Source organism: Microcebus murinus, chromosome 15 (genome assembly GCF_040939455.1).
Source record: "Microcebus murinus isolate Inina chromosome 15, M.murinus_Inina_mat1.0, whole genome shotgun sequence".
In the NCBI taxonomy this organism is placed as follows: domain Eukaryota; kingdom Metazoa; phylum Chordata; class Mammalia; order Primates; family Cheirogaleidae; genus Microcebus; species Microcebus murinus.
Window position 1 is genome coordinate 18,976,258 of NC_134118.1, and position 144,179 is coordinate 19,120,436.

Below are 144,179 nucleotides of genomic sequence, written 5' to 3' on the forward strand. Positions count from 1 at the left end.
ACCCCAGTTTAAATTGTATTTTGTTGTATTTTGCTCACGGTGTTAGTAAATTGCAGAACTTTTGTTGATTACCTGACTCTGTCATCCATTGAATTTGTGAGCTCTCAGGGCTTTTCATCATCTACAGACTTTATAAGAATACTTTCTGTGTCCTCACGTAAATCTTAATAAAAATGTGGAACAGAACAGGATGGAGAAAAACATCCAATGATCAGTCACTAGAAATTTCTATCCATAGCCATATTAAACCAGGAGTAGCACTCTTTGGAGCCTGGCATTCTACTGGTTAACCAACCTCAACATGTTAGCTTCCAGTACATATTACCTTATCTTATCAACAAAGATTTTGTGAAAGACCTTATAAAACACCCTGCTGGAGTCCAGAAACAGTACATCCACTGTATTGCCCTGATTTATCACATGTGTAATTTGTCAAAGAAGGCATATGGATGGACATGATTTATCCTTGTTTGGAAGGCATTTCCAAGGACATGACTTATCCTTGGAACCCTTGCTCCATCCAATTGCTTTTGATATTTTGGGTACTTTTGTTCAAAATAATTGTTGTAATATTCAAATCTGGAATTTAACCTAAGATTTTAGTCAAGAAAGGTATGCTTTTTCTGGGATTAACGCTAATTGTCCTTAGTTCAACTATACTCTCATAGATAATCTGTCCAGCATTTTTGGGTATTGATTTAATTAAAGATACAGTTGTAGCCATGCAACAGCATTTTTCCTTTGTGTGAAAACATTATACCTATCCAGAGATCAGACTCCAAACCATGACCTGATTGGGGGCATGCCCCACCATTTGAACTGAATGATCTTGCTTCAGCAGCATTCTCAATTTGAAAAGACACTAAGAAAGTGTTTCAGTTTTGTTCATTTTTTACCTCTCTCCACCATGAATTATAGCTATTCCACATGTTTTTGTTGATTATTGCTAAAAATTTCTATTGCACAAACACATATTTGCAAAATTTTCATTATTCCCAACAAAACAACAACCTCGTATAGAAGACAAGAAAGATATTTTCTTAGTTCATTTCATGTTGCTGTAAAGGAATACCTGAGGCTGCGTAATTTATAAAGAAAAAAGGTTTACTTGACTCATGATTCTGTTGCCTGGAAGGTTCAATATTGGGCATCTGATGAGAACCTCAGGCTGCTTCCACACATAGTAGAAGGCAGAGGGGAGCCCACATGGGCAGAGATCACATGGTGAGAGAGGAGAAGGGGTGAGGGGAAGGTGCCAGGCTCTTTTTTTAACAACCAGTTCTCAGGGGAACTTATAGAGCAAGAAGTCACTCACCTCTGAGAGGGAGTATTAATCTATCCATGAGGGATCCACCCCCAGACCCAAATACTTGACACTAGGCTCACCTCTCAACACCACCACACTGGGGATTAAATTTCAACATGAGATTTGGTGGGAATAAATCATATCCAAACAATAACAGATATACAGAAGTTGTTGTGCTCAACCACAGAGAAAAAAATTTTAAAGCCTTTACTTAGACTAGGCATAAGCAAACTAATGGCTCACTGACCAAATTTAGCCCATAGCATGTTTTTGTAAGCGTCACAAGCTAAGAATGGTTTTCAAATAGTTGTTATATGACCACCTACAAAATATCTCTGATTTACCTCTTGACCTGAAAAGCCTAAACATATGCTATCTGGCCTTCTATGGAAAACACGTACTACCTCTAGTTGAGAATAGCCAAACTAATCATGAAACAGTCTCAAATCCATTGAAGTCTGTTGATAATTTACATTTTATCTTTTTTTTAAAGTACTGGCTTAGTACTTATCACCTCCATGCCACTAAGCAATATGTTGAAAGCAACCCAATATATTCAGGGCTTGTTTAGGGAGTAGAAAGAGACTCAAAACCATGGGGCAGCAGGAACCCAATGTCTCTGCCTCCTGGTACTAGGAGCATCCCTGTTGGGCATTCATTTGATGTGAATTAGTCAACAAAGCAAATGAGAGTCTTGCCATAAAACAGCACCCCTTCTCCATGGTTACTGAGACCAAAGTCTCCAAAGAGGCTAATCAGCTATATTAGAGTGAAGATGACACAAATCATTCATGTAAATAAGCAAAATAAAAGAAGGATCAAAGTTTCTCTTCCCCCGTGATAATTCAAAGTATCTTTCCAAGCTCCTTAACCCTAAAGAGTATAAAATGAGAGAAAAACAGCGAAGCTATAAAATTGATTATAAAAATAAAATTTGAAGGCATACTTTTCATCCCATATTTCCTACAGCTGATTGCTACCATTCAGAGATGCTGAAGCACAAATTGCCATCCGATTCTTAGCTCGGATAAGGGGGAAATACCTCAATGTCACTGTCCATGTCATGGTTGCTGTGAGTTAGTATAAGTCTAGCTGCTGTCAGATCCGCTGATTTGGGATTCATCTTTTGACGAAGTATATATGCTGATGAAAAGCTGCTTTCGTTGCAGAGAGACTGTTAATTGTTTGATTATACAGGTCTTCACATTAATGAAGCACTATTCCATGGGTTTGGAGCATGGCGTGCAACCAAATTACCACCCCAGCACTCACGCTGTGAAATCTGATTATTCATTAGCCAGTCAGTGAGTGGTACCAACATCTTTTCTTTTTTTTAATTTTTTCTTCAAATCATCAAATGAGAATGACTGCTATTCTCTACCCACCTCCCCCAACCCCCACTTTAAGAACATGAGGATTTGGATTTGTTGCATATGGGGAAAGGGGGGCAGCAGAGTAAGATGGAGTTTCCATAGGAGTCGTTTCACACGTTTAGTGCAATGTACGTTATGACAAACAGGAGCCATATGGATTGGCATTTCCTGCAAAAACTGATTGCTGCTCACGACATCAAGCGTCACGTGCTATCTGTCCTGGGCCTCCTTGAAACAAGCCCTCGGCCACCAAATGTGGTTGCTTGAATGACTGGGATTTTAACGTCTCCGGGCTGACTGATGAGAGTCGTACAAGGCAAGTGTTCAAAGTAAAACAAGAGGAGGGAAGTGTTTTGCCTGTGTATGTGTTTTATGTTTGTTCTTTTGTTTGTTTATTGTAACTGATTTTACCCCCACAAATAAAAACAGGGTAATCATAAGAGGGTAATCATAAGAGGACATAATTACCAGATTAATTTATTAAAACCCTTTTAGATTTTTTTCATAAGAGAGCAAAATGTTTGCTTTATTTAAATGGAAAAAAAAAAAAAAAGATTATATCCTTTCTGTCCAAAGCCAAGATTGATAGGGATTCAGTGTGACGAGTTTAAAAAATCCACCTCTCTTCTATTTCAATGCCAGCATCAAAAATCAAAAGGAGAACTCAGCAATGACTGCTCTATTTATAACCCAAGCTGGACTGGGTTTCCAAATCAAATGATAGGAATCCCTTCTTCTGCACCAAGGAAAGATACTGACACTCGGGCAAATGGGATTATCCCTAATGAGATTACACACAAAGTGATTAAGATGTGAATTGACACTCCCCAGGAGAGACAAAGAGGTTCCTAAAGAAGCAGAAAGAGAAGTGAGTGGAATAAGAGGCAAAGCCTTGCCCAAGGAAGTGTGCTCATTTCACAAAGCTCCACAAGGGAACTAGGGACCAATGTCATTTTCTCCAATCTGTCCACAGGACAATAATAAAAGCTTGCAGTCATCATTAAGAGAGCCTCAGAAGCAAGCGAAGTGGACACAAAACCTATTCCAGACCATTTTTAATTAATTTTATTTTATTTTTTTAATTTAATTTTATTTTTTTTTTTTATTTTTTGAGACAGAGTCTCGCTTGTTGCCCAGGCTAGAGTGAGTGCCGTGGCGTCAGCCTAGCTCACAGCAACCTCAAACTCCTGGGCTCAAGCAATCCTGCTGCCTCAGCCTCCCGAGTAGCTGGGACTACAGGCATGCACCACCATGCCCAGCTAATTTTATATATATATTAGTTGGCCAATTAATTTCTTTCTATTTATAGTAGAGACGGGGTCTCGCTCTTGCTCAGGCTGGTTTCGAACTCCTGACCTTGAGCAATCCGCCCGCCTCAGCCTCCCAGAGTGCTAGGATTACAGGCCTGAGCCACCGCGCCCGGCTCAGACCATTTTTAATAAGAAAACATTTAGAGGCTCTCTCCCCCATTGGCAAAGCATCTTTCCAGTAACTCCCTTATTATATACCGCATTTCCCCAAAAGTGAGACCTACCCATAAAATAAGCCCTAGCAGGATTTCTAAGCATTTGTGCAATATAAGCCCTACCCAAAAAATAAGACCTAGTGATGGGCTTGGCTACACAGCATGTCTGCACAACCCATGCATTTCCTCTCGGAGTGATAAAGAAGATGAGCAGCCCTTCTCATCTGCCCCATTGTGACAGCTACTATCCCAGAGGTGACCGGAAAGGTGCGGGCAGCCCCACCAACAAGGTCAGCTCCCCCTGTCAGGTCCCGGCCATCCTGTGCGTGCTGCAAGCCTGAGGCTTTGAGGGGAAAATAACACATTCCCTGAAAATAAGCCCTAGGGTGTCTTTTTGAGAAAAAATAAATATAAGATCCTGTCTTATTTTCGGGGAAACACGCTACCTCCAACATGAAGACAGTCCAGGGGAAATTCTCTCAAAGGGTTTCCTTATATTGAATGGCATTCTTTTATTGCTTAAAGAAAATGCAGAGGTGATATAGCCAGTGTACTCATTTTATAGATGAAGAAACTGAGGTTTGGGAGGCTTGGGTACTTGCTTGAGGGTCATAGAGTTATTTAGTGGCACAGACAGCTGGGACAAAAATCCTTGATGCAAGGCTGGAGAAGTAATAAGCAGATTAGAGCCAAAATAATGAAGAGCATGTCAAACTTGCAAAAGGAAAGACAAAGATATGAAAAGAATGGCAAGGGGAATATTATCTGCTGTGAAAATATCTTTAAAATAAAAACAAAGCAATAAAGCTATTGCTAAGTCTCAGTAATTGCATTTCTCCATGATACCTTGAACATCCATCCCATCAGTCCCAGATCCCCAAGGGTGATGAATCAATTCTAGGATAAAAGGACTATACACCTATAGGCACCAATAGATGTACTAGAATTGAGGGGTGGTGGGAGGATTTTCAAATATCACTTTAGTTTCTATTCTTAACTTGCTAACTATATGACCTTTAGAAACTCATTTATCTAAACATATAAAATGGGTATAATAGTACTTAACCTGTCTCACTAGAGGGTTGTGAAATGTTACTAATTAATGTTTATAAAGCACTTTGAGACTTTCAAATGAAAAGTTCTACAGACAATAATTATGAGTGTTAGCATTATTATTACTATAACATTAGTTCCTAGCTTCATTAGCACTTGCTCTCTAGATTTTTTGCTAAGAAAGACACTCTTTTTTTTATTTCAAAATATTATGGAGGTACAAACGTTTTAGTTACATGAATTGCTTTTGTACAGTTTAAGTCAAAGTTATAAGCATGTCTATCACTCAGATAGTGTGCATTGTAACCGTCAGGTGTGAGTTTAGTGAGTTTACCCATCTCCTCCTCCCAACTCCAACCTGCTTGATTTCCACTGGATTTTACTACTATGTGTGCACATGAGTGTTGATCAATTAGTTCCAGTTTAGTAATTAGTGTTTGCAAACATGCAGTGTTTGCTTTTTCATCCTTGCAATACTTCACTTAAAAGGATGGTCTCTAGTTCCATCCAGGTTGTTACAAAAGGTATTAATTCACCATTTTTTATGGCTGAGTAATACTCCATGGTATACATGTGCCACATTTTATTAATCCACTCATGTATTGATGGCCACTTATATGGTTTCCACATCTTTGCGATTGTGACTTGTGCTGCTATAAACATTTGAGTACAAGTGTCTTTCTTGTAAAATGTCTTTTTGCACTTTGAGTAAATACCCAGTAATGGATTGCTGGATCAAATGGTAGGTCTACTTTTAGTTCTTTGAGGTATCTCCATACTACTTTCAGTAGAGGTTGTACTAGTTTGTAGCCCCACCAACAGTGTATAAGAGAAAGACACTCTTAATAGTTTTTTTGTATGCACTCTCTCCTTCCCCCCACAAGGAGGACTTCTAGGTATGCCAGTATATGCTCAATAAACCATCTGATAAGATACATTGTTACAATTTCATGTTTCTGTTCTAATTAAATTATTTTGCCCAAATCCCTAAATCAATCATATTATGGTAAACATACATAGTAGTTTCAAAACTGGTTTGGGGCACAGTTCCCTTTAGTTACATAATATATAAAAGTTATAATGCTGCTTTCTGGAAAATTACATTCATACATGTTACATATACATTTTGTATATATGTATACATACATACATTTTGCCATGAATTTAAAAGTGATCATGGACTCTCGAATTTAGGAAATATTTATTTAGCACCTGTATTGTCTAGGCACTGTTGTAGGTATGTGGGAACATAAGTGAATAAAATAGACAAAGCTCTTTACCCTGGTAGATTTGACATGAGTGAGAGGAAGTAGACAATAAAAAATAAATATAATAAATAGCTAAAGTTCATGTTAGATAGGGATAAGTTTTATGCAACAAAGAAAAAAGTAGAGCAGACTAAAAGGAATAGGAAACATTTGGCAAGGGCTCTGTTCACAGGATCAAATAGAGTAGTCCAGGTAGACCTCATTGAAAACCCAAATTTTGAACACACAACTTAAAGGAAATGAGCGAGCCAGCCAAGTGTATATCTGGTGGGAAAGTATTCCAGACAGAGGAATGAGCCAATGTGCAAGCCCTGAATTGGGCCAATATGTTGGAGTCAGCAAGGGGAGTAGCAGTAGGACATGATGTCGTTATTGCAATAAGGGTTGTTTTAACCAGAATGGTAGTAATAGGGGTGGTACACAGTGGGCACATGGGTTACAGTCTGGACATACTTGGGGGAAGAGTCAATGGAATTTTTCTGAGAGTTTATAAGTTGGGGGTGGGTAGTGGTTAACACTGACTCTTTGGTTTTTGACTCAAGCAACTGATAAATGGAACAATTTGGGGAGTAAACTTATCCAAGAACCCCTCTGCCATCTCTACCCACCAACAAGAACACTAGGCAGAAGTATTTTCCTTCTCAGAGCCAGAACTTTTCCCTGCTAATCCCTTAGAGCTAAAAACATTGCCTGACTCATATGAGAGGATCAGTAAACATTTATTGAATAAAGGAATGAACCTAACAATAGACAGGATACCCCACAGAATACGGGGTATACCAGCACAGAATATTCCGTATCACAGAAATCCCCCATCATTCAATACTGTGTCCTTCATCTTTCTAGGATTTAAATTAAGGCTGAATTTGTAGGGGTTTAGCTGCAGGGCCACCTCCCTCTACTCCATCCTTGTCATGCCAACCTTATTTTTTTAATGGGGATAGAACAGGGAATCTCAGAGATACATAGCCAACTAGCAATAGGAATGGCAAGAGAAGTTGTCCTTTCTTGACCATATCAAAGCTCCAAATAGCTTTAATTTCTAATATCATTAACATCAATTAATACCCCTCTTTTCTTCTCCCCAAAGATGGTCTCTTCAGTCCAAGGGAAGTATTTTGAAGAATCAGTGGAAAAAGAGTCCAAGCCCAGGGACACAAAGGGTAGCAAAGAAAGCTGGCAAGTTGAGGGCTGTCCTGTGCTAGCTACTACAGTAGCACCAGAGTTCAGGATTCCCTGAGACATCCACATATTCTGTTCTGTTTTTCACAAAGTACTACCTAGTAGAATGTGTTTACATCACACAGAAACTGCAACGTCAGAGGAAATTCCCATGGAAGCCAAAACCATCGGGGAAAAAGTGGAACAAAACTTTGTTATAGTCAGGTCATTCCCACAGACAGCATCACCATTCACTCACTAGTTGTGGCCTAGAAGTTGAATTAACCTCAAGATGTCGATCTTTACAACCCTAATATAGGAAGTTATTAATAATACGCACTCTGCAGTGGCAATAGAAATATTTAATATTTTATTCAAGCAAGTATCTTTGGATTCCGTGTATGCTCATTAAATTCATTCACTTCCATAGGTGAGCAGGTGGTTAAAAGACTCTCATCCCATTAGTAAACTGTGACGTCTTCCTGCCGACTCCCACCCGCAGGACTCATAATGTCCACTGAGTTTGAAATTGACAAAAAGGATCAGGCTTAGAAGCTAAAATCTTAGAGCATGAAAAGATCGACTAATGTGGTTCCCTCATTGATAAGCAAGAACTTTGAGATCCAAGGCTGAACACTTGCTAAAATCACAGGCAGGCAAAAGCACAGCTGGATCCTGTGTCTGGAGACCGACTCCCAGGCAGGCCTCCCCACTATATATGTGGTCGCAAACTCATGATGCCAGCAAGCCCACACTCAGGGGAATGGCAGGCTGAGAAGCTCCAACTTATTTTGCTTTCTAACAGGGCCACACCTACGATAGCAACAATTTCAAAGGTTAGGCATCAAGCTAAATGCCTTCTAAAGAAAAGGGTTTTCTCCTTTTGATATTTCTGTCATTGCCAGACGCATGGGGCTATCTATCCACCTGGTTCTGCAGTCGGCTGGCTGGTAACCCCAGACAAGTCAGGAAACTCTGTGCCTCATTTTCCTCTTCTGTAAGATGAAAGCCATATAATCCACTCATCCTAAGGCAGCCTTGCAGGTTGAAGATTCCAATGAATCAATCCTACTCTATAATAGTAGTGCTTTGGATTATTTGAAGATTTATAGTAATTTAGCACTTTCCTTCCCTCCAGGAAAATAACTTTACATCAAGGAAATGGACCAGTGAATTTTGATAAATGGATGTAATAAATTCATAAGCAAAAATCTTGCATTACAGTTGCAAAAAGTTAGTACTAATGCAGGAAATACTTTTGTTATGCTGACAACTGAAGAAATCAGAACAAGATCGTATGTATGATATTATTGTGGTTATACATGTTTTCTAACTTGCACAACAGCAAAACAGTAGTTGGCTCTGACAGGCAGGATCATGGGTGGATAGTTGTTTTTTGGTTTTGTTGTTGTTGTTATTGTTTTTTTCCTTTAAGCTTTTCTCTATTTTCTATTAAAAAAACCTACTTCACTTTTAAGGGAAATAAATAAGCTTTGTTTTCAAAAAGGATTTATGACCCTAGCATTTTGCAAATATCTGAAAATTTATGCATTTAGCAAACACAGGCCACTAGACTCTGCTCAGAATGTAAATAAGCCTCAATAGGGTAGAAAGTATCTCATGCTTCTTTCAAATTTTAGTAGTTACCTACCAAATATTTTTGCCCTTGACTCTGGTGTTAGAAAAATCCAATCACAAGACTAGAGGATAGAGGTGAGAAGTGGGGTCTTTTACAAGATCTGGAAGCCACGTGATTTTCAGCAACCAATTTGAATCCCTACATAGTATAAGCCACGTGGTAGGCAATAAATAAAACCAGATTAATTAATCAACCACTCAAGACCAAAAAGCATGTGGCTTCAGCTTTCCCCTTATGGCATTTGTCAGGCCTGCAGCTCTGGGTCCCCCACCCAGGCCAACTGGTACTTACAGGCTTATGGGCTCCTAATTGAGGATATTGGCTTGAAAAATGAAAGAGTTGATACCTAGACCAGAGTTAGTGAATATGCAGTTCACAAGCCACTGCTACCTGCTTCCACTTCCCTGCACGCATTACCGATGGATAAAGATCTGCATCCTTTATCCTTGAAAGCAACATTAGCCATCCCTACCAATGACTAAGAGAAGAATCCAATTCACCCAATTACTTGGGTGAAGTTTCACAATAATCACGCAGCAATGTCTTGTAAGGAACAAACGAAAGATACCTGATGAATGAATGGAGGGATGTGAATCCTGTAGTAAAAATGCTTTGACAACCCTAAAGGGCAGGCATCAGACTCTTGACTGGGGATGGAGGAGGATTCAGTTCAAGGTGGCACTTGCACAGACTTGGCCAGTTAGTGCTAGGGTTGGCAAGAGGCCACCATCCCTTGCCAGAGTGACTTCTTCACAAGGCTGCTTATATGTCCTCACAGTGGGGGGACTGGCTTCTTTCAGTGTGTGAGATCTAGGAGAGCACAAAGTGGAAGCCACAGAGATTTCTATGGCCTGGCCTTGGAAGTCACACCATGTGCTTTCCTCAATGTCCCTTTGCTTACACAGGTCGGTGTGGAAGAGCACTACACAAGAGTAAGAACACAGGAGGGGGGACACCGGAGCCATCCTGGAGGCTGCCTACCATATAAGTTCCCATCGTGGATTTTAGAAAGCTTGAGATTCAGTCCTTGCTCTCAAGAAATTTATCATGTAGTTGAAGGAACCCCATATATGCAAAAACAACAACTAATTTAAGGGGTACAAACCACCAAATCTATAACAGACTGCTAGGACTCACCATTATCGATGGTCTCTGCTTCTTCCTAGATATATTGATATGGTTTATTTCCCATCTTCCTTGGGTTTTCATCTGGCCCGACTTACTTTGGAAAGTGGTGGGGAGTCACTGCAGATGGTTGAGCAGAGGAATGATAGGATCAGGGTTGAGCTTAAGGAAGATTCATCTCAGGGCACTGTAGAATATGGAATACAGGGGAACAGAGACTAGTTTGTGGCAGAAAAAATCATGCAGGAGACTTATTGCAATAGTGCTGGCTAGAAATCTTGGAGGCAGAGGATTAAGGGAAAGATAACTAGTCATTTCCCTAGTCATAAGGGAAAGATAACTAGTCCAATAACTAGTCATTGGAATTCAAATGTAAGAGGAGATGGTATATTTCACTTCCAGGATGAGGTGCCTTCACGTTCTTTCTCCTTCTTTCCTTGGTGGTTCTGGGATGTGGAGGGTGGGGTCACTGTATCCCAAAAAAACTGCTTAGAGTAGGCTGCTGCCCATACCCACCCTGGATCCACAGTGGGCTTGAATGTGACTTTTTATAAAACTCACATGTGAAACTTTACTGTTGTTTTTTACTTACCCCAACAAACACAAAGTAGTCAAAAGAGTCAACCGATCTGTGCAAAATGAAGGACTGTGAGCTTCCCCCAGATGAATCCATGTTAGACTAGCCTTTCTCTCCCACATTCATCGGGCTCAGCTCAGTACAATTCACCCAGTGGACATTCAGTAATGGTTTAGACAAAGAGCATCATGGAAAGGCTGTGCAACAAGACTTCAGAAAACGATGATGAGTATATTCTTCACTTCACATTTTCTTTCCCTTAATCCTCTGCCTCTAAGAAGTCTAGCCAGCACTATTGCAATAAGTCTCCTGCATGATTTTTTCTGCCACAAACTAGTCTCTGTCCCCCTATATTCCATATTCTACAGTGCCCTGAGATGAATCTTCCTTAAGCTCAACTCTGATCCTATCACTCCTCTGCTCAACCATCTGCAGTGACTCCCCACCACTTTCCAAAGTAAGTTATGCTCATTGTATTAACTTTCAAGGCCTGGACCTACCTTATATTTTGCTCCTTTCATCCATTTATTAAGCAAACTTTGCAGACCTACTCTGCACAGACACCCTGTTAGATGTTAATTTGGTGTGACTCTCACCCTTTGAAAGCTCACTCTGGTGAGGGAATGATAGCACAACGTGAAAGTAGAAGAGGTCATTCAAAAGTGATTAAGCAGTGGAAATATAGAGGAATTTCCAGCTAATTGGTATAAGATTTCATGTAATAGAAATGAAAAGCTTGTTATGCTCATATGCAAACCATTCATTCATTCTAGAATACCACTTATGGTTTGTCTTTTGGAATCCTGTCATCCTTTTTTTATTTAACACCAAGCTCAAATGCCATCTTCCATAAAAACTTTCCCATTCTAAAAGAAAACAATTTTCACTCCTCTGAAAGCCTGGATCCCTTAGTGTGAGCATTTTTTTTAAAATTTTTTTTATTTTTGGAAGAAGTTCAGATTTACAGAAAAGTTTCAAAGGGAGTACAGACAGTCCCCATGTACCTTCACCCAGCTTCTCCTAAAGTTAACATCTTGCATAACCATGGCAATTTGTCAAAACTAAGAAATTAACACTAGTGCAACACTATTAAATTAAACTACAGGCTTTATTTGAATTTCACCAGTTTTTCCATGAATGTCCTTTTTCTGTTCCAGGATCCAATCTGGGCTTCCACACTGAATTTGGTTATCACGTCCTCTTAGCCTCCTCAATCTGTGATGGTCTTTTCATTGTCTTTCATGACCTTAGCAATTTTGAAGAGTACTGGTCGGAAATTTTGTAGAATGCCTCTCAATCTGGGTTTTTCTGATGTTTTCTCATGATGAAACTGTGGCTCGGGGTTTGGGGAATGGATAATGCAGAAGTGAATCGCCCTTCTTCTTAAAGTATATCAGAGGGTACATGGTACCAACATGACTCATCCTTGAGGATGTCAACCTTGCTTAGTCACTCGGGTAAGGTGGTTATTTGTCAGGTTTCTCCATTGTGAAATTTCTGTTTTTCCCTTTCCATACTCTCTTCTTTGGAATCTGGAATCAGTCCAGACCACACTGAAAAGGAGAGGAATTAAGCTCTCCATTCTAGAGAGTGCAGTATCTATATGTACCATTTGGAATTTTCAGAAATATTTGTCCATTCTCCTTCCTTCCTTCCTTCCTTCCTTCCTTCCTTCCTTCCTTCCTTCCTTCCTTCCTTCCTTCCTTCCTTCCTTCCTTCCTTCCTTCTTCCTTCCTTCCATCATTTATTTATGGCAGTGTGAACTCAAAGATATTTGACTTTACTCATTGAGTTGTGTGATATTATGGCATTTTTAACTCAAAGTTTATAGGTACATGCTTAAGGTTATACACTAAATTGAAGGCAGTCTTAGCATCTTTCTTGACTTTAAAATCTTCCAGGGAAAGGGACATACCCTATTCTACTCATCATCAAAGTTAGATCCCATGTCACCTTCCAAATGCCTTCACTGACCATTCCACCTAAATTAGGACTCTCCTCAGTGCTACCAGTCACTCTCAGTTTATTCTGTTAAATTTTAATTTTTTATAACACTTTGTTACTTAATAATCATTTTGTTTATTTACTTAATATCTGTCTTTTCCCACTAGAATAGCAGCTCCCTCCCTGAGATCAAAAGTCTTGTGTTTCTTGTTCCTTTCTGTGTCCCCAGTGTCATAAACAGAGTCTGGCACATAGCTGGTGCTCAGTAAATGTTTATTGACTAAATCATAAACCTTCTTATTCCCCCCTCTGGCCAATGACTGGCCTTAGAGGGATAAATAATCACTAATGAGTGGAAAATGGACTCCCTTATGGTACATGCTAAATATGGCTAAAATACATTTTTGTTTATAAAATTATGACTTATATAAATAATCTTTAGGACAACATTAATATCACAAATCAAAATAACAAATGTTTGAGTATGTCCTTCCTTTCAGGCAGCAGACTTCACTTGCTGGTTGTGTTTTCTTTCCATTTACCAGGAAAAAGTAAGCATTCTCGGAGTGCCCGCCAGCCAGCTGTGCGACAGAGAGCAAGAATGGGGACAGAGGGAATCATCCCATTGCTGAGGGTATCTGGCTCCTGCCCCATCCACAAAGTGGGCCCCTGAGATGTGCCTGGGTTGTCAGATAATAAAGAGACTGACACAGGATGAATCAAGAAAGAAAAAAGAAGGAAAGAGTTGGCCAAAGCGGCCAAGTACCTAAATTCGAGTTCTCTATGGGAGAGCCATTTTAAGCCTCATGGGTAACTTACCCAGTTGGGGAAGAAAGAAATGGAAATTTGAGAAGCAAGCAGCAGTCCAGTCCTTTTCCTGGACTAGATAGGTGGCTGAAGGCGGGTAGATATTTGGACTTTTTTCCCTGGGTTGTTTGGTAAAAATTATCAACGGCTGACATTTAAGAGAAATGAAATCTGATGAAGCAGAGTAAATGCAGTGTGAATGATTTGTTTTTCCCCATAACTGAGTGAATAAACATGATTATTTACTTAATAAAGAATTCTTTGATGTTCCCAAAACAATCCTATTAGTTTAATAAATGGTTGAAAAATTATGATTTATACGAGCTTGGTTAATAAATATACTGTGCAGTCTCTGTCCATTTATCATTGATTTCCATATGTTTGTCCAGACAGCTGAGTTCTTTCTTTTCCTCTGAATGCTGCATTTGCAGGAAAATCAGGATTGAATTTAAAACATGAAATACTCATTATAAACCTCCTAGGTAAATAGTACTGACTCATTCACTCATACACTGAAGAATCAGGGTCCAGCATCTGGCAATGAGAATCTTTTCCTATTTTATCTGTCTTTTGGAGGAAGGAAAACAGACCCCAGCTATACCATCACCCCAAACACAGTGCCAGAATTGGGGAAGATAGGAGAAAAAAATATGTACTTCATAATCATTTCATGCCAAAAGTACTTATCAATGCATCAGAGATGAGCTTCCCAAAAGATTAAGAGCAAAAACCTAGTGTCTGATCTCAGGTATGAAAGGCAGTTCTGAGTTATGGGGCTGCCATAGTGGCTCTTTTTGATATGCCAAGTTTCTAAAATAAAGAATCAACTTTGTAATCAAAAGCTTTTACTAAATGCTTTACATGGCAGTAAGAGAGTGAGCCCCTTTCAGTTGAAGCATGCAAGCAGATCCTGAATGACCATCTGTGAAAAGTACTTTGAAAGAATACGTAGAGCAGATGGAGGGTGGATTTGCAGGAACTCCAGGGTTTTTTTCAACGCCAGGATTCTGTGCAGTCAGGCACCTGATATCCTACAAACTAAGTCGAAGAAACCAAGTGGATGCTAGTAAATATTGAGAACCTGCAATTAAAATAATTAAATTAAAGTAATACATAAATTAGGTGAAAGCACCTGGACATTTAGCAGGAAGGTGAGGAAAGAGGATATGAACTGTACTTGGAAGGCAATCTATTACACATGCTGAAAAGGGAGGGAAAGGAATTCTTATTGGAATAGCAGATTAATATTTCAAGAGTTTTTGGATGATGGGAGTATAACAGAACTGTCACTGCTCCACTCATACCCCCTGGGCCTTATTTCTTCAATGCCTGCCTACCCAACCTCCGACTTCCTACAACTGCATCTCTTTGCCCCGTGAGCAAACTTAGTGACTTGCTTCTAATGAACAGAATTGAACAGAAGTAATAGCGTGTGACTTCTGAAATTAGGTCATAGAAGAAGGCATTGTGGCTTCTTCCTTGCTCTTTTTCTTGCATTGGTCACTCTGGGGGAAACCAGCTTCTCTATTACGAGAACAATCAAGTGGTCCATGTGGTGAGGAACTGAGGCCTCCCGCTCACTGCCATGTGACCGTGCCACCTTGAAAGCAAATCTTCCAGCCCCAGTCAAACCTCCAGCCAACGACGGGCCCAGCCACATCCTGATTGCAACCTTTTGAGCCAGCACGACCCACCTGAGCTGCTCCCAAATGCCTGACCCACAGAAACTGTGAAATAATAAGCATTTATTATTTTAAGCCGCAAATTTCTAGGGGAAGTGTAATTTGTTACACAGCAATAGATAATTAATACAGCCAAACTGAGCTAAAATACCAAGAAGGATCAGCAAAGTCAAAGGCCTGAGAGATGAGGAGCAAGACAAAATATGGTTTCCATTATTTTTAACAAAAATCAGGATCACATTGTTTGTGATATTTGGTAAATGACTTTTTTAAAAAACTGAAACTCAGATAGACACATTTTATTAATAACATTCTTAGATCATGACATACACTTCTCCTTCATCTAGCCATGGTACTGTTATTTTATTTATATTTTTATTTATATTTTACACTCATGAAACCTATGTCCAACCCAAGAATTATAATAATATAGCTGATTGTTTACATTCACTTAAATATAATTATATGTACATAGGTGATACTTTTTTATTTAAAAATATATCAAATAGCTGCCTCATATTACTACATAATTTTTGTGTCTACAAAGAATTCCATAATGAAGGTGGCATACTTGGGATAACCAGTTCTTAATTGTTATGGATATTTAAAATATTCTATACTTTTTGTTATTAAAAGTAAGATGACGGGAATATCTTCATGCATAAATTTGTGTGCTGCAGTGATTAACTCCTTAGGATACATTCTCAAAAGCACAAGTCTCTATGAGAAGGCAAACTCCAGCTCCACGTCTGCTATGGGGCAGCTATGCCTCACCTACCAGAAATTTCTAATCTTCTCCATATAAGGGCCTCTTCACCACAGGGCTGGATCTAAGCAACCCACTTTCCTCCAAAAGATCATCAGAAATAAATTCACAATGTTCTGCATCCCTTTTTATCTGTCACCAACGAGTAAGCCTCTCCAAACAGTCTATTGTCTTCTAATCCCTCATCCCCAGACTGTGCTATAAATTTGAAATCTGTTAGTCTCCCTCCCCTCAAAAACAATCCTTCCACTGCACCTTCTGGAAATTTCTGTTCATCAATGTCTTATAAATTTTAACTCCCTCTCTAAACTACGCCCCCCGCCCTTTGTTAGCCAAAACTTGTCTCTCCCTTAGGAACACTACTTCTATTGTAGTCCTCTCAGGTGAAAGCTGTTTTCTCTAATTTACTCCTTTGAGACCATTATTTTTCCTCTTTCTTGATTAAAAATAGTTCTGTCACGTCTGGCAACTTCCTCCCTCATCATGAGAATCTTCTAGCAATTTCTTGGTCGCTCCTCTCACTCAAGAAATACATCAGCGCGTCTTCTTCATCACTGGACATAGCCTCAAGTTCTACATGAATAACCTGTCCAACAGCCTGGGCTCGCAAATCCTCAGTATTCTCATCTCCCATGTCCTACACCACCCTTCTTTGCAATCCCTGACCTCGTCACCAACAGAAACCACACCAAACGCAAGACTGTGAATTAAAACAATAGCCAAAAATGGAAGCTACTGAGCTTGGTTGTGCTGATCCAGATGACGGGTGCAGCTGAAAATCTAGAAGGAACAGAGCAAAACTGGGTTGATTTATGTTATAAAGAGCCTGAAGCTGCTTCCTACAAAACAGAGGAGAGCTGGAAGAGGAAGAGAAAAGCAAATGCAAAGCGTGGGAATTGCAGGCTGGAATTCTAGAATAAGATGGTGCCGTAGCAGAGGTGAAAAGGGAGATGCCAGGGAAACTCATAAGCAAAGGGGATTTAAAATGTCTTGCTGTTACAGGAAATAATTCCTCCTCTGCCTTTTTTCAAGGCATTTCAGCACAAACTTTTAAAATGTTTGTAATGCTTTGTTGTAATGCTTTTCTTTGTAATGCTTTGTTGCATGTTGGACGGATGTTTCTTTTGGATGCAACGCCATGTTGAGAATGGGCAGCCCAACGTTATAATTCAAAGTACACAAACACTCCCTTCACAGGCTTACTCTTCTCACTCACTTTCCATATAAGAAACATTCTTTGACTTCATTGCGATGGTTCCATGTAGAGCCCAGAGTGAGTTAGATTCGTTTTCTTTTGGTGAAAGGCAGAGATGTAGACCTTTGAGGCACTCAGGAGTATATTGGGATATCAATTCTAACTCCCCACCTAGCATGGGCCAAAAGCCTAATCTTCCCGTTGAACTAGGCCATTCAAACCCTAGTGTCTTCATTAATGAGATTTGTAAATATCTTTGGGGTAGTCATAGTTTCAATTGTGCTTCATCATTCTGATTTTTAAAAAAATTTTGCTCATCAAAATTGCTCTTACTTTTTTGACAGTTCAAGACTACGTCTAATAAGATATTTGTTATGTTTTACGAAACATCTGTAAATGTTGGTATTGGGAGGTTTTACAGGGTATCTAGTTCATTATGTTGCTGAAAATTGAACTCACCATTAACTTTTCAACCCTTATGTAGGGGGCTTCCACCCCACCACTCATTAAAACCTACTTGTCAAGGACACTTCCAAGTTGAAAAATGTAATGTGCAGTGTTCAGGCTCACCTTGCTAGGCCTTTGGAAGACCATCAACATGTGCAATTGTTTCTTCATTCTTAATCCACTTTATTCTTTTATGCCCAGAGAGTTAGGAGAGTTTCCCTCCTAACTCTCTGGACACCTCTTCTCAGTCTCCTTTGCCTGTTAATGAATTCAAACCCAGTGATTTAAAATTATTCTTAGGTATGTTATAATAAATAAGACTATAGGAAAGCTCAAAATAAGTTATAATAAGCAGCATTTTTCGGAAGTCTCCACTACACTGTCAATTAATGCTCATTATGATCTTACTCTTGCTAAGCTCTTATTATCACCTTTACGTAAAGTTCATTTTCATGACGGTAAGTTATTGTGAAGTGGGGCTGAAGTGGGACATAGCCTAGCTTCACAATGCAGCTGCCCCATAAGGGAGAGGAATTATATTTTTGCTTAACAGGATGAATTCTGAAACCAGACTCCCTCATTTCAAATCCCAACTGTACTTCCTAGCTTTATGAACCCAGCACATCCCCTAGCCCTCTGTGCCTTCGGTTCCTTATCTATAAAGTGAGGGAAATAATAATGTCTAGCTCCTAAATTTGTCAGAGGATTAAGGACATATTTAGTCCCTAACACATATGGGATGAGTATCCCTTATCCCAAATGCTTGGTACCAGAAGTGTTTTGGATTTCAATTTTTTTCAAATTTTTGAACATTTGTATATATGAATATATAATGAGATATATTGGAATTGAGACCCAAATCTAAACACAAAAGGTAATTTTATTATTATTTTTCCCTTGGGGATGCTGAATAAACTGTGTGCTGTGCACCTGCATTTTGACTCTATCCCAGGAGTGGGGAATGTTTTCATGCTGGAAGGCTACATTAATTTAGCTGTAATCAAATAAAGCCACATTCAAGAAACTTCAATCACAATAGATATACTTAAAAATGAACATTATTTTGTAAAAATCTAACTACTATGTACTTAATAATTTCAAAAACTAAATATTGTTAATTTTAAAACTAATTAACCTTTTAATGGCTTTGTTGTGTCTGCTTTTTATTAGAAAGCATTTGAATATTTGGTTGCAGCATGGAGTTCCGCAGTTTCAGTTGATCCTCTAGATGGGCATCAGTCATTTGTGACCTTAAGGGTGTCTTGATTTGAGTTAGGTAGGAGAATGTCGATTCACAGCGACAAGTGGTTGAAAAACAAGAAAGTGTTTTTCAGGAATGTTGCCAAAGGCGTGGATATTCTACTGCATTTTTCCATATTTCAATTGAATCTTTCTTAGCATCAAACAATGACTAAAATGTCATCTTCTGAGAGCTCATCTGTAGTTCTTTAGGTGCCTTGGTGATAGGTGCCTTGATTAGGCAAGGCTGAAATGCTAATTTGAGCGTGACGTCATGATTCTCAAAGTCAGCGAACCTTTCATTGTATGCTCCAATCAATAGGTCTATAACAGCATATTATTCAAATGATTTGCATATATCATCCTGCTTATGACCTGCAATGACCTTTGCTAACTGGGGAAAATGTTCATTCAAAATTTCTTTTTGAAGAAGTGTTTTGAAAAAGGATAGATTTTTTTGAAATGCTTGGATTTTTTGTCACATATCATATATAGATTTAGTTTTACCTTGCAAAGAAATATTCAGGTCATTTTGATTTGACATGATATCAAACAGAAATGCTGCATTCCTATATAAATCTTCTTTCAATAATTCACATTGCTGATTCCATTCTTCATAAAATTTAACTATCTGTTCTTGAAGAGATAAAATTTTGGCTAACACCTGTCCCTGGGATAGCCAACACACTTGAGAATGATACAGCAAATTCACACTGAGTATGTCATCATTCAGCTTTAGCATGTTATGAAACTGATGATAATGTGTTGCATTTGCACAAATATAGTTAACAATACTTATAACTTGTTGCAAATGTCACTTAAAACAGTAGCGTTAGCACAGAGATTTTGCTCAGACGGGATACAACACAAAGAAATGAGAACATCTGGATCTGTTAATACTTTTCTAATCTGTGCAATAAACCCTTCATGTTTTCCTAACAAAGAAGGTGCACCATCTGTACAGATACTCACTAAATTTACCAAATTCAGTACAACTTCACAACACTTATCTTGAAAATCACTGAAGACATCTATTCCGCATGTTCTGTTCATAAGAGTGCCCAAAGTGAGAAGCTCTTCATAAGCAAAGAAAATCTTCTGTTATGAGCTGAATGAAGTATAAAACCCATGGTGAGTCAGTAGTATTAGTAATTCATCCAAAGCAATTGAATAATATATATTTTTTACTTTTGAAGTATTGCATGAAGTTGTTAAGTTGAAGGCTAATTCATGCTGCCAATCTGTTATGGTTCTCCTTGAAAGAGGCAGTTGTTTATACTTTGAAACATTTATTGGGGTCTAAGCATCCTACAACTTCGACAATGCATTCTTGTACATTTTCTACATCACTGAATGGCTTCCCTTTTTTCTCCGAGTATGTAAGTTATTTTATAAGTTGCTTCAGTGGCATTATTTCCGGGCCTTACTGCTACTTGAAAGAATTGTCTTTGCTTTTGTTTTTCATCTTTTAATTTCTGCAATACAACCTTTCATGCCTCTCCCTCTAATTTAAAATACTTGTGGTCCTTATGAGTGTTACACTGCTGATGAGATTTGAATTTCTTTAATGTTGATATTGCAGTATCACAAAGCAAGTAAATCATCTTATCTTTAGCAGAAACAAGATAATATTGCAATTCCCAATCCTCATTTAAAAATCTGTTTTCTTCCTTTTCTCTCTTGGTCTTCTTTGACATGATGGGCTGTTAAGCAGACAGAATTTAAAAATACTGTCAAGCTGTGCAACTATTTACAAATTCCACATCAAAGAGAAACACAGTGCACTGCTGTTGAAAGCGGGTAACAGACTGGTGTACTGGACCCCCATAAACTCTCGCCAACCAGCTTCGTGCGGTAGTGGCACCAGTCAAACAAGGGAAGTTAGAACTACACCATGAGCACAGCAGCCGTCAATTTAGCCCTTATGGCTTACTAATGTTCTTTTTTTTTTTTCTTGAGACAGAGTCTCCTCGCTTTGTTGCCCAGACTAGAGTGAGTGCCGTGGCTTCAACCTCGCTCACAGCAACCTCAAACTCCTGGGCTCAAGCGATCCTTCTGCCTCAGCCTCCCGAGTAGCTGGGACTACAGGCATGCGCCACCATGCCCAGCTAATTTTTTCTATATGTATTGTTTGGCTGATTAATTTCTTTCTATTTTTATAGTAGAGATGGGGCCTCACTCTTGCTCAGGCTGGTTTTGAACTCCTGACTTGGAGCAATCTGCCTGCCTCCGCCTCCCAGAGTGCTAGGATTACAGGCGTGAGCCACCTCGCCCGGCCTGTTACTAATGTCCTAATTGTGCCAGTCAATCTGGGAGGACTATTTTGTTGAAACTTATCTTATTCTTTGGTATTTTAAATATGTTCATTTTAAAAATAAAAATATAAAAGATGAACAAAAATGTATTAATAAAAATAAAAGGAGCCGGGCGCGGTGGCTCACGCCTGTAATCCTAGCACTCTGGGAGGCTGAGGCGGGCGGATTGCTCGAGGTCAAGAGTTCGAAACCAGCCTGAGCAAGAGCGAGACCCCGTCTCTACTATAAATAGAAAGAAATTAATTGGCCAACTAATATATATATAAAATTAGCCGGGCATGGTGGCGCATGCCTGTAGTCCCAGCTACTCGGGAGGCTGAGGCAGGAGGATCGCTTGAGCCCAGGAGTTTGAGGTTGCTGTGAGCTAGGCTGACGCCACGGCACTCACTCTAGCCTGGGCAACAAAGCGAGACTCTGTCTCAAAAAAAAAAATAAAATAAAAAAAAAATAAAAGGATTTGTTCTATAAAATTTGGATTCAGTCAAAAGGCAGCACTTAAGGACCTAGAAGGCCACACGTGGCCTTAAGGCCACAGGTTCTCCACCCCTGCTCTATCCCATCGCATAAGGTCAGGTGTGGAATTTTTCCACTTGTGGTGTCTTGCTGTTGCTCAAAAGGTTTCAGATTTTGGATTTTCAGATTAAGCGTGCTCAGCCTGTACTAAGCACTGTGTATTCGGATTGTTCTCTGTTGTTACATTGACCTCTGTACTCTCTCACACACAGCCTGCTACAGCTATGGGAGTAAGATATTCTGAACTATGCAAATAATTTTCACACAGAGATTTGATATAGCCAGCTATTTTTCTGGATGCCCCATAAATGAGATAGTCTCAGCTACTGCTGACTTGCTTGCAAGATGCTTTCATAAAGAATGCAAAGAAGGGAAGGGAGTAACTAGTAAGTCACTAACTTTTTCATTTACCCTAATGAAAATTATTAGATAATGGAGTTGTTTAGCAATAATTAGGTAATAGCCTGGGGTGGCGCACACCTTGGTAGATCTAGATAGGGCAACACGGTCATAGCTAATGAGAATTTTCTAAGCTTAATTGGCCTTCCAAGATATTTAGCTGAGATATCCTAATTATTTCATTTCAAGGGTATTTCTGGGGGATACTGGCACTTCAACCTAGCTGAGGCCATAACACCACCAGTTTCCACTGTGCAATCTGCCACCGGAAAATAGCAGTGGACTATTAGGAGGGCCCATTGAGCTTTGCTTTGAGTACCAATAAACAATACCCGGAGATTGTCACTCTGAGCCCATTCTCCTGGTCACTGGGATAGCTTAAGAGTATCTGTGAGGTTCTCCCTGAGCTTTCAGATGTGATCTAGGATAAATTATAAGAACTTCCAGGTGGCCCAAGGTTCTACGATAATCCCATTAAGTGAATATGGGAAATGGCATGTCAATTCTCTACTGTAACCCTCGTTCCATATCTGACCCACCTTGGCTGTGATAGGCAGTGAAGACTCAGCCCAATAGTAGCCCTGAAGACCTATCCCCAAGGATGAGGACTCCAAACTATACTACCATGAAGAAATATGAAGACAGGCATCCCAGAGCGGGAAGGAACCTGGCACAAGCACTTTGACCCTAAACGAACATGTCAGCCTCAGGATGTGCTTACAGAAGACATCAAAAATTTTTAGAATAAAAGCTGCAAATGTAAGTGCCTACAGGGCCAGGTATATAACATAAAGCAGTAGGGAGAGGGTAGGTCGGTGGGAAATTGGAGAAAGTGCCCTATCCAAACTGGCTACAGGTAATCAGCTCCAGAGGAATGTTGTACTACAAACAGAGGCCCAAAGCTGATCTAATTTTCCAAGAGAAGCCACAGGTCAAATTGTTCTCTGAGATTTCTCAATTGTTAAATGTTGGTAAACTAATTTAAAAAAAAAAAAAAGCTGGCCAAAAACTTGTATCTGCAGCTTATGTTTGGCTTGTGGCCATCGATTTGCCACCTATGTTTTAGAACATGGGTTTCCGATCCTTTTGTAATACCCAGTGGTATCACAGCCTGGGACAAGGTTCCAGTCTCTGTGACCAAGGGGCATCACCATGGCCACAGCTGAAGGAGAAAGTCACAGGAACACCACACTCCCTAGTGAGGATTTGTGGACCAGGACTTGGGAAAAACCAGTGTTATTCCCCCACGTACACAAATATTTTCTTTCCTGCTTCATGTTTATTACCATTCTCTCTAAATTAGTTTAGAAAGAAAAAAAACTCATCTTATTTCTGTAGTCTTATATTATTTTATTTATCCATTATATTATAATTAAATTGCTGTGTACCTGTCTCTTACAAAATTGTGAGCATCTTAAAACCTTTAGAATTGCAAGTACCTCGTACCTTGTTAAGGTGACAGGCACAAGATGGCAGAATGCCAAGAAAGAAGTTCCAAAGTCCTGATGAAATGTGGAGCTGTCACACCTGTCTTCTACTGCCAAACTCATCAACTCATTCCATGTGGGAGAAGGAACCTTGAGTGGTTAAGACATTGGTACTGGGGGCATTTTATTGCATGCAACCAAATCCAATCCTTATTTATGTAGCCTGATAATTCTTTATTATTAGAAAAATAGAAGTCTTTTTAATGTGTCTTATAAAGTAGAAACTTCTTGGGTGTTGTTGACCTTTTTGATACAAAAAATTTGGGGAGCCTGCAAGTACCAGCCATAGGCTCCAAAGCTAGACTTTAACAAATCGACTGCTTTCTTCAGCCATTTGGCAAAACTTCAAATTTAGAAGATGTAACTGAAGTGGGTCACATATGTCATGACGTCTTCTCAAGATTTGGAGACCACTTTTCTAGACATTTTGTACACGGCTCTCAGTGAATCTTCAGAGCTGATTAGGAGGTAAGTTGCTACTTCTGTGCCTTTCTCCCATAACATTCAAGTTTTCTTCTGAGACTTCTAGTTTTATAACTGTTAACATGTATTGCTAAATTCGAAAAGGATAATTCATTACTGCTTTTAATTAGTAAATCAATAACTACACCCTCAAGGTTGTTTTTCCCTTTGCCTTTCTGCCAGAATACTGGTTCCCAGAATTAGACATGCACATAATATTAAAAACGACTAGACACATAAATGTGACTACAGAAACAATGACCTTAGCAATCATGCCGGAAGTGTGAATTGTCCAGGAAAGGAGATTCTGTTGTGGGAACTACCTCCATTTATTCTCAACCAGCCCAAGCAAGAATGTATGACTATTAAAAAGCATTCAAAGCAAACAAATAAACAAACAAAAAAAAGCAAGCAGCACAATCAGTTTTAAAAGGCATGAATGTAACCATCAATAAAAAACTTCCACCATTTTAATTTATTACATGAAACGGTCTAAGGATTGTCATAATGAGCGAGGCACTCTGATCATCTTAGGCTAGGCTCTCAATGCTTTGACACTACAAAAAGACACTATACTGAGACTTTTCACAGGAAACTATTAAAGTAGATGCTGTTGAGGATATTAAAGTAGATGCTCTTTGTCCCTGACTCCTTGAGCTTCCTGCAGGGTGAATCCAGTAGCTCCCAGATAAAATGCCCATGCTGAAGGCTTCAAATCCATTTAATGAGGCATCATGACAAAATTTGGCAAGGCTTTTTTCCCCCTGCTTCTTTTCCACCTCAAACTGTTTTGATTCATTTGTGAGAAATTTACTTTTGCCAATTGCAAAACCCTTTTGCGGCTGCCAGTCACTAATATCCCCTCTGACACATCCATTCAACCAGACTAAATCCGATATTGACATTTGTATCTTAGGGGAAAAGAGGTTAAGCACTGGGAGGAAATGCAACTCCCGAGCCCTGCCAAACGCTGAGAAGCATCTAAATGAGCTACGAGGGCCTCGATTGAGGGGAACCCCCGAGAACTCAGGGGGGCTTTGATCACATTCAGGGGCCGCCATTCCCTAGCTAGGCGGCCAAATGGAAGTTGTTTGATGCTATCTATAGGGTATCCATAGCAGCCTAATTAAAATTCTTCCAAGTGCTCAGAATCATTCTCTGGTACCATCATCTCGAGGGAGTCTCTTGAATGTTTCTACTAGACTTTGCTTTCTCTGGTATTAAAAAAAAAAAAAAATGCACCACTGCAGTCCCTTGAATGTTCTGCCCACTTCTAGGAGGACTAGCATTCTCTTTTTTAGACTCTTGCCTTAAGGTATCAGGGAGGCAGTAAAGGATCTTCCTCCTGAAACTAAGCTAGGTGATTTATTTAGTGAGATCCCTCCCGCCCCACCCCCACCATGCCAAGGGCATATGACGATATGCCTTCAGTGTACAACAGATATGGTGACAGCTGCTTACCTACTAGAGGCCTTGCTAGAGAAACAAACAAACATGTTTCTTTTTGTACGAAATAAAAAATATAGATTGGATTGCAACGTCGGAAATTAAATATTTGGCGTGGCAATCAAATGTTAAAGTGAATTTGAGGTGACACAGAAGGAATTGAATGAAAATCAAAGTGAGAAAAAGGCAAAGTACAATTTGCAAACAAGGGAAACAATCCAATATTATTTCTATCCAGTTCTTTTAATGTCTACTTCCATCATCCACCCTCCTTCTTCGCTGAGGCATTATTTTTCTTTTTTATGTTTCTTATCAAATTAAGCAAAATGGAAATTATTATACACAGAGGGTGCAATCCTTATGGTTTTCTAGTGTCTGCTGAATCTTGGTGGCTTTTTTCTTCTTAATTAAGAATATTCTTCGGTAAATAATATCAGACCACGATAACTTAGAAGTGCTAAACCCCTATACCTTCTTAATAATGAATCGCTACATTCTGTTGCTTTAGGAATATGTGGATTTTGACTGAGTTGCTGATGGAGTGTGAGTTTGTCTACAGAATTCTGGCACAATACTCTTTCATGTCTTACTGCATAGTTATTTACACATTCCTATTATTTAAAAATTGCCACACTTTAAGCTGTGGGAACACAGAACATAGTCACACATTTTTAAAAAACGTATTTTTACGACAACTTAAATTTCATTTCCAATTACCTTTAAAAGCAAAGTCATCCGCACTCTGGGAGGCCGAGGCGGGCAGATTGCACACGGTCAAGAGTTCGAAACCAGCCTGAGCAAGAGCAAGACCCCATCTCTACTATAAATAGAAATTAATTGGCCACCTGATATATATATATAAAATTAGCCGGGCATGGTGGCACATGCCTGTAGTCCCAGCTACTCGGGAGGCTGAGGCAGAAGGATTGCTTGAGCCCAGGAGTTTGAGGTTGCTGTGAGCTAGGCTGAATCCATGGCACTCACTCTAGCCTGGGCAACAAAGGGAGACTATGTCTCAAAAAAAAAAAAAAAAAAAAAAAGAAAAGTCATCCGTGGTGACTTCCTCTAAATTTAAACTGAACGTAGTTAACTTTTTTCCCCCAACAGTTTATGATTTTCAACTGTTTTGAATCTATCATTTTACAAGCTGGTTTCACTACCTCCTGGTAGCCACATCAGTTTCCCTTTGTTCCTTACATTCAAGACAAACCTGCCAACTTCCAATGTTCCATGCATTCTGGGTTCCTCTGTTCTACCTACCTTTAAATGGAACTGATGGTCAAGCTCCATTAGGTCACTATTCTGTAAATGTTCTAGCATGCTCCATCTGCTATGCATCACTATTGCCACCAACTCAATAGAGCAGTTGGAAGAATGATGAAGTATAGAAAATTAATAGTGTTTAAACTAGAAAAAAAAACAAAACAAAACTTAGACTTCACCATGTAGATGGAAAATCCAATCTATTTAGGTTTTCCTGAGAGTATAACATTGATTTGGGAGCACAGATTGGAAGCAAAGATCATTATAGACTCTTGGAATTGGGCAGGACATTGAACTAAGCCAATATAGTTTGCTCCTGGGCCACTTAATATAGTTTACCAGACAAATTCATTGTCAAAGTATAATTGTCAAAAGTTAAAACCATGACTCTTATACAAATATTGTATGCATCTGCGTTAAAAACGTATTCAGTTAAAATGAAAAGGAACAGATATTATACTAGGAGATTAAAATAAGTTTGCTGAATTAGAGAAAAAAAAACTGGTTAATGTCTTATAGGATATTAGGGTTATATGTCCCTAAAAAAGTTATAAAACCATAACTTTTGGGGTTATCTTTCCTGGGTAACAATTATTTGAATTTCTTTCCAGGTTTACATGTTAACATGTATTGCCCAGGGTCTGAACCTTAAATTAATAGTAATACAAGAGTCAAACACAGATACATTCCCTAGATAATTAAATAATATTTCGATAAACTTGTTTAAAAAATAAAAAACCCTCAGCACAACAATAAAAGAGCATGCCTCCCATCTTTTTGCTTTCTTTCTAAGCTTTAAATTGCATGCTTAATAAACTTTTAGTTTATTCAGGGCCTGTGATTGAATTAATAATGGTCCCCCAAAGATGTACATGTCCTCATACCCGGAACCCATGAATATGTTATCTTACATGGCAGGAAGACCCTTGCAAGTGTGTAAACTGAGGACTTTGAGGAGAGAAGATTATTATGGATCATTCCAGAAGGCTCAACGTAATCTTGAACATCTTTATAAGAGAGAGACAAGAGGGTCAAAGGCAGAAGTAGGAGATGTGATGGCAAAAGACGAGATTGGAGCAATATGCTATGAAGCATATGAAGATAGAGGAAGGGGCCATGAGCTGGGGAACACAGGCGGCCCCTGGAAGCTGGAAAAGGCAAGAAAGTGGATTCTCCCCCAGGGCCTCCAGAAGGAACACAGCGCTACCAGTCTCCTTTGGACTTCTGACCTCCAGAACAGAGAGATAATAAATGCGTTTGGGTTTTAGCACCTACGTTTGTGCTAATTTGTTACAGCAGCCAAAGGAAACCAATACAGAGTTTATAGAGACGGATCTCACAGCATCTAAAAATAGCAGACTCGGAAGAGAAATGGCAACTTCTAAAAATTCAAACTGTTTCCATATGTAGTTTGCCCATCTATAACTAATAGATCCAGAAGATAGAAAAGTTGACTTGAAAATTTAAAGACAATTAGGCCCCAAAAACTACTCTTATTAGTTGAAAGACAATCTGGTTAATCAAAAATAAACAAATAAGCAAACAAAAAGTTTCACTTTGTTGAGTTTTCAAGTTTAAAGAAAAAAATGAAAATACGCTTTCTAATGCTCACCAACAGTATGACTGCATCATTAACAGTCACTCTTAAACTTGATAAAAACTGACTCTGCAAACTTTGAGTTTCAATATTGCATAGTATTTCCTATTCTGTATGTAGAGCCACAAATCAGAGTCCGTTGCTTGAATCTCTCTTTGATATTGATTTCTACAGTGACTAAATTGAAGTCTTAAATCTTATCAAAGTTAGCTGGGGTTCGTGTGTTTATTTTAACCCAGACTCTCTTGCCACCCCCACAAGTGTCTTCACTGCAGATCTGATCTGCAAGGTATGGGAGTAAATGATGCACTTGCCTCTTTCGAACCCTTCAAAGCATTCCCCATTGCATTGAGACTGGCAAGACCTGGCATGATCCAGCCCCTCCTTGCCCCTTCAGCCCATTTAACTCCTCCTGGGCTCACAATTGGGCTGGCACCCACTGCCCTTCCTTTGGGTTGTTCCTCAGGTCAATAAACCTCTGCCTACTCTTCCACCCACAGCCCAGAAACATCTATTCATTCTTTAGACGTGACCTTCCTTAGAAGCTTGAGACTCTGCTGCATGTTTCCATAGCACCTCATTCTTCTATTTGCTTATTGACTATAAAGTTGCTGGAAGTGGGGACAATGCCTACTCATTTGTCCTCTGTTGGGTTATGCCAAGCCAACAAGAGAGCCTAAGTACTTGAGTCCATGCCACCTCCTCCACTGACAAGACATAGTAAAAGAAGCAACAAATGGTAAGGGTCAGGGTCATCAGGCCAGACAGACCCCTTGCTAGACATTGGTGACAGAGATCATGGGTAAGGGTGCAACCTCCAACCTTGGGAATGAAAAAATGGAATAACGCACCCCAATGTCAACTCCTATAGTTCCAGCCTCTCACTGGCATCAGGAATTAGCATGCGAATTTCTCTGAGATTTCCATGGGATGTCCTGTGACTCATTTCTTGGGCACATTAGAAGCAGCATCTCTGCAGATGGACAGTTTGTTGGAAATCCTTGAAGGTGTGATAGAGCAATAGGCTTTTTGTGGGGGTGTGTAAGGCTGTACAGTTTAGGACATCCTCCAAATGCCTGAACACATAGTAGGTGCTCAGTAAATATTTGTTTAAAAAATGAAAAATCTTAACAAGTTTTTTTGCTTATTTGCTTATAGGCTTATTTCATCTGAGCTACTTTTGCATATTGACCTTAATAACATAACAACAGTTTTGTTACTAAGAAGTGGTTTGGGTATCAGAGGTTATTTTTGAACTATTTATTTTCATACTTCTTGTTTCTACTTTGAAGTTTTCCTCTCCCATCTACACCCAAGCTAGCACTCACTTTCAATTAACTTGAGAATAGGTTAAGATAAAACAGGAGTTACCAAGAAGAAGGAGCAGGAGGAGAGATTATAAATAGATCTTAATTGCATTTTAGTGCAACTATTTTTCCTAGTTTCTTGAGCTTTTATTTAGTTCCAGATAATTCATGCCTTGTTTGACTGATGAAACCTTCACAAGTACCCAGGGAAGCCAACTACAAAGTGTTTCAAAGAATGGTTATCCAGGTCAAGAGATCAACTATTTTAGTCAGAAATAATATTTTTTAATAAGTTAGTCATTATTAAAATTCTATTTTTTCTAACGCTAGATTTTATTGTTCACCTGTGATCAACTCAAGAGTTCTACTGTAAATGAAATTATAAAAGAGAAGTATTAATATTTTCCATACACAGGAGCAACCTGTGTTTCCGGCAGGACCTTAACTTGGGATGCTTTTTCTCTCTCATTCAACTTACCATTACCAGAAAGTGAACATTTGAATTACTGGTATTCAAATATTCAAAACCATCAGAGAAAGGTATACCCAAACTTCTGAAAGTTAAAAAATTATATATTCATATCCATGAATTTAAAAGTTTTTGGAGACAAACAGGAAACACAACTATCACAACTGAAATTGAGAAAAATGTAGAGCAATTAATTATAGACTATCTAGATTCCTAAAGTAGGACTATGCATAATAAAGTGGGTAGTCTTTTTCTCTCAAAAAAAGAAACCAATGAGAAGGTGGTATAAATTTAATTTACCTGGGCATCAAGAAAGCTTTTGATCTAGTGCCATTAAAATCTAACATAAAAGGTCATTTTTCAGCTATTTTAACATAGGTCAAATTTTTAGAGAGAACATTAAGTAGATAAAATATGAGCTTGGGATCCCAAACAAAAGGCATTAATAAGGAAAACTTTTACATGGAGAGTCATGTCAAGTAGATGTTGAAAGGATCAGATCAATATTAGGAATTATTTAGTTCCATTTTATGACATTAAAATTAGGACATAGGAAGGGACAATAAACCAATGTTAAATTTCTTTTTTTTTTTTTTTTTTTTTTTTTTTTTTTAGACAGAGTCTCACTTTGTTGCCCAGGCTAGAGTGAGTGCCGTGGCATCAGCCTCGCTCACAGCAACCTCAATCTCCTGGGCTCAAGCAATCCTACTGCCTCAGCCTTCCGAGTAGCTGGGACTACAGGCATGTGCCACCATGCCCGGCTAATTTTTTCTATATATGTTAGGTGGCCAATTAATTTCTTTCTATTTACAGTAGAGACGGGGTCTCACTCTTGCTCAGGCTGGTTTCGAACTCCTGACCTCAAGCAATCCACCCGCCTTGGCCTCCCAGAGTGCTAGGATTACAGGCGTGAGCCACCGCGCCCGGCCTGTGTTAAATTTCTTAATTGAACTCTAATTGCAGCTGTGACAAGTAACAGGCAAAAAAGAGTATATCAAAGTAGATTGGATAGATGATCCAGCTATTTATTATATCCTCACATATTAGTAAATTTATGCAGCACGGGGTAGATCAGCAGCTCCTCAAACTTCTTTAAACATGTCTACCCACATTCCAGAAAAAGAGAGACATAGTCCCTTATGAAATTTACAAACCAGAGTGGAAGACAGACATGGAACAAGAAACTGCCAGTGTGAACCGTACCACACTGTGGGTAGCACTAGGCGAAGCGCAAGATGGTGTGGTCAGAAGAGGAGATCACGTGAGAGCCGAACAGCCCAGCCAGAGAGCACACCAAGAGCTCCTGGAAGAAAAGCAGATACGATCTCTAGTGGGCAACCAAACGAGTGGAAAAGAACTGTCTTTCTCTGGGAAGGAACAGCAATCATGGTCACTGAGACCAGATACTCACAACCAGTCCAGCTCACGGCCACCCAGGCCCACAGTGGGATGGAAGCTGAGGTCCTGCTTGCAGATTAGACTGACCGGGAGAGAGAGATCTCCAAAGCTTCATATGGACACAGAAAATACCAGTCTCCAATTCCTCTGTCTTTTCCTTCTTCCTCTTAAGTAGCAAAGCCCTTAAATTGCCATATTCTTTCCATCTGCCTTTCTAATGGATTCATCACTATTCGGTGTGGAGTCTTCAGTGGAGATCTGTGTCGTGTGACCTTTTGATTATCAAATGTTGAACAGACTGCATTATTTCAAAGTACACATATTTTTTGAGTGTCTAGTATGTGGAAAGCACTTCGACATTTGTTCTGAGAAGTGCAAGAGGGGTCATTTGAAGAGCCCTCGGAAGGCTTATGGCTTAGTAGTTAGAAGTAAAAAGCTGACACAGAAGTAGTAATAATACATAGTCACAGTATTTTAGCTGGTCAGAGAAGAGACTCTGTATAATGCTATCTTGGTTATCTGTTGCTGCATGACAAATCACCTCAAAATTTAGTGGCTTATGATAGTAATTTATTATTTCTCATGGTTCTATGGGTTGCTTATCCAAATGGTTCTTCTACTTGTCATGTTGGGATGGCTCCTGCGCCTACAGTCATTTGACTGTTCAACTCAAGCTGTCGGGTCAAGATAGGTCCTCTCATGTGTCTGGCACTTGGTGCTAGATATCAGCTGGGTGTGTGAGTGCTTCATATTGTCCCTTATCCTCCAGTAGACTGTACCAGGCTACTTCACAGCAGGGTCGTCTTAGTGTCGCAAGAGGGGAACCATGAAAGCCATGAGCCTTTTAAGGCGTAGGCTCCAAAATCGGCACAACACCACTTCCAGCACATTTTATTGGTCAAACAAGTCACAAGACCAGATCAGATTCAAGAGGGTGAAAAAATAGACCCCTCCTCTTGATGGTAGGAGCTGGAGAGTCACATGACAAAGGTACGTTTGTAATGGACACGAGGGACAAAATTCATTGGGGACCACTACTATATCTACCAACCATAGATGGCAGGTAGAATTAGGTGACACCTGCCAGGAAGTCCACTAAGAGTTCTGAGCAGGCCAGCTTCCAAACATCACAGACTATTTCAGAAGCATCTTCTCTATCATGAAGTCTCTCATGTTTAGGACTTATTGAAACAGTAGTCGTGAATATATCTGGATTTGCTTGGGCTTCAAGATTTTGGAGGCTGAGGCGGGTGGATCACTCAAGGTCAGGAGTTCGAAACCAGCCTGAGCAAGAGCAAGACCCTGTCTCTACTAAAAATAGAAAGAAGTTAATTGGCCAACTAAAAATATGTAGAAAAAAAATTAGCCAGCCATGGTGGCACATGCATGTAGTCCCAGCTACTTGGGAGTCTGAGGCAGGAGGATTGCTTGAGCCCAGGAGTTTGAGGTTGCTGCAAGTGAGGCTGACACCACGGCACTCTAGCCTGGGCAACAGAGTGAGACTCTTTCTCAAAAAAAAAAAAAAAAAAAGCACATGAATGTCAGCCCAATTGGGTGAGGCTAATCTCTGGACCAATCAAGTGGGTTCTCTCTGAAGGATAAAGAGCAGAGTAGCCAGGGAACAAAACGAAATAGAAGGAGCACGTAGAGAAAGGCAGAAACGCTAAATAGTAGAGATCCCAGGGCCCACGGGCGTGAAATGGGAAGCAGCTGCCCCCTACACCATCAGACAGCTTCCCAGGACCAGCGCCAGACCTCATGTGTTTTTATAATAAGCCCCTTTCTCCCGAGGTGGTCGAAGGAAGGCCGGAGTCCCCAAAAACAGAGCAAGATCAAGGCAGCCCTAAAGAAAGTCAAGAAGTAGGAGTGTGTGCAGGATGACGGAGGCGGGAATTTAAGAGAACTTAAAGAGTTGCTATGGGGAAGAGTCAGATAAATACTATTGCCTCTAAAATAGCTAAGTCTGATTAAACAATGACTCCTTTCCAGGCTCTGTTCTAAGCACTTTACTAATATTTAAAAATTCATTTAATTCTCACAACTCTATGAAACGGTCATTATTGTTACCCACTTTTTGCAAATGAGGAAACTGAGGCACAGAGAGTTTAGGTACTATGTCCAAGGTCACACAGCAAGTAAATGAAAGAACAGGGATTTGAAGCCAGGTGGGGCAGCTCAAAAGCCTGTGCCATCTTTCCTGTCTCAAGTAAGGTAAAATAAATAAATAAATAAATAATAACAACAATGATGTTTGTTATTGTTAACATGACCCAGTTTTTGTTGACCAGATTGGTGCAATCTAATACAACACAGGTTGCATCTGTTGCATTTATACTGCAGTAATAATTATTGGCTTATCTGGCTGTCTCCTAACCTTAGATAATATCTATCTTATGCTCATGTCCACAGTTCCTAGAACAGTGGCTGGAATGGACCAGGAGCACAATAAACATCTGTGTGTGTGGTCTTATTTTTTTTGTTAAAGAAAAATATATTTATCTGGAAGAGGTAAGATTATAGAAGGTCTTCATTGTCAGACAAGGAAATGAGGTTTTATTATACTTTATGGAATCGGGATGCACTGATGGTTTTTGAGCCTGAGCGTGACAGTGGTGTATTAAAGAGCAGGGAGAGAAACACTGGAGGCAGAGCGATTTGGAAGACAACATTCACCAGGCAAAAATCTGAAGAGAGAAGGGCCACAGAAACAGAAAGGATGGTACAGATGTGTATGAGAACGTGAGAGATTTATTAGGACATAGGAAATGATACTATCAATATGATACTAAGCCATCAAGAGGAATGTGGCTGCCTCTCAAAGCTACATCTTAAAAGTATTAGTGGAGCAAAGAGTGACCACTCCTTTAAGAAATGTCACATCATCCATGTTCTTTTTTTTTTTTTTTTTTTTTTTTGAGACAGAGTCTCGCTTTGTTGCCCAGGCTAGAGTGAGTGCCATGGCGTCAGCCTAGTTCACAGCAACCTCAAACTCCTGGGCTCAAGCGATCCTGTTGCCTCAGCCTCCCGAGTAGCTAGTACTACAGGCATGCACCACCATGCCTGGCTAAAAACTACATATATATATATATATATATATATATATATATTAGTTTTCCAGCTAATTTCTTTCTATTTTTTTAGTAGAGACGGAGTCTTGCTCTTGCTCAGGTTGGTCTCGAACTCCTGACTTCAAGCGATCCTCCTGCCTTGGCCTCCCAAAGTGCTAGGATTACAGGTGTGAGCCACCATGCCTGACCATCATCCATGTTCTTTTTTTTTTTTTTTTTGGTTTTTGGTTTTGTTTTGTTTTATTTTATTTCTTCATATTATTGGGGTACAAATATTGTTAAGGTTACATATATTGCCCCTGCCACCCCCCTTCCCCCCACTCCCCGCCCGAGTCAGAGCTTCAAGCTCATCCATCCTCCCGGTGGTGTGCATCACACTCATTACGTAAGTATACACCCCTCCCCACCTCCCCCCTCCCACCCACCCACTACCCACTAAATGTTTCTTTCTTTCTTTCTTTCTTTTTTTTTTTTTTTTTTGACATTTTGGTTACATTTTATACCTTTTCCTCTCCCTATGAAGGGTTAGAGGTATGCCCTTCCCCTTCACAATGCTCGCCACATCTCTCAGATGTGGGTGTACCCTCCCCCCAAATCCCTGGTGAGCACTACCACCATTTGAGCACCTTGGTTTTAATCAGTCAGTACCAATTTGATGGCGAGGACATGTGGAGCCCATTTGCCTGATCTTGTGTCAATGGCACAAGAAATGAACTGACGAAGGAAACACAGGAGGTAAAGGTTTTGAGTAGAACACTATCTAGAAGAGTTGGACTCTGTACTAATCAGGAATCTTCAGGGATCAGAATTCACCCTCAGTGTTTCAAATAAAAGCTTTAATAAAAGAACTACTTAGATCCCCCCAAGAAGTCATTATTACCCCCTAGGATTGAAGAAATGAAGGCAGAAAATATTAACAGGAGCTCAGTGAGAACTGGAGAAACTGTAGTCCCAGAGGTCATAGCAACTACCAGAGACATTGTGCCACAGCTGGGAAAAATGCCCCAACCTTGCTTTCCTCATGTCCCCCAGGCTCCTGATGGTGCCTTTCCTTGTCAACCAGCATCTGGTCGGCACTAAGCTTGGAAGGTTCAGCCCCCCCACCCTGGAATACAGGGCTGGACAAAGAAAGGCAGACGAACAGAACCAGAGAGGCAAACAGAGAATGTAAAGCAGTTTTAAAATATTTAATGAATTTATTTTACTGACATTTTTCTTTTTATGCACACAGAAACAATAAATGACAAACAAAAAAGTCTAAATATGTGTAAAAGGGCTTTTGCAGAAAGCATAAAACAAAAATGCTGAGGAACAAAAATATTGTGTCAGTTTAATTGGAAGCTTTTTTTGCTTTCCTAATAGTTCATAAAATACCATTGAGTCCTATATCAGGAGCATCTCAACACTCTTTTTTTTTTAAGTGTATTCGGTATGTTAGGTTGCATTTTCCTTTGTAAGAGACAGAAAACCCAATGCAAGGTGGCAAACAAAAAGAGTATTAATTATTTCCCATAACTAGAAAGTCAGTATCTAGTGTAGATTTAAGGGTTGGGTAGATTTGGTGGCCCAATGATGAAACCAAGAAAATGGTTTCATCTGGCTTTCTGCTGTGTCTTTCGTTGTATCACATTCATCCTGGAGCTGCCCCCTCCTTATGGCTCAAAGAAGGCAGCAAACAACCCCTTGAAGTACATTTCTCAATGTGCCTGGTGAGGGAGCAAGTTGTTTCCGGAAACTTTCTTAGGAGATCTTTCCCAGAAGCATCTGGAACACTTCCCCCTTCATCTCATTGGACCAAATATCTGCTCCATAACTATGGCCAACAAATAGAATCCCACTGATTAGTGCAGGCTTGAGCCACATGACCTGTTAACTTCCCCCCAGCCTAAAGCTGCACTAAAGAATTGTGGGTAACAACATTTTCTCCAGCACCCCCCTAAACCAGGGTAATTATCAAGAGAAGGGAAAATGAGTCGTTGGGCGGTAGGTGCTGCCTCCATAGCACTATTGAACTAAAATGTAATCGTTACTTTTAATCATGTTATAAAACATACAATGCATGTACCATGGTGAAGATTCTTGATAGCAAACAACTGAATCCACTCTGGCTAGTGCAAATAGAAAGGCACTTTATTAAAGATATTAGGGAATTCCTAGAATCTTTGAAAGAGTCAGAGAACTAGACCACAATGCTATTCGACCACACCAGATTTTTTGCTATTGAAATAACTTGTAAATACCATTTGGCAAGATGGCATCAAAACTGGATGCTGGAAACCCTGCTAGCACCGACACTGAAAAACTGAATACATTTCCCACCATGCTTGCCTGGAGATCAGTCTCCTTTTGGTACCTTCCTCTGTCTGCCTCCAAGTCTCTCTTGATCATGTCCAATCAGCAGAGCCCAATCCAGTGCCTGAACCTTAGCTTCCAGGGAGCATGGTAGCAGTTTGTCTGGACTCTACCGGAGAAGGGAGGATTCCGTGTGGGATGTATTCAAGATTGGAAGAGTATCCAGAAGATTCTGAGCAGCTCCAAATGATACTTCAACACACAATATCATTCTCTGCTCCTGTGGGCCCACGAGAACGTACTCCAGGGCAAATGAATCACAGCTCAGAGAAAGAAGGATTGGCCTGGCAAATGGCATGCAAAATGCCTCACCCCCATGGTTAATAGGATGGCGTTACAAACAGGGTACTTTGGGAGGAAAAGCCTGCCTGGCTATTTCAATCTATACCTCTATCAAGCTCAAAATCCACTCTATTCTAGGACCAACACCGATCTCTGCCATAACATAAATATTCTTTTGTTTTAACAATTCCCTTGTGTACTATCTCTGCATCACTTAGTTTCTTAGCTCCTTTGGACAAAATCCTTATTTTTCATAATATACTGCAGTCATAAAAACCTATGGAGAACAGCAAGACATAGTTAAGGTTCATTTCTCTTTTTTGCTGTGGCATGTTCACTATTAGAATAGACTAGAGAGTAAACGACTACTGGATAAGCCAATTGACGTTGCCTTTACTAGCATTTTTATAAGAATGGCCTAATTGCTTATAAAGAAATATGATAATGTTATCACATATTTGACAGCAACTGTGCATACCTCTACAAAGAGTATCTCATTTAATCTTCCCCAAACAAGAAATTAGATATTATCCTCATTTACCAGAGAGGAAACTGAGGCTCAGAGACATTATCTATCTTGTCCTTGGTCACATAATCTGCCTCCCAGAATCATCCACTTTCAAAATCTTATAATATAGAAACAAAGAGATGACCTGCTTCTGAGATGAGAATAGGATTCTTATATTTCCCAGGACTTTTCTACCGTGTACTTCCAACAATTGTTTTCTCCTGTACTGAGATACCATGTCTGGTTTTAGTGTGCATCTCAGATAACAGCTTCACCAACCCATCTGGCCTTGGTTTCTTGCAGCCTTCATTAACTCTAATTTCATTATCACCTGTTCTGGCGTGACCCTGTTCCCTGTGCACTTCTCTCCTTTCTCATGGGAAATGCATTTCTGTCTCCGCGTCAGCTCTCTATCCAACTGCGTGAGCCCCGAGGCAAAGCACTCATTTGTATGTGAGTACTGCCCATCTCTCCTGTCATCCCCAGCTACCTCCTAAGGCTCTGACTCTTCGGGCATCTCTGGCTTCAGATGAGACCACAGGGAATTTCATAACCGGCATGTGTGTGTGTGTGTGTGCTGTGTGTGTGTGTGCGTGCGTGCATGTATGCGTGTGTGCACATACACTTAATATCGCTCAGATAATTTTGATTTCATTTATGAATTGTATTTCTGCATTTCATTTAAGAATCCTTTCACCTTTTTAATTTTATTTTGTCAATTCTCACACCGGCATTGAAAACAGCTCACGTATCCTTTGGGAGAAATCATAAATAATTTTCTAGTTTGGTAGCAAATTAGGTGTAGTTTATTGGATTTGCTCAGAAAGGCCAAATTTCTCAAAACAGTAAGTAAATGGGAGGCTGTTCTAGCAATACCAATGGGAAATCCATCAGAAAGCTTAGAAGTCCTACTGATTGGGAAAAAAGATATAAAGGACAAGGAAAAAAGACCTGCCCCTCCTCTCTCCTTCTTCCCCATCTAACCCCCTGAGCACCCTCTCCCCGCCTACCCGCTGCTGCAGGACTGCCTGCTGATAAAAGGCCAGATAAAATAGCAGGGCAATGATGCTTTATTTCTGTTTTGTCGTCAATGAGCTTGTGCTAAATCTTTCTATTCCCAGTATCCTCTCTTCACAGATACACACCTCAAGCAAAAAAGAGGCAATGGAATTGGAGTGTGTAGAGTTAGGGAACGTACACACACACACCCAGGCACACACATGTGTATGTATGTATACACACACATATATATCTATTCTTGTAACTTGAATTCTTTTACAAATGAAGGCAGGACTTTTTGTGATCTGAGTATTTTCATAAACTTGAATTTCTAACACTACTAAACGTAACATTATGTAATATATTAACTTAGGTTACATAGAGCCTCCGTTATGCATTACTTTTTGGTTTTGGCATTTTATATTTTCACGAAATGTAAATGCTGTTGTTGTGACCATGGGCTATTTATCTGGAGTATTTATGGGCAGAAGAGACATTATGAAGCCAAACCGAGCAGCAAGGATAAATATCATTACTGACTTCAAAACGTAAATGGAAGATTGTGCTGCTCTGACCAAGATAGACAGGAAAAATAAGTTCACTATGTCAAAAGAGAAGTTGTAGCTATTTGGCAAAACAAATGACTAAAATAAAGTTGAACCTTTCCGAGAAAAGTTATGTTTGATTACATGTTTTCCTCTGATTCCTCCTAAGAAACGCATTTTCCCTCAAGGCCTAGAATGAACATTTTGAAGGACACATGCCTGTTATTGATACTGAATTCAGCCTCGGTGCATTATTTTTAAAGCCACCACAGTTGTAGCTGTACGCCAGTATGGGTATAGCCTTCAGACAAGCAATTGACCGTGAAATAATAGTACACAGCTTTTAATATATACCCTCCGGTTATGGGTGTGCATACTAAACATACAGTATTTAAAAATATATGCGTGTACACATAAACACACAAACCCCGCAAGTTAAAGCTCTCTATATCTAAATGGACTGGCAGCTGCTTGAAATTTCCCCTCCACTCTCCCTAAGGTCTCAGGTGTGGGATTCATGAGCCAATGTCTCAGCTAGAACAGGTGTCTATCGCTGGGTAAATAGCAATTAGGCCCAAATTTCAGACTTTTTTTTTTTTTTTCAAATCCCTTTCGGAGGAAAAGCCCAGGAATAAATAGTTGCTGTAACGGCCAGGGGTATTGTGTAGCATTATAGCTTCCAGCTGGTCTATTACATACTATAGACAGGCAAAGAATACGGGCACCTGACAGATGTGTTCTGTTAGCTTCATTAGGAAAGAAACAAAGAAACTCCTCAATTAATAGCAGCGGAGCCAAATGGGGATGGGGGGGGGAGAAGCTTGAGGGGAGAGGAATCATAGCCTGTTATTTAAACAGAGTCAGGGAGCCTTTCACTAGTGGCTTAATATGATTCATTAATAAAAACAGCTTTTTGAATGCCCAGTTTAAGTCAAAAGAAATCACTAGCATTTTTTTCCCCCAGCAAAGGAAGGGCAACATGACAAATTGCTGCTGTTAAATTCATTTCATGTGGGGATGGCCTTTCTCAAAGATCCCTTAAACGGCAAGGCTGGATGTTTGTCACATTAAGTGGCAGAGCAGTTCTCAAAAATCGACTGTGGCACATCAGGGTCTCAGATGAATGGCCGGCAGCGGCCATCCAATAATTTTAGATATCCAGACCAGGAAGCATTTAGTGTTGTTTAAATGAATGAGGATTTTTAAAGTAATGAAATGCGGCTCTCACCCTGATGAAAGGAAAAGCTGTCCGTGGAATCACTTTTAATTTTTTTTTTTTTCTTCTTGGAATGGTTTGAAATACTGGGGAAGCCCTGTTGGTGACTGTGGGTTTTATTTTTTGCAAGCAGCAGAAGTCTGGTTATTTCTTCTTTTGTATTTCCTTTGCTGAAGTTATATAGGGAACCTACATACAGCATAATATGCATACAATTATGAAAGGGTGAGCTATGTATTGTATTAGCAATACATGAGTTCTGAATGAAAATGGTTCTTTTTCCAAGCAAGTCAGAATCTGCAATAACAACTCAGCTTTTATGCCAATGATTCTCCAGTTAGGAGTTTGGTGTGGTATTTTAAAGAAGAATACTGTTTGCTACTAGGAGGTTAAAGTAGACAGTCTGACCTAGTTGCTAGATTTAAGGAATAAATTCCTGACACACAAACACACACACACACACACACATACAACCTATCCCCAACACTCAATTTACATAGCACAGAATAAAAAGGACTCAGAGGCAAGAACCTGGAGAATTCAGGGAAAATTCTGATCAATTATCCAGGTAATCCAGGAATAAGCAAGGCTAAGTTACTGTGCATGCATTAAACTAGATAGTTTTTTATAAGCTAAGATTCCAGGGATAGCAGGATGACAACAACCCATGCACAGTTGAGGGAGAAGAGCCACAGGAGTCCTGGAGTAACCTAGGCCAGCAAGGATGTGCTCCAAAATCAGAATTGGGCACTCATCTGTCTAATTGGGGTGTTGTCCCGCCAAAGAAATAGAAATCAAAACATAAATGGTCATGGCCAAATATGATGGGCCAGGGTCTTTGTGATGGAAATGTAATTGTAAATCTTTATGGCCAACTCAGGCTGTGATGTCTTGATGCTCTTCAATTTTTAAAATATACTCTTGGCTTCTATTTGTATTTCCCCCCTCAAATAATAGCCGCAGAACAAGGAGGCCTAATATCTACTCCCAAATGAACAGGAATGAAAAGGAAAAACAGCAAGCTTTCCTGGAAGCAAAGGCATTTTTCACCCAAAAGTCTCTTTCTACACTGCTAATATTTCACACTTGACATCAAGGAATTGAAAACATGAAGGGAAAAGGTCAGTATGTGCAACTGTTATGTTCAGACTTTAAGTCATTATGGATCTTAATCCTTAGAAACTAGTAATAGTTCCAGTAGTAAATCACCATTCCTTATAGTTTACAGTTCCAGCTCAGAGACCTCATGAAAGAAAGCTTCATTATCATTGGTTGGCAGATCTTCCTAGAATGCAATCTTTCAAACCTAAAATCACTTTGATGAGGGTGTGGAAAATGTGCAAAACTCCCACCAAAAGACGAGGTCAAAACTCAAAATTATGAAAACAACCACTTAGTCCAAACAACTGAGAAAGTATATTCTTAGCCTGCATGTTTCTCCACCACGGTATTATTTCAGCTCACTTAGAAAAATAAAATTTGGATTTTTATTATTTTTTTCTTTTTCAACTCAATGTCAAATGCCATTTTCTTCCTTTGGTGTTTTTAAACAACTTGGAAGCACTGATGCACATTTGGCTTCCAATGGAGCCTGGACACCTTGAACATTATTCTTGATTCTTCTTATTCTCTTATTCCCTCCTTCTGTATTCATCATATTCTGATATTTTTGCCTCCTAAATGCATCTCAGATCCACCCTCCACTCTCCATTTATTCCATCAGCCTTCAGTCCCTCGCCATTTCTCAGTAGATCTATTGCAAAATTCTCTGAATTGGTCTCTTTGCCCCCAGTCTTTAACTCTTCAGACCAATCTTCAGTCACCTTCCAGAGGGAGCTTTTCTGAGAATGAGAATCAGATGCTCACTGCTCAGTCCAAAAGCATTTCATGGTTCCCATCATTTAGCAGATGAGCTCCAAAGTCTTTAGCATGGTAGACAACAACTAGACTGACATTCTCCTGCCATCCCTCCTCATTAGTTCCAATAGCTTTTCTATAGATTCCGTAGGATAGCCCATGTACATGATCATAAGTGTGAGGTTAGCTATAGGTTTTCTGTAGATGCCCTTTAAAAGGTTGAAGAATGACCCTTCTTCTTCACCTTACTGAGAGAGAGAGTTTTGATCATGAGTGGGTGCCTCACAGAAAGTACCTTGAGGACTTGATGCTAATCACAGATGAGTTACTATTTACATACATTAGGTGACTGAATGTACATCTCTTCTGAGTGCATGTCGTGTGTGGTGGTCTCGGTCCCTTTTTACACTGACTTAATACTTTCATCTTACCGTCTCTATTGCCCTTACGCTAGGCACCCAGCATGGTCTCTCTGAGGTTGTAAGCTCCTTGCAACCAGGTATGGTGTCTATGTATCATGTTATGCATAATAATTCTCTTTGCTCGGTATATTTACATGCCAAACTCAAGGCTCAACAATATATTTTACTAGAAGCAGAGAGTTGAAAAAGATAGGATTTCTAGTTTGATTTCTACCTTTCTCTGGAATTAATGTTTGAAAAGAAAATTTGAAAGTAAGAAGACACTTAGACAGAAAAATGTCTCACTCGTTGAAATTTGTGCATGTGGCCAACTCTGTTTGTTAGGGAGCTATAAAATTTGCTACAAAGGGTGTTGAGATTAATTGGGACCATAAGCTGAAAAAGACTTTTCATACGGTTTTCCCGATAGTGTGAGAATCACATTCTTGTAGATTTCCTTCTATTCAGAAATCACTCATCTCTTTCGCTGTTCACAGATTCCTGGGGCCAGATTCAGTTAGATCTGGCACAGGCAGGCTCAGACACATGCAAAGAGGAGAAGTGTTTTAGAGTAGCTAAGACCCGGTTAGATTCTGCCGCTTACTATACTGTCTCTTGTGGTCTTGAATAGCTCCTTATATAGCTGTCTGTCCCATCTGTCAAGAAACCTGCTGATTTTAACATTCCATTTCGTTGTCAGCAACTCTTTCTATTCTCTACAAACCTTGAAGCCACACAATGAAATTTCAATGGCAGTTGGTTTCAAAAAAAAAAATCTCGTGTTTGATGCTTATTTATGATTGTCTTCTCCCACTCTACCCTTCAGTTCCACAGTTCCCCCAGTTGGAATCACAAGAAAGGAAATACAGTAGTACTTTCTTTTCGATACAGTGTAAAAATTCTTTGGGTGGCAAAATATTTAAAAGAAAAATTAATAATATCCCAAGAGCTTCTCTTAAGAGGTAACCTTAAGAGAAAACAACAACAAAAAACATGAGAAAAGAATAAATAAAACTTTTTAAAGTTTAGGTTGTGCACAGTAGCTCACGCCTGTAATCTTAGCACTCTGGGAAGCCAAGGTGGGAGGATCACTTGAGCTCAGGAGTTCCAGACCAGCTTGAGCAAGAATGAGACCCTATCTCCACTAAAAATAGAAAATTTAGCTGGGTGTGGTGGCATGTACCTGTAGTCCCAACTACTTGGGAGGTTGAGGCAGAAGGATTACTTGAGCCCAGGAGCTGTTGAGGCTGAGGTGAGCTGTGATGACGCCATTGCAGTCTACCTAGGGCAACCGAGTGAGACTCTGTCTCAAAAAAAAAAAAAAAAATTAAACAACTTCCATATGTATAAAAAAAGTAAAAGATAAGTCACAAAAATATTCACAGCAAATTCGACCAAGTGTTTCTTTTCTATGGAGAGAGCACATTTAAATGGATGAGAAAGTATGAGGTTCCCAGTAGCCAGATGGGCACAGGGCGTGAAAGAACAATTCTAAATATTCAACCACAATAATAAACAAATGAAAATTAAACAGCAAAGTACCACTTTGCACTTTTGCAAAACTTTTTGAACAGTAATACTTGATGTTCATACTGTTAGGATGAAGCTAAGACTCTTACCTACTTGTTGGTGGCATATAAACTGAACCTATACTATAGGAATGCAGTTTGGCAATGTTTCAAACGTCCTATAAATGTTCATATTAATTTACTCTGAAAGCCTTTTATGGAAAATACTTGGAAATTACTGAAATTTTTGAAAATATATGAATATATTTGCCTCAATGTAAATTTCAATAGCAAAACATAGAAAATATCCTATATGTTTATGATACATATATAAATGGAATATACAACCAGTAAGTTATATATGCCAAGAACTTTTAATAATATAAGAAAATATTAATGGATTGTATTTAGAGCAATAAAAATAAAATACAGATTCTAATTGCTTTGCTCTTATTTGAAGATCTGGCAGGTTTTAGAAAATCTGCTTTTTGGGGGGACTTTCCTGCTGTAATTATATGTATATGTAATATAATATATAATATGAAAATATCTTTAAAGGACTACAATAAATGCAGTGCATTGTTAACAAATATTAAAGGTGGTAAGATTATGGATGATAATCTTTTTTCTTTCAATGTTTTATATATTAGCTTTTATAAGAATATGTTACTTCTGCAACTGGAAAAAGAATTAGAGGCTTAAAAATTTTGGAAAACTGGAGCTTTTCATTTTTCCTTTTTTTAGGTCTTCTGTGATAAGTGAAATCTATCTAAATATTTAATCCTTCAAAGGAAAATCATTTGTATCTAATACGTGTCAAACACTATGCTAAGCAATTGAACATATCTCATTTAATCTGGATTATAACCCTAAAAAATAGATATTGATTTAATTGATATTGATTTATGTATGAAGAACCCAAGTCTTAAAAAGTAGGAGCATCTTGTCCAAGGTCATATAGCTAATAAGAACCAGGGCTAGGCTTTGAACACCATATTATTTCCACATTATTATCAATGCTGGACATGCCTAAAATGGCCTCCCTTTCAGGTTAATCATTTATTAAGAAGAAAAATAGATTATGAATTTAATTATTTAAGGAATAAGATTAAAATGCACTTTTAATTTGAGCTTTTGCATTGCCTCGATTTGTTTGTTTAGAGATTTGAAGAGCAGGAAAGGGATTCAAGCAGTGTCTTTTCTAAAATCAGCCAGCATTGTTTTAGCTTTTCAAAGGACAGCAAAAGAATTAGCAGTCTATAGGAACAGTTATCATCCATCAACCATATTTTCTGTTACGTGTGTGGTCTGGTCATATCACCTCCAGGTGTGCAATATGTTCTTCACTAATAATACAACAAAAGCACTCAGAATCTTCCCTATAGGCCTCTGCTGCAGTATTTTGTGACTGATCTAAAAAGAATGGGCAAATGACTGTCATCAAGGCTGGGTTACACGACTGAGTTTCTGTTTCTTCTTAAACTTCTCTCACACCAGTTTGTCAAAAACATCTCATGAACACAAGTTCTCCTGGGAAGTCTGAGATCGCTTTGTTCTCATTTTCCTATTATTTTTATTCCTTCCTTAATTGTTTTATGCCTAATTATTAATAACTAGAAACCAGCTTAAGCACATTCCTCATGCGTAGGACAAAGCTGCACAGGTGAGTAAAATCAATACCAGTCACTTGGAGGACGTCCGGGGTTTGTTTCCAGGCTTGCTCTGTGCTTAAGCCAGAAGCCAGAAAGAATCTCATCAGTGCCCAAAAGGAGACCTCCATTCTCTGTTCTTTCCTCCCTACTCTCGTAAATGTTAGAGGGACACAGCTCCTTCCCTCTCATGAATCTTCCCTTGACAACTGGGAACAAAAAAATTATAGCTGAACTTCTGTACTCTCGTTACGTGTATGGGTAAGTTCTTGCAACAAAGGAATTAATGCAACCCGAAAAGCCTGTTTTAATCTCTCTGTATGAGTTTGAGGTTTTTTTAAAAAAATATATTTTTTTCTTTCATCTTTGCTTCACACTCTACTGCAAATTATGCTGGGTCTATTCCTCTAGTGCATTAAGCTAGCGTGTTGCTGTGTCTCTGCTCTCCGTGTGGGTTCCAGCATCAAAGCCTTGGGCCAATTTTATTTCATTTGTATTTGCTGTCAGAACAATGTCTTTATTCTAAAATGCCCTTCTCAAATCACCTCTCAGGTGGTTTTGATAGAAGCCGCGTGCAGTAGAACAATATCTTTTTATAAAAAAAAAAATCCGTGTTATTTCTTTTATGTTTTACCCTGTGAATACTGAATGCACAGCACACTTCGTTAAACGACATCCCGAGTTCCATTTTTAAGATGAAAAGTACCTTTTATTTTAAATTTCCCTAAGACAACTGATCTGCTCTCCTTCCATGGAAAGGGTTTCTGTCAAAGGAGGGTGGTTTGTTCAAATTACTGCTCGGTGATCAACATTTTTACAGTATCATTTGTTTTAGACTGCCAGATGACACCTAGATTGATCCGATTTTGTACAGAATTCTCACAAAGTCAAGTCTGAAATGCGTTCAGTGAGCTGACAAGGTTGTAGAATTCCATCACGTCAAATTAGCATGAGAAGGAGAACGAGGGCGAGGGGGGACTCAGAATCCAATCATTTTGCCTAACCACACTGTGTAAATGTGGAGCCTTCACAAGGAAACACCTTTCTTTCCTTTAGTGCATTGTAGGAAGCCAAAGGGAGGGGGAAGAAAAGATTTAAGGGGAAACTGCAGCGAGCTGGCAGGCAGTGGGCAGGGGATCAATGCAGTTTGTCACATTAAGGATTGTAAAGAATCCATCTCGGAATGACATTGATGACAGCGTATTCAGTTCAGCCCAGACTAAGGCACCCGGCAGCGGGAAGCCCAGAAGTCAACAGGGAATTCAGCCCCGCAGGATGTTGGGAGGAAGAAGAAGAGCAGGGCACAGCACATTATCCGGTCCTGCGAGGCTTGTTTGTGAGGGGGTCGCGGCTCTTGCCCACCCCGGCCACTTCTGTCTAGCCACGATGGCAGCCACCCTTGACCACGTTTAGCCTTTCGATGGCCAGCCTTTGCAGATGGTGGTCACCCGAGAACAAAGTGGTGTGCATGTCTATAGTCTATGTCTCTAGCGGACTGAGGAGAGAACAGCGTGCACAGGCTCACGGGCTCATGAGCTGTTCTTAAAGAAGTCACTGGTGTGAGCCTGGCTATTTCACACCGCCTCACACCTGCCATTGCTTCCTTCCTGTTTAACCCTATCGATGTCACAGAGGAAGCATACCTTCAGGCCTTCCCAATTCCTTTGACCTCTCTGTCCACAGAGCAGCCACTAGGTGACAGTCCCTCTTTGTCCTTCATTGCGCTTACCCTCTATACCTTAGCAGGTATATGCATAATTGTGTGCTTATTAGTTTAGTTTCTGTCTTCTCCCCAGAGAGAAAATCCTACGAGGCCTGTCTCACTTGCCACTATATCCCCACTGCCAAACGCCATGCCCGGCACGTGCCAGGGCCTCAGTAACTGCGTGTGGAATGGACGAATGAATGGTTGGATGGAGAAAGGCACGAATTTAAGAAATATGTCTCTAGGGAATAGAATGTAGAGTTTCTATCTTACAGATCTTGTCAGGTCAGAAAAGAAAGATAATTTGTCACGTTGCAACAATTCTGAGATTTTCTCATGTTAACACCTTTCAAATGGGATGAATCTTACAATTTATGGAGCCTTAAAATTACAATCAGCACCATTTTTTTTTCTTTCTTAATAGCACACAATATAATGGTGTGCCCTGCAAACACTGGTGTCTTAGAAAAATTATAATCATGAATGATAGCCAATACAAAAGCAAATAAGAATACCCGCATGGATGCCATCACTCATAAGACTTCCAGGGTTCCTGTAGACCAGGGCTTATCAAACTTCATATCTGAATCACCTCATTAAAATGCATGTTTCTGGGATCAACTCCAGAGACTCTGATTCAGCAAGTCTGAAGCAAGGCCCAGGAATCTGCACTTTTAAACCCTTCCAATGATTGTGCCGCAGTTGATCCTCTGCAGGAGGTACAAATGTTTAGGTTATGTATATTGCCCTTGCCCCACCCGAGTCAGAGCTTCAAGTGTGTTCATCCCCCAGACGGTGTGCACCACACTCGTTAGGTGTGTATCTACCCTTCCCCTCCTCCCTCTCCCACTGCCCAACACCCGATGAACATTATTACTATATTTGCACTTAAGTGTTGATCAGTTAATACCATTTTGATGGTGATGGATCTGGAATCTGACCCCAACTTAGCTGATGTATCTGCCTCCGGTTCTCTTATGAGGTTGTAGTCAAGGTGTCAACCAGGGCTGTGGTCTCATCTGAAGGCTTGACTTGAGGGTGTGGGGTGGGGTTTGTTTCCAAGATCATCCACATGATTATTGGCAGGATTCAGTTCCTTGCAGGCTGTTGGCTGGAGACTTCACTCAGCTCCTTGCTTGTGGACCTGTAGAGGAGCACTCACAGTATGGCAGCTGGTGTCCTCAGAGCAAGTGAATGAATGAGAAAGCAAGAGTATGAGCAAGATGGAAGCAAGTCATTCTGCAACCTGATCTTGGAAGTAGCATCCCATCACTTTTGTAGTTTTCTCTTCACTAAAAGCAAGTAACTAGGTTCAGTCCACCATTAAAGGGCACATATTACACAAAGGCATGCATGCCAGGAAATAAGAGTCCTGGAAGGGCCATTGTAGAGACCCCTACCACAAGTATTATTCTCAATTTTATAGGTAGCTGTAAGGAAAGCATTAGATGTTAGATGCATAACTGCCTTAATAAATGAAAGGCTTTTACAAAAAGAAGGTGGTATTATTATTTTTATTTACAACTATTGATTGACCCTCTGCTTCCAAAAGGGATTTGAGGTGACATCCATATCTACCTACTTGCGTAAGCTACTTGTCCTGTTTAGAACACCCTCCCTCTCAGCCCTAGTTCACCTGAGACCTGCCAAATCCACCCAAATCCTCCTGCAAATCCACCCAAATGTTACCTGCTGGATATGCTACTATGTTTCAACTATTGTACATTCTTATTATACTTTGGCCAGAGGACCCTGCATGATCTGAAATACAGTTGTATTTCCTAGTTGTGTCTCAGGCAGTGGAGGTGACACTATCACTAAGTATGTTTTCCTATAGGAGCAATAATGAATGACCTTAGGCAGAGGGACCCATGTCTCAGTGGTTCATTCAAATCTGAAGACTAGACCTACAATGATTTGTTCAGAATTATTGAAACCTTCACAATTACCTTACTAAAGATGGAGGAATATTGGAAGAACTTTATTGTATGGAATATTTATCAAAGTGAGCTATGATCATGCCACTGCACTCCAGCCTGGGAAACAGAGCAAGATCCTGTCTCTAAAAAAAAAAAAAAAAAAGGAAGAAGAAGAAGTTAAAAAATAAATAAAACAATACTCTATTATTTTGGGGGGGCACTTTACATTATCTCACTAGATACTCATATTATCCATGAGAGGTAGACAGGGCAGTTGCTATTATTCCCATTCTACAGGTGAGAAAACTGAATCCAAGGACTTTGTTACTTGGAAAGGTCATTTGACTCAGATATGGTACTACTGAGACTCAAACCTAGACTCTCAAGTTCATTCCTTTCAACCACATTTGTAAGAGCATTAAACTAAGAATCTACAGAACTGAGTCCAGATACTAACTCCACCGAATACTATCTGTGCCACTGAATATTAGATTCTTTATGGAGACAGTTTGAGATGTTTGAGTTAGGGATCACTAAAGTCCCTCTTAACATTTCTCCATTTTATAAAAGAAAGACAAAATGATGCAGCTGAAATTATTTTCATGGTTAGAGGTATAATTAAGAAAACTGTCCGTCCTTCAGCCCCAGTGCCCGTCCGCTATTTCTGTGCTAATCACAATGTGCGTCTCTTGTTTCCTTTACCTCCAATTCCGGGAGGAGGGTAGAACTGTGTTATCCCATCTCTGAGCTTCCTCTTGAGGAATAGTCCCCTGCTATGACCTTCACAGATGCAGCAAGGCGCAGCTCCGGGGGGTATAGATGCCAGGTGACATTTAGAACACTGATTTTTATTAACTGATTCTGTTCACTAAAGTATTGAGTTAGCCATGCTCAGAAAATCATGATCTCATTTCTGTGACTCACACCTTTTAGTTAACACCTAATGATTTGGAGAGCCAGAGGTATCACCAAGAGAAAATAAACATAAAATATATTGCTTGACTACTCATTGAAAGAAATTGCCATTACATGACGAGTTAACAGTAAATTATTGGAAATGTGACTACCTTTATTGTAAATGATTTTTTTTTAATCTACATGGGAGAGGAGTGGGAGAGTAAATGTACTGTGCCATTATGAACCTGTCACTCACACATGTATGAGACATCAGCTCCTTCTAGAACAAAATTTCCTGCCACTCAGAAATCATGTTTAACATTAATCTGTTATTCTGATCTGTACTCACTAGATTTTTGATGGACAGATGAACTTATAAAATTTTTAATACAGCCATTTTCTAAAAAGCTAAAACTTGGAGTTAAATTTACTCTTTGGTAAGAATTAACCATAATTATCTAATGTCCATTTCCATTTTTCATTCTACTCTTACTTATCTTAAATACCTAGTGAGACTCTGCAGAGACACTCAAAGTATAGACAGTCTGCTCAAGATTGTAGCCAATTAATCACTGATGGCAAAATTAGGACTAAGAAACCACACTGCAGCACCATCACAAATAAGTACTAAATTTATCTACTCACAGATGCAAGCACCAATACATTTTAAATACTTGTTTTCCCTCTGGCAGGATAAAGATGGATAAATAAATAAAAATCAGCAATGCTGTGTCCAGGGCCCAGAATAAAAAAAATCTATTTTTCATGTGATGACAGTCTAAATTAAAATAAACAGTGAAGATTTAAAACACAAATGGGAGACCAAAATGAGCTGATGAGCAAACAGAAAAAGATAAGTAAAAGAAAAGGCGTTTGAAAAATCACAGGAAATGTAATTCACCTGAGCTGGAACAATGCCATAACCTTCAATAACAACAACTCTAGAAGTGTCCAGGGGGACACCTTCTTTAGTGGACCCCCTTCATACCTGGAACTGCAAGAACCAGTATAATCTAGTGATTTCACAGATTGAAGCTACCTTCAATATTTGGAATTCAAAAATAACTTCTTTGACAAGGGTTATGTGCTATTTATTCCCCACAATCACTAGGGGGAAGCCACAACTCAAGAGCACCTTTTTAAACAATACAACTGCTTTCCATTTCATTATAAGCAAATAAGCATTTGTTTATTTCAGGGTATTTTAACAACATAGTATGGAATATATTTATAATGAAAAAAGTCTTTGTAGTTTCTGTGAAATTCAAATTTAACTGAACATCACACCTTTCTATTTCTTTACAAACCTACTCTTAAGCCTTAAGAGACAGTAGCATAGTGAGCTAGCCAGTTGGAGCACAGCTGAGACAAGATCTCAAACTTCAGGGCACTTAGCTCTAAGCACCTTTCACAAAGGAATAAACGCAGGAGGGAGGTTACAGCTAACTCAATCTGAGGAGCAAATCATGAAGAACAAAAATGGGCAGGACGTGAGGAGTAGAGGAGGGAATACCTCTTCCCAACTGTCCAGGAAAAAAAGTTTTGCAAGATAACTGCAATTATTTGAAAATTATTTTTAAATCAATGCCTCTTTTATTTTCCAAAAGTATCTCTCCAAATGTCAGTGGTCCAAACCTACATTCAGTTTTCTTTACCAAAATCCTGCCCCTCACCTACATCTGAATTTCTGGGAGAAGTCAGATAAAAACCATAAGAATCCTAATCTGAGATACACGAGATAGAGATTCAGCACCTCGGACAGTGGTTGCTATTGGGGTAGAGGACACACCAACTATTCTGGAGCACTGCAGCTTTAGAGATTTGCTGTTCCCTCTGTACAACCAGCTGCATGTTCGCTCAGGTTTCCAATCAGTAAATGGGTTAGCTCACCACTGTGGCAGATAAGGTTTCCAAACAGATGTTGGACATCAACATCCAAGGCACCTTCTATCACAAGTTTAGGCCGTTTTTGGTCTTTCTTTTCCTCTCCTTAGGCTCTTTTCTGCCTTTTAAAATTCTTATTTATTTTTTTTTTCTCAGCCCCTTTTTTAAAAATTCCTTTACTCCGTAGATTATCATGCACATTGTGTAGTCCTGACTTGGACCCTCATAACTAAAATAACACTGTACTTGAGCAATCAAGTTTTCATAGAAGAAGAAAAAGCAAAACTACAGAAACAGACAATGTGTTAGTGATTACCAGGAGCAGAGGGTGAGGGACTGAGGATGAAGGGTGGGGTTGACTATAAAGGAGGGAGAGGGAATTGTTCTACATCGTTATTGTAGTGGTGGTGGCACAACTGTATGCATTCAACAAAACTCATAGGGCTTTATACTAGAAAGGGTAAATTATACCTCAACAAACCTGAAGTTATATTGAAAAAGCAAAAGAGGTCATAGAAAGGAGAAATACGTATTTGACAACTAGTTCTGCAGTGTGGATCATGGTTAGTCCTGCCCACAGGCTGCATTGTTTTAAGATAGAAGCTGAATTCATTGTGTTTGCGCTGAAAACTTCATTTAAAAAGGGAAATTCACAAACTAGAGATCATCCAGATGTTGGTAAGGAGGACCAAGGGGCTAGACCTTTCACTGTGGCTCCAGCAAAAGAACTTGTGCGGATAAGTAGAAGTGAGAAGAAGGTGGGATTGAATTATCTAAGAATAGAATGTGTTGGCTTTTTGTCTCTGGGGCAAGGTACTCAAACAGTGGCTGAAAAACATTCTATCAGAGATTATACTAAAGAGATGTGGGGTTAGATGAGAGTTATACTAGATGTCAACTAACATCTTTACAACTCTAAAATTCTATTAAATTTACCAGAAGTCACATTTATTTGTCATGTTTCATTCTCAGCATGCCCTTATAATGCATTACTTTTCAAAAAACAATTTAAGGTACAGTTTCTGATAAGCAATCATGACTATTTTCTCTTTATAAGACAGAAATATATTTATTACTTAAAATGAACTCCTTATTACATCAATAATTATTAGCTTTATATAAGAAGGATAATATTTGCATTAACTTTATTCCTTAAAAGTACAGAACAAGTAGTTCTGTGCATAATGATGATTGAAACTTATTTATTACTTGCACAGTTTCTATATAAATACTACCCAGTATTTATCTTAGATTGTTCAAAAAAGTAGCCTCCCTTCCCTAAAACCAAGAAAATCTCATTACCCATGGAACTTACTGTGATTTGAAATCTTAAAGGTGACATTCCAACAGCCCCCAGATTTTAATTTTTCTTTTACATTTTTCCTTCTGTGAAAAATGGAGTCATTAACCTCCTCCTATTCTCTAGAGCACAAAAGTTGAAAATTTCGGATGTTTAACATGTCCCAAAGGATTTGGAGTCCTTTGATGCAATCTTTCGACTAGAATAAAATTATCAGTAGTAGGGATGTTAAACTGCCACCCTTCCAAGATTATTATCAAAAATAAGATAGACTGTTCCTTAAGTTAGCTACTCATTTTAAATTAATCTATGGCAATTGCTTTAATATTAAAAGTGCCTGCCCGACAAACAATACAAGTCTCAAGACAGTCATAAGTTTAGATTTATACTTTACTACATTCTAGAAAAATCACTGCAAGAATTTATAAAAGGCTTCTCTGAAGAAATCACAATATTACATTTAACCTTTGTTCTTGTTATTTTCATGTGAACTAAGGTTATGAATATTGGCCGAGGTAACTTTTTATTTTCCTGGTCTATATGTCAGTATTACATTTTTAAAAAGGGTCTGGATTTCTTCCCTAATTATTGTACTTATTGTAATTATTGTAACATATTGTACATATCATGTTCATTATGAGATATAGGCTGGATTTTTAAAAAACACATTTTACTCTGTCTTTAAATGTTTTAAAGCCTCCTTAAAGGTTCTAATCAGAATAGAGACTTTCTGGCAGGTGGTAGGGAGGATGCAATTTTTGTTAAAAATTCCAGTCACTGTGCAGGTAAAATACTAACTATAATTAAGTAAAAATATGAAAGTAAATGTAAAAACAGGTAACAAAACCAGTTAAGGCACTTAACACTATGAGATGCATGGTGGCAAATTTCAGATTTGTTAGTTCTCTTTGCTTAGAGAGGCCTTTCCTTTACAGAATACAGAAATCATTGATTATTGATGAAGAGATGTAGGCTTTCTTACCCTTGTTATAAAAATACATAATGTAGAAATATTTTAAGCAATGAGATAACCAATATAAGAAGCACAAAGAAAAATACAGTATTTACCCTAAACCCGTGGTTCTCAAACTTGAACATGCATGAGAACTACTACAAGGGAATGTTAAAGCACAGATTGTTGGGCTCCACCCCCAGGGTTTCTGATTCAGCAGGTCTGAGTGGGACACGAGAATCTACATGTCTAACAAGTTCCTTGGTGACACTGATGCTGCCGGTCTAGGGCCACACTTGAGGAACCACAGCTGCTGAGAAAAGACAATGGTTATTGATGTATCAGGAAGAGCAGATGTGAGAATCAGAAATCTTCCACACCAAAGATAGGTTTAAGAGTAGAGGCTCTGGATAAAGGCAACTGTGGGTTTGGATTCCAGCTTCTAAGTGGAATAAAATGCAGATAATAATAATTCCAATCTTATTAAATTATATAATTCATTTAAATTCCTTGGCATAGTGCCTGGATGTTCTCAAAAAACATTAGCTCATATTATTATTAGCTGTAACCTTAGAAAAGACACATAGCATATGTAAGTTACAGTTTCCATAAAAAGAGGAGATTGTATTAAAGGATCTTTAAGAACTCATCACTCTAATACCCTATGATTACAAATATATTTGTCATCCTCCTTATTTAAGATAATTTACTATTAATATAATTTAATATCTGTTATATTTTTCTAAGTGATCAGAGACATAAAAAGAAGAGTAACACAAGTCCCCTATTTTTGCCCTGAAGGGACTCTCAACTTAGTTGTGGAGAAAGACCATGCAGAAATTAGATAGTTAAATAATAATGACAACAGTATATTTTGAAGCACTATAGTTAGTCATTCAGATAGTAAGTTGCACAGAAGTTCCGAAAAAAAGTAGGCTTCCTAACTTCAAATAGGACTTGGATCTTAAGCTTTACACTATTAGAATAATAATAATAATAATAATAATATCTTTGCAGCTCTTTTCAGCTTCTAGGTTATCTATATATGTTATCCCAAATATTATCCCATTTCATAAAAGAGAAAAAACAAGATGCAGAAATGTTAAAACATTTGACCAAAGTCACACAGCTAACATGGTAGGAAATAAGACTCATACTCAACTGTTTAGATAACACCCCATGCTCTTTTCACTATACCATGGAGTAAAGAGTAATTTAACCAAGTGTATGGAGAAAAAAAATAAGTTCATTATATTCAAGGAATGGATCAATATATCTTGGCCAGGAGATTTAATTTAGCTACCATTAGCCGACAAGATTAGTTAGAGCTAGAGCTGGGGTAGGGCAGAGGACAACAAGGATATCCTTGAAATCCATTTTGAGGGTCTACATTTTAACTTGATGTCAGTGGATAGTTAGTTCCTGAAAATTCATTATTTATCTGGTGCAAGCTAGATTTAGGGAGAAGCAGGTGATCTCTTTTCATTTATCCATTCTTCTATTCAACAATAATTTACTGGGCACTGCATAGGTGCTAGGTGTTGTGCCAGGTCTTGGGATTACAAAGTTGAATAAGACATGGTTCTTTCCTTAAAATGATCTACTGAGACAGAAACGTACATAGAAAATTATAATGCCACATGATAAATGTAGTATTAAAAGTAGAATGCAATCAATTGCAAATCTACATTTGGCTGTCAAAAGATTTATTTGTAGTGTTTTCTTCATTCACAGAGATTTAGCATTAAATCAATTACCAGTGAGTATCTCTAATTCATGTAAGAAAACTCCAAATCACATTTTGGTGTGAGCCCTAGGACAGCAGGTATGATTGCTATTTGAAGAGTAATGAGATTCCTTCAACAGGGCAAGGGAAGGAGCAGCGAGTACTGCCTATGATATGGAATAATATCACATAAGTTGGATCCTCAAAGATGAGTAGAAATACATACAGCAGATTAGGGGAGAACACATCACAAACATTGCAAAGGCGTAGGCCCTGAAATAGCCTGGTATACTAAGAGATTTGTAAGGAAGTTGGTTTTGCTGGAGCATAAAAGGCTAGACTTTTAATAGCCAAAGCCTGGACTATGGTAATTGCAGTGGAAATGCATCATAAATAATAAACGTGCTTCTTAGAAAATTTAAATGAAATTATCTACATCAAATACCTAACGCCATTTCTGGTACACTTGAGACAACATTGTTTTAGTTCCTTTGCTCCGTCTTCACTTTACACCTACTTCTTTTATAAAGATGCACATAGGTTTAAATAAAAATACTTATTTTTTTAATTTACCAGTGTCACAACTCAAAAACTGTGAGATGTAACTTTGAACAGATATTACAGCAGCCTTTTAAAAAATGTCAACCATCACTTAACCCTAGAATTCTCTCCCCTCCAGGAAACACCTTAAGAAGCTCTGGAATTTACTCTGAAACAAATTCCTGGACATTTCACAAATCTCCAGGGACAGAATCTCTTCTGGTCAGTCCCAGAATCCAACAGAATACAAGCTTCACAGATAGGTCTAACATGCAGCCCAGTTTCAGAATCACAGGTACAGCACCAGGAAGTCACAGATCATCTCTTTGTCAGATATCGCACCCACGTTTGCTACTAATATTTTTAAGAAAATTCATTGATAGTTTTCTTTAATGTTGAGATAAAATTTATATTCTATGAAATGCAAAATCTGAAGTTTTGAGTTCAACAGGTTTTGATAAGTTTTGATAAGTATAAATACCATGTTACCCACACTCCACCAAGATATGGAACTTCTCCATCACCCTAGAAAGTTCCCTCATGCTGCTTCCCGGCCCATCCCTGTCCCCTCTCACCAGAGGCAACCGCCTTCTGATTTTTATCATTAAGGATTAGTTTTGTGTATTTTAGAACTTCACATAAATGGGATCATAGACTATGTACTCTTTTGTGTCTGGCTTCTTTCACACAACATAGTTTCTGTTAGACTCATCCATGCCATTACATATATCTATAGATCATTTCTTCCCTTTATTGAGTAGTATTTATTCCATTATATAAATATATCATAATTTATTTATCCATTCTCCTGTTGATGGAAATTTGACATTTTCTATCTTGGATTTCTATGGATAAAGCTACTGTGGACATTCTTGTGAAAGTGTTCCGGTGCACATACATTTTTATTTATCTTGAGTAAATACTCACAGGTGGATTTGGTGAGTCATAGGGTAGGTAGGTAGGGGTGGGGTTTTGTAAGAAACTGCCAAAGTTCTTGCTGTTGACTTTTGACGTGTTCTGAGGACCTACCTTACAACTTTTCCTCTGGCCAAAGATTGCTTTACTATTGCTTCTTCCCAGGAAGGAAGCTGAGCAAAAATCGGGACCCTCCTACTTACAGCTATGAGATTGCCGTCTGCTAATCGTGGCATTTCTGCATGAGATAGTTCAAGTCCCTTCCCTGTAGCTGCAGTATCCCGTGGCTCATGAATGAAATTTATATTGTCACAAGAAAAAAGTTCATAAGAAAAATCCCTGAAACACCAGTGTTCTAAAAACTAATGCTTATACTCTCAGTGTATCACCCAAACAAAACCACTTAGCTTAATAGTGAAGTGAAACTTCTGGAGCTCAAAAAATAGAATGGGAACAAATAATGTAGGTAGCTGCCCTAGAAAGTAGCTTTTAAAACGGTAACAAGGCCGGGCGCTGTGGCTCACGCCTGTAATCCTAGCTCTTGGGAGGCCGAGGCGGGCGGATTGCTCAAGGTCAGGAGTTCAAAACCAGCCTGAGCAAGAGCGAGACCCCGTCTCTACTATAAATAGAAAGAAATTAATTGGCCAACTGATATATATATATAAAATTAGCCGGGCATGGTGGCGCATGCCTGTAGTCCCAGCTACCCGGGAGGCTGAGGCAGAAGGATCGCTCGAGCCCAGGAGTTTGAGGTTGCTGTGAGCTAGGCTGACGCCACGGCACTCACTCTAGCCTGGACAACAAAGCGAGACTCTGTCTCAAAAAAAAAAAAACGATAACAAAAGGTTTGGGCCCGATTGCATTATGTGATCAGCTTCCCCTAACCACAAAGTCTTTTTCCATTTGTTCCAGAAACACATTTTATTACCTGATATATGTTAGGGTCGGGGCTGGAGGAGCGAGATGGTAACAGCTGCGGTAATGACGATTTACTTCCTTCCAAGACATGCTGGTTCAGTAACAGTGACAAAACTCTAGCACTTTATCATAATTCCCCTTTTCCAGAGAGTGGACACATTACCTGAGTTTCATTTCCCCAAAGTGCACTCCTCAGCACTTCAATATTGTGCTTGAAGCATACTCATTTTATACTACAGCATACTAAAATGAGCCAAAAAAAAAAAAAATTGTCCAGCCCATCTGCCAGATTTGGAAGAGAAGAAGACATAGAGGAAGAATTTGTGCATACATGTGAAAGAGAAAATAAAAGGAGAATGTTCTGGAAATGTTAAAGGATCTTATAAACAGGAGGGGTCACTAATGGCAGCTATAGGAAGCAGAGTCTATATCCTCCACCGTGCAGAGGGCTAAGGGGGTGGCTGACTATATTATTCGAGGTAGAATAAAAATTAAAAATGTGCATTTAAAGAAATCCTTCGGTAGCACCCTGTACTTCAGTGGCCTCACGTTGCAAGTCATAGTCTATGTTTTAAGGGGCCCTTTTTACAACTGAGTTCCCTGCCCTGTTCTTTTTCCCAGGTTCTCCCAATTACAATAAAATAAAATATTTAAAAAATAAAATGAAAAAAAAAAAAAAGAAAAAGGAAACATAGTTCACAGCTACCATTTGAATAGCAACACAGAAAGCGGGCTCTGCAGGTGACCTTGCTGAGGTGCTAGCTGGAATCAGGAAAGGGCAGCACCCAGGGCAGAGGCAGTGTGAGCAGCTTCCTTTCCAGAAGTCTTGGCGAAACACAGGGAGTGTCCACAGCCTTATTCCCTGCGCCCTGGATGACTCTCCCACTTTTGTTTTCTTTTTTTTTTTTTTTGGCCTGGTGCAGTCTCATCTTCCTCCTCCTCCTCCTCCTGTTGAGCCCAAGGCAGCAACATGGGGAAGGCAGAGGGGACAGCAGCCTGAGGGGTGGGATGATGAATTCAGAAACACAGGATCAGAGGGGAGATTAGGCTGTCAGCCTCTGAAGCACTTTCCTGCTGGAGAGGAGATAAGCAGGAAAAGGTGAATGAGAACACTAGTCCCCGCAGATGGTGCCTGAGATCTGGAGGAAAGGGGGGGGCAGGGGAAGAAAGGGGTGTTGGGTGTGGGAGAGAGAAAGTGTTTGGAGAAGAGTTAGTGGTGGCTCACGCCTGTAATCCTAAACACTCTGGGAGGCCGAGGAGGGTGGATCACTCAAGGTCAGGAGTTCGAAACCAGCCTGAGCAAGAGTGAGACCCCCATCTCTACTATAAATAAAAAGAAATTAATTGGCCAACTAATATATATAGAAAAAATTAGCCAGGCATGGTGGTGCATGCCTGTAGTCCCAGCTACTTGGGAGGCTGAGGCAGGAGGATCGCTTGAGCCCACCAGATTGAGGTTGCTGTGAGCTAGGCTGATGCCACGGCACTCACTCTAGCCTGGGCAACAAAGTGAGACTCTGTCTGAAAAACAAAAAAGAGTTAATGGAGAAAGAAAACAGTGCCAGCAGGCAGAGCCTGGGCCGGGCCTCTGACCTTGACCAACCGCTTGTGTCCCCATTAGGAGGCTGGGCTGGACAGGAGGGAATCCACTGGCCCCATAGGATTCTGGATCTGAGCAGGTCCAGGCTCCTCAGCATCAGGCACATGAGGACAGGGGGCTAGTCCCAAGCCCCCTCCACCTCGTCATGTCCCAGGTCACAGTTTCCACGTGCAAGCCAGCCAGCAGTGAGCAACTCCATGGAGATCAAGAGTATGCCTGATACCTAGTGGTCATTCCACAATTATTCACAGAAGCCAACTGAGTGATCCTTCCCTTCAACTCACTTCTGGGAAAACAACTCAAAGCACACAGCGGCAGTTCTTGCTTTCAAATAAGGTAAAGCTGAGAGAGGTAACTAAAGCAAAACTTATCCCTACGACAAGTGTTTGGGGAATTTTTTCTAGCAGGGAAAGCTTGAAATGCAATCTTAGGTGGAAGTCCCAGCAGTTAGACCAGGTAAGAATAGAGCTGCTTTGTCTGAAGCAAAAATGGGCCCATCCCACCTTCACTACCATCCTTCACTTTCTCTTCTCCCAGTTTTTTCTGAGGATCCTATCAATTCCTTGGGATTCAATAGAACACAATTTGAAAATCACTGCTCCAAAACATGCTGAGATCAAACAGCAAGCTTCAACACCTTGATGGAGATTGACTGAAGAGAAAACCAGAGTCATACAGAACACCACATCTTAAAAAGGGGAGGAAGGCCAAATGAAAAAAGACATTCTGTAAAAAAGACATCTGCATTCAAATGTTTATAGCAGCACAATTCACAATTGCAAAGATGTGGAAACAACCTAAGTGTCCATCAATACATGAGTGGATTAATAAAGTGTGGTATATGTACATCATGGAGTTCTACTCAGCCATTAAGAAAAATGATGAACTACCTATTGTATTATCCTGGATGGATGTGGAGCCCATTGTTCTAAGTGAAGTATCACAAGAATGGAAAAACAAACACCACATGTACTCATCACAAAATTGCTACTAATTAATCAACACTAAAGTGCACATATGAGAAGTAATGTTCATAGGGTATCAGGCAGGAGGGGTTGGGTAAATTCACACCTAACGGATGCAGTGCATGCTGTCTAGGGGATGGGCACACTTGTTAGGCGGTGCAAAGGCAATTTATGTAACCAAAGCATTGGTACTCCCATAATATTCTGAAATAAAAAAAGGGAGAGGAAGGACTCAATGACAACAACAACAAACCAGATTAAGGAATGGGCAAAGGCTTGAATAGACATTTCTCCAAAGATATACCAATGGCCAAGAAGCATATAAAAAGATGTTCAAGGTCAATAACCATTAGGGAAATACAAATCAAAAACACGATGAGATACCACTTCACATCCATTAGGATGGCTACTATCAAAAAATAAAACCAAAACCCAAAAACAGAAAATAACAAGGGTTGGTGGGGGTGTGGCAAAATTGGAAGCTTTATTGACTATTGGTGGAAATGTAAAATGGTGTAGCCACTATGCACAACAGTATAGCAGTTACTCAAAAAAATTAAACATAGTATTACCATATGATCCAGCAATTCCACTCCTCAGTATATATCCAAAAGAATCAAAAGCAGATACCTGAAGAGATATTTCTATACTCATGTTGATAGCAGCATTATTCACAATAGCCAAAAGGTGAAAACAACTCAAGTGTTCATTGACAAATGAATGGATAAACAAAATATGGAATATACATATGCAATGGATATATCATTCAGTCTTAAAAAGCAAGGAATTCTGATACATGCCCCAACATGAACAAACCTTGAGGGTATCAGGCTAAGTGCAATAAGTCAGACACAAAAGGACAAATACCGTACGGATCCATTTCTATGAGGTACCTAGAGTAGTCACATTTATAGAGACAGAGAAGAGAATGGTGGTTGCCAGGGGCTAGGGGGAGGAAAGTAGGGGAGTTATTGTTTAATGGGTACAGAATTTCAGTTCTGCAAGATAAAGAGATCTGCAAATTGATAGTAGTAACGGTTGCACAACAATGCAAATGTACTTAATGCTACTAAACTATATTTTAATACTTATAAAAGGTTAGATTGGTACCATTTCTGTTATCTGTATTTCACCACAAGTGAAAATGTTTCTAAAGGGAGACGAGAAGGAGGAAAATATCTGCATATCTTGGAAGCAAGCCACAGTGCTGGGAGGTTATTCTTCACGGGTATGTTCTCCTAACCAAAGGGAACCTTATAAGTAATTCATTCAACAGCCCCCCTTCCTCATCACACCCTTCTCCAAACCCCAGTCTCAGAGGGCTCAGTTTGAATCTGTTGTTTGGGTCAGGTTCCATTGCTGCCACTAATTGCCTTTACATGGATAGAATTTAAATTCTTCACCTTCTCATTTTAGATTTATTCTAGCCTCTTTCCTTTCCTGCCTTAACACACCCCATCCGGTCAGCACATGGGAACTGGCAGACGGGTACTATGTAGCCTAAGAGTAGTCTCATGCTTGTCTCACTTTAGTAGTCCAGACATGCTCTCTTCTGAAAAATGTCAACTGTCCCTTTCTGTTCACTCAGCCTACGCAGAACACTAAGTATAGGGACTGCAGCCATGCTGGCATTATATGTTGTATTAACATTATGTTAATTAACTGAAAAGCCACACATTGATTTTTCTTGAGAGGTTCCAAGGATCAAATATCAATGCATGGATCCAGCAAAGCCTAATTTACTAATGGATTTTTAACTTACATGGACAAAAGAGCTTCAAGGGAAAAGCAATTTTCCATTTGCCAGGAGAAATGAAGAACTTACCTTTCCCAACTGATTTAGAGAATTTTTATATTTCAAGACAGACAAGAAAATACGTTTATTAAACAAGACTTATGTTTTTTTTCTTTAATTGTTATGGGAAAGGTCTAATGGAAAGAATCAATCTCAAAGCATGAACCCAAGTTCAATTAATATGGTATATCTGGGAATTGTAGATCAAGATAAACATAATTCATTGAACTTGGGCATTAAAATCTATTCTGTTGAGGCTCTGAACAATATTGTATGTCAAATAGTGCTATGTGCTTATAAAATGCTTATGTACACAAGAGAGTAAAAGTATTCCATGCAACAATCCAATATAACACTGTGCTAGGCACTGAGACCCAAAAATAAATGACACATATTCTGTCCTGGAACTTACAGTCTAGTAAAAACAGCCATTGGAAATCCTTTCAGTGAATGGCCATTGGGAGAATTTAGAAATGTGAGTGCTGGTTTCCAAGTCGTTTTCCCAAAACAAGCCTAAGGGTCACAAAGCAACAGTCTCTGTCAACAACCAGGGCACACTTTTGTACCACAGACCCAAACACCATCCCTGGTGCATCCCTGGGTACTGGGAGTCCCTCGTGAGCATGCGGTGGCCTTTTGACAAGACTCTTGTGGCTCTAACAGCGGTGTCATGCCATATTTGTGTCACTCCAAACCCACCTGCAGGAAAGTTCTGTCTCCTCCTGTGTTCCAGACTATGACTCACCAAAACCATTTCCTCTTTCCCCTGGGCACTCATTCGTACTACATTTCCCAGCCTCCCTTGCAGTTGCCTGGCTATGTGCGGGAGTTCCAGCCCGTAGACTGTGGGAGGAAGTGATGCACGCCACTTCCTGGCCTGCCCCATGAAAACCTCCCCCACAACCCGCCTCCCTTCTTGTCAGTGCCGAGGGCAACCTTGGAGGCTACAGGTTGAACATGCCAGAACCTCTGTCAGCCTGGATCTCTGAATGATTGCACGGCACACAGTCTCCCCCATCCCCTAGCACCCACCACCTACACCACCCACCACTTGGTCTTATGTGAACAAAATGTAAACTATTGTGTTAAGGCACTGAAATTGGAAAGTTTATCTATTCAGCCAGAGGCATATTTCCTGAAGAAATTTTCAAGACCCTTCGCTTTCATGGCCCCTTTCAAAGACTCTGGAAAAGGCCCTGGCAATGAGATCATGTACTCGTATGTTCTTCTAAAGTTTGCAGAAGTAAAATATTTCATCTGCAAGTGGCTCTTTCCTCTTTGATTTCCCCTCCATTATACCTCACCTTGACTCCAATGGCATTGGAGTAACCAGGGGCATTTTTGGAATCTGATTAAGGGAAGTTTATTTTAGATTTAATGGCATCTATTTATCTAGTTCCAAATCACTTCCAGGTATGGTTAAGTTACTACTAGCTGTACCAGTATAGAAATGGCTTCCAGGAATTTTCTACCATCCTCTCTGCCAACTCACCTGGCATCCAGACATGAAGGAGCAAGACCAAAGGCCTCAATGTTTACAGACCCTGTGACACCTGACACCAGAGAGGTGGGTAGTATAGAAGAGCAAGGTTTTAAATATACCATGCAGAGGCCCCTCTGTGGAAATTTCTTGTAATCATTAGACATGTAAATTGTGTAAGCAGACAATTTGGTTCTCATCAACCCTAGTCAAAACAGAGATAGTCTCTTGTCAGTATATACAATTATAAATGTGCTGTACATTTTTCCCCCTTATTAAAAAAATCACTCAAGGCCGGGCGTGGTGGCTCACGCCTGTAATCCTAGCACTCTGGGAGGCCGAGGCGGGCGGATTGCTCAAGGTCAGGAGTTCAAAACCAGCCTGAGCGAGACCCCGTCTCTACCAAAAATAGAAATAAATTAATTGACCAACTAAAAATATATATACAAAAAATTAGCCAGGCATGGTGGCGCATGCCTGTAGTCCCAGCTACTCGGGAGGCTGAGGCAGCAGGATGGCTTGAGCCCTGGAGATTGAGGTTGCTGTGAGCCAGGCTGACGCCACGGCACTCACTCTAGCCTGGGCAACAAAGTGAGACTCTGTCTCAAAAAAAAAAAAAAAATCACTCAAAATAGAATTTTTCAGAATTCTTGTGTTTGTTGAGCACATGCTGTAGGAATACTATGAGTACATTTTTTGAATTGTTTTTCATTCTTTTATTCATTCTAACAATCAAAAATTGAGAATTAATTTTGATTAACTATCCTAAAAGAAAGACTCAATTATGTTTTCATTCTCCCTACATAAAGTGACATTACAAAATCATTGTCATATGAAGAGATGATCAAAAGGCATGCTACCCAAGAAAGTGAGAAAGAAGGTATTAAAAGAGATGTGTCATATAATTCATTAAAATATGTTGTTATTTTTCTGGGCTTTGTAATATTTGTCAGATTTTTTCAATGTAATTTATTGTGATTTTTATTTATCATTCTAAAGAAATGTTCCTTTCATACTAAATTTTATATTTATAAAGGTATATTCTTTTCTTAAAGAGATTTTATAACCTTTATAACCTTTATAACCCAAGATTTTATAACCTTCAGAACTCACTAGGCCTAAGTCACACTGCAGCTAGCATCACTCTGTTAATATACCTTCCACACTGACCAGAGTTACTAGATCTCATAGAGGAATGGCTATCACTCTCAGCCCCAGGACAGCTCCAGAAATAGGCCTCTCTCTGTTGACCCATTCCCCATGCCAGTTCGCTTCTCTCAAGAAACATGGCGCAGGTTCTTTGAGGTCCTCTGAGGCTGGCTTGGAAGACAATACAAAGGCACCGTCTCCTCTGTGCTCACAGGGATGGCTCTCTTCCTCTCAACCAGCATTCCCAGGCTCAGCTTGAGCACCTGAGTTCTAGCTCACCATTACACACAGCACCAGTTGTTACTCTTGGGAGCCAATTGTCAGATTCAATAAAACCAGCCATTGTGCCACCCCTGGGTTTGTCAGGCAAGCCCAAGCCTGGCCAATCTGCCTGACATGCCCGAACACATCTGAAGCCACAGCACTTGGCTAGAGCTTGGCTGCAAGTCTTTCTAGCCAAAAAAAGTTCTTCTAGGTAAAGAATCTCACTTGATCCTGTGCAGATGTGAGCAGGATCCCTCCCCATGTTATACATAAAAGAGTTGGACCTTGGAGAGCATAAGTGACTTTCCCAGGGTCACATAACCTACAAGTCACAAACTAAATGCTGAAATCCAACCCTGCTGTCTCCAGAGTCTGTGCTCTTGCCACTAAGTTCCTCTGTGTCCCCTCAGTCTGTTGAGATAGAGCTTTGACCACAGAAAGATCTGGTAAGGTGAAGATGTCAAAACAATAGCACAGCAGTAGAGAGTTTTCAGGAGATTTTAGGCTGTATTTTTCTTTAACAGGAAAAGGGGATTGGCACCTTCCACCAATAATAGGTATAAAATGGGCTATTTTAATTCTTGATTGAAAGGGAATCCAGTAGATGGCCCTGTAATGCTTTTCTACTTGAAATAATCATTAGTCCTATATAGCCAGTATGACAAAGTTTGTCTTCTTTTTTTCTTACCCTGGATATCCATGGTACCCAAAAATACCGAAATGTAAACACAGCTGCTATTCACCTACATGACAGATTAAAGAGTGATTCCTAAAGCTATTGCATAAAGTATAACTGAAAGAAGGATGGGAGAAAGGGAAGAGGATCTAATTTTAAACAAAAAAGGCTGCTGTGGTCTGAATGTGTACCCCAAAATTCATGTGTTGAAAATTTGACACCCCAGTGCTGCAGTGCTGGGAGGTGGGGCCTTTGGGGAGGTGTTGAGGTCAGAAGGGCTCTGCCACATGAATGGATTAATGTCATTATAAAAGGGGCTTGCGGGAGTGAGTCTGCTCTCTTCTGTTCTTCTGCCATGTGAAGATGACACAGCGTCCATCCTCCTCTTTTGCCCTTTCATCTTCCACCATCTGAAGATGCAGCAAAAGGACCCTCACCAGACACCCAACTTGCTGGTGCTTTGATCTCAGACCAGGCTCCAGAATGGTGAGAAATAAATTTCTGTTCTTTATGAATTACCCAGTCTCGGGTATTGTGCTATAGCAGCACAAAATGGACTAAGACAGAGATGGAGCAGCTTTAATATATTAGGGACATAATTCACAGGAGAGGAGACGACTCTGGGCTAGGAACATTTCTCGGTGGGTCTTTGGTTGAGGAAGGTGAGCCCCAGTCCCACTCTATTACTCTCAGGGGCTGCCTAAAAGCAAAAATACAAGAGGAAAAGAGCTACACATCTGCATAAGAAAATAACAGGATGTTAGGAACTGTTCATTGACAGCTTGAGAGACTGAGGGGAGGTATATGAGGGAAAGAGGAAGGAGGAAAGAAGAGAAGTAGCAGAAAGGTCTTGGGGGTGCAAGCAGAGGTCAGAAGCAGAAGCTGAAGTGGGAGATGGTGGCTCAATGAGAAAGGCCCTGAGTTAAGAAAAGCCACAGAATCATTAAGACAGAGAGATCTACAATTCGTTATTAAATTTTTTCTTGCCATACACTATATTGTTATCACCCTCCTACCACCACCGTCTCCCCTAAAACTGCTAGTAAAACCCTGTTTTCCACAACAGCCATTGCCAGGACACTTTGGGGAGAAGGAACCAAGATTGGGTCCTGTGTGAGAAAGGTCATCCGAGGACAGAGCAGTCTAAGGAGCCAAGAGAGCTGCAACCAGATGGCGCCTGGGAAGGAAGCCCCTCTGAAAACCTAAGGAATATCAGGGCTACCTCTAGTAGCATGCATGATGGAAACTCAAACCATCTTATCTGGATATTAGAGGATGACCAAAGAATTTTGCAGGAAATGGGGATTATCTGAGATGCATAAACATAATAAGAAATGGCTCACTAATAATATTAGTCTTTGAAGCAAAAGGCAACATGCAGGAACAGAAGCCTAGCGACCTAAAAGACTAACCTGAGAGAACACAGCTAGTGGCAAGGCTGGGTTAGCTCAGGCAATCTGACTTCCCATTCATAGCCCTTCCCAGAACACTATCTGTTAGGAGCTGAACGGTGTCGCCCCCTTGAAACTTAGATGTTGAAGTCCTAACCCTCAGTACTTCAGAATGTGACTGCATTTGGAGATCGGGTCTTTAAAGAGGTAATTAAATTAAAATGAAGAGGAGGATACAGACATGCAGAGGGAAGACCTGTATGAACTCACAGAAGAAGATGGCCATCTGTTATACAAGCCAAGAAGAGAAGCCTGGACAGAGTCTTCCCTCGTGGCCCTCAGAAGGAACCAACCCTACTGACACATTGGCCCCAGACTTCGCTCCTCTAGAACCACGAGAGAATAAATTTCTGTTGTTCAATGCCCACCCCACCCTGCAGTCTGTGGCACTTTGTTCAAGCAGCCTCAGGAAGCTAACACCCCACCCTATCCCCTGCGTAGTCAGTAAGGTGGCACAAGTTCCATCCCCACATGTCAAGGTGACAAGACAAAAATTCCAAACTATAACCAAAATTCCTGGGATAATTTGCATTTTGTACCTTGAGTACTTTGATCCTCCACCAGCAAACTGAATTTAGCCCATTTGTACTGATGCAAAGCATTTTTGCACGTAGACTTGCAGCTTCAACAAACAAAACCCTATTGCAAGCTAAAAACAAAACCAAGAACAATCCATGCTTTCTTTACACTGGTTTCTAGGAGAGCAAAATATTTGCATTTTTTAGGAATAAAGAGTACTTATTTTGTATTTCACTGAATTGTTGATTCTATATTTAGAAAGGTTTTTATATAGCATTTAACTTTGCAAAACTTGGTTCATCACTCAGCAGCTTAGAGCACTGTGGAATAGTGGCAGTGTGCTCTTTGTCATGTTGTTCAGATATTTGCTGGTTTGGGATCAGCATTATTTCCCTCTGCTTTTTAAAATTAACCTAGTGAGACATTATATATTTAGCCTTTATCACTATCAAAAAAATTCTTTATCAGTAAGAATGAGAAGGTACCCTGTCGCGCCCGCCTCGCCAGCAAGGAAGACGCGGCAACCGGAGTTCTTCTGACCGTGCTTTAATGGGGTTCTCTTTAAACTTACATGATGCGGAAGACCCAGCCCGGCAGCGCGCAGGCCACTATATACCCCAGAAGTACAACCCCTAAGCTGTGATAGGCCGTTCAGCTGTCGAGCCACCAAAGCATTAGTCCATAGTAGGACCCTTTGTTTGGATTCTCGCGCCACAGGGCAACCGACAATTGCGCATGCGCTGAACTTGTTAGCTGCTCTAGGCAAAGCCGGAAACAGGCGCCAACTTGTAATGGCGTTGACACCGCGCCCCACATCTCCCCCTGTTTTATTAATTTAATGAGAGCTGAGCAACCGTTCAGCACCATCCTTCGACCGTGCGATCAAGGTTGCAGAGCCTCACTTTCACCAGCAACCACCTATCCTCGTGCAATGAGCACAACTCGGAGGTGTGCAAAGGCTGGCTGTGGGATAGGAGACATGCCTTATTTGGTGCAATGGGAGAGACCCCTCAGAGTACAAAGGCCATGTCTGCTAAAATACCTGGGGGTAGGAGCAGGTGCAACCCAAAACTAGGCTAACCTTTTAGCATGGTCAACCACACCTGTGCAGACTGTCTCAGTTCAAGCGCAGCAAATGTCTGTGCCAATACCACATGGTCCGTGGCTGCAAGACCGAAACAAAGTCATAGAGCTAGGAGCTTCAACAGGAACAGGAATGTATCTAGGCAAGTAGGTAACAATGGCAGAGGGGTGAGACGTGGCATTCCAACACAATGTATAATTGCACTTATTAGAGGAACAGTTTACATGTGTACCAGAGGGTTTTTCCGTGGATACCACCCAGATAAACGGGGGCCAAACCCAGACAGGTGTAGGGGCAAAGGTCGAGTTTCGCCCTCCCGCAATCACCCTCACAGAACCCTTAAAAGAGTCGCTAAGATTCTATGTGAAACTAGCATTCTTTGTCATACCCCCAGCCACCAATGGACAGGGGGGCCAAGTCCGTGCAGCTTCCGTTAACCCCACACAAAACACAAAGTCCCCTTCAAGGAGAAGGATCTATTTTCCTCCAAATTACTACTCTGCGTGTCCAACGGCATGTACGCAGTGCCCAAGGAAACATTAGTAGAAAAGAAGCGAGGGAAAATTGGTGAGTTATGTGTCACAGGCATCGGCAGAGGAGGCACTGACAGGATTCTCCAGCGTGGCTCCGCTGCCATCCTCGCGATCATCTATGCTGTCGTCAGGAGGAGTAGCCACTGGGTCCCCATGCTGCTCTGGAGGCTGCTGCACCGTTCTGGTCAGCCGCGTGGGCACCCAGATGGGATTGTCCTGGTCCTGTGGAAAAATACAAATAGCTCCCCTGGATCTCATTAACACTGGATCCGGGCCTTTCCATAGGTTAGACAACACATCTTTTCACTTCACTAATTCTTTCTGTGGCGGAGCAGACGTGACATGCCTGTCTGCTGCCGAACGTCCTTTGACATCTAAATTTAAAAAATTTAAAGTAAAGAGAGCAAAGGAGAGGCGTCCTTTGGGTGATAGCCCTAGCTGTAGGGCATCTCCCCCTTTTTGTTTTTGTAAGTACATTTTGAGCGTGCCGTGAGCACGTTCCACGATGCCTTGTGCTTGAGGGTTGTAGGGAAGACCGGTACGGTGCTCCACACCCAAGCGAGTGCAAAACTGCTGAAAAGATTTTGAGGTATAAGCCGGGCCATTATCTGTTTTAATAACCCGGGGCTTGCCCCAGGCTGCCCAAGCTTCTAGGCAGTGAATGATAATGTAACTTGCCTTTTCTCCAGCGTGAGGCGTGGCATGAAGGACGCCTGAGCACGTGTCAACAGACACGTGAACATACTGAAGCTTTCCAAAGGATGGGACATGAGTTACATCCATTTGCCACATATGTAGAGGACGCAAACCCCTAGGATTTACGCCTGTATGAACAACAGTGCGATAAGGAGCACAATTTGGACATTGCAGTACAATCTCACGAGCATCTGCACGTGTGATGTTGAACTTAAGTCGTAAGGTTTCAGCTGGCACATGATAAAGTTTATGAAAGTCTATGGCGGCGGCGTGGCCATCAGACACCCAGAGGGCGCGAGTGGCGCGATCTGCCATAGCATTTCCCGCAGCCATAGGTCCAGGTAACAAGGAATGAGCTCTGATATGCTGAATGGAAAATGGGTTTCTTCTGTTTTGAATAGTATTCCTAATTTCTGCAAATACAGAAAAGACTGTACTCTTGGCAAGAATGTGAAAGGAGTTTTTTAACTGTTTAACTGCGTTGACCACATAAAAGGAGTCTGAGATGATGTTGATAGGTTTAGTGATGGTACTGAGAACCAGACCGACTACAGCACACTCTACTAGCTGAGGAGAAGAATAGTTAAACTGTTTTGTATACACCTTGTCCTGAATGACATAGCTCCCAATACCTGTCTTAGAGCCATCGGTATACACATCCAAGGCATCAACCAAAGGTTGCAGTGAAGTTACTTTTGGGAAAATAAGCTCGTTTCTCATTGTAAACTGCAACAAGGCATGTTTGGGATAATGGTTATCAATGCTCCCTGGGAAGGTGCATCTCAATATGGCCCATGCATTAAGATTGGCACATAAGGTGTTTACCTGATTGGCAGTATATGGACAAATTAGGCTATTAGGGTGACGCCCAAAATGGGACACAGCCAAACTAATACCCTTTAAAGCTATCTCGGCTACACAGGTAGGATAATGGCCAATCACCTTTCCTGGAGAGGCTTGAGGATGCACCCATAAAAGGGGACCATCCTGCCAAAGCACTGCCGTAGGGAGCGTAGGAGAAGGGAGTACACAGAGGGAGAAAGGATCATGGTGTTGAATGCGCACTAGTTGCGCCTTTTGAATGGCTTCTTCTACCTTATGAAGAGCCTTAAGGGCCTCAGGAGTCAAAGTTCTAGGAGACGTGATGTGTGAGTCTCCCTCTAGAATCTGAAATAATGGCTTCAGTTCTGCTGTGGTAAGACATAAAAAAGGTCGAAGCCAATTAATATCCCCTAGCAGTTTTTGAAAATCATTTAATGTTTTTAAGGCATCTCTTCGGATGGACAGTCTTTGAGGCACAATTTTGTCAGGGAGAATGCTACTACCAAGAAACGCGCCTACTTTTCCCTCTTGCACCTTTTTTGGAGCGACCAGCAAGCCCTTTTTCCTTAAGTGAGCCTGGAGAGACGCATAAGCTTGGCGAAGTACGCCATTATCACAATGACACAAGAGAATATCATCTATATAATGTATAATTCTTACCTTTGAAAACTTCTGCCTAACCGGCTGGATAGCTGAGGCCACATAAAGTTGGCACATAGTGGGACTGTTAGCCATGCCCTGAGGCAAAACCTGCCATTGATATCTTGCATCAGGCTGCTCATGGTTTATGGAAGGAAGCGTGAATGCAAATCTGCTTTTATCTTGAGGGTGCAAGGGAATAGAGAAAAAACAGTCTTTGATGTCCAAGATAATTAGACTCCAATGTTTAGGCAAAGCTGAGAGAAGGGGCAGTCCTCTTTGAACAGGCCCCATAAGCTGCATCTGGGCATTAATTGCTCTAAGGTCATGCAACAGTTTCCATTTACCAGACCTTTTCTTAATCACAAAAATAGGGGTATTCCAAGGAGATTGAGAGGGTTTAAGATGCCCAAGAGTAAGCTGCTCTTGCACTAGATTATGGGCCGCAAGTAACTTTTCAGAGGGTAAAGGCCACTGAGGTACCCACACTGGCTCCTCTGTATTCCAGGGTATGGGCAGAGGATCCCCAGCGGCCCCTAAGAAAAACCCAGCCCTTGCTTAGAAGGTCGTGGCACAGGCTCTATAGGTTCAGTTCTTCCCTGCAAGTTCTTCCCAAGCCCTTTACCTGGGACACAGCCCATGCCCTTTATCAGCTTTTGACTTTGAACAGAATAGTCATTGGTCAATTTGAAGTCCAATTGCCGTAGCAAATCTCTACCCCAAAGATTCACAGGCAAAGGCAGAACATAAGGTTGAAAACTACCCTCTCTACCCTCATTATCCCTCCATTTCAGCGTCTGGGCGCTGATCACTGGAGAGGATGCATATCCCAATCCCTGCAGAGTCTGAGCTGAGGGGGCCAATGGCCACGTTTTTGGCCACCAGCGTTCAGAAATTATACTAGTGTCAGCTCCTGTATCTAGGAGGCCTGTAAATGTCTTTCCTTGTATGGTTAAGTCCATAGTAGGACGTTCATCTAAATTCAATGACAAATATGCACAGTTTCCTCCAGAGGAGCCAAAACCTTTTTCTCCTCTGATTTTTTGTTTACTAGGGAATAAAGAATGGAGGCTAGGTAAAATTAGCAACGGTGCTATCCGGTCTCCTGGATATATGGAAACTATGCCTCTAGTGGAAGAGCAAAGAATTTTTACTTGCCCTTCAAAATCTGAATCAATAACTCCTGGGTGAATTATTAATCCCTGCAGAGTTGATGAAGACCTGCCGAGGATGAGTCCTGCCGTATTATTAGGTAACGGTCCCTTAAAATCAGATGGGACCGGTTGGCACCCCATGAGGGGGGTTAATACTGTTGTGGTGGTGGCACAAAGGTCCAATCTTGCAGAACCTTTAGTGGCTCTCCTTGGCTCCCCGGAGGCGCTAGGAGCGACCTCTCCTGGGTATTCCCCTGCATGGCCCCATATATTTGCGGGCCCTGGGGTCGGGGGCCCCGCCATCCGTTTTTTTGCTTAGGTATAGGCTTTCCATTTTGATCCCAAACTATGGGATTTCCATCCTTATCCTTCATCGAGTGACATTCAGAAGCCCAATGTCGCCCCTTGCCACAGGTAGGGCAGATGCCTGGCTGTTTGTTAGAGGAGCTCCCTTGCTTAGGAGGTGCTCTACATTGCCTTTTAAGGTGCCCAGGTTTGCCACAATTGTAGCAATTGCGTTCCTGCTTTGATTGAGCTGCTAAAACAGCGGCCGCCAGGCCACTATTGGTCAGGGGACCCCCTATCTCTCTGCATGCTTTTAGCCAGGCATTAAGGCCTTTATTCTTCCAAGGGGCAATTGCATTACGGCATTCCGTAGTGCACTGCTCAAAGGCAAGCTGCTCAATGAGCGGCATGGCTGTGTCTAGATCCCCAAATATCCTTCCTGCTGCCTCTACTAGCCTAGCTACAAAGTCTGAGAATGGTTCAGCAGGGGCCTGGATAATTTTTGTCAAGTTACCCTTGACCTCCCCACGATTGGGCAAGCTCTTCCACGCCTTAATGGCTATGGAGTTGATCTGGGCATATATCTCCTCTGGGTAGGCGACCTGATTGTTGACCCACTGCCCCTGCCCTGTGAGCATGTCAAAATTCCATGCTGGTTGCCCACGCTGGGCGTTTCTCCGGGATTGCTCCATGCACTCTTCCTGGTTAATGGACTTCCAATCTAAATACTGACCTGTAGTCAGTACTGCCTTGACGAGCTGACTCCAATCTCTGGGCGTCATTGCTGAATTGCCCAGTCTCTCTACCAAAGATAAGGTGTAGGAGGCCCCATGTCCCCAGTTTCGGACAGCCTCCGCCAGCTCTTTTAATTGCTTGGCGTTTACTGGCTCCCAGCCCCTTTGATTATCATTCTCAAAGACAGGAAAGGTAAGAAACAGCTCTTTTCGCTCTTCAGGGTGAATGAATGAAGCACCCTGCAGTGCGCCTCTCTGCCTGGGGCTAACGCTTATTTCCTCATAAGGCGGGGCAGACGGAGATAGGCGATACCGCTCATAACCTGCCGCTTCCTGTTCCAAAGTAGCTTCCTCCTCTGAATCTAGCTCCTCCCCCGCCTCCTCCCCTGAACTTGAGGAAGTAAGAGAAGAGGAAGAAGAGGAATCATCCTCAGAAATATTTAATTTTTTAAATTCTGACAGAAAAAGGCTATCTCCTCTGTCTTCTGTCCTGTCCTTTCCTTTGTTATTTTTATTCCTGGTACTTTTACATTTCTTTCTCTCCCTTTTCTTCTTTCTCTCCCTTTGCAGGTCGGGCTGCGCTATCCCTCCCTGCATTTTCCTTTTTTGAGCTCTATATTCCTTTTTTCCACCTTTTACCGCGGTACCTCCCTTACTGCTTCTCCCTGAGCTTGCTTCTTGCAAGTCACTCAGTGCACTTTGGCTAGCTGCTACGCGCGGGCCTGAAGTCTCATCATACAGGCATTTTATGATAATAGGCCACAAAAAGTGCCGCAGCAGAATATTACCCATTTTTTGGAAGCAGGGGAGTTTTGGCCGTCCCACACGTCAGTTCTGAACTCACCTCTGTCGAGGTCGTCTCCGCTGGTGCTTCAAAGTTGTTTCAAGTCCCGGGTTTCGGCACCACTTGTCGCGCCCGCCTCGCCAGCAAGGAAGACGCGGCAACCGGAGTTCTTCTGACCGTGCTTTAATGGGGTTCCCTTTAAACTTACATGATGCGGAAGACCCAGCCCGGCAGCGCGCAGGCCACTATATACCCCAGAAGTACAACCCCTAAGCTGTGATAGGCCGTTCAGCTGTCGAGCCACCAAAGCATTAGTCCATAGTAGGACCCTTTGTTTGGATTCTCGCGCCACAGGGCAACCGACAATTGCGCATGCGCTGAACTTGTTAGCTGCTCTAGGCAAAGCCGGAAACAGGCGCCAACTTGTAATGGCGTTGACACCGCGCCCCACAGTACCCATAGAACAGTACACCTATACAACCCTTATTTAATTGTAGCCAAAAGGAAACATGATCGATACATGACTTAGAAAAGTATATAGATTTCTTGGGACAACCTTTTGTCCTACTTATAAGAGTATACTTAAATATTTAATTTTAAGTATACTTAATTAAGTATACTTAATATTAATATTTTCTCAAACCCAAACTACATATATCCCAAACACATCACTCTTCCTGTTTCCTCTGATTGCACCTCCATAATTAATGCTTGTGGTAGACATACGTTTTAGAGTTTTCTATTTGATCTACTGAGTACTGAAAGAATAAAAATGATTTCACCTCTCTAGAATCACATTATCCTCTTCTGCATTGGTTCTGGGGGCTTTAGATAGAGTATAGGACAAAAGTGGTAATCTAAACAAATGTAGAACTAAATGGCGTTGGACAAATTGAATACAGAAGCAGATATCTTTATCTGCTTTGTGAGATATCTTTATCTCACAAACAAATTTATTTCTTAGACCTCTTCAACTTTAGTGTGCATAGGAAGATGTTGTAAATTGCAGACCTGAGGTCTGGGGTAAGGCCCAAGAATCTGCATTTCTAAAAACTCTAAGCTAATGCTGGTGCTGCACATTCATGGAATACACTTGGAGCTCTAGATTCACAGATTTTTAAAGCTAAAAACCTAACCATGCAAACGTGAGAAAAATGTAGCAGAACATTTCTAGAATTTGGAGGTCAGAATTTCTTTCTATAGTAAATTTACAGAAAAAGGCTGGCAGTGTTAAATACATTAAAAATTTAAACTTCTGCATGATGAGAACTTCTGTATGATAAAGTTGAAGGAAAATAAAGAAATTGATTAAATGTTTGCTACATAATAAAAATTTCCTATTTAGAATATATAAAGAACTCCTACAAATCATAAAAAACAGAAATCACAGAAGAATTTCAATTCGCTAATAAACATATAAAATCACATCAACTTACTAGTGATCAGGAAGTGTAAATTGGAAACCACACGAGGTATTTTCTACTCACCTAGGTATCAAAAAATTTAAAACAATGCTATGTTAGTATTTTGTAGTCTGTCATTGGTGTTTAAAGAAATACAGCTCCCAAAACAGGAAATGTTGTATGCTATCATAGATTTCATTTTAAAGATGAGGAAACTCATGCTTAGAGACATGACATGGTTTGCTCAAAATTACTTATTGAATCACAGGTGCAGCAGACATATTAGAAAAAAATTGCTTCAATAGCTAGTTCATAACTGTGTGGTTAAGTTTTGGAGATAAGAGATACCTGAGTAAACAGTTTCCATCCATAAAACACCAAGACCTATCATTCTATCCCATTTATCCTTGTTAGGAATGGTGTCCATGCATTATTTTATGTAACAGATCATGGAAATGTAGAATTTAATTTTTTTTTCTATCATATCTTCTTTTTATGTATATTCACTACATATATGTGTTTATGTATAAATAATTGTGATCATGCTGTGAAATAACTATATAAAACATTACGTAAAAGTAGGTATTAACATTATATAGAAACATTTTCACTTAAAGATATAATTTTCATGATTTCTGAATAAGTTCATCATATGATGGAATACACCATAATTTATTCAACATGACATTGGCTGGTTCCTCTTTTGCTTACTCACGCTATAAATGTGAGAAAAATGTTGCAGAACATTTCTAGAATTTGGAAGTCAGAATTTCTTTCTATAGTCAATTTACAGAAAAAGACAGGCAGGGTTAAATACATTAAAAATTTAAACTTCTATATGATGCAAACTTCTGTATGATAAACTTGCCATCTTCTTAAACAAAAAATCTACATTGGTTATTATTTCTTTGGGACAGCCATCGAAAAGTAGAATGGAATCAAAGGGTGATTTAAAAATCTTTTGATATAGATCAGCAAATTTCTTTTCAGAAAAGTTATGCTAAGGCACGCACCAATGTATGAATATTATCATGTTTTAAATAAGATGACTGCTCAAACAGTCACTGTTTAAATGTTTAGTCTGTTTATCTATAAGTGAGGTTAAACATTTTCACAGGTTTATTAACTCATTTGTAGTTTCTTTATGTGAAATCTCCCCCTACTTCCTCTTTTATATTTTTGTTGAAGGTCTCAGTGTCTTTTTTGCCCATTCAAATACACTTTTTAGATATTTACTTAGAATATTTGCTTTTGTGCATCATATCTGTGGCAAGTATTTTCTCCACATTTTGCCAATTTTTTTCTTTTTCATTGAGGAGCTTCTCTGAAAGGCCAATAGCTGTATGCTTTTTTGATCCGTAGTAAATTCTTCTTCAGCTCCAATGCCACAGTTACTGATGCAGACTTTCAGGATCTTAACATTAAATCACAACAGGAGCCTTCTAGAGATCTACTTTTGCTACCTCATCCCTCCCAGCCCCATCCTGCTTGATAGTGGCAGATTCTTTGTCCTGAAACCCTTTTGAATCATTTTACATGTAAAAGAGATGACTTGCTTGCAGACAGTATAAATGAGTTTGTGCTGATGAACCTGCATTTGCTTATACGGAGAATCAATACATTTTCTAACCTGCAGATTGAGAGATAGTAACTGCTTAATTTCCTCTGGATACCTCTATTGAAGTATCAAGCCCAGGGTTACTTTAAGCAGATTTTTCAAAAGTTCTGTCTCTATTTTCAAACCTACTTATTGGTTGGTCAAAAAGAATTATCAGTCCCCATCAATTCAAATTAAAACCTTTTGTTTCCTCATCATTTTCTTCTCAAACAGCATGGAAGCCTTGTCCTGGTCTTATCTATTTTATCGAACTGGTGTTTTTATTTTTATTTTTTTCAAAATAGCAAGGGAAGAATAATGAACATGCTTCTAGCAAAAAGGAAAGAAAGACAAATATTTAAGGCGATGGATATCCCAATTCTACAGATTTGATCTTTAAAAATTATGTGAATGTATTAATATTAAATTATCACACATACCCTGAAAATATGGACATCTATATATATCAATAAAAAATTTCTTTTTTAATTTAATCAATGCTTTCAGTTTCAAATCTCCTGAATAGCTGGCCGGAGGCACCCATGTGCTTGTGTTTCCATCTCTCCCCACTATTCTTGAGAATAGACTATAGTTATCTGCTCTGCCAAACATCAGAGACACACTGTCTCCTTGGGAGGGTCATCTCTAGGTCATTCTCATGAAAGGAGGGGGTTCAGTTGAAGCGCATGTGACAGCCGGAGAGCTGGTCTCAAAATAAGATGTGAGTCCCTGGGGTCAACTCACCAGGGTGCCTGCAAGTGTCTATAGAAGCAAAAAAAAAAAAAAAAGTCTCTTCAAGGACAGAGATGGAGTTGGCAGCAAGGGTCTTTCAGATGAGTGCCCCCTACTCTGCAGCCTGGTGACCTGCACCTTTCTGCAGACAGCGTCTGAAGGGGTCGTCACCCATGCTTTCACCAAGGAAGACACAGACTTTTCCAGTTCCCGGAAGAATGTGGGGCTGGGGGGGTGAGTCTCCTCCAAGTTCATTGCCCTGTCTCCTCTCTCTCCCCAGCCCCTCATAACCCAGGGACAGGGGGAAGGTCTGACGAATAGCTTGTAGTCATACAACCTTCTGAAAATGCTAATGAGAAAGAGAAGGGCCCCAGGAAGCATCAAAATGCTGACATGATTAGGGATGTGTTTGAACCTGTGCAAAGCGATGTGGCATATTTATCAGGCAATTTTCCAAGCATGCTGGGTCTCCTTGAAGACACAAGAAACACATGAGCTCCTGGATATCATGAATCTTGTAGTTAATGACAAGATTGTTTTAAGTTTCTTTTGCTCTCCTGTCTACTGCTACAAGTTGTCCAAGTGGGCACCAATCTGCTTTTTCTTTGTAGTTTGTTTCTTTAGCAGAAAACGGTAATGGGGCTAGAAAGTCAGTGATTAACTTTTCTTTCCTTTAGCTCCACTTTGCCTTAAATGCTTCATTTATGCTTCACTCATTTCCTGCCTCCACTCCTCCCTTGCTCAAACCACTCCCCACTATCTCACAGAATCACAGATCTTAGAATTGGGAAGGACCTCCAGAAAACAACCCAGCTGCCTCATTTTTATACTGCAGTCCCCAACCCCAGGACCGCAGACTGATACCAGTCCAAGGCCTGTTAGGGATCAAGCTGCAGACTCCCCCCCGCCCCCCCTCACTACCCCACTGTCTGCTGTGGGTGGAAATTTGTCTTCTATGAAATTTAGGGACCTGGGAGCCATACAGCAGGAGGTGAGTGGTGAGCGAGCAACCAAAGCATCCGTATTTACAGCCACTCCCCGTCACTCGCATCACCGCCTGAGCCCCACCTCCCCCCCCCCAACCCGTGGAAAATTATGTTCCATGAAACCAGTGCCAAAAAGGTTGGGGACTTCTGAAAAGAAACTGAAGCCCAACGAGGTGAAATGAGTTGCCTAAGGTCACACTTCTAGAGAGTGGTAGTCCCTGCCTGCCACCACTCAGGTTCCCTACAGACCACCACCCCTCCCCTGGGCACTGCAGTCCCTCAGCACCTTGACATCTCCCTGGCCCAGAGGCCACCAGAACACAAGTGATGCGATGGAGTCCTTCTCTGGCTGTTTCACAACATGAGCAAAAGCAAACTCGCAGCTTGGACAGTCCCCCAAAATCCTCCCGCCCTGCATTCCCGGTTCCCTAACTTAGGCGAGGCCCTGGGACTTAAAAGTGATTCTCAGGCAGGGTATCCTCAGCTTCTGTACACAGGTCTCATCCTCCCAGGCAGGCTGTGAGAAATGGAAGCATCAGGGACGATCAAGTCTTTTCACATGTTTTGCACAGAACTCAATGACAAGTAATACATATTTCTTAAAGAATCCAGAATATTTTTCCCTCTAAATTCTCCTCTTCCAGCAAATACATTATACAGATGCATATGATTTTATAGACAATGATGGCAGAGCAAAATGACTACAAAATCTTGGGGCTCTGAAAAGACATTCTGTGATAAAGACATCTGCACCCCAATGTTTATGGCAGCACAATTCACTATAGCAAGGATGTGGAAACAACCCAAGTGCCCATCAATTCATGAGCAGATTATTCAAATTTGGTATATGTATACAATGGAATACTACTCAATTATAAAAAAATGACAGTGATCTAGCACCTCTTATATTTTCCTGGATAGAGCTTGAGCCAAATATCCGAAGTGAGGTAACACAAGATCAGAAGAATAGACTCCACATATACTTGCCATCAAATTGGCACTGAATGATCAACACTATGGTGCTCACATGGTAGTAATATTATCCAGGGATTAGGGGGTGGGGAAGTAAACTCACAACTAATGGAGCATCGGTGAGCATTGTAGAGGGAAAGGACATGTCTCCAATCCTTGCTTGGGTGAGGCAAAGACATAAAATGTAACCAAAATATTTGTACCTTCATAATATCTGGAGATAAAAATAAATAAATAAAATTAAAATAAATAAATAAAATAAAATCTTCGGGCTCTGGAGTAAGACAAACCAGAGTTCAAATTCCAGTTTTGCCACTAGAATATTTCCATGGTGAACCAACAGGAGCTAGTTTTTGTTTTCTTTTTGAACCACAGCTTTCAAACACCCTCCTTCAAACACCTCTTCTCTTACCCTTAACAGCGTCTCGGCTGCAGGTCCCTTAGTATTCTTTCCCACTGGGCACAGTCCCATTTTAATAGTTAGGAGTCACTTTCTGACGTCAGAATGCGTATGCCCTTCCAATTCCCATTTGCAGCCTCTCCTCTCCACCAGCCCCGCCTGGCCCTGGCCTCCCACACCTGCTCTTCTTTCTCTCTCCTGGCCCCCTGGAGAGCTTTCCCCTTGGAGATCCTCCTTCCAGGCTCCGGTAGCCCCTCTAGGATGACACCTCATTACTCCACCAATAAAGGAGTACTCATTTATTACTTTTCCCATGAATTCTAGGATTTAGCTAAATGGGCTTCATGGGTGGTTCAGTGAGGGTTAAAAGATGAACCTGGTAACTCTTAACAACCCCTAAAAGGGGACCCTGGCAGCCCCCTTGGCTGCTGTCCTATGAGGTAGAGGTGCTGGAATGTACTGTCCTCAGCAGTGGGGTGTTAGCCAAAATCCAAAGACAACAGGAAACATCCCATTTTATCTCCTGTCACACATGTTTCTTCCAGGGACAAGCTGAAAAGGAAGGCTTCTCTGTGAGAGTCAATGCAGTTTTCTCCGAGTAGCTCTCTGGAGACAGAGACCACAAAGCTCTGGTTTCCTGTGAAAGACAGCAAAGGGAAGTGGTAGGGGTTGGAGAGCTTCAGCCTCAAACACAGCCCCATCACTGTCTGACTTTTGCTGCCTGAGAAGTTTCTTCCAACCTAATGCTAACCCGTCACACAGGCAGAAATCTCTGAACAGCTTGCTAACCTGTTATGATAGCCTCACTGGTACGTGTAATAAGAAATAGCTTCATGCTTTAATGATCCAAGACTTTGACATAGTTCAAGTGTGTGTGAAGTACTGCCACCACCATGGGGACTATCTGAGCATCTCTCAAACTCAGAGCATCTTTAGTTCATTCATTTATTCATTCTATACATATGTATTGCTTACTATGTGCTAGATTTGGGGTCTAAAGCAATGACAAAGATGGATGAAGTTCATGGCAGAGCTCATAGAAGTCCTAGTCTACAGTCAGACAATAAACGAATAAATCATTATAAATTGTGATGAAATAATTAAGGAGTTGCTACTATAGACGATGATGTGAAGACCTACTTTACATATGATATTTAAGCTGAGAGATAAAATAAATGGAGCCAGCACACTGAAGAACAGGGCTGAAGGAGTTCTAGGCAAAGGTTGCAGTATACCCAAGAGCCCGAGGAAGAAAAGTACTTGGCCTGTTTGAGAAACTGAAGGAAGAACTTTATACCTGGAGCATGGTAAGAGACATGAGAGAGCTACGGAGAAGACCAGATTGGCAAGGTCTCATAAATCATGGAAATGCATTTGTAATTCTAAGTGCAATGGCAAGCCAGAACTGGATTTTGAATGGAAGAATGCCATATCTTGCTTTTGGACATTGCAGCACCATGAATAGTGCCCCCCCAAACCCGTAAAAAAGATATGTCTAAGTCCTAACTCCCAGAACGTATGAATGTGACCTTATTGAGGAAAAAGGGATGAAAGGATGTCAAGAATCTCAAGATTAGACCATCCTGGAGTAGCCAGTGGGGCCCAAATCCAACAGCAGATATCTTATAACACAGAGAAGAGAAGACACAGACAGAGGGAGGAGAAGCCCATGGGAAGATGGAGGTAGAGACTGGAGTGATGCACCCACAAGCCAAGGAACACCTGCAACCACCAGACGCTTGAAAATGTAAGGAGACATTCTTGTTTAGAGCCTTTGGAGGGACCATGGCCCTGCCAACACCTTGACTTTATTATTATTTTTTTTTTACTTATGGCCTCTGGAACCATGAAAGAATAAATTACTGCTGTTTTCAACCACCCAGACTGTGATAACGTATGATGGCAGCACTAGGACATCTTTGCAAACCAGTGGCTTCTGCTGAGCCACCTCAGAGTGCTGACGGTTTGCAGATTTGTGCCAGCAATTCAGAATTCAACCACAATGGGTTAGAACTGAAAATTTTTGAAAGATCTTCCCAAAGCTACAAAACTATATCTCTATTTTACCCACATTGAGTTAAGAACTTTTAATCCATCATCTGCCTTGTGTCGTATGACTGGAAAATCATGAGGAGAGAAGAACTCATTTTCTCTTGGAACACTGGCAATAAAACCACTGCTTATGTGGGGGGGAGGGAGGTGGGGGCAGGGGGAGAGCATGTATGTGTGTGTGCAGCAGGAACATGTATGGGTATGTGCGTCTGTGCATTCATTTGCATGTTCTGGTAGAACTTGAAGGAACTGGACCTGCATTTTTATTCACTTGGGCTACTAGGGAGAGTTGCCTAACAGAGATGTCTCTCCGGTAGGCAGCAGGAGGAAAATGAACCTGAACAAAGGAGAGAGAGGACATAGGACTGAACCATCCTCAGCAAGAGAGGTGAACCACTGACCATTGGTCTCTCCAGCATAATAACTTGAAAGGAATTGCCATCTCATGCTTTCCCCCCTGTTTCATTGGGGTTTTTTATAGCACTCTTTCTTCCTCTTCTCCTCTTCAGACAACATTCAGTTTAATGGCCGAATTGAAATTGGCAGTGAAAAGAATCCAAGTGAATGAGCTCAGCCTACTGCACAAAAGGGAGAGAGGAGGAGGGAGAGGACTGGGATGAGACAGAATAGGCAGGGACGATGCTATAGAAAGAGGAGGTTTTGGCTCCGCCACTGTTGCCATAGGCAGAGTGTGCCCATATAGTTCAGCTGTCTTCACAAAGATAGTTTTTGCTTCACCCAATAGTCATTTTTGTCAGGTCTCCATCTCTGGCCAGGGACTGAATACCACAGTGCACAGGAAAGGCATGCCAGGACTCGAGGATTCCCCATCCTGGAAACAAATCCAAAGCTGTTGCATCCTGTGGCAAAAGCACACACCAAAGAAATGCTGCTCGGTCAACCCCTCTCATTCTGTCCGGGCCACTGGACGCAGCGTTTGCCAGCTCCAAATTCACTTTTTTGTCCAAAGAATCAATACACCTATTGAGAGGGTGTCCAGGAATGGCCTTTCCTCTGTTTCTTTTTGGTGCCACCAGGCAGAAAGCCCAGCAGGCTCTGTTTTTGTGAGCTGGACTCCAGCCGCGGAAGGACTGAACCACATGCGGTCCCCCCCTCTCCTCTGCATTCAGGCCTCTCGCTCTGCTTCCTTGTCCTCTGCCACAATAGTGTCCCATTTATTGAGCATCCACCTGTGCACGCGCCATGCTGAGTACCCAGAGAAACAGGATAAAGAGAATAGGAGTTCCAAGTTGCAGTAGGATTTCCAAACAGCAGCATCTACAAACCTTGTATGGAGGAGAGATTCTAATGACCAGGTACCACCTACAGGCATCGTTTTGAAAGGGGGTCTTCTGCCTACAACCTGTAGGTAAACTGTTTTCATTCCCTGGTCCCTCAGGTATGCATAGTTAAGGATTGCCTAGCGTCTACTCGTTATTTATGTGCTTGTTTGTATTTTGAGTGAATTCTCCTTTTTCATTAATTTATATCTCCTCTCACCCCCTCTCTTCTCTCTAGCATCTCTTCCTCTCAATTTTTGGTGTTAAAGATAACATCTTTATTTACAGTCATACAAACATATGTAAATATGTACATGCATATATAGGGATTTTCTTTTTTTTTTCTTTTTACAAAACGCGTTCATACTATATACATTTGTTTGTCCTTTGTTTGCTCACTTAACAATATATCATGAACATTCCCCCTCATTAATGCATACGGTCCTAATTTGTTCTTTTTGATAGATGCATTATATTCCAAGGTTAGGTCTACCTCCATTTAGTCAATCATTTCTCTACCAACAATCATTGAGCATGCTTCCACTACAAATACTGCCACTAGGAACGGTGTTACTTAAAAAACCTTGTTCATATATACTAAAATGTTGAGTTTGTGTTTCTGTAGGATAGCTTACTAACAGGAGCATTCCTAGGCCAATTACATATATTTACAGTGAAATAGATGTTACTATATTGTTTTCCAAAAGACTACAGTGTTTCTCATTCCCATCAGCAGTAAGTAAGAATGATCTTTTTTGATTTCCTGGCCAGCACTGGGTTTTAGTGCTATTTGTTAATTTTTGGCAAACAGTTGAGTAAAACAAAAATGGAATTACATTGGCACATCAACTTGCATTTTCCTGATGACTATGAAGATTGCTCCTCTTTCCTTAGGTTTATTGGCCATTTGGGTTTTTGACTCTGTAAATTCTCTGCTCAAACTTTTTGTTTTTCTATTCAGATGTTAAATTGTTTTTACAAGTTGAGTATGAGCTCTTATATATTATAGATGTTGACCTTCTATCATATTTTTCATACTATAAAATTTATCCATTGCCTTTCTTGCATCTTATAAGTAAATAGAATATTACATATGTTTATCTTTTTGTTTATAGCTTTTAAGATTGTTTTCTAGCTTAAAAGGTCTCTTCCTCACCTGAAGCTATCTAATATTATATTTTCTTCTAAAAATGTTTATCCTTTTATACTTAAATATTCATCCTATATTTTAAAATATGGGTTATTTTCCTGTATGCTATGAGAAAAGGGTAGAACTTCTTTTCTTATAGATGGATGATAATTTTGTCAGCATTATCCTTTAGTTGCTAAATTAAAATACCACCACTATCACATACTCAGTTAGCCTTGGTGTCTGTTCTGTTCCACTGATCTCTTTGCCTTTTCTCATGCCAATGTCACAGGGTTTCGATCACTATGAGTGATTATAACTTTTTATATACACTAGTCTCCTCATCCATCCCCTTCTCCATAATTTTCTTAGGTATGCATAATATATCATTTACATTCCTAAGTAGCATTTCTTGTAACCTTTTGTTTCTGTTAAGCTGAAAGTAAAGCATCTGCATATCAATCCCTTACTTTCTAGTTGGAAACATAGATTATGTTTATAAAGTAGGGTATAAAATATCGGGTCCCAGAAGTGGAGTTCATTATGAACATTTATGGGCTGAAAAGCATTCATTTTGCAAAATTTCGAATCTTAGTCCCAAATACAATCTTCAGACTTTGTACTTATTGGAAAAAATGGAGAGCACATATCTTTAGCAGCCCACAAATGCATGAGTCCAGACCACACAGCAAATGGAGCGCTGTCAGATTCAGCCAGATGGGAGGCAGAGCAGGAGTTGGAAGGCAGGCCAGTTCCCTGGTGGAGGTAAGTTTGGGTGAGACTCGCAAGTTGGCAACTGGTGCAGAATTCACTGTGGTTTGAGTTCCACTACTAACTAGCTCAGAAAGCACCTTTGACAAGCCACTCAGTCTGGGCTCTACTTCACTACAAAGCAAGGTGGTGTCACCTGGTACCAAGTGCAAATCCCAGCTTAGCCACTCCTTAAGTTACCTTGGCATTTTTATTTACTCACTCAGTTTCCTCATGTTTAAGTTCAAGATGAAAATAATGATCTCACGAGGATTTGTGAATTAGATAAACTGATGCATATAAAATAATTTGCATAGTGCAGATAAGTAGAAAGCACACAACAACTGTTATTACCATCGCTATTATTGTGTGTCCAGACACCATCCTTCTGTTTGATAGGGAAGGGGATGTTGAGCAGGTGAGATTCCTGGCCCCTTTGCTTACAAAAACTCCATTTTTGACCAGTCTGCAAATTAGGATTCTTTGAATAGATGTCCCCCAAATAGGGAGCTGGTAGACTGGATGATCATGAATGTCATTTTCAGCTCTAATGTGTCCATTGTATCTCCACTGTTCCCAGTTCCCCCCTATAATGAGGCCTAAGATGTTTCCTGGGCTGTTTTAAAGGGCTGCCCTTTCTTCCTTCTCTTCCCACACACCTAAAGCCTTGGTCCCAGGGTGGACATGTCTACCCTGTATCACCAAAAGCTGTATCTCCATGTAGTCACCTGAGAAATGTATTTGGATAATGATTGTGTTGTGTAACTACATAATATCTATTTATTTCCCTGGTGGCTGCTTAGGCAGATGTACTCTACTATCATTTTATGTGCACAATTTCCAGAAAACATTTTATGTCTCAAGTAGCAAATCTGGGGAATAAATTCTCACCTAGATGAGACATGTTAAGTAAACCATTAATCCATAATTTTGGATTTTCTTAATTCCTATCTAGTTAAGATAATTTTTTGTGAAAATCACCCAAGTGAGTCATTCAAGAATGTTGTCCTTCTCAAACAATAAGTACCGATAAGCGAATTTTACTGATGTATTTAGGCATGATGCATTTGTTTTTTAAGTATCTTAGCATAAATACAAATGGGACAGCTTTCACATTTTTTATCACTAGATTTTGTCCTTTTTATTTCTACTTACATAGTATCGAGAATGCATAAACAAACATTTGAAAGTTCCCAAAGAAAATGCATTAAATAGTTTTGCACTGACAACTTTACCAAAATAGAGTTTATACATAGGAAAACCTATCATCTCACATCCCAAAACTCAACTGCACCAACAAATTCCAACAATTCTGTGTTATGAGAATGATGTTAATCAAAACTGAAACCTTGACTTTGTGTTATCTATAGTCAATGTGGACTCCACTAGACTTTCCCAAAAAATCTTCTACTCCACTGAATGATGGCCCTGTAATTTCTATCTGGTGCTGGTCAGAGGGGTTGGGCTTGGTTTGCCCATGAGCCTGACCATTACACCTCAGGGACAGGCTCAACCATGTCCAGGCCTTCTCCATGCCATTGGCACCACGAACATACCGCTTTCCTTTCTAAGTTTATTATTTTCTAATACATATTAAAGCTAAAGATAAATGGGGGTGAATCTTACAATGAACAAAACAATGACTTGTATGGCCATAATAAACAATAACAAAAATCAGTAAACTTATTGGTTTAGTCTTAATTATGAGCCTTTGAAAATGACATTGTGTTTGTGCATTTCATGCTTGAACTTTTAAGTGTTATATGTCATACATGGAGCCAAGATGAATGAGGACTTTCTTGATGGAGTCTAGTCTGCATTCTTCCTTCTAGTCCTGAATCCCTTCCATAAGTATGTCTAAGAGGTGGACTCCAGTCCAATCTTGAATTCTTCCAGTGATAGAGCAGTTACTACCTCATTATTTGTCATAGTTTTAATGAGCTAGTATTTACCCCTACCAAAGGCTAAAAAAGGCAGGGCGCAGTGGCTCACACCTGAAATCCTAGCACTCTGGGAGGCCGGGGTGGGAGAATCGCTCAAGATCAGGAGTTCAAAACCAGTCTGAGCAACAGCAAGACCCTGTCTCTACTAAAAATAGAAAGAAATTAATTGGCCAACTAAAAATATATAGAAAAAATTAGCTGGGCATGGTGGCGCATGCCTGTAGTCCCAGCTACTCAGGAGGCTGAGGCAGGAGGATCGCTTGAGCCCAGGAGTTTGAGGTTGCTGTGAGTGAGGCTGATGCCACAACACTCTAGCCTGGGCAACAGAGTGAGACTCTGTCTCAAAAAAAAAAAAAAATACGCACAATTTTCTTTCCATGTAAGAGCCTGCTTAAGTGGTACCAAGAGGCAGCACTGATACGTATTATTGAAAAAAATTCAGTGGGCCTGCTTAAAGTTATTTTGTACTAATATCTTAGAAGACTAGACTATAAGGTCATTAGACCACAAAGATCCATTAAGTCCACAAGAGTCCACAAAGATCCACAAAGACTTTATTTGCCTCCGAATGTGGCTTCTCTGGTTTGGATCCTCTGTGACAGATATGGATGAAGCCTCTAACATATTCTGTGTTTCTGGACTTCTCTTGCCATGTCTGCCTTGATTTTTCCTCTGTTTCTCTTTCTCCTCTGTATTTTCTTCCTCTTTCTTGCTACCGTCATTTGTGAACATTTTAGGCAACTAAAATTTAAAATATAAATTGAAATTTTAATTTATTGTACTTAATGAATAAAGTTCACATAGTCTAATCTTAAAGTCTGAGTGAAATATTTTTTCTTTACATTAAAAATAGAAATGTTAAAGGGTCAGAAATAAAAGCACACATTTGTATTTGTATTTGTTTATAACTGCATAAATAAACTCTGAAAATAGACCCAAAAAACTAAGTTAAAAAGCTGCCTAAATGGTGTAGGAGAGAGGAATAAATGTGAGGAGAAGAATGAGTGGGAGAGTTTTTCACCAAATTCTTCATATTTGACAATTAAGCTTTATGAATGAATATCATATTCAATAGAATTAAATAAAAATATTAAATTATTTGCTTACTATATAACCATGCTGAATTTCCCCTGTCTGGGTATAAAACACCAAAAGAAAATAAGTCCCCATTCCTAGCATAAATTCTGATTTTATGTTATAATATGTCATCTTGTTGAATTAGAGTTGAAACAGAAGAGGAAAATATTACCTCCCTGACATCAAAATTTGCCAGGCTTGTGTTATTTTTGCCCAGATATTTATCTAAGTAAAATACACTGCAGTCAGATAAATATTTCCTCTGTGGAAGTGACACCATCAGAGTGCCTAGAAAGTAACTGGGCATTGCCCACTAAACAATGATTAAATCATGTGTGATGGTTAATTGTGTGTGTCAGTCTAGCTGGGCCACAAAACCCAGATATTTGGTAAAACATTGTTCCGGATGTTTCTGTGAAGGTATTTCTGGATGAGATTTGCACTTATATCAGTGGACTTTGAGTAAGGCAGAGTGCCCACCATAATGTGGATGGGCCTCATCCAATCAGTTGAGGGCCTGAAGAGAACAAAAGGCTGACCTTGATCTTCTTTTAAAATTAGTGAAAATTTTTGATAACTACCACATCCTCTTATTTACAGAAATGAAGCTTATATTGATTAAAATCAAGCTTATATTAATTAAAATTGATTAAATCAAGTATATTGATGCAATATTTAGAAAGTTCACTTATCAGATATATACATTTAGAAATTGTCACTAAAATAATTCATCAATTTCTTCTGAACAGAGACAAATAGATGTCTGTTCATTATTCATTCATTTATTTATTTATTACAGTTTTGAAATGAAAGGAAAAAACACTATCACTTTGCCTTTCCCATAGTGCTCTTCTAATCTATACACCATGCAGGATATAATATATACTCATGGTTATGTACTTTCATAGATTATTAGTTATAACATCTTATATTTTTATAAGAAATGCACAAGAATGTGCACTCATCTCTGCAACTCGTGAAAAAACAGTTTTGCCTAAAAAAAACTCTATCTTCAGTACCCAAGACTAAAATATGTCCCCACATCAAGATCGGATTCATTAAGATAGACCTGGGATTTGACAGAAGAGTAAGAAAATGGAAACATCTAAAATGAATTGAGACCAATACCATTAAAACTGAGTTTTTTCAAACAACAACAACAGAAAAACAAGATTTGGAAAACAGAAAACATAAGCTGTTTGACAGCAGGCTTTGATGATGAATTTATAAGATATAAATTCTGCCCAGCACATAAAGTAAATGAGAATAAAATATTCCCTGAGCAGCCCTCTGAGAGTCACATGTGGAATGAGGCTGGAAGAAAGCACAGAAGCCCAAACCAAGCCTTCCAGCAAGTATGGAATAAATCACAGATGAAATAAAATACCTATTTTCCAGCCATCTGGTTTCTGGCTCCAACAAGAAAGACAACTCTATAGACCCCAAAAGGCCCAGCCAACAGCAGGACAAGCAGTGCCCGGGATCTTTCAGGCCCAGAGCATCCTTCATTAGACCTGGTCCTCCCCATCCAGTTAAAATGCACCGGGCATTTGCTGATAGACACAACTTGGTTGAGAAAGTCAAACTCTGAAACAGAATCAGGCAGGCACTGGAGAAGCTACCAACTGCTGCAGGTAGGCACGTGCATGCTGTCATTATCACAATGATTTTTTTCCTGTTAAAAAAAAAATTGTGTGAGGTGTGTGTGTGTGAGAGAGAGAGAGAAATGATTTAACTTTACTCAAAACAAGATATTTTCCACCAATCTCCAGAATGGAATCATATTCATTTATAGTACTAAAAATAAGAGATATTCTAAGTATTTTGTAGCCTTGCAACAAACCCAAAAGGATAATAACATGAAATATGTATACTATTAATACGTTCAGATTTATAACTTTTTAGCAATGCAGATACTTTGGGAATCCTCATTCATGTTCCTTTTCCTTAGTTTATTATGGGTTAACTTTAAGACAGTAATATCTATTTTTGAAAGCACATATGAAACATCTGCCTGAGACCAGGTATTTGGTAGATTTTATTCTTTTCAGACTGAACACTCCATGAAGGCAGGGACTGGGCTAAATGTGTAGTTCTAGCCCCAAGCATAGTGCTCAGAGAACACAGTCACTCCAATATTAGGTCAATAATTGTGTTATTGCTTTTCATGAGGACTATGGATAAAGAAACAAGTCCAAAGCAGTTAAATACCTTGTCCAAAGGCTCACAGCTAATGAATGACACATATGACATGACAATGTTTACTCAAAATGCCAACCACCAAGTGAGATCAGAATCCTCACATTACTAGTCCTCAATATAATGCAATGTTTTTCTTGATGGAAATTAATATAAGTGGCAGAGCTTCACCTCTGGTAATGGTCACTATTACATATGTCTATTGCGTTTTATGAATATCTTCAGGAGAGAAGTTGGTGTCCCTCATCATCATTCTTGCTAGCCTTGAAAACCAGTGTGTTTTGCCATCATCACCCTCTGAGGTTTAGCCAGCATCAAGTTCAAGCCCAGAAATGAGTAAGATCCCAGCTGGAAATTTTTCTGACCTCTTTCAAACATCTAAAACCATTTAGGAGGAAATTAAAGAGGCAGTAAGGAAAAGAACTTCAGAAAAAAATGGCAGTGAGAAAAACAATTCTGGAGCAAAAGGAACAAAGCTGGAGGCATCATACTACCTAATTTCAAAATACTACAAAGCAATAGTAATCAAAACAGCATGCATGGTAGTGGCATAAAAGCAGTCACATAGACCAATGGAGCAGAATAGGGAGCCCAGAAATGAATACATGCATTCATGGTTCAATGATTTTCAACAAAGGTGCCAAGAATGGACAATGGAGAAAGGACAGTCTTTTCAAATAATGGTGTTGGGACAACTGGATATCCATATGTAGAAGAATGAAATTAGATCCTTATTTCACATTATATACAAAAATCAACTCAAATGGATTAAACACTTAACATAAGATCTGAAACTATAAAACTGCTAGGAAAAAAATATAGGGGAAAAAAACTATATGACATTGGTCTGGCGATAATTATTTTTCAATATAGCCCCAAAAGCATAGGTGACAAAAGCAAAAATAGGCAAATGGGATTCCATCAAACTAAAAAGTTTCTGTACAGTAAAGGAAACAGCCAACAGAAGGAAGAGACAACCTATAAAAGGGGAGGAAATATTTGCAAGTCATGTCTCTAATAATGGGTTAATATTCAAAATGTATAAGGAACTCAAACAACTCAATAGCAAAAAAACAAATAACCCAACTCAAAAATGGGCAAAGGACATGAATAAACATTTCTCAAGAGAAAACATACAAATGGTGAACAGATATATAAAAACATACTTAACATCACTAATCATTGGGGAAATGCAAATTCAAACCACAATGTAATACCACCTTAGGCCTGTTAAAATTGCTATTAACAAAAAGACTAAAGATAACAAGTGTTAGAGATAATGTGGAGAAATTGCACACTGTTGGTGGGAATGTAAAATAGTACAACATTGTGGGAAATAGTATGGAGGTTTCAAAAAATTAAAAATAGAATTACTGTGTGATCCAGCAATCCCAATACTGAGTATACATCCAAAGCGAAGAGGTATGAAATCATAATGTCGAAGAGGTATCTACACTCCCATGTTTATTGCAGCATAGTTCACAATAGTCAGGATATGGAATCAACCTATGTGTTCATCAACACATGAATAAAGAAAATCTGGTATATATACAAAATGGAATACTATTCAGCCTTTAAAAGAAGAGAAATTTCATCATTTGAAACAACATGGATGAACCTAAAGGACATTATGTTAAGTGAAATAAGTCATGCACAGAAAGACAAATACTGCACTTATACACAGAATCCAAAAAGGCTGAACTCATAGAAGCAGAGAGTAGAATGATGGTTACCAGGGTCTGGGGGCAGAGAGGAATGGGGAGATTTTGATCAAAGGATACAACATTTCAGTTAAACAGGAGAAATAAATTTAAGAGACCTATTGTACAACATGATCACTACAGTTAATAACAATGTATTGTATTTTCAGAAATTACTGAGAGAGTAGATTTTAAGAGTTCTCACTACACCAAAAAAAGTGATAAGTACGTGAGATTAAAATATATGTTACTTAGCTTAATTTAGCCATTCTAGAACATATACTGTTTCAAAACATCATGCTGTCCATGATAAATACATAAAATTTTAATCTGTCAATTTAAAAATAAATAAATTTTAAAAAGAAAAGAAAAAAGGCAGTGAGAAGTAAAAATGGGAAAGGACCAGCTCAAGCATGACGAGGAAATATTTAAAGACCATCATCTGCCAGAAGATTTACCTGAATCAACAGAGCTTTCCTGGTGATGATTAGAGTGGTGAAAATTGGACCTTGGAGGAAACAGTAAGCGGATGATTGTATTTAGGGAAGAAAAGGTGGGGAAGTACTGTAACAGTCTTCAGGTACCCGGAGAGATAACATATTCTTCATTTCCACGGACAGCAAAAACGAAAAAGAAAAAGAAGAAACAAATCTGTCCTGAAGCAGGAGGCATTAAGATTGCCAATATGAAAACCTAATTTCATCAGTACCCTGGTGATTCTCAACCTGTTTGGGCTTGTCCTTCTCCTTGTTTTTGTTTATTTTTATGGCAGAGTTTTAAAAAGCACCCAAGGAGAAAAAAAGATCGGGTGACATATGTATACACACATTAAAATTAATGTGAATTGAAATTAATTTTGTTGATAGTTTTAATGCTGCACTGTGGCTGATGGGGCAGGAGGGCTTATGGGGAGGGACACTTGAGATAAGGATGTCCCAGTGTATTTTCATGCCTGAGGTACCACATTCCTAGTGGAGCTTTATAGACAATTCCCACCTCACCCCAACAGTCATTGTTGCCCAGCTTCCATTCACTCGAGGACCTAGTACCTGCCTTTCTAGCAAAGTAAAACCTCTGTGTGCAGATTTCCTGTAGAACTTGATTTTTCATTGCTTGCATGGGACCAGGAGGTAGCAAGGTATTGAGGAAACAGCCCAGACTGGAATCAGGACAACCAGAATTGATCCAGAATCCCTTTTCTCCTGGCTGTATGACTTTGAGCAAGCTATGGAGCTTCTCTGAGCCTCAGTCTCTTCAACTGTATAATGGGAAAATAATGCCATCCTTGTTGCGATGCAAGAATTGCAGGAGACCGAGCAGGTGCATAGAGAACATTTAGACATTAGCTGCCTTCCGTCGCCCTCCCTCATCCCTATTAAGTCATCCATGGGGTCACCACAGTATGGGGACAGCCATGAGCAGAGGACAGTGCCCTCAGAGTTCTGAGGTCTTCATTTGCCTCCTGAAAGTGGGAATAAAATACCTGGGTCCTATTTTGCCAAGCAAGAAAGGTTAAAAAAAGAAATCAATCTTTCTTTTAAAAATGCAATGGCATATACAAAGTACACCTGATTAGAAGGGTGATAATTAAAAATACTATTCAGATTTGAGGTCAGGGACTGACTGGCACCTCAAGCTACCCATCCTCCTCCTCAAGAGGAAGACCACTTCACAAGATCCTGAGCTGCCCACCTGGGATGTCTGAGGTGTTTGGCAGAAAATGAGTCGAGAAGTTTATTTCAACTTAACTCAGGTGCACTTGTGAGGCTGCCCACTGGAGCTCACAGCCAGCCCTGCACACCCATGCACACACATTTGCTCACAGAGGCAGGCAACTTTGATCATGGACATAGGCGCTGTCATTGCTTGCCTTCCAGAGGTGGATCTCAGCAGTGGTTGAGTTGCATAAGCCTCTTTCTCACCAGACCTTTATAAACAACTCTCTTCCATGTACCATGGCTCATCAACATGGCTGTGCCTAAAATCAGCTTCCTGGTCCCTCTTGCCAGCATCCCAGAGTTCTTCTGAGGATGACGAGTAACCTAGACACTCACTAAATATTTGTCAAATCTGCATATGCCTATTGCTTAATCAGGCAAGGGGTTTGCATATTTTCTGAGTACAAGGCCCCCTTCTAAATGTCAACAACTTGCAAGGACCACCTCCAGCAGAGTGGCTGTACTTTTGCCCTCGGCTGATTAAGATTAAATATGACAAAAAGGTGCGATACATTTACATAATCACCAAAGCATCCGTGTACAGTTTATCAACTGGGGGGAGGAATGACCTGATCTGTAGCCAGTCGATGCACAACACACAGCACGCCTACGGGCTCCCAGATTCCCTCAAAGTAATTGCAAGTCTTCCTGGGTGTCTACTACCCACAGGTCGAGAACTGTTAATATAGCGTACATAGAATCGTGGGGTTGCTCCCTGCCCTGTGCATCTAAAACAAAAATACAGTATAAAATCAGTAGAAATTAATTTGCCCAAAATAATGCGGTCTGAACCATCATTGACCAACTTCAAGAGACCAAGCCCTGGCCGGGCGTGGTGGCTCACGCCTGTAATTGTAGCACTCTGGGAGGCCAAGGCGGGAGGATCGCTTGAGCTCAGGAGTTCGAGACCAGGCTGGGCAAGAGCGAGACCCTGTCTCTACTAAAAATAGAAAAAAAATTAGCCGGGCATAGTGGCGTGCGCCTGTAGTTCCAGCTACTCAGGAGGCTGAGGCAGGAGGATCACTTGAGCCCAGGAGTGTGAGGTTGCTGTGAGCCAGACTGAAGGCACAGCACTCTAGCCGGGACAACAGAGTGGCACTCTGTCTCAAATAAATAGATAAGCAAACAAACAAACAAAATAAAATAAAGAGACCACACCCTTAACAACAATGTTTTCAGTCCACTGGGGAAGATAGTGCTGCCTCTTCTTCACTGTGAAATGCAAGTAACGCAAACCTTCTTGATCAATGGACACAGCAAGCTTTTGTTAAAAATTAAATATAGTAAATTATCAGTAGATTCACAGTGATGTTAACCTGACTTGAACTCAGCATCTAAACTTGGTTTCAATTTGGCTCATATTTATCAGTTTCTGGGCAGCCTGATTTGGTTTAGATGTTTTGTTTTAATTTGGTTCTGGATAGCGCTGTGGGACAAACATATTTCCCAAAAGGAAACAAATAATGTCAATTCCAAGGGACTTCATGCTTAGCTGCAATGCGATGCCTGGAATACGAGAGATGGTAAAGGAAGATGAAAATTTGTGTCCCTTGTTCCTTACCACTTGGTAAAAAGTCGTTGTGAGATGGCTTCAGACTCTTTTCCAGGCTCACAAAGCCCTGGTCCAGCCCCTGCCAGTATCTCTTCTGCATTTTCCTGTGTGTCCTGCCTTGTTTTCTGCACTCTAGCCACACTGTTCTTTCATCCCCTAATGCCCACAATGATAACCCCCTACCCCAGGGCCTTTGCACATGCTCTTCACTTTATCTGAAATGCCCTTTCTTCTGCCATTTCACCCTGTTAACTCTCACTTATCCTTAATAACTCAACTCAAAAGCATGTGTTCTTTAGGAAGCTCTCTCTGAAATCACTATTGTGGTCAAATCCCTCTTTCTTCCCCATTATAGCTTCTCCTAACACCTACATCTATTGTCTCCTTTGCACTTTTGACAGTTTTCACTTTACATTTTGTGTAGTTGTTTTATTAGCATATCTCCCACACTAAACAGTAAATTTCATAGGGCAGAAACCATATCCGTATTTGTTCACCATTGTTTCCCCAATACCTAAGACACTGCTAAGAACATAAAAGAGATTCAATAACATGAGGGGCCTCCTTCAGTTGCTAAATGAACAAATGAAATATTATTTTCTGTATTTTAAAAATCATAATGAATAAAGGGAAAGGGGAAAAAAAGTGATACTGAGACATCCCAGTATAGCTGGAGGCAATGTTGTAAGAGGGACAGACTGAATTTTACAGAAGAATAATGAATAACCCAGGCATTTTTCAGCTATGTGATCTTGAGACAATGACTTAGCCTCTTTGGGCCTCCATTTCACCGTCTGCAGAATTGCAATCATAATGTCTGCTTCAGAATACTGTTGTGAAGATTAAATAAGATACATAAAGCATAAACATTAGTTGGCTTCCAATCCATTTATTTTTTTCTTAAATTTTGCTTTGCAAAAGACAAAGGGTGAAATTTGGCAGAATAGTAATAATATGCAAGTGGCCCAGCCCCGCCTGCCAGTGTCGTGAGGCACTCCTCTAGCACGCTCTACTTCTCCTCGTAGCAAGATGGGCAGGTTTTCCATAGCAGGACACAGGAGGAGATTTCTGTTTTGGGGGGTTTTTTAGTCTTTTTTTAAATTTCAAAATATTAATTAAGCGGGTACAAGTGTTTTCATTACATGGATACCTCGTATAATGCTTAGGTCAGGGCTTTTGGAGGAGACGAACATGCTTCAGGAGTTAGGCATCACCTGATGGGCTTCCCCCTTATGTTAAAGACACTTTGGAACAAGTGATCACCAGCAGCCATATTTTTGTAGATGAATCATTGTGGATTTCAACAGCACGTCTTCATTTATCTCCTCGTTTCCCTCTTTTCAAGTTAGTGTATCATTTTGGAAAAAGCTTCAAAATAGCTTTGGAAACAACTTTAAAATAGCATCCAGTGATTCCTTTTATTTTAAGGCCATGAGAAGGCAAAACTAACCCAGGCTGCCAGAAGTGAGGGCAGTGGGGCTGGGAGGAGGGGCTGTGGCCGGAAGGGAGCACGGAGAGCAGGGAGTGTGCTGCGTATTGAGCTAGGCACTGGGGACCCAGGGGTGCTCGCCTTGTGAAAACGCATCGGAAGATGTGTGCACTTTCTGTATGTGTGTTATAGTTCATTCCGCCTCTCTGACAACTGTATTGCGATTTGGATTTGCCCGTCCCTCTGCTATAACAGCTATGATTGAAACAGTAGGATCTGGAGATCAGTTTGTGCTTTTCTCTCTCCCTCTATCTGTCCTTTCCATTCCCTTTCCCTTCACAAACCCTGCAGGAGCATGTGTGTTTACACACACACACACACACACACACTCCATGTATACACAGTAGCCGGAGGGATAGTTCTAAAATGTCAAGACACCCCCTGTTATGGGCTGAAAGTCTGTGTCCCCCTAAAATTCATATGTGGAGGCCCTAACTCCCAATGTGATGGTATTGGGAAGCGGGGACTTTGGGAGGTTATTAGGTCATGAAGATGGGGCTCCCACAATGGGATTGGTGTCCTTTAAGAAGAAGAAGAGCAGGGAGCTCACTCACTCTCTGCCATGTGAGCACTCAGTGAGAAGGCGGCCGTGGGCAAGCCAGGAAGAGAGCCCTCACCAGAACCCGACCATGCAGGCACCCTGATCTCAGAATTCCAGCCTCCGGACTGGGAGAAATAAACTTCTGTTCCACTAGAACCATTCTTGGTACCAAAAGACACCTCCCTTTCCCCAAAATCTTCACTGACTTTCCATTTTCCTTACAATAAAATTCAGGTCCCTTGTCCCACCCTACAGACTTCACGAGATCTGGTTCTCGGCTCCTTCTCCAGCTCCCCCTCGCAGCCTCCTCCCTTACGGAGCCTTCCTCCCCACTTGCATCCTTCCTCTTCCTCACTGGCCTCTGGGCCGTGGCCCTCATGGTTTCCTCTGTGTGGACCTTTGACCTCCACACAGATTTCCACTTCCCATCTTTCTTATTGCAACACAAAATGTTCTTCTTCAACTAGCTTAACTTGGCCATCCCCCAACTGTCTGTTTCATTGCCCATCTCCTTACTAGCACTTACCACTGTCTGCTATGTTCTCACTCCTCCGTTTGTTTATTGGTCTGTCACGTGATGTGGGCTCTGCAAAGTCAGGGCTCTTCCTCCTCCCTCCATCCAACAATGTGCCTGGCACATAATAGGCACGCAGCTGATAGTCACTGCATCAGGGAGGACCGAATAAACATCAAGCCCTGTTTTGTTCTTGCCTCTGCTTTTTCTCTGTAGCCAAGTCCTCATCCTGTGTGCAGTTCAAATTCGATGTTTCCTTTCCAGATCTCCGCCATAAAAATCTACCCTTTGGCCTATCCTCCCAAGCCTGCCCTTGCCCCACTCTGCTGGCCTTGTGAGGGAATTCAACCCTGCTTTACCCCAGGCGGACTTCCATCTGCCCCCTGTCCTCCAGGGAGCTAATTCAGCCCCGAATGACATACACAGACCATCCCCTTGTTTCCTGTGCTTCACTCCACCCACCCCAGCCCCGCACTTTCCCAGCACCCACCACCTGCCTGTGCCTCCACCTGCCACCTACTTCCGTACTACCCCACAGCGGGCCCACCCAGCTGTCTGCATGGTCCCCACAGTGCATCCCAGAGGGTGTGGTCACCAGCTTGGCCTGCCCAGCCTGCATCTGGCAACTCTAAGGAGTCCATGCCAGGGCTGATTCCATCTGCCAAGTGTCACTCCCCCAGCTTTCTTCTCCTCACTCACTCCCCTCATTCATGCCCCATCATTTCTCCTGGACTATGGCAATAACCTCCTTGCAGGTCTGATTTTTCTCTTTTATCTACTGTTTCCCAATTAATCATTATATTACTTTCATAACTTCAAAAAGCCAGGAAAACATTGAGTGAGCAAATATTTTGTGCAGTGTACACTACTGAATGTAGATGGTCCAAGACACAGCCTCTCCCCCGTCTGGGACTCACAGTCTAATGGAGTGATGGGTCAACATCTGTTTGGCAAGGGTAACATGGTGAGTGCCAAAAGAAGGAAGGAAAGCTCTGCCTGCACACATGATAAAAACAGAGATGAGAAAGCCAGAGACCAGGAAAACATCTTGGAGAGCAGAAAGGATGATATATTTGACCACGAGCTCCAGCATGGCCAGAACCAGGTCTTCCTGTGACCTCCAGTGGACTTGGAGACCCTAACAGAGTCCCTCACTCAAGTGGCAGCTCAGTGAATACACATAGAATGAAGGAGTGACTCTAATACAATGTCTCTTATTTTATATAGGAGAAAACTAAAGCCCCCCCCCAAGTTACATGACTTACTAAGAGGTCATAAAACTGGTTGGTGTATGACCAAAGCCCAAATCTGCCTCCCAGCCCACGGCTCTTTCACCTGCACTGAATGGCAAACCTAAGTGCTTCTCTGAGCTAAGGAGCCCCATTTATTTTATCTTTGTGTGTGTGTCATTTTTATGTCCCTTTAAATAAATTTCATCATAGAAGAACAGGTTATGCAATTCTTGGCATGAAAAATAAATTTTTACCACTTTCAAAAAGTTGATTATAAAAATACAGAGCACGATGCTTTTATTTAGAATGCTGTTTTGTATTTAATTATTAAGTATGAAATAAATACAGCCCCATATGGTGCCATCTAGCTGGAAAGAACTCTGAGACACTTTGATGTTCTCCCATCAACTTTTCTCGTTTTGACAGGGTGTCATGAAATAAAACATGGCATTTTTCCATAAAAGAGTTCTATATCTCTGCAACATACTATAGAATCTACAAATTGTGAGCTTTCAAAGCAAACACATAAACATGCCTGTATGTTGCTTCTTTGTATTGTGGTAAAATATATATAACATAAAATTTACCATTTTAACCATTTTTTGGGTGTAACACAATTTTTTTGTCATTAAAAGACTTTGGCAATGTTGTACAATCAACACCACCATCCATCTCCAGAACTTTTTCATCATCCTAAACAGAAACTCTGGACACATTTAACAATAACTCCCCATTCTCCTCCCTTCAGCTTCTGGAAACCACCATTCTACTTTCTGTCTGCATGAATCTGACTATTCTAGGCGCCTCATATAAGTGGAATTATACAGCATTTGCCCTCTATGTGGCTTATTTTATTAGGCATGATGTTTTCAAGCTACATCCACGCTGAAGCATATTCTTTCCTTTTTAAAGCTGAATAATATGCCATTGTGTGTATACACTCTGTTTTGTTTACCCATTCATCTATCAGTAGATGAATTTGAGCTGTTTCCACCTTTTGGCTCTTGTGAATGATGTTGCTATGAACATTAGAGTACAAGTATCTGTTTGTGGCCCTGATTTCAGTTCCTTTGACATGTACCTAGCAGGGGAATTGCTGGATCCTATGGCAATTCTATATTTAGCGTGTTGAGGAAGTGCGGCACTGCTTCCCAGAGTGGCTGCACCATTTTACTTTCCCACCAGCAATGCATGAGGGATCCAATCTCTCCACATCCTTGGCAGCACTGGTCATTTTCCACTGTCGTTGTTGTTGTTTTAATAGTAACCATCCTAATGGGTGTGAAGTGGTGTCTCATTGTGGTTTTTATTGCCTCTGTGTGTATGAGAGAGAGAAAGAGAGGGAGAGAGAAAGATTGAGAGAGAGAGAGCATGCAGCTGACTCTCTTGGGGTTGGGAAAGACCTCTATCATTAGATCTCACTCTGGCCTCTAAGGAAGGCCAGGACATCAGTCCCGGGAGAGAAGATAGAGCTCTTGATCTCAGCCCAGATGCCGTGAGCAAGTTCACAAGAGTTCACAGGAGCATGTTAGGCTGAGAAGCTAGCATCTTCCCTTGTCTTTTCAAACACACTTCCTAAAGACTCTTCTAGAACCTCGGAGGGAGGGAGAGGGGGAGCAGGGCAGAGGAGACAGGAGAATGAGGGTGCACACCAGCTCTTCACATGGCCAAGAAGAGGGAAAGTGCCCGAGTGTCTTTGTTCAGGGAAGGGATTGGGCTCCTCTCACTGAGTCACCAAAATAAATTGTATGATAGTCAGGGTCCAGCCCAGACTCAAAGATAGAATCAGATGCTAAAAAAAGGGAGAAATTCAGAATCCGGGTAAGGTTACCAGGGAGGTCAGAACCTCGGAGATTAGGATCTGGCATGAAATAGAGGCAAAATAACAGGAAACAAGGTCAAAAAACTAGAAGGCCTGATTTGGGCTTCTAAATTGGGATTCACTACACAGGAAATTAGAAGCAGGAACAAATTGAGGAGGCAATAGGGTTCAAGGTCACTGACTAAGCCCAGTGAAGTACAGAGAAGCAGTTTGGCAGCATGATGTTGGGGTTCCCAACATCCCTAGCTCTGCTCAGTGGTGTGTCTTCTTCCACCCAACCAGTGGCCAGTCCCACGGGCCTAGCCACCCTCCCTCAGAGAACCATATTACCTTCAAGGTCTTTCCAAGTAGCCATTATGCAAACCATAACATTTATGTATTTGCCATTTCTTGAGTGGGATGATCAGAGCAAACAGAAAAGCCAGAGCTTTCAACCCCAGATGCATCTGCCCCTGCCCCTAACCCAACAGGAGAAAAAAATTAAGACTGGTTGTAGAGGGCAATGGACCCTAGAGACATGTTAATAGAATAGAGAATTTGGAAGGATTATGTGGTAGGTGAGGTCCTCAGATGGTTCCCAAGATCTTCACCTCCTGATGGACATGCCTATACCTGTATCATCTCCTCCCCTTGAGGATGGAGGGGCTGTGAATATGAGAAACATGACTCCTAGGCAAAAAAGGAGGTTATCCTGCGTGGGTCTGACCTAATCAGAGGCACCTTTACAAAAAGATGAGGTATCAGAGAGACATTCGCCCACCGGCTTGGAAGGAGATGAACACCATGCTGTGACCGCCTACAGGGGCCTCATGGCAAGGAACTACAGGCAGCCTCTGGGAGCCGAGAGCATTCCCAGCCTTGGAATGTGCTTGCAAGAGGACGCTGCGCTTCAGATGAGATCATGGCCTCAGCGGACACCTCCATATCAGCCTGCTGAGCAGAGGACCCAGCTGACCCCTCCCTGGGCTTCTGACCCACAGCAACTGTGGCTGAGTCTGTGGTACTCTCTTGCCCAGCAATAAGAAATGCATACACCTTGCATGATGGACTGCATAATGGATTTAAACTGAACCTCAAGCCTCTTTGATTTGCTCTGCGACGTAGAACAATAGATCAATACACACATCATGGATCCATAAATCCACATGAAACCTTACAGAGCATGTCATCCAACCCTCAGAGAAGTTTAAGTGACCTGCTCAAGGCCACACCGCCAATGAGTGGCAAATGTAGTGGTGACACTTAAACATGCCCGTGTCTGGAAGAAAAACGTAAAATGGGCCAAGCATCCAGAGTATGAGAAACTGCAGGAGTTTTGAACCCCATCTCGCTGGAGCCCTTCTGTTGGATACAAGAAGAAACTGAGGCATGGGAGATTAGGGGATCTGCAGTGTCCTTTTCCAACTGCCAGTGCCACGTCAAAGCGGCAGGTGCAATCTCACAGCAAATCACCAACGGCATGCAACCGCCCTTCTAAACAAAAATCAGCATGTACCAAAAACCACTGGCCCCCCCACGGATCCCCAAAATAATAAACACCAGCTAAGATGCATAAAAGATGTGAGAGCTTCCCTGACAGCCATCCAAGTTGCTCCCAGCTCACGCAAGACATCGTTACGAGGCCACCACACCGGCCACCACACCGGCCAGGGCTTTCTCCTTTGCAGGAAGCAACGGCCACACTGAAGGAGAAAGTGGGGGGGGGGGACCAGAGGGCAGAGAGAGGGGCAGGCTTGTTTTTTAGAAGCTTGGAAACAAAAGAAAATATTGCCGCTTTGTTAGTCAAGGACCTTTTGTGGAGGTTGATGTGCGTCAGTCAGACTTGGGGGGCGGGGGTGTAACCGAGCAGCCTGTCAGAGCCTCATTTTCCGGGATGCTAGTCTCCCCCTAACCGATAACACGCTAAATAACAGGTGAGTGACTCCTGGCAGGAAGGAGATTGTCTGACCTCATTGTTTGCCTTTTTCCCCCCTCTTTGTTCTTCACAAATAAAGGTTTTTTAATAAACTGAAAGGTCCTCCGCTCTTGCCTGATGATAAAATGAAAGGAACCAGTGAGGTATGGTACAACGTGGCAGCAAAAAAAGAGAAGCTCATCAGAAAATAACAAAGGTGCAAGTTAAAGATAAGGCAGCTGTCAGAGATTAATCCTGCCCGCCTGATTGTTTTCTTTAATACCAAAGCCTGCAATAGCAAGCGATAAGTTTGCTGAGTAATTTGGTTTTGGGTGAGGAAATAAAATTCAGGTAGGCCCCATAATTGATTTCCCTTTCTTTAGTTTTCTAAACATTAAACAACAACAACAACACAAAGCCCAGCCTTGGCTACACTTTTCTTTCTTGCAGCTGCACTGGCAGTGCTGTCCCCTTGACCAGCCCCTGATTCTTGATCCCACAAGCTCCCAAAAGGAGGGCAGGAGACAGAAAGGAAAGTTCCCGTAGCCCAGCAATGTCAGGTGTATTTTACATGGAATCCTTAAATTCCCGTCTGTCCTGGATTGAATTGCATCCTTCAAAAAGAGGTGTCAGAGGAGTCCTGACCTCCAGGACCTTGAAATGTGACCTTATTTTGGAAGGGGCGGGGGCGGTGGGTGGTCTTTGCAGAGGTGATCAAGTTAAAATGAGGTCATGAGGCTGGGCTTTAATCCAATATGACTGGTGTCCTTATAAAAGGGGGGAATTTGGACACAGACACATGCACACAGAGAGAACACCCCATGGAGAGGAAGGCAAAGATCAGGGTGATGCATCAATAAGCCAAGAATTGCCAAAGGTCAGGCGCAGTGGCTCACGCCTGTACTCCTAGCACTCTGGGAGGCCAAGGCGGGAAGATCGCTTGAGCTCAGGAGTTCAAGAACAGCCTCAGCAAGGGCAAGACCCCGTCTCAACTAAAAATAGAAAAAATTATTCAGGCTTGGTGGCATGAACCTGTAGTCACAGCTACTTAGGAGGCCGAGGCAGGAGGATCATTTGAGCCCAGGAGTTTAGGGTTGCTGTGAGCTAGGCTGATGCCACCGCACTCTAGCCCGAGTGACAGAGTGAGACTCTGTCTCAAAAAAAAAAAAAAATACTGCCAAAGATTGCAGAAGCTAGGAGAGAGAGATACATGGGGCAGAGTCTTCCCTACAGTCTTCAAAGGGCATTAACCCTTCTCCTTAAAGAGGTCCATGAGTTAAAATGAGGTCAACAGAATGGGTCCTGATTCGATCTGACTGGTGTCCTTGTAAGAGCAGGACACAGACACACACAGAGCGGAGACCATGTGAGGACACGAGGAGAAAGTGGCTGACTGCAAGCCAAGGGGAGAGGCCGCAGGAGAAGCCAGCCCTGCCCACACCTTGACCTTGGACTTCTGGCCTCCAGAACTGTGAGAAAATAAACTTCTCTTGTTTAAGTCACCCAGTACCACCCAGTCGGTGCCAGCTTTGCTATGGCAGCCCTAAGAAAGTAATACAATGTCTGCCTATAATATTTGCATGCAGCCAGGAACGCTCGCCTCTAAATTGAATGTCCTATTAATTCAAGTCCTCATCTTCATCACAGCTCCCCCACCTCGTCAGTTTCTTACGGCTTGAAGCAGATTACAAAAGAGTCAAGGGAGAGTGAAACTTTACAGCAGAGCCCGGCCCCTGCCTTCTGCGCGGGAGAGGATCGGAGCATCTTCCCTCCCAAAACACCGGCGCGTCTGTGGACACGGATGCTAGTCCCACTGTCCTTGCCACGTCTGCACACCCAGCCATTTCCCCTGCATTGTCCCCAGCTGGTGGAAGCCCAGAGCAGGGCCCCGGCTGATCACAGTGCGCACCGAGGGCGCGGCTCGGAGGTGGGACGCTGTACCTAAGGGCCTGGATGGCAGGAAAGCGCTCCGTCTCGGATGCCTCGTCCCCTGGGCTTGCAAAATCCATTTTAGCGCTCTCAGACCAGTGCTTCACGCTCTTCAAACTTTAATGTGCGTGGGGATGGATCGACCCGAGTGTCTTAAACGCTGATTCCGATTCCGAAAGTCCGGGCTGGGGCTGCAGAGGCTGCGTTTCTAACGAGCTCCCGGGTGACCGATGCCGTCGCTGCTGGTGCAGGAACCGCAGCCGAGGTTCAGGGCTGCGCGGCGTCGTGGGGCGGAGGAGCGGTGAACGGGGTCCCTGTGGCGTGCTCAGAGGCAGAGGTTAAATGGCCACCAAACTTCGCAGATTCAGGTACCTCTCGGTGGGGGAAACGTTCAGCAGGGTCGGAGGGGAAAAGGGAAAAGGAGCCATCTGGGGGAGGAGACCGTGCGCACGTGCGCCAGGGCACGTGCCGGGAGGCTGCGCCAGCGCCAGCGGAGCCTTATTTATTGTGACAAAATGAACAGCCCCCAGGTTGCTCATCCAGCGGCTAATTTCGCATCTTATCTATTATTCGAATGAGATGGGAAAACGGTTTCCTGTTTCTCACAGATATCACTGACAGGCAAGATACCGAGCGAATTCTCTGGAAAGCCACGCAGTCACATCCATCCGCCCGCTTGCCCGTTTCCAGGGGAGGAAGCGACGCCGCCAGGGCAGCTCCCAGGGGGACAAATGGGTCAAGTGGCTTCTTTCCAGGTGCCCCGTGTCAGCGCCACGTTGGAGACTGACGGAGGGGCTGTGACGAGTCTTTTTCTGCTGTGATATTCCATGGCAGGCATTCCTTGATCCCAGTCAGGGACTGGTTTTGAGGATTCCCTTGGTCCACCTCCAAGCAGGTTGTGGGACAGGGGAAGAGTCCCCCCCCAGGAAGGGAGGCCCAGGCAGCAGCCACCGCCTCCTGCATCCCGCCCACTCAACCCGAGAGGCCCATACTGCCACCTCCCAAAGCACAGCTGTCGCACGTCTTCCCCAGGAAGAAGGACGGAGCCCTGCTCTCGTGTAGGAACTGAGGGTGTCTGGGGGAATCACAGATGTTCCTGAGCATTTGGCTCAACTCTCTCTTGTTAACAGTGAGGAAACTGAGGCCCAGGGTGGTGGGCAGGTTTGCCCAAGGTCACAGAGCAGGCAAATGGCCGAGCCTTTTGGGGCCGCGCAGCGGTCAGGGTCTGGTGGAAAGGCAAGTCTCAGACAGGCAGCAGTCTGGGCGCGGTGGCTCACACCTGTAATCCTAGCACTCTTGGGAGGCCGAGGCGGGCGAATCGCTCAACGTCAGGAGTTCGAAACCAACAGCCTGAGCAAGAGCGAGACCCTGTCTCTACTAAAAATAGAAAGAAATTAATTGGCCAAATAAAAATATATTAGTCAGGCATGGTGGTGCATGCCTGTAGTCCCCACTACTCAGGAGGCTGAGGCAGGAGGATCGCTTGAGCCCAGGAGTGTGAGGTTGCTGTGAGCTAGGCTGACACCACGGCACTCACTCTAGCCTGGGCAACAGAGTGAGACTCTGTCTCAAAAATAAATAAATAAAGAAATAAAGACAGGCAGCAGTGCTGGGGGGAGAATCTCAAGGCGATGGATTTCCAGAATTCTCCTCATGACTCTGGAGACTCCAGTTTTGACCTGGAAACATAACACATCCGAGAACCAGTTCTGATGTGGAGAAATAAAGCCGGGGAGCCCACGAGAGAGGGTCCAGCGTGGGCCAGTCATTAACAGCAGAGGATGGGGGAGGCCTGAGCCACGCCCCAGGCAAACTGCACCCGAATCTCTCAGGCCTCACAAGCCCGTGAGCTCATCAGGCCCCACCCAGGCCCACTGCATCTGGGTGACTCCCGTGGGTGTTGAAGGTTTGAGAAGCGCTGCCTGGCAGCACTGGAATCACCTGACACCCAGGCCCAAGCCCAGGGGGAACATGGTTTTCAAGACGGGCAGGATCTTGGAGAACAGAGCAGGACACAAAATGTGAGCACGAAGACCTCAGAGGCAAATCCACTTTGCAGACTCCCAGGGCATATCCAGGAAAAGAAAATGCTGATGAAGAAACGGAAGTGGGAGGCCTGGGTCTGGCTCAGCCCCGTCTGCCTCCCGCTGACAGGGCCTGGAGCAGACCTCAGCTGGCTCCGAGATGAGGAGCTGAAGTCTGATGGTTATGTCCGCCTCGAAACAGGCAAGAGCAGAGAAAGGACTTTTAAGTGCCAGCGTACAGTGCTGGATAAGCAAGAGACGTGCTATGGCCGGAATGTTTGTGTCCCTCAAATTCAGGGTGCAACTTAATACCCGTGCAGTGCAGTGGCATTCAGAGCTGGGACCTCTGGGAGCTGATTAGGTGATGAGGGCACCTCCCTCGTGAGTTGGGATTAAGGCGTTTATAAAACAGGCTTCACACTTTCTTGCCTGCTGATTCTAGAAAAAAAGAAATAAAAGACATTTCACATAGCGTTTGGTCCTTTCTGCCATCCTGCCTTTGCCATGTGGGGAAGCAGCAACGAGGCAGAGAGCCTCAGAAGCAGACAGCCAGCCCTGGCCAGACAGGAAACTACCAGCGCCTTGATCTTGGACTTCCCAGGCTCCAGAATGGTGAGAAATAAAATTATGCTATTTATAAATTATGCAGTCTGAGATATTTTGTTATAGTAGCACAAACAGAGTAAGACAAGAAGGTTATGAGGGAGGTAGTATACAATAGATGCTCTAATCAAAATGTGGTTCTAATCATCTTGCCATAGTTATATGATCTTAGACAAATCATTTAATCTCTAAGCCTTAGTTTGCTCATCTATGAAATGGAGAAAATAATAACTAATTCGTGAAGTCATTGTGACTTGTCAGGATCTAAACATATAAATCTCTTGACAGAGTTTCTGATACATGTGCTCAAAAAAAAGCAGCTATAACTAAATGCCAATTCAATTGCAACTCCATGGTCATTCTGAGGAAGATTTTTAGTCAGTAGAAGACAGGCGAGATGGGAACAACAGCCTTCTCTTTGCAGAATAAAAAACTAATGTCATGGTTTATAAATAGCTCTCCTGGCTATGGAAGACTGTTATCTCTGTCCCCTTCAGGCGAGCCTCCTTTAATCCACCGTAGTGGTTTCCTAGGAATGTGAAAAGAAGAACAATGATAAAGACCATACAAGGAAACCCGGGGAGGCATGCAAATCAAAGAGGCGTTAACCAATAGGGAAAAGGGAGCAAGGAACTAGGTTGAAATTATGCGGAAGGCCCCCTCGATAAATACGAGAGTGAAAAGACAACTAATTGAAGAATGAGAGAGTTTTCTTAACCAGTGCTAGCTGAGTAAAAATATAATTATCTTTGATTCATGAAGATTGCTACAATATGACTCATTTACCAAAACAGTTACTAGCAGAATTACACTTGTTACTGTGAGAAGACCACGTGGGAGCGAGGGCTGTAGTAAATACCAAATGTGTTTGGTATTTCACAATGGCACCTGGAAGGAGAGTTTTGATTCCTCCTCAGTGGTTCTCTGCGATGCTGCTGCTCTTAGCAGGGCCGTTTGACATTACCCTGCCCGGAACACAGAGACCTTCCTGTTAGACCGGAAATGCAACTGTAACTGCTCCCAGCCAGGTTCTGGAAGAGTCTCCAATTTCTTGGCCCTGGCACAATGCCATCCAGATCCTAGACTTCTTCCTTTCTACAAGTGAAGTCAAAGCTCAAAGGCCACTGTGCCCTTGGTTATCACGCACATCAAGTTGATATATCTTTCTTCAAAGATTGCACATAAACCTAGACATTGGAAGACATTCCTTATTATTTGTTAGTTGTCTGCTGGCTCTAAGAAGGGGAAATTAGCATTTCTCGAATCAAATATTTCTCTTGAACTCAACTGTGGTAGGCTGGGTGTTCATCCCCATAGAATAGAGCTGTTTAAAGGTTCAAACCTTGAACAGTCTGTGTGCACAATTATGGGATGATGACTGCTCAAACAGTGGGTAGAGGAACCCCCAAAGGTTGAAGGGACCTCAGAAGTGTTCTAGCCCAACCTAAGGTTGGACATGATTCCAGGAAGTATGTGTGCATAAGTGATAAGGAGAGCCATGTGTTCTGTAAAAATAGAATCAATGGCACAGGAAGAAATAAGATGGATTTCTCACACAGTAAAAAAGCTCTGCAGGGAGAAATGTCCAGAAAAAGGCAGCAGCAAACTGTTCTGCAAGTACAAGAGTAATGAAAATAAATACAGCTTACAAGCCTAATGAAGGACATTTCAGAGCAGGTTGAGACCCTAACTGATACAAATGAGGATCATTAGCCTCCCTGGGCTCTCCTGTTCAGTGTTGAGCAAGAACCATGCAAATGGAAGGAGATGACCAGGGCTATAATGGTAGAATTATAACCCCACACCAGACCTGGGTCTTTTAATAAGAAGAGCCATTTTCATCTCCAGTCTCAAAGCCACTTGAGGGCCTGAAGACCATCAATATAGATGACACTAGCTGTCCTCATGCAAGGATAACTAATGTTTTCAGAGCCACCCACTTCTCTTCCCTCCCAATGTGCACAAGTACTTCTATAAATCCCAGAGACTAAAGATGATTCCTGATTTCATTCTCTCTCAGGCTGAGATCAGCATACTGATTATAATTTTGAGGTGTCTACTATGTGCTAGGCTTTCAACAAAGTACTTCACATGCATTATTTAACTTAACCCCTATCCACAGGCCAGGGGGTGGAAGATATTATCAATACCCCCATTTTAAAGATAAGGCTAACTAAGGCTCAGAGAGGCTGAGTAACTTGCTTAAGGTCAAATGGTAAATGATGAGTCAGAGATTAAAATAGAACACCAGCTTTGATAGGTTGTGTTTAGGATCAGCCTCTGTGCAAAGGTAACAAAGATGAAAATGAGTAGCTGTGTCAGAGCAGACAGGAAAGGAAGAATCATTCTATGTAGAGAAAGGACTTACCCAAGGACTCAGGGGCAGAAAAGAGCTTGGAGGGTGTGAGAACCTTTCTGGGTACCTATTGTTGACTAACAACCCCCAAAATGTGGTTTAAGACAATGAAACTCATTTGTGTTTTTTATCATGGTTTCACGATTTGGGTGGAGTTTATCAGGACAATTCATTTCTGCTCCATGTGCTGTCAGTAGGGCAGCTTAGCTAGAACTGGAGGAGCCACTGCTGAGTCGACTTACTCACCTGGCAGGAAAGTAGATGCTGGCTGTTGATGGGAAGCTCAGCTCAGGCTAGTAGCCATGGGCCTTGATTATCCTTCATGCGGCCCCTCCACACAGCTGCTTGGGCTTCCTCCAGCATGGCGGATGAGTTCCCAGAGGGAAGTGGTAGAAGCTACCAGTGCTTTTAATGGCAAGGCACAGAACTGGCACAGTCTTACCTCTACCATATTCTACTAGTTGGCCCAGTCACAAGCCCAGCCCTGATTCAGTGGGATGAAAGACAAAGTTTAAAAAGCCAGTGTGGTGGCATTGCAGTTGACTGGGGATGGAGGAATGCGGAAGGGGAGGGACCTGGAACGTGGTGATGGGAGAGAGATTTTGCAAGGCTTTGTTGGCCATGTGAAGGAGTTTGGATTTCACTCTATGCACAATAATAAACTTTTACTCCTTTTTATACCCTTGTTCTTAACTGTAGTAGAAGACTAAGAAAAGTAAGCACCCAAGGGATTTCATCTTAAGTTTCACAGAGCAAATCTACATGCACATAAGATCCATCAAATTCAGGCATTTAATGAGTACAAGGTATTAGTACACTGCCATCTTCAAATATAAGCTCCCCCAAAATATCACCTGTTGCTAAATAACCTATATAACACACCAGGTTTCCAAAATGCAGGAATAATATCAGTATACCTCACCAGGTACCATAATAGGTACTGCCACCCCATCTTCACATGGGTAAATGACTGCTGCTCATTTTCTTGTCTACCCACCACCATTATCTACCTTATGTTCTTGAACACAAAAGCTCAACATCCCTTCCAATTGTTAATTATCTGTCAGTCTGTCGGATATAAGCACTCCTTTGAGGTCAAGGAGTTTGGCTGTGCCCATACAACTGAACTCCTCCCCAGTGTTTTAATATCTTCGTGATTACATAAATGGGTCTCTTGGTGCCAGTTAGAGTCATTAGACAGGGAAGAATGAAGGAGAAATAGCTTCCCTCCACTGCTAGGGGCCAGGACTTCTCTGTACACCAATGGGTATAAACGTTATGACACTGAAGATTAGAATAATGCTACTAAACACATTTAAATACCTTCTGTGCTGAGGTGCTGAGCTACCAAGGTAAGTGAGACACACCCCCAAGTTCTTGACTTGCTAAGTATAGGGAGAGCAATTATCTATAAACAGATTTTCTCAGTACAGTGTAGTAAAGCATTCAAAGGATACACTAAGATCCCAGATGTGGGGGGACCTAGCAGAGTTTTGGAGGTGGTGAGGCAAGATAGACTTGTTAGACGAGGTGACTTGGAGCCAGAATTTAGAAGGAGGAGTAGGAACTAAAAATATTTCAGACAGAGAGAATTGGGGACAAAGCTCACTCATGTGAGGAATCCAGGTACATGTAGGTTTTGAGGTGGGAGGTGTATAAGAGGGAACATTGTTGGAATATTTCTTTAACATAAGTTGTAGCAAGGGATAGAGAAGCAAAGACAGGCAGTGGGGCAGATGAGAGGGCTGCGTATGCTGTATTAAAGAACTTATCATTTACTGTGTAACTATAATGATTTTGAGAGAGGAGAATGCCTTGATCACATTTTTATCTAGTTTCTGCTTCCATCAGGCCTTAAATCTAATGACTACTTTTACATTAATTAATTAGCTGTCTGGACTTCTTGGGTGTATTTGATTCACCCATTTTTCTTGGATCTCAAATTCCTTGGCTTTCATGATGACACATTTTCCTGTGTCTTAGATAAATTACTCTGATAGAAATATAAAGCAAGACAATACTTGGACAAGACTTAAAGGCAAGGAGGCCAATGGGAAGTACTGACTAAATTTAAAAGAAATCATGACAGATTTATGGCAATGGTAGTGGGAATGGAAAATACAATCCAGACTTGAAAAACAAGTCCAACACTTCACTCAGGACCCCACAGCCCTGAATAGCCATGCCTCCTGGACTTGGTTCTACAGAGTCCCCAGCAAAGAACAGATGCCCTGTAGTCCTATTAAACCAGAGCCAAGGAAAGATTTGAGCCAGATGAGAAGAAACCAGCAAAAGAACCCTAGCAACATGAAAAAACAAGATAGTTTGACACACACCACCCAAGGGAACATAATGAAGCTACAGTAGTGGACCCCAACCACAAGGAAATTGCCAAAATGACAGAAATGGAATTCAGAATATGGATGGCAAATAAGATGAATGGAATTAAAGAGAAAGTTGGAAACCAACAAAAAGAAGCCAATATATATATATATATATATATATATATATATATATATATATATATTAAGGAAATAAATGAAAAAAGTGAAAAAGTCACTAGCAAGGTAGATAACATAAGAAAGGATATAATAGAAGTTAAGAAATGAAAAAAGTCATTCAGGGAATTTCAAAATGTATCAGAAAACTTTAACAACAGGCTAAGCCAAGGAGAATAAAGAATCTCAGAGCTTGAAGACAAAGCTCTCAAGATAACCCAGTCATTCAAAGAGGCAGAGAAGATTATTTAAAAAGTCCAAGCTATCACTGAGAGAGATATGGGACTATGTGAGGCAAACTAGCATTCAAATTATAGGTATCTCTAAGGGAGAAAAATAGTTAAAGCATGGAAAACCTATTTGAGGAAATTATTGAGGAAAACTTTCCTACTATTGCCAGAAATTCAGACATACAGGTACAAGATGGACATCAAATACCAGGAAGATTCATAGCAAATAGGACATCTCCAGGACACATAGTAATCAATCTGGCCAAAGTCAAAATGAAGGAGAAAATTCTGCAAGCTACAATATGAAAACACCAAATAACCTACAAAGGAAAACCCATCAGGCTAATTGAAGACTTCTCAGTGAAACCTTTACAAGCTAGAAGAGATTGGGTCCCCATCTTTAATTGACTTAAACAGAACAACTGCCAGCCTAGAATTTTGTATCCTGAAAAACTAAGTTTTTAAATCAACACAGAAATTAAGTCTTTTCCAGATAAGCACACACTGAGAAAATTTGCCATGACCAGAACTGCCCTGCATGAAATACTCAACAGCATTATACATGAATCAGCACAACAGATACCCACCAGTGTAAAACCACCTAAAGAAAACCTCAAATTCATAACTCTTATAAAGCAGTAGAACAAAAGGTAAAACAAAGCAACAAGGGACTACCCAAAGGATGAACAGACCAATATCCCACATATCAATGCTATCAATTAATGTTAACAGAGTAAATTCTACTCTCAAAAGACATAGGCTGGCTGAATGGATGAAAACACACAACCCAAATGTATGCCGTCTCCAGGAAACACATCTAACCCACAAGGATACACACAAATTCAATGTGAAAAAATGAAAAATATTCCACACAAATGGAAATCAAAACAGAGCAGGTGTAGCCATTCTCATATCAGATAAAATGACTTTAAGCTAACAAAGGTAGAGAAAGACAGAGAGGATCATCATAAAATGGTAAAGGGAACAGTTCAACAAGAGCTCCCAGGTACATAAAGAAAATTTTACTAGAGCTGAGCAAAGAAATAAATAGCACCATCGTAATTGCCAGGAACCTTAATGCTCTACTGTCAGAGCTTGACAGATCAGCAAAGCATAAAATAAATAAAGAAGCAATAGCCTTAAACCAAACTCTAAATTAAAGGAATCTAACAGACATTTACAGAACATCTACCCAAAAACTACAGAATACACATTCTTCTTAGCGGCACATGGGACATTTTCTAAGATTGATCATATCTTAGGGCACAAAAGAGGTCTCAACAAATTCAAAAAAATCAAACTCACTCCATGTACATTCTCAGACCACAGTGGAATAAAATTAGAAATCAATCACAAGAAAAACTCTCAAACCTACACAAAGTCATGGAAATTAAACAACCTGCTATTGAATGATTACTGGGTCAATAATGAAATTAAGATGGAAAGGAGACACAAGCTATCAAAATCTAAGGGACACAGCAAAAACATTCTTCAGAGGAAAATTCATAGCCTTAAATGCCTATGTCAAAAAGACAGAAAGATCACAAATTATCAACCTAATGTCACACTTCAAGGAACTAGAAAAAAGAAGAACAAACCAAACCCAAAGATAGCAGAAGAAAAGAAAAAATGAAGATCAGAGCAGAAATAAATGAATTGGGGAAAAAAACTACAAATAATTAACAAAACAAAAAGTTGGTTCTTGGAAAAGACAAAAAAGATTTATAGACCTCTTGCTAGATTAACCAATAACAGGAGAGAAAGAACACAAATAAGCTCAATCAGAAATGAAAACAGTGACATTACAACTGATACTGCAGAAATACAAAGCATCATTAATGAATACTAAATAAATCTCTATGTGTGTAAACTAGAGAACATAGAGGAAATGGACAAGTTTCTGCAAACACACAACCTCCTAAGACTCAACCAAGAAGGAATAGAACTTCTGAACGGACCAATAACAAATAGTGGGATTGAAACAGTAATTTAAAAAAATCTTCCAATAAAAAAAGTAATCATGCAAGAGAAAGAAATAAAAAGCATACAATTCGGGAAAGACAAGGTCAAACTATTGCTTTTTCTTTATGATCTGATCTTGTATCTGGAAAACCCCAATATTCCACCAAGAGTCTCCTGGAATTGATAAATAAATTCAGCAAAGTCTCAGGATACAAAATCAATGTACACAAATCAGTAGCATTTTTATATACCAATAATGGTCAAGCCAAGAGTCAAATCAAAGACTCAATACCATTCACAATAGCTACAAAGAAAATAAAATACCTAGGAATATACTTAACCAAGGAGGTGAAAGATCTTTACAAGGAGAACTATGAAACTCTGAGGAAAGAAATTGCAGAGGATACAAACAAATGGAAAAACATATCATGCTCATGAAGAGATAGAATCAACATTGTTAAAATTTACATACTACCCAAAGTGATTTACAGATTCAACACAATTACCATTAAATTACCAATATCATACTTCACAGACCTAGAAAAAATAATTCTATGCTCTATTGGGAACCAGAAGAGAGCCCAAATAGCCAAAGCAATCTTAAGCAAAAAGAACAAATCTGGGGCATCACATTACCAGACTTCAAACTATACTACAAGCCTACTGTAATTAAAATAGCATGGTATTGGTACAAAAATAGAGATGTAGACCAATGGAACACAACAAAGAACACAGATATAAAACCATCTACCTACAACCAATTGATCGTCAACAAAGCGGACAACAATGTACCCTGGGGAAAAGAAGCCCTATTCAATAAATAGTTCTGAGAAAATTCGAAAGACACATGCAGAAGAATAAAACAGGACCCCTACCTCTCACTGCTCACAAAAATTAATTCAAGATGGATAAAAGACTTAAATCTAAGGTATGAAACCATAAGAATACTAGAAGAAAATATAGGAAAAACTCTTCTAGATATTGGCCTAGGCAAAGAATTCATGTCTAAGACCCCAATGGCACTCACAGCAACAACAAAAATTAATAAATGGGATTTTATTAAACTAAAGAGCTTCTGCATAACTAAGGAAATAATCAACACAGCAAATAGACAACCTACAAATGGGAGAAAATATTAGCAAACTACATATCTGATAAAGGGCTAATATCCAGAATTTACAAAGAACTAAAGCAAATTAGCAAGGAAAAAACAAACAACCCAGTTGAAAATTGGACATAAGACATGAACAGAAGTTTCTAAAAAGAAGAAAGACAAGTGGCTAATAAATATATGAAAAAAATGTTCAACATCATTAATCATCAGGGAAATGCAAATTAAAAGCACAATGAGATATCACCTTGCCCCAGTTAGAGTGACTTTTATTACAAAGTCCAAAAACAATATATGCTGGCATGGATGCAGAGAGAAAGGAACATTTATACACTGTTTGTGGGACTAAAAATTAGTACCACTCTTATGGAAAACAGCATGGAGATTCCTCAAAGAACTAAAAGTAGACCTACCATTCAATCCAGCAATCCCACTATTGGGAATGTACCCAAAGGAAAAGAAGAGTTTTCATCAAAAAGACACATGCACTCAAATGTTTATTGCAGCACAATTCACAATTGCAAAGATGAGGAATCAACCCAAGTGCCCATCAATTCATGAGTGGATTAATAAAGTGTGATATGTGTATACCATGAAGTGCTACTCAGCCATAAAAGATATTAACACCTTTTGCAACAATCTGGATGGGACTGGGGATCATTCTCTCAAGTGAAACATCTCAGTAATGGAAAAGCAAATGCCACATGTATTCACTATTAAATTAGAAGTAACTGCTGAGCACACATGTGCACAGAGAGAAGTAAAACTCAGTGGAAAGCAACCAGGAGGCAAAAAGGAGGAAGAGAGGGGCAAAAATCTACCTAGTGGGTACTATAAACACTATTTGGGTGATGGGCACACCTATAGCCAGGACTCAAGCATTATAAAAACAACCCATGTAATCTAAAACATTTGTACTCCCTTAATATTTTGGAATAAAAAGAAAAAAGATAAAAAAGAAAGCTGGGTGAGTCAAATACACCCAAGAAGCCTAGCCAGCTAATTAATTAATGTTTAAGTAGTCATTACACCTAAGGCTTGATGGAAGCAGAAGCAAGATTATAAAGTTTGGATAATAAGAGGTACAGACATTGATACTAAACAGTATGGCATAGACTTGCAATAAGTTTGGCTGTGAAGATGAGGAAAGCACTAAGACGGCAGCAAGTCAAGTGAATTTTTTTTGTGGTTTATTTAAGGATAGGAGAGATTTATCTTATTCATGAGATGAGACAAATTAGCCAGTAGAGAGACAGGACAGTTTATGCCACAAAATATGGAATGAAAGGAGGAGTTAGAATCAAGGGGCAGGGCTCGAACCTTAGAATGGGCACCCCATCCCCTGAGACTGGAGGAAGAATAGCTTCAGACCTACTTACGATAGTGCATGAGGAGCAGGAAGTTCATATCTGGTGGTGTCCCACTCCTAACATTTTCTGAGCCCAGGCCTAAAGTATAAATAGATGTTCCCATATCTACGTCTGAATATTTAAAAATTATAAATCTAACTCTCCCCCACCAAAAAAAAAAACCAGTTAATAAAATGTTAGACAGATAGGATAGATATGTCCAATACAATATGCCTATCTTGACAGATATGTCTTCTTTAAAACTTGGGAAGCCAAGTTCTCATTTAGAATCTTGGACTCCTCAGAGGTCTATGCTGGGACATAGAGACACAAGAGAGCCACCCCCAGGGCAGACACAGCTCTCTTCTCTTCCTACCACTGGTCCCATAGCATACCATAAGAGATCTGACGAGGAGGACACATGTGGACACTCAAGCCTGCAAGCCCAGATCTGTCCACTTCCCTCTGCAAACAGCCACTCCTTGGCTACTCCTTGGGCCGAAAGATGCCCATGCAGTAGATCCATCCATCTTTGGGAGAAAGGACTCTCAGAAGATGCCCATGCAGGACCTCATGTCAGGCTCATGTCAGTCTGCACAAGGAATTTTGGGGTCCTGGGTACTCATAGCATAGCATAGTCTAGACAGGGAAATGCAGCTCTGGGTGGACATGTACCCTAGCTCCATGCACCTCTTGCCCTGTGTGGAGGAGCCCAGGCAGCAGAGGCCAGAATCATGCTTTCTAAAGCTCACGGCACAGAGTGGTGGCTCCTCTTACCCAAGCCTAGGGTGGTACTGGTAACCTCCATTTTCTTTTTTTTTTTATTTAAGGAGGTTTATTCTGAGCCAAATTTGAGGACCATGACCTGGAGCCATGCCCAAGAAGCCTTGAGCAAGTGGACTCGCTGTGGTTGGGTTACAGTTTGATTTTTATACATATTCAGGGAGACAGGGATTACAGGTAGAATAGTAAATCAAGACATGGAGGGCATACATTGGTTTGGCCCCAAAAGGGCGGGACATCTCGAAGAAGGGGGGCTTGCAAGTCAGAGGTGGCTTTAGGGATTCTTCAGTTGACAATTGGCTGAAAGAGTTAGGTTTTGTCCAAAAGATCAGGAATTGCCTGAAAGGAATGTTTAAGGGTCTTCTATCTTTCATTTGATGCTCTACTGAAATCAGGTTGGAAAGTAAACCACATCATAAAAACCTGTCTACTGAGTTTTCATCATTGGTAGGCATGACTCACCAGACCCTCTTAGAAAGCAATTTTATTTTTTTGAGACAGAGTCTCACTCTGTTGCCCTGGCTAGAGTGCCGTGGCATCAGCCTAGCTCACAGCAACCTCAAACCCCTGAGCTCAAGGGATACTCCTGCCTCAGCCTCCCGAGTAGCTGGGACTACAGGCATGTGCCACCATGCCCAGTTAATTTTTATTTTTCTGTATATTTTTAGTTGGCCAATTAATTTCTTTATATTTTTAATAGAGACGGAGTCTCGCTCTTGCTCAGGCTGGTCTGGAACTCCTGACCTTGAGCGATCCACCCGCCTCGGCCTCCCAGATTGCTAGGATTACAGGTGTGAGCTACACGCCTAGACTTAGACTAGAAAGGAATTTGGCGGAGGGGGGGGGGTCAAAGAAAAAGATCAGAGTTCAGTCCTCACTTACAAAAGCTTTAGAGGACAAGATCGGAACTGAAAGAGGAGGTGGGACCGGAAGAGGAGACGAGACTGGAACTAGCATTTTCTTGATGAATCACAAAAAAGCTAAGGTTATTGGCCAAGACTGAAGTTGAGTATGGGTCCATCCAGAGGAACCAGTGCCACCTTGCAGCTTTTGTTCTTTTAACTCTTGGGAAACAGAATATCTAAGCAGTTTGCCAGTGGAATTTTTTTCACTTGAGGTAGAAGCACTCACCAGTCAAGCATTTATGTCAATTAGAATCCCTGAGGGACTACAACTTGCAGGCATTTGCTTGGTAGATTTTTTTTCTGCTCACTGCCAACTTGAATGGACCCATAAAGTTTGCTTTATACCAAAAGCATGAACTGGAAGGAGGAAAAAAAAATCACAAAACCCATTTCAAACCAGAGGGCTACAGAAACTGATTTCTTCTCAGGAGCCCCCTGCAGTGCTGAAAACAGGTGACCTTCAGAAAGAGATCTGCTCACCTTGAAGGCTGCAGGGCTTTCATGCAGAACAGGGCTTCTCCCCTGACTTAAAGACAAGTGTGAGTTCAAATGACGTTAAGGGCCAACAGAGACAAGGGCCAACAGAAGGTGGACTGTCCAGAAAGCATTAAAAAGAAAAATCCTTCAAGGTCACAAGTTCGAAACCAGCCTGAGCAAGAGTGAGACCCTGTCTCTACTAAAAATAGAAAGAAATTAATTGGCCAACTAAAAATAGATAGAAAAAATTAGCCAGGCATGGTGGCACATGCCTGTAGTCCCAGCTACCAGGAGGCTGAGGCAAGAGGATCGCTTGAGCCCAGGAGTTTGAGGTTGCTGTGAGCTAGGCTGACGCCACGGCACTCCAGCCCAGGCAACAAAGTGAGATTCTGTCTCAAAAAAAAAAAAAAAAAAAGAAAGAAAAATCTTAAGACATTAATTTTCTTTCCAAGAAAGTGAAATGCTACAAAAAGGATGACAATAATGTGAATTAAATAATGGAGCAATGACTAAACACAAGTTAAAAATTTTTAAAGAATATGTTTATACATTTGTAAAATTTTCATGATGTGACTTTAAGGGTATTTTAACTTATCTTCCTGCATATTATACCTGAACATTGACTGGATGATGCTTTTTTAAAAAATATTAGGACACTAAAGACCTTTTCTACTATTAATTTTCTATAATGGCTCCTGAAATCTTATTATCTGCATTTTATTGCTATGAAAACTAAAATATAGAGCAGTTAAGTGTCTACCCAGTGAACAAGTGGTACAATAGGAAATAGCACCCAATATTTTATCCTACCTATTAAATCATACCTCTTGCTAACCTGGAGGTGCCTTTTTCCACACTAATCTGCTTTTGATTCATGGCTATTGAAGTCCTGGGTGCTGGCCTATTAGGAATCTACAATTAGTGAGTACCTAACTACATATTAGATTCTGTTAAGCAATTTCATTACAAGAATAAAAGGGATGGAACTGGAAACTTCTCAAAGAAATAAGACTGCTCCTAAATCTTTGGGGATGAATTTACAATATGTCATCCAATGTGCCATGTCTCAATAAAAGGAAATCCTGGTTTAGAAAAGAGGCAGTAAGAATATTTTTCAAGAAGGATGTAGATAAATTCATACATAATGCATTCATAATGTATGGCCTTATATTAAATATCTCTGCTGTCTGAACCCCCCTCCACTAATCTACTCTCTCATAGCAATTATTGTATTTTGTATCTAGATCTATATATGCACATTTTATTTTTCCTACTAAATTCTAAAGGCAGTGACTGTGGCTCATACATTTTTGTGTCCTTTATAGTGCATAATAATGCCTTATTTTTGGTAGCTGCTCAATAACTTGTTGCTGGATGAAAAAGGAATGAATATTTTGGATTATATCACTAGGCTTTTGAGATTGACATCCAGGACAACCAGGCCTACCCAAGAGGTCTATGCCTAGGACCCCTGTCAAGGTCAGAGCACTGGGTGAGATGAATTGCAGATCTAAACCAAGAGCAATTCTAGTGCTCTAAAATCACAAACCAAATGAAGGATTGTGCATTACAGAAAGGCTGCTGTTGGGATGAAAAATAAATCAAAATAGGAACAGATTCCTCTTTTAGTTTCCACTCTGACTGCAGGGAGGAAGATACATGTATTTCTCATCAGGCCAAAAAGACTATCTAGAAAAGAAATAAACATATTAAATGAAAGGTATTTATTTTGACTATATGGAGAACTCCTTTGTGGTGAACTTGTACTCAGAGAAAATCTGTTTATCATGCAGTAAAAAGAGCCCCCAAATAATTAGAAAGCATCGTGTGCACCCAAAGAAATGAAGTCAATAACAGTATTGCAATGTGTGTTGTATCTAAACTAAACTACAAAAGTAGCTTTTTACCATTGCATGTAAATGATGGCTGGAAAATAGCCTAGTTTACATAATTGCACAGCTGTGGGCAGTCTGGCTTCCAAAATTCAGGATGCATCTTGATAGCATGTGTCAGACCCATAAAAGGGTTAATTTTGAAAACAGCCACTTTCATATACAGATGGAGACAGAGCGTCATCATTGAAGCTTAATCAATCAATAGGCATTTATTCATATGATATAAAGTTTACGTTACCCTCCATCTGGAGCGAGCAGAGGAATAAGGAAGGGAATCTGTCAAAAGCAAAATTACTTCTTGTTAGCTTTGCCCCTGTCATTTCAGTTCAGCTTAGTACATGTTAATCTTTTTTATGACTTAAATAAAGCAATAGAAGGCGATTATATGTTAACCCTCTTGTGGATTTTGCAAATACTTTAATCTAAATCCAACAATTTAGACCATGCTCCGGGATGAGCTGTCAGATCTCTGTCTCACGACATGATCAGATAATTGGCCGGTTACTTTGTAGGTTCCATTTCTTTACCAATTCTGTAAAATCCTGTAGCTCTAGATTTCTCAGACCCTCTCTTTATGCAGCAACTCTGCTCTCTGTTTCAATTTCTTAGAAGGCAATGTGGAGGAATACAAAGACTATGGACTTTAGCTGCAAATAGACCACATTTAAATTGCAATTTCATGGAATTGCCTGTATGAAACCCTAAACAATATGCTAACTTCTCTAAGACTCCATTTATTTATCAGTAAAATGGTTACACTAGTGTCTGTCTCATAAATGAAAAAATATATATATGAAGGGCCTGGTACATACATTAAGGTGGCTTAAGTCATGCCCCTGCCTTTCCCCACCCTCAAATGGGATCACTTGTTTTCTCTGCATTTAGAATGGTGTTCTGTGCGTGGTGGTGTTTGTGTGTTTCATTTCCTCGACTGTGGCTTATTAATCCACATGGTGAAAACATAGTGTAGAAGAGACAAATTTTTGGTTTCCACTTCTGAAAGTACTAGTAAAAAAATTTTTAAAAAAAAGATGATCAACCAGGCAAATCTGTTTCGTTGATCACCAGGGAGTAAGATTATGTATTACTAAAAGTTATTTTTATGTGATTATTAAATAAGTTTTATTATTAGAATTACTGGGGTGGGAGTAGGGGTGATCAGTAAAGACCATACTCTTCTGAATGGATACAGAAGGCAGAGGAGGGCGCCTTGCCTAAATGCGTGTCCCACAGAACATGCGTGCTATTTTCCATCACATCTTATCTCCTAAATTTTCTTGGCAAGGAACAAAGTGAACAGGAAGCCTACTACTTAACAAGCTCTCACTGCGCCACTAGGATTTCCCCAATCATGCCTACAGTAGTACAGGCTTCCAAAGGAAGGGCCTCCAAGCCTCCTGTATGCTAAGTGACAATCGTCTATTATGTGCAGAAAACCTCCACCTAGAAAATAAAGAGCTGCCACCATTGTGTTTAAGTTCCTAGATCAACGCTAGGCAGTTTAAGGTAATAAATACCAATTGTTCTCATTATAGCAATTTCTATTTTATTAACAGTGTTCTTAAATGAAAAATCCAACCTGTATCCATTTATAAGGTACAATGTGATGTTTTGATGTATGTATACAATATGGAATGATTAAATCCAGCTATTTAACATACCCATCATCTCATTTATCATTTTTTGTGGTGAGATATTTGAAATTTACTCTCTTTGCTGTTTTGAAATATCCAGTTTCTATCTAGTTCAGGGCTACGTGGGTAGCCATTAGAATGCAGCATAAAATCAGTAGGTACTAATGAATAATGAATGAAGGCTCCCACCCAAATCAGATGATCTATTGGAAAGTTTAACTTAATTTCACAATCAAAACCATTGTTCACCCACTTGTTCTGCTTCTTGCTGTCTGTATATCCTTCCTTTCTGTTCACAAGCTGCTAAACCACTAAGCAAACCTATCACACAGAACAAGTTCAACCTGCTATTTTCTAACCTAGAACTTTGCGTTACAATAAAAAAAAAACCCTTCATATTAAGAAACTAGAATGTGGATTCTGGATGCTCAGTAATTCTTATGTCATTAAGGTTCCCTTGGATTGTCCACTGAACGTGCTCATGACATGACATGACATCGAGCCTGCGGAACGGCATGGATTTCATTTGTCATGGGCCCTCCTGAGAGGTACAAAGACCAGACAGTGTGTAGCCAATGATCATTCACCAGCACAGAGTGCAAGAAATATCACAATTCCTTATTTTTCTTTAAATCAGCTTCAGTCAAATTCTAAGCTCCACCCCCCTGACTCGTAGAAGAGTTAACCCAGTCATGAGGGCTCCCCATCCCCAGGTCACATAAAGGTCCCTAGATCTTAAGCAGCACTAAACACTTGAGAGCCCTCTGGCCATGAGACATTGGGGGACTCAATGCCACTGGGGTCTCCATGGTCCTGGCCCTTTGGGATACGGCAGCTCAGCTATTTCTGCTCCATTCATGGAACTCAGAAAATCCTCGGCAAACTACTAAATAGAAGCACCCTGCCTCTGAAGTGCCTCAGGCAGGTATTCCTTTTCGTAGTATGCCACCCTTGGGTAGCCACCATTGGGGGGTAGGTGTCCCCGCTACTGATGAAACTCACCAACCTCCAACCTCCTCCCAGTCTGGAGTGAGGGCTCTCTCCCCTCCCTGCTCAGTGTCCTCAAAGCACTCTGGGCTCTCCTCTCCTTCTCTGGGGATTCCTGATCTCACTTGAGCTGAGGCTTTTCCAAAAGTCAAGCAGAGCTTCTACTTCTGAGGCAAGAAAGGACAAAGCCCGGATTTCTGTTAGAAATGGGAAGGATGGAGGTGACATGAAGGAAGAAAAACCGAAACCTCAGAAATTATCCTGTCCCATCAGTGTCATACACAAGCAGGAGACAAGAGTTGCCCATGACTTCTCGGCCTAGGAACTGGGTAGGACCAACCGTCCCTGACAGAGAAGTTACAGGGCCACAGGCAAGGTGCTTCAGCTCCAGGAACACTGGCTGAGGGTGGGAACTGAGAACTGATTGGGTGTTGCAGGGCAGCGCCCCCGTGCGCCTTCCCACTCCTCCCTGGAGGGGTTCTGGGCAGAGGTTCCCACGGGCTGGGAGGAGGAGAGGATCAAATGGAACAGGAAAGATGAAATGAAAGAGTCACAATAGCAAAGGCATGGCAGGAATCTGCAAACACAAGAGCATCCTCCCTTTGAGTCCAGACTCCAGCTGGGGGTTTGGAAAGAGGTCACCCTACCCACGGCCAAAGGGATGACCAGATTGGTGCCAGAGTGGGCACTGAGGAGGGAGCGAGAAGCTCCACCCCAAGACAGTGCCATTGCCCAGAGCCAGCTTGAAGGGGCCCCTGAGGACCAGATGGGACAGAGGGACCAGGTTTACCCAGGAGCTACCGAGAGCCACACAACCTACACACGCGAGACATAAGGCAAGAGAAGACCACGGCGCACGGGAGCAAGAGAACTGGGGAGGCAAAAGGACTGACATCAGGCTGGTATTGCTGAGAAAACTTTAGTGACACTTTTAAGCACAAGCAAAAACCTCTTCCTAGTGTAAGAAAACAGTTAATTTTTTTGAATGACGAGGTATCTCGGAGCAGTACCTGTGTGATTTGCCTGAGATTGAACTTAGCAAATGTTTGTGGGAACAGGAAGCAACGATTAACAAATTCATTTATTCAATTGGGGCACAGGGTAGCTCCTCAATAAATGTTTGTTGTTGCTGTGACTGCTGATAATTAAAATCCTGTTTATCAATGGGCCATGATGTAGAATCATTTCATAACCAAGTCCTCATGCCTTGATGAGAACTATCATTACAAGTAAATATTGACTGAGGCTGAGCTTCGCACATACCATTGAAATTCAGGTTCGTAATCTCCAACTGCCCAGCGGTAATGAACTAAACTGGGACCTCGGTTCCAACAAACAGCTGCTGGCATTGACAGTAGAAGTGCAGACATGATCCTAAATCAATACACACCTTGTAGTCATTTTTCCATATTTTGCAGGCAATCTGGGCTTGACTGATATAAATTCTTCATGAGAATTCTGATAAATTCTGGTATTCCTTCATCATTCAGTGACTTTCGGATTCCTAGTGGTGAAGGTCACCAGGAGGAGGCTGGAAGCTTCCAGGAGCTCCTGGAAGGCTCAACGGGGCCTGGGGTGCTCTCAGTGCCACCTGCTGCCGTTTCCTTAGAAGTGAAGACTGGTAGCTCTGTCTTCAGGAGACTGTCTAGTCCTGAGAATGACCAAAATTGTTTTTCTAAATGTCAGCCAAAAGCAGTAAGAATTAAAATGCTGAGCTGAGCTAAGTTCCTGTGGAAAGAATCTACTTCTCTTTCTATTTATCAGCAGCAAGTTAAAGATTGAATGGATATAGAAACCAGACTCCCCTGGACCTTCCAAACACCCCTGCCCACCCCAACCCTGCAAACACATGCCTCCCTGCACACACTGTAGACGTCTACACACCACATACCGCATGTACACTACTCCCAACCCCCATACGTGCATACCACACTTTATTTTAATAATTTACCAGATGGAAATGAATTACAGGATACTGTTTGTAAGCAAATGAGAGTGAGGCAGTATCTTGAAAAATAAAACCCAAACCCAAACCCACATTTTTGCCACAAGTTACCTTTCAGTACCAGCCACTCCGAACCAATCAGCTGGGGTGTTTGCACCAGTAGAACTACCAGAAAGGAGAAGTCACTTTGCCCCTGCGTAGAACTCTGGGGGGTGGAGGGAGGAAGGGTCTCTCTTACAGGCATGAATAAGATTCATATGGAAGGGCCAAGAAATTGTCCTGTGCTTTCTCTCCTGCGTTTCCGCATACAAGACCTCACCTCCTCTTATTGGGAAGCCTCTGTTTAAGGGCAGAGTCGAATAGCATTAAGGTTATCAAAACAGAAATTCAAAGGGAAATAAAGGGTTTGAGTTTAGCTTTGAGCACTCGGAACTGAGATAGTTTGATAGACTTTGTGTAAAGCGAGAGAAAGAAAGCAAATGTTCTAAATTCTTTCAATACATCAGAAGCCTCATCAGAAGAATGGCCTGGTGGGTCTTCTGACATCCCCCTCCACGGTGGCCTGCACAGGTACTCAGGTAACCGTGTGCCTTGGTGTGAGGTGTGCAGAGGGACCAGCACAGGCTAGGTTAGGATGAGGAAGCTCCCAGGTGGGGGCTTTGAGAAAAGGTACAAAATGGCCCAAACCAATATAGGTGCTAGTGCATCGGCCTCCCAAAGCCAAATGGAACTGGCATTTCTCCATGATGACCAGACTGGATATCAGGAAAGACCAGCCACTCTGCTCAGAAGACAGGCGAGGGAGGACACCGGTGGCCTCACCTCCAAGAAGTCACATGCTAACTGGGGGAGGAGCAGAGCTGGGAGTGGGAAATCTGAGAGACCCAAGGAGGCAGAGGCTAAACTATACATCAGACTAGGTTAATGGATTTTTACTAAAAGGTGGTGTCCCCTTCCCCTAGTCCCCAGCAGACAGGCAGGGGCTTATGTACAAGAGAAGGACAATAAAGAGACCATGTTTTCTTCAGAGAGAGAAGTGTAGCATGAGCAAATCTGCAACTTGGGTCCAGTAGCTTCAGGAAAAGTCTCAATCAGCTACATGTATAGACGGAAAATTCTCATCCTTGGAAGACGTTGACATTACTGACTTCAAGAAGACAAAATTTCACTCTTTAACCATGTTTTGTATTTTGTGTTATATTGTACTTGTGTGTTTATGTATAATCTAGAGTTGTATGCTTTTTGAATTTTTCAAGGTGATATGCCTGGGTGGCAGGATGTTTTGTCTTCTTGCCCTTCATCCCACACGGGCACCCCACTGGGCCAGATCAGGACGCTCTCCCGCTCTGTCCAGGAATCGGGCAGGCATGGAATGCCCATAGCCAATGGAGGCTACAGAAATAAAGAATGAAGGCTCCTCTGTCTGGAAGGTGGAGCCAAAGGAACCAGCTGAATAGGTTGGAGAAGGCACTTCCTAGTCTCTCTGCCTGAGGGGAATTATGGATTGCAACGGGGATACCTGCTGCAAACTGTGTGTGTGAGAGAGAGAGAAAGAGAGAGATCACAGCAAGACTGTCCAGTTAGAAATCTAATGGGAATGGATTTCCAGCATGAAAGGCGTGGTCCCGAGGTTACACATACACACAAAGACTCTCCAATTACATTTTCAAATGTTAATTGTATTATTTTATTATGATTTGGAGCAACTTTTGTTATAGAGATGGGGGTCTCTATTTAATTCAAACGTTCTTTTCTAACATTTGACTGGAACTTTCTTTTCACACCAGGAATAAGGATGTTACACACAGGTACTGTAGTCACAAACAAAAGTCATGGGTGTTGGTTTGTATGTATGTGTGTCTACAACCACTGTGCTTTACAAAAATCAAAATATATTGGAAAATGGGAAACTATAGGGGATGGGATGGGGTGGGGTAGAGGTGAACAAACCAACATTCTCACTTCCTGGAACGGCGAAACATTGCTACTGAGACGTTGGACCGATTGCACACGGGATTCCGAATGGTCAAGTCTGCACAATCTATTCCATCGTTTTATTTTCACTCCCCCAACCCAAACAAATGTCTTGGCTCTCTTATGTCTTGCTCCTGAATCTCTACAGCAGGAGCCAGCAATAAGAAACAAGACAGCGTCCAATGGAGCAAAGAACTATTACTGCAAAGAATTATCTTGAGGTTGACTAGGATTTTCAGAAAGAAAGACATGTTCATGGTTGAGAGTGGGCATCTTATTTGACTGCTGTTAATGCAAGTGACTCTTCAGACAGACTCCTTCTCCTAAAACATCCCCTTTCTGGGGGACAAGATGAACTGGGGAGACTAAGAGTCCAAGATTATCAACTACATAAATTCATTTCAGCCTGAAAAATATTAACTATTTAAATTTGCTCTCCAGAGAGAGAGAGAGACAAACAAGATTCTTCCTTTTAATCTGTTGAGAATAAGGGGGCGCATGGGTGTGGGGCACATGCCTCATGTGTGTACCTTTGGAAAGAGAACAAAACACAATGTCCTGAGATAAACGGTCCTTTTCTGAAGCGAGCGTTTTCTCACGAATTCTTAGGGAAATGTTGCCACCTTCTGGACAAAGGCACAATGAGCAGTCACCACAACCTTGTCATCCGGCGCATTTATAAACTCATTTACGTGGGTTCATAAAGAATTTTAATCTGCCTTCTCTTATTATACCTGCACAACATTGACATCCTAAAAAATCAAGTCACTATAAAACCACTCATCACATGCAGAAGAGAACAGAAATCCCATTTCACCAATAAGCAGATTCTTCAAGGGAGGAACAATCAATCATGCTGACTTCTTAACTCTTACCGGGCTTGAAGAATGGTGGATAGATTCCCAGCCAGGTTTTCTGTTCATCATCTTTTTTTGTTGTTTTTTTGTATTACTATTTCTCTATTTTAGAAACAGGTTCAAGTTTGCCTAGCTAAATAGTCTTCGATTTGATTTTTTTCAATGTATTTTAAAGTCATCAGCAATATTTGGAGCATTAAAAATCAAGATGCCTGTCCTCACCTCCTGATCATTTGTAAAAAATGTCATGTCCCCTTTATCTTGTTGGGGGACCCCTTTCCCATTAGCCAATTCTCATTACCAAACATGTTTTCAATAAAATAACGCAGTTAAGATGGAGCCGTTAGTTTATTTGAACAGCTATGTATTGTGTCCCCCTGAAGAAAAATAAACAACAAAGAAGAAGGCACCAGCACATCAGAAAGCTGGAAGTCATCTACATGATGCTTAAGCCTCTGGCTTAAGTCTCCAGTGCGGAGGAGTCTGCAAGACTAGAAAGTTCATTCTCTGCTGGCCGAGGACTGCATTACTTGTTCTTCTCAGAACTGTTTAAATGTGCAGGTTTCTGCAATAAGCCCAATGTCCTTCTTGATTAAGGGTCTCACAGAAAGCTCAGAGGAAGGCTACGCCATTTCTCTGAGCAACTATTCATTTCTATGAGAACGTGGCTGATTGATGGTGATTGACAGCCCTGTTCACCCCATCCACGTTTAAGGGACATTTACAGGGGAGGGGAGGGGTGTTCTGTGGCGAGACCCCAGCTTGCAGCCTGTACCCCCTAACTGCTGACACACCCACCCTCTGTCCCCTAACCCTTGGGGCGGTTCGCCAGGAGCCCTGTCGCCCGATCGAAGGTGATAACTCCATGCTATGCCAGAACCCTGCCTCCTCAATTTCCTCCACACTCAACTTCCGGCTGGAGGTGGCAGTGAGTTCCTTGGCATCTCTGCCAACAAGGGAAATGCACGGGAAAAGGGACAGCCAGATTTCTTCGACCGACCGGCAGACAGTTCGTTTTGTCATCCATCAGACACTCGCTGAGATATCTGAGATAACTACATTCAGTACCACCTGCCAGGCGGGTGATCAGATTGTGCGTCGCCCCAGGTGCCCTGGGGGAATGGCAGGACGGATGGCGCAGGGGGAGAGAGAGGCACTCAGCCACTGCCGCCTCCATATAAATCTCAAATTACTAGCTGCACTGCTGACTTGAAAAGCACAGTCTGAAATGGGAATTGCCGGCCGACGAGCAGCCGTGCAGCGCATGCAGTGCTGCGTGGGGCCTGGAGTGGCTGCACGAAGGAGCATAAAGAGAAATAAAGGGGGAAATAGGGGGGAAAAAAAAAAGCGCATTCTTCTTAGAAATTTTCTTGTTTTGAATTGGGAAGTCCCTGGTGCAGAAATGTCTTTGGTGCTGGTGATAATCTGGGCCTGCAAGGGCTAAATGGATTCGCTGTCCTGCAGGGGCTGAATATCGAGGAACAAATGCATTAATCATGGCAGAGCCTGTGTGCCAACACGCATAAAGACCACTGCGCCCAGCAGCGGCGATCACCCGAACCTTTCCACAGACCACACGCTCCGAAGTAGCTCTCTGAAGTCTCATTACTGAGAGAGTGTGTGGTGGGAGGGTGAGGAGTTGCATCTGACTTTCTCTGCAACGTGCATTTCGAAATAAATGTATTTACATTTGGCCTTATGTTTAAAAAAAAAGGGGGGGGTGGAGAGGGAGGTGAATCTTGGGCCAGAGTCATTACAGATGAAACAAACACGTGGACACAGACACACACACGCGCGCACACATACACGCATGCACAAAAGCTTTCAGGGAGAAACAGAAAATAATGTTTTGCAATTACGGTCCACAGCTGCTGCAGTTCCAATGTGCGCGTGCTACACAGGTGCGGCCATTATAACAATGAATAGCGCACATTAAAGGTGCCATCCATAGGGGTAATAATACTAGGGTTGAAAAGGTATTTTCATTTGCAGTCTGATGTTAGGCGGAAAATAAAATAAGGCATTTCACAGCCAGCCTGATGGCTCAGCTGCTACGTGGGAGGCCCAAGCTTGAGATGAATCTAGGCCCCTTATATGTGTGTCTGACGGTGGGAACCTGGCCATGGTTCCTAGAGAGACCTGCCACATCTCTTCCTATGCCAAAAAGGCTGCTGACCATGAACTGGAGGAAACTGAGGCTCCCTGCAGTTTACAGAGTCAGCAGCACCAACCAGTGTGACCTCCATCCCTGCCTGGCACCTACTAGTCTCTGGACTCTAGAAATATCACTGGAAAAAAGATACATAGAAAGGCTCGCACAGGGACAGAAATCTGGAGGAGGAGGTGGCTTTGAAACAGCCGCCCCTTAGGCCTCGTGTCCCCGTGGGGGCCATCGCTGCTGCCTCCCACAACACAGAAAGGTCCTGCCCGGGGCCTGCTCAACAAGGCTTGGCTCCAAGCTGAAAACAGGCAACCTGCTTTGCTCAGTTCTCCTTTTAAAAACCCAGCAGCAGGACAAGCACAGTATCTCATTTTGTTTACTTGCCACAACTTCTCAAATCACTGAACTCTTCGCTTTTGGTAGGAAAATTCATCTTTAGGCAACCAAGATATTCATGCAGATTGATAGAAAAAGCAGGGAAAGAGAGAGGTTTGAGTGGCCACAAAAGAATGAGCTTTAGAATCAGAAAATGAAAGACTACATCTCAGTGTGGCCAGCTCTGTGATCTTGAGCAAATTATTTAAAGTCTCTGAATCTCTGCAAAATGGGGTTAATAGAATTTTCTTCGTAGGGTTGTAATGAGGATCTAATGAGACCAAGGATGTGAAAATGCTGAACACCAAGCTCAGACCACAGTTAGCACTAAATAAATGGTAGAGATTACAAAAGTAGCTTCCATTTCTCTATATTCATTTCCCTGAGTGGGTCTGTGAATAACCTCTAAGCGATTCTAGACAAGAAAATGAAAATCTGCACCAAGAAGGAAGAAAAAAAAAAGTACTATGCTTATTTCTCATACCATAGAGTTAGCTTCAGACCAAATGTTTCAGGAAGACTTAAAAAAATCTTTAAAGCTCTGCAGGATAACTGCTTTCATATTGTCTACCTTCAACAGTGGCGAAAGCAAACAACAGAACAAATAATGCATGCTGTAGGGTGAGTTTTAAAAGCCGAGGGTCTTTCGGACCCAGGTGGGTGCTGGCATGGCTCTTGTGGACTGGGCACGCTTCCCCGGAGCCCAGGTGGAGAGCCGCCCAGAGCCTGCAGCCCGCTGCCCTGGCACAGCCCGGCGCAGGGGTGTGGGAGCACGCAGCCCTCGCCAGGATGAAAGCCATCCTGGGGAAACGGGATAGGCCCCAGTTTACGGAGGAAGGCGGGAACACGGCCTCTTTTAGAGGCCTTAAAAGTGAGGAGAGGATTAAAATTAATTTGAAACTTCGCAGGAAGCCTGCATAATGAAAACAAAACTCGATTGCGATGCTGGCTGGCACGTTGTGGATCTGGAAGTGCTCACCCCGCAGAGCTCTGGATGGGCTGCAGCCCACTGGGGAGGTAACAACAACAAAGCTATAGTGATGAGGGTGAGGATGAGGATGGTGGTGACCATGACGATGTTAGCGATGGTGAGGCTGGTGGCAATGATAAAAAAAAATAAAATCTTGTCAGTCAAGCTCTCATGAACCACAGGACCCTGACATACCTTCCTAGTGTTTCATTTTATTCATTCAACAGAAGTTGTTGACCAGGGATTAATAGTATGAACTAGCAGGATCCTAAGGCCATTAGTAAAACATCAGGCCCCATGCACAAGAAGCAGACATAGGCATATCATCACATAATTCTAAGATTGCATGTTAAAGCATTTGGCAGAGGTAGAAAGGGGTGCCATGAGGACCCATAAGGGTGTGTGTGCTATCTAGACTAGAGGTTCATACCTAGACTGAAATCAGAGAGGTAAAGAAGGAGGTATGTGCAGAAAGTGCAGAAGCCAAAGGGTGAGTCATTCTGCCAAACTCAAGCGCAGGTCGAAATGTGAAGGGGGAAGAGGGAGGGGTGGGCAAAAGTTTGTCCAGCCCCGTATGCTGTGTGTACTAAGGAGGAGGAGGGGCAAGGGGACTCTCTGGGCCAAAGTGATTACAGATGAGACACACAGAGTGGTCACCAGGTTTCGAGATGGCCTCCAATGCTCCACACCCCTTGTGCAGCCCTTCCCACGCTGTACCAGGGCTGGTGTGCGTGGCCAATAGAATATGCTCGAAGGAATGGCGTGTCCCTTCTGACATTAGGTTTTAAAAGACATGGCAGTTTCGCCCTCTCGTGGCTCACTAAGGGGAAGCTATTAATAGCTGCCGTGTCTTGAAGCAATTTTGTAAAGACACCCATGTGGCAACAAGGCCTTGTGAGTGAGCTTGGAAGCAAATCCTTCATCCCTAGTCAATCTTCAGATGGCTGTGGCCTCATGAGAAACCCGGAGCCAGAACCATCCGGCTAAGGTGTGTTCCTGACCCTCAGAAACCATGGGAAATAAGGAATGTTTGTCGTTTTAAGCTGCTAAGCTTTAGGCTAATTCATGATACATGTTATGAGTAACATATGTATGAGTTCATATGTTATGAGTAACATAACATGAATGTTATGTTGAATGACATTAACATGAATGAATAACATGTTACTCATAACATGTGCAAAACATAGATACATATATACATTCCTATGTGAAAGAGCAGATTATAAAGGAAAACATATTTAACATGATCCTTTTTATACATTATAGACTGGTATATTGTATTTATAATGATAAAGTTTCTTTTTTATTAATCTTTATAGCAAATGAAACATAAAAGTAATTTTTTAAATCTAATGCTCCATTATAACGTCCATTAAAGGCCCGTAAATAGCATGAAAAGTAGACCACTGGAGGCATTTTTACATGACGGGCTAATCCTTTGGAGTGGCGTTAAGCTACAGAGAAGGCCTGACCGTGGTTGGGAGCGGGAGGGAAGCAGAAGCTGCCTTCTCATCAGAGAGGGAGGGATTTAACCAAAAGAACAGGGGAAGACAAGCTCAGACAAGCCAGGTGATTTTTAAGGCATTTTTGAGAGCTGAGGGGCATGACAGACACCCGGAAAGACCTACGTTATTCCAAAGAAGGTTGGAAGGGGCCAAGTTGGCAAAGGAAGAAAACGTACCTGCTCAAGAATTCTTAAAGTTGGGAGAAAGCAGCCCTTACATCCTGGCTTCAACAAGAAAAATCAGAAGTGGCTATGAAAACATGCTCCCGTGTGAAGTACTGCCCTAGGGTCACCCCCAGGGGTGGCTGAAGGTGCCCACCATGCCCACCTCTCGGTCACACAGAAGCTACGGGAGCCTGCCCGCCTTCTCTACCACATTGGGTACCATGTCCCTTAGTTATCAATTAACTGACATTACGTTTAATATCCGCTTCATACAATCTAAACACCTTTTCTCCTAAGGCTTTTTTCATATATTGAAGACTTATTATCTATTATAAAAGTGATGTTTAAGGTCATATCAGCTTTTTCTTTTCTTTTCTTCTTTTGACTTTGTTGGGGACAGGAGGTTCTTAAGAATATTAGCCACAGATGTTGGAGAAACTCTCCCCAGCAATGCCTCGGCATGAAGACATCCTGGTCTCTGAGCGTCAGAGTGACAGGTCATTATCAAATCCCCAAGCCACTGAGGGTGGCATCAGAGTGACTGAGAGTGGAACGCACTGTTCTCAATGGAGGGGACACTGGCACAGCAGGTGGGACCTAGTGAAGCCCCACCTGGTCTCTTCTCTTTGTGCAAAGGCCCACTCTTCGGTGGACACCAAAGTCTTTGATGGGGTGCTTGCGTGGGATCGTGAGTAACAATGTCCACATAGCAGGAAAGTTAGGGCATTAGTTATACAAAACAGTAAAGAAATCATGAAAATATATCCCAGAAGAGTATATTAAAATTTTTTCCAGTGACTGGGCTTGGAATAGAGCCACGTTTGCCAAATTGACTTGGGTCAGTCCTTGAATTCAGTGAGCACTTGCCCTAAAGACCAGGTACCAAATCCACTGTATGTCTGAATTTAGAGGTACCTGTCTAACCCGCTCCCTCTAAATAGGATCCCCTTTTCTAGATGTGAAGATGACATTTATTTTTACTTGTGATGGAGATGTTAACCTCACACCATGCTGTATTGTCCCCTCCAGGGTACTGAGAAAGCCCTCAGTCTCTGCAGTCTGAAGACATGTACACCCACCAAATTGCAATTTTCCTTCTCAAATGGAAAAGTTCCCAATAGGTCTTTCCCTCCATAAAAGAGCTTCTTTTGTCCTGTACCCTCCATAAAATAGCACAAACATGGTGAAACATAGTTAAACCACATAAAATTTCGTTAACTACTTAAGCAACTGCTATTGTCAACACAAAATAAGAATTACTAAGCAAAAGGAGATTCTTAGGAATGATGGTTTATACTAGTTATTGATGCAATAACCACTTAAGTGAAAAAATCATTTTCCTCACTATACCTACACAATTGTCTGTAAACTTTCTCTGAGATGCACACCATCAATAACTCAACTTTTACATTATCACTCAAAATTGATGGCAAAAAGGGAACTTTGTATCCTTTTTGTTTGTTTGTTTGAAGTGTAGATAGGCTTTTCAATTTTTTACATATTAGAAATGCCGTACAGCTATGATACCCAATAAAAAAAAAAAAGAAAGAAATGCCTAAAATTATTGATTCATCTTGGAAAAATTCTGTTCAAGGATTTAAAGAAAGAGATTTTCCCTTATTCTATAAACTGGCTAGTGATGGAAGCTGACATCTGTCAAATGACTTTGTCATGGCTGGTCATCACGGTGGAGGCAGGAAAAAAGGTTTTTCACCAGATTTCTTGACTTTAAAACCTAGATTCCATTGAAAATTCGGCATGTTTACCATGCACCACGTTGTCTCTTTCTCGCCTCCCCTTTTATTTTCTTTATGTAACTATGCAGTTTTCTCTATTATTTGTAGGAATGTTTGACATGGACCACAAAACCTGCACAGACTCCATTAGCCTCATGTGACATTGGAGCTCCGATGATTCCTTTAAAAACCACCATTAGCATGCTTTAAAAAGAGATTTAACTCTGATGGCAGAGAAAAATGTCAGTCTGATGGACGTGGCTAGAATGAGCAAAACGCTTTGCTTCTTGAATTCTGGTTGTTTCCGGAAAAGGTGTGCAAGCTGACCTTGTCGCTGGGGATGTGGAGGGCAGAGCCTTCTGATGTCGTCAACTTTCAAATGCTCCTGTGACTTCTTGCTGACACCCTGCCCTTTGCTAATAACCTGTTTAACCAAGTTCTTGTGCATCTGGGACTCACTGTCTCCTTGTTGTATAAGGTCTATTGTCTGTTATTAAGTGTTTGGCTTAAACGGTTTATAAAAATAAAATTCTCTCTATAAAGCATATTTAGCAATAGTTGGAGTATTCCTCCACCTAGTGGAGCCCACTAAGAAGGTGGCACTGTTTCTTGGCCATTGGCATGAACTGCCTTGATGCAATAGGCTTGCAGCTTAAAGATATTAAGATTTAATTCGCTAAAATGTATTCTGAGGGGAATGGGGATACTATACTTTTATATGTTTTTTAGATAGCCTGTATTTTACCAGCCTAAAGTTTAATGCCCAAATTTTCCCCTGAATATGGCAAATAAAAGTGTATATGAATAATCATTTAAAAATTTGATGGCAAAATAAATCACTCGTGTATTGGAAAGAACATGGACTTTGGAGGTGGATATACCTAAGTTTAAATCCCATATCTCTTACTTATCATTATATAACCTCTGTGTACCTGTTTTCTCTTTTATAAAATGAGGACCCACACCCCATCTATACCTCCTAAGTTATCACTCAGATGTTCCTTATGATAAATGCCATTTGACTGCAGATGAGTTCTTGAGACCAGAGACTATTTTGGGATTCCCACTGCAGGCCAGGCCTATAGTCGGAGTTCAAAATGTTTGCTGATGCAAATTAAATTGATGTTGGGCTACTGGAAGGTTGTGAGTTCATTTTCCCCCTCTTAAGTGATGGTGACAGATTTCCTGCCAAGTGGACTCCCAAACAGGACTCCAGGCTCCCACTAGAAATAGGAGAAAATAGAAGAAAAATGGCTCCAGAGAGTCCTCCGCGGATACACAGAAAGTAAGTCCAAGATGCTACTCATGGTGTTCGATGTTAAGTTTGCTTGTTTACGTAAACCTTTGCCAACTGTGAACTTAACACTCAGAAGTGCGTATACAAAGTAATAGCTCTGTTTACCTGAACAAAATTTCCACTCGTCTGCTAAGGGTTTTAGCACCACAACAACCAGCAGCAGAGAAGTTCACGGGGCTTTTCGCCCTGATAGTGTTTGAGAACTTGAGAACATGAGATTTCGGTGCTATTAGATCATTAAATATGAAATGTCTGATTTTGAATCAGAAGCATAGTTTATTACATCTCAAACAAGAAGCAGTACGATTAATCAAAGTACGGGCCTAAACTAGCAACACAGTTTTGCCATCTTAACAGTAGCTTGTTTATGCCAGCAGCAAAGAAGACCAGAGAGCTAGTGGCAGTGAAATCACAAAAGGCATTTTCCACAGCTTGCTGGAGATTGGATATTTTTCCTTGCAAGAAGTGATCCAAAGCCTGGAAAGAGTGGTAGTCAGTTGGTGCAAGGTCTGGTAAATACGGTGGATGACAGAGAGTTTCCAAGTCCAGCCTCTGTAGTTTGAGCAGCGCTGTTTGTGTGACATATGGTTGAGTGTTGTCTTGCAAGAGGATGGGTCTGTCTGTATTGACCAATCCTGCTGCTTAATCACAGGCATCCTCATCATTTCGTTCAACTTGTTGCAGTAGACATCCACTGTAATCGACTGACCAGATTTCATGAAGCTGTAGTGGATGATTCCAGCGCTGGACCACCAAACAGACACCATTAGCTTTTTTTGATACATATTCAGTTTTGGACTGTGTTTTGGCACTTTGTCTTTATCCAACCGTTGTGCCGAATGCTTGCAATTATCAGAATCCGTTTCTCATCACACATAACAATACGGTGTATAAATGGTTTGCCTTTATGTCATGACAGCAAAGAAAGGCAAGCTTCGAGATGATTTCTCTGCTTACGATTGTTTAATTCATGAGAAACCCATCTATCCAGCTTCTTTACCTTGTTCATTTGTTTCCAGTGGTCAAATATTGTTGGAATAGTGACGTCAAACCTTGCTGCTCTTTCACGCGTTAGGTTGAGATGGATTCGCTGTCACTACAGCTTTCAGCTGATCATTATCCACCTTGGTCTCAGGTCACCCACGTGGTTCATGTTCAAGATTAAAATCACCAAAACAGAACTTCCCAAACCATGAAGCTACTGTGTGCTCATTAGCTACATCCTTCCCAAATACTTTGTTGATATTTCGAGCTGTCTGTGCAGCATTGGTTCCACAATGGAACTCACATTTGAAAATAACACGAATTTTTTACTTATCCATGGTTTCACAAAAATTGCTCTAAAAAAATTTGAAAGCCAATCACAAGCCAAACTGTGAATTTGAAAGAATGAGGATCTACCTACCTTCACAATAAAAACATAAGAAGTGTCAAAGTGAGGCCGGGCGCGGTGGCTCACGCCTGTAATCCTAGCACTCTGGGAGGCCGAAGCGGGCGGATTGCTCGAGGTCAGGAGTTTGAAACCACCCTGAGCAAGAGCGAGACCTCGTCTCTACTATAAATAGAAATAAAATTAATTGGCCAACTAATATATATAGAAAAAATTAGCCGGCATGGTGGCACATGCATGTAGTCCTAGCTACTCAGGAGGCTGAGGCAGGAGGATTGCTTGAGCCCAGGAGTTTGAGGTTGCTGTGAGCTAGGCTGACGCCACGGCACTCACTCTAGCCTGGGCAACAAAGCAAGACTCTGTCTCAAAAAAAAGGAAGTGTCAAAGTGAAATGTCAGAGATAGCAACTGTTAAACTTACTACTTAAGGAAATCAAACATTTCATACTTGATAACCTCTTCCACCACCCACTGTGCAGCCATGAGAGGTCAGGTAATCTTTCTGTACTTACCTTTCCCGTAAGGGCCTTCCCTAGGTCAATGGAGTAGGGATTATTGCTCCCATTTTCAAAATGGAGAAAGCTGAGTCCTTAGGAAGTAATTTCCATGCCCAGAATCCCTCCCTGAACAGGGGAAGTAGTGCTTGGAACCTTGGGGACAGGGTAGCCATTTTTAAAATTAAATTCTCAAGTGAGCAATACATTCACATTATTCAAAAGCTATGTATACAAGGTAAACAGACACTTCGCCAAAAAGCATATAAGGAAGGCAAATAAGCACATCATAGACCATTAGAAAAATTCAAATAAAAACCACGATGAAATACCACAACCCACTGAACTGGCTAAAATTTAAAATATTGACAACACCAGAGGCTGGTGAGGATGGGAAACCACTGGAACGCTCATACATCGTTGGAGGAAATAAGAGAAGTACAGCCGCTTTGAAAGACACTCCGGCAGTGTCTCACAAAGGTACATACGATGCAGCAATCCCACTTCTGGGTACCCACCCTATAGAATGAAAACATGTTTATACAAAAACATGTCTGGGCCGGGCGCGGTGGCTCACGTCTGTAATCCTAGCACTCTGGGAGGCCAAGGCAGGCGGATTGCTCAAGGTCAGGAGTTCAAAACCAGCCTGAGCAAGAGCGAGACCCCGTCTCTACTATAAATAGAAAGAAATTAATTGGCCAAGTAATATATAGAGAAAAAATTAGCCGGGTGTGGTGGCGCATGCCTGTAGTACCAGCTACTTGGGAGGCTGAGACAGAAGGATCGCTGGAGCCCAGGAGTTTGAGGTTGCTGTGAGCTAGGCTGACGCCACGGCACTCACTCTAGCCTGGGCAACAAAGCAAGACTCTGTCTCAAAAAAAAAGAAAAAAAAAAACATGTCCGTAAATATTTACAACAGCTCTGTTCACAACTGCCAAACATGGGAAACAGCCCAAATGCCCAACAGGTGAGCAGATTTACAAACGAAGGGGCATCCATATCATGGAACACTCTTCAGTAATAAAAAGAAACAAGCGAGTGACACACACACAACAACTTGGATGAATCTCAAAGGCATCGTGTTGAGCAAAAGAAGTCAGTCACAGAAGATGATATACAGTCAAACATTCATATGACATTCTGGGTTTTTTTGGGTTTTTTTGGTTTTTTTTTTGAGACAGAGTCTCACTCTGTTGCCCAGGCTGGAGTGAGTGCCGTAGTGTCAGCCTAGCTCACAGCAACCTCAAACTCCTGGGCTCAAGCAATCCTCCTGTCTCAGCCTCCCTAGTAGCTAGGACCATAGGCATGCGCCACCATGCCCGGCTAATTTTGTCTATATATTATAGTTGGCCAATTAATTTCTTTCTATTTATAGTAGAGACGGGGTCTCGCTCTTGCTCAGGCTGGTTTCGAACTCCTGACCTTGAGCAATCCGCCTGCCTCGGCCTCCCAAGAGAGCTAGGATTACAGGCGTGAGCCACCGCGCCCGGTTCATATGACATTCTTGAAAAGACAAAAACTATCCAGTAAGGCAGGGGAAGACGTCAAAAATAGAGGAACAGCGAGAGCCAATTGAGGAGCACGGCCCTGTCGCGCCCCAGGGTGAGCACAGGTGCTGCACCCCAGGAAGAGCTCGCTGGTGCCACCTCCCTGCTGTGCTTCTATAGCAAAGCCTTTCAACCCATCACATTTTAAATTTTTTTTTCAATTAACACATTATAATTTTACATATTTATAGGGTGCAATTTGACGTTTCAATACATGCACGTGCTGTAGAATGATTAAAGCAGGATAGTTAGTGTATCTAGCACCTCATGCATTTATCATTTCTTTGTGGTGAGACAACCTATCCGATTTTAAGTTATCTGTTCTCACACCCAGAAGTCCCTCAAAATCAGGGGCCATGTCTTTGTCATCATCAACATCCTTTGGGGAACGTTTCCACTTAATACTTGTTTACGTAACTAATAGCACTGTAACCCCTAGCACCTGGCGCAGTGCCTGGCATGCAGTAGGAGCTCAATCAATGTTGGTCCAGCTGCAATGTTGGGTTCTGAAAGGGGGAGGAATTTGAGAGCCTTGCCAGTGGTTTCTAGAATCCTTACGTCACAGTCATAACTGAAGTTTAGTGTTGGCGACCTCCAAACGATGGGCCAAAATGTCATGATATCAATTAGCAAAGCGTCAGGACATTGCTTTCCATTAGTGCAACATTTTTTTCCTCTCCCCCTTCCCCAAAATGCAAAAATGTCAAGTGCCTCCATAGACCACTAGGCAAAGGAAATGTTCTGTGATGTGAAAATTTGTTAACAATAGCAATGGTCCAAATGTTTTTCCAAATACAAGAAGCCTTCGCCTTTTTGTTCAAGTCATCCTTCCTGTGAAATCATAGACTTATTCCTGACTTTTTTACAGGGCATTCAGATTAAGAATGCATAAAATTACAGCATTCTAGAACTGCATGGACCCTGGGAGCTTCCAATTCAGATTTCATTCTTAATGCTCTTTCCACCTTATAGAGACGCATATTGTTTAGAGCTGCTTAAAACAGTGCAAATCTTACCTTTCCACTTAACTGCAATCTTGCATTTTGCAAATGCTTTGCCTGTTTCAGAACCCAGAATTCAGGGTTTTGTTGGTGCCGCTGCTGCTGCTGCTGCTGCTGCTGCTGTTGTTGTTGTTGTTGTTGTTGTTGTGTTATTAGCTTTGGCAGTGTCAGCATTGGCAGCTGAGAGTCCCCGATTCACAATCCTGTGCTTTATTTGCCAAGTGTAGACACAACTCAAAGCTGAGAGCCCAAAAGAAGCAGGCTGGTCGTCCCCTTGGCATTGTGTGCTTTGCAGAGAGGAAATGAGTACCCACAAGGCCAGCTCCTTCCCCTCACCCTATCTCCTGAATGCAGTTTTTCCAATAATTTAATAACATTCACAGGGATATTAGATTAATTGGATTTTAATTCCGAATGACTGTGAAAGCAGAGAAATGAGTCACCAGCTCATGCTAATGAGAAGATCTATTAAGGGCTCTTTTCTGATAGACACATACAGCAGGGTTATAAATATTTCATATCCAATTAATTGAATTTTGCCCCCTATATATGACACTGCCCTGAAACATCAATCAAACAGGACCAGGGAGAGAACAGAGGGACGGAAGAAAAACTAAGAGCTTCTTTGGAATAGCAACGACAGGACTACCGGCCCTTCCCTCCCTTCTCAGCCCCAGAAACATTCCCTCCACCCGGAGAACCCCTGCCACTCGCAAGGGGCCTGCCGAGAGGAGCTGGAAGCGTTTACACCAACTGCAGCTGGTTCCATACGGCGGGGAAATTAATGTTAATTAATCAGACAGCAGTTTTATACAAGGCTGTGTGCAGAAGGTTATTCGAGTCCTGCTGCAAATAGATTTATAGGTGTAATTGCTATGTTGAATGACCCTCTGTAAATAGGCTCATTAAACTGGCCATCAGTCAAAAAGTCTAATTGAAGCCATGCAGTCGCCTGCAATCGGGAGCATGTGGCTCTCGATAAACAGCTCGCCGGTGGCAGCCTGCGCTCTGGACGGTTTAGATAGGGCTGCCGGCCGTCCTTCAGGTGGCCCCAGCTTCTCTGCCTCCTGCAGGTCATTATCTCAGTGGGAAGGCGGGATCATGCCTTCGACCCAGCTTTACCCTCTTTCTCTCCGTAGGCCCTGGAGAGCCCAGGGACGTCTGCGATGGCGAGGACCGGGGTGGAGACTCTGTGCATAGCAGGTGAATGGAATTCTCGGAGAGCCATGAATAATCACCACCTTGCTCCATTATCTTGCCAGTGCGGTTGGGCGGGAGCGAGTGGCCAGGTGTGCACAGAGTGTCACAGGCCCCATCTCCGTACGTCCCCACAGCCATTTTCCAAGCTCCTTGTCAAATTTTTATTCTCCTTACTTTTTATTCCCCGCACTCCCACATGCAAAGAATAAATACAATTTATTCTCTCTGTAATGTGGCACAAGAAAGAGAAAGAAACCTAAGCTGTAGTTACAACTGGGAGTCTCTGAAAGCTTTTTGGAGCGAATTATGTAAATTTAAATCCTCTTTGCTTGCGTTCATCATAACATTGTTTACAAGAGTGA